The sequence below is a fragment of the Podarcis muralis genome, chromosome 2, assembly GCF_964188315.1.
Source record: "Podarcis muralis chromosome 2, rPodMur119.hap1.1, whole genome shotgun sequence".
NCBI lineage: Eukaryota > Metazoa > Chordata > Lepidosauria > Squamata > Lacertidae > Podarcis > Podarcis muralis.
Window position 1 is genome coordinate 18,207,201 of NC_135656.1, and position 144,179 is coordinate 18,351,379.

Here is a 144,179-nt window from a genome sequence, read left to right on the forward strand (position 1 = left end):
TGCAAGTAGATAAATAGGTACCGCTGCAGCGGTAAGGTAAACAGCGTTTCCATGCACTCTGCTTTCCATCACAGTGTTCTGTTGCACCAGAAGAGGTTTAGTCATGCTGGCCACATAACCCAGAAAGCTGTCTGTGGACAAACACTGCCTTCCTCAGCCTGAAAGTGAGATGTGTGCTGCAACCTCATAGTTGCCTTTGACTGGACTTAACCGTCCAGGGGTCCTTTACCTTTTTTTTTTTTTAACCTTCTTTTGAGGTTGTGTTCAGCAGATTCCCTTCCTGCATACTTTCAATGCAATTTTATTTACCGATACTTTTACAGTGGTTTATGAACAGCCCTGTTAACAAACTATTCAGTTTACGGACTCCACAAAACCAGAAGTAGGTGCACTGGCATCAAGAGGCCTCATTAGGGAAAGCGCGTCTCAGTTTAAGAATGGTTTTGGTTTAAGAACGGACTTTCAGAATGGATTAAGTTCATAAACCAAGGTACCATTGTATTCCTATCTATATATAACAAAAATAAATAAGTCTTTTTGTTTCTATCCAGGGCATTTTGCTGAACTGACTTGTCCTTTATCCCACACCAATGGTATAATCCTGGAATGGGGAACCAATAGCCCTCAATATGTTGCTGGACTACAACTCCCAACTTCCTGGGCCATTGGCCATGCTGGTGGAGGTTGTTGAGAGTTGGTGTTCAATAATACCTGGAGGGTCACAAGCACCCCTTCCCTGGTATAAACTGTAACTCTAACAAAGCACCGTATTTTTCGCTCTATAAGACGCACCAGACCATAAGACGCACCTAGTTTTTGGAGGAGAAAAACAAGGAAAAAAATATTCTGAATCTCAGAAGCCAGAACAGCAAGAGGGATCGCTGCGCAGCAAAAGCAGCAATCCCTCTTGCTGTTCTGGCTTCTGGGATAGCTGCGCAGTCTGGATTTGCTCCACACACATTTCCCCTTACTTTTTAGGAGGGAAAAAGTGAGTCTTATAGAGCAAAAAATACGGTAAATACAATATGTGGAAGAACCCTGCAACTATTTCTCTCAACCAAGCTGAGCACCAATACAGCTTAAGCTATGAGTAGATGTGGCTTCAGAAAACATGTGAGCTGAAGAAGCAGGACATCCAATCTTGATGAAGGACTCCTTGGGCCAATCATTCAGATATATATATATATATATATATATATATATATATATATATATATGCAGGTTTTGGTGTCCTCGGGTGTCTTCCCGTGTAAAAGATGGGGTGTCTAGGCGACGTTTCGACGAGGTCTCACTCGTCATCTTCAGGCTGGTGCTTTCGGCTTCTTGTTACTGGAACAGAGCTCTGTTCCAGTAACAAGAAGCCGAAAGCACCAGCCTGAAGATGACGAGTGAGACCTCGTCGAAACGTCGCCTAGACACCCCATCTTTTACACGGGAAGACACCCGAGGACACCAAAACCTGCATTCCTGTACCCGTGAAAATCTACGAAAGCAAATATATATATATATATATATATATATATATATATATATATATATCCTGCCAATGTCTTTATCTGTTTACAATTTGTTTGTAGATATAATAAACCATTTCCATTATTTTATAAAAAAAGCTTGTTATCTTGATTTCTTATTCTTCTGGTAAGTTTCGCCATTTCTGTATAATCCAGTTTTTGTAGCCATTCATCTCTCGTCAGGACTCCTTCTTCTTTCCATTTTTAGACAAGTAACATTCTTGCAGCTGTAGTTGCAATACATAAATAAATTTCTATACTGTTTGGGTAGTTCTACACCTATAATTTCCAAGAGAAGGTCAATTCAAAGATTGCAATTCCGCTTTGACTTACTACTGACGTTTTTCCAGTGCTTTCCCTATATTCCGGTCTTCATTTCTAATGCATGATGAAACAGACATTTCTGCTGCCATATGCTTTCTGCTTGAATAGTATAAGAAAATATAATGTGCAAAGGTTCTAACCCCCACCCCACTTATTGTTTCTTGTTACATCACCCAAATCCTGGAGCCCAATGTCCTTCGACTTTCCACCTCCACCCCAATCATAGACTTTTCATAGAATACAAATCAGAGGCTACTCAACTGGGACAACTTATTATTTGTATATTCTGAGTGCAAAAATATGTTTATATTCCAGTGGAGCTAGTCTGGATGTTGCTTTTCATTTAACTTTATTTGGAACCCTTCCCGTTCTCTGATTTAATGACTCAACAAACTCACCCAGATTTCATGGATCATGAAGGCCTATCTAGGTTCTGTCTGACTTTTTATAGGGTCACCAATCACCATTTTATATGAGAGCCTTGGGTTCCCTTTTTATATTACCCAATGGGAGGACAAAGTTTAGTGCGAGCTGTTTTTCTTCTTCCCTGCACTCTTTGCTTGCTGCATGGAGGGTCAGTTTGCCACTAATCTGTTAAACTGGAGATGTTCCTACCTAGAGTTGTACCATAACACTGGCTTACTATGAATGGTAAAAGGGGGGAAATGACTTTGAATTCCATTATTCAGTTCCAGTGTATGATGAATGAAGGAGAAGCATCCCTTAGAACATCTAAAACAGAGTTAGGCCAGCAGCAACTCTGGAGCTTTTCACTAGGAGTTCCATATTTAGAAGTACAAAACCTACATTCACACTGCAGCACCCACAGTATAAACAGAGTGCACAGGTATTTATCATATTCCACTTCTGAAGGATTTTATAAAAACGACCTGGCTGCTGCAAATGTCAAATGACATGGAAGATGTTAACACATTTACAAACACAATCCTGGTATGAAAATGGAAGGCATGAGCCTCCTCCATGTCTAGAGAAGATCCCCATAAAATCTAAAATTTTACTTCGCATGATTGGCTACAGGACTTGCATAAAATATTGGGAGGAGGGGCAGGTAAGCCCCACCCTGCATAACTGAACACTAGATGCAGCACACACACACACCATTTAAATAACAGTTCCCATCAACTTGGGGGGGGGGGAGCATCAAATATTTTATTTGGGGGGTGCGAAGGGACCTTGGCCCCTAAGAGTCGGGTCCTATGGTGACAACCACACAGATAAGAGGTAGAGATCATTCGCTTTGCATGCTCTTCTATTGCATGCTTTGGGAGGATAGTCAAATTGTACTATTTCCCTCAATATTAAGCTTATTTACTGTATTCTTGTATCACAAAACAAGCCATAGGCAAGCCACCATTAAATCTAGAGAACGAGCGAACTTCATCCTAAAGTGGGAAGTTGTTCTGCTTATTTCCAAGCGAAAGCCCCCAATCCCTTCCTTCTCACCCCCCCAACCCTTTTCCATTAAACCTCACCAGCTCAGCCAGCTGTAGCAGCATTGACTCTCTAACCTGGAAGAGGGGAGAAGGGAAGACTCAGTAGCTTTTCAGAATTGAGGTCCCAAGGCTATGGGCATTAGTAAATAATGCTGACATTGTAGTACTCCATGGGATGACTACACAATACACTTAGACGGGTTTGTGGAGGATAAGGCTAGCAATTGCTTCAGGCATCCATTCTGTAACAGCCAAGAGGAAGGCCTTGTTTGTGGTGGCACCCATACTCTGGAATGCACCCATAGATCCATAGGTAAAGGTAAAGGACCCCTGGACAGTTATGTCCAGTGAAAGGCGACTATAGAGATGTGGCACTTATCTCGCTTTTCAGGCTGAGGGAGCCAGTGTTTGGCCACAGACAGCTTTCCGGGTCATGTGGCCAGCATCACTACACTGCTTCTGGCTCAATGGAACACCATGATGGAAACCAGAGTGCACAAAAATGCCAATTGATTTCCCGCTGCAGTGGTACCTATTTATCTACTTGCAGTGGTGTGCTTTTGGACTGCTAGGTTGGCAGGAGCTGGGACAGAGGAACGGGAGCTCACCCCATTGCATGGATTCGAACTGCCGACCTTCTGATTGGCAAGCCCAATAGGCTCAGTAGTTTAGACATCCATAGACATATATCTGAAAAGAGGGAAAGAGGGAAGTGGAGTTTGTGAACTCCATGAAAAGCCGCTCCAAGGTGGGGCAGTTGAGACAAACCTTACCAGGGTTTTCTCTCTCTCCTACCTGTCAATTTCCTCCCCCTGAAAAATTATAAAAGAGCATTTTCAAAAGGAAGCGTCTCAAAAATGATGACAGCAAGCTTTCCTTCCTCAAAATATTTCTATTCATTTACTTGTCATTTCATCTTAGCCTCACTCAGGACAGGGCGTGGGGGAATTCAAATTTTTCCTCTGATGGAAAATCCATTTCCTGGTCAGTCCTCTTTCAAACATTGTTAAATGCCACACATTATCTGGTAGTTAATCAACGTGCTTTTAATTTGGAAAAGAAAAAAAGCCCCACTTAATTTGGACAACTTCCAAGGTACTAATTTAATCCTAATACCACTTAATTGCAATGAATGCCGCTTAATAGGTGTAGTAATTCTACAAGCTATCTCTCTCTCTCTCTCTCTCTCTCTCTCTCTCTGTGTGTGTGTGTGTGTGTGTGTTGCTGTGGGGTGTGTGTGTCTCAGACTAGTTTGCAAGAAATTGTATGACTGATCCACCCTTTTCCCAGCAGAACCACCTCACTTATTCATTAGTCCCAGCAAAACAGAAGATGTAAAGCTTATTCTGAGTGCTGTTGAAACCAGTGGGAGATGATACAGGTGTAAATAATCTCTAGAGCTTTCAGAGTGCTGTACAAGGAGCAGCTAGTCATTGGGGCTTGCAAGTTGCTGTGCCTTTGTCTGCATGGTTAAATATCAATACCATGTGGGCAAAAATGGCTCACCTGATGGGCGAAAGTGATGTCAGGTGATTGACTGGTGAGCAGCCCACCCACTGTCAAACTCAACCCATGGGGTGTAGGGGAGATAAGGACCAGGCCCAATAGCCAGATCCATATCACCACTCCTGCTCTACAGAGAAATTAAATGAGATTTTAGATCCAGAAAACAAATTCAACCCTTATTTACTATTTGCAAAAGCGTGTTCTCCAATAAATGAGAGCACGTGTTGCGGTGTGGGCCACCGGGCCAGGCCTCTTGTTGCCAGGCAGGTTAATAGTTGTTGCCTGGCATTGTGATTGGATAACCGGGTTGCTGGGGCAAATTGTATGTTGCAAATTGGGTGGGTGGGACCATAGTCTTTAAATATTGGTGCACTCTGGTTTCTCTTTCTCTTTGCAGAGTGCATCGGATCATCCGCCCGCCCGCCCTCTTTTCCGGTTGACCTTGCTTTGCCTGTCATGGGGTCGTCTGCCTTGGCGCAGGGGCCTAGTAGGAATTTTGCCATTTGGTGATTGGCTGTGCCGTTTGGTTTTTGCCTACTACTCAGCAATTCATCACAACTTGTAAGGTTGCGGTTAGGCATTGGTTATAATATGCTGGTGGTGGAGGGGTCAGGATAGGCTGTGCCTGCCCCTCCCATTGCGTTGAAGGGAATTCTATTAAAGGAATCCTGGGGCTTGCCATGATTTCGTCCAATCCCTGTCATGGGACCAGGGTCGCCCAATCCCTGTCATGGGAATCCTTGTCATAGGATCTGGGCCGGCAAGCTTTCGGGGAGCTGCTGGGGTGAGCGGCGTGGGTCCGACGCTTAGCTCAAATGACCCCCAAGTTTGACTTTCCCTTCTACTGGCTACTGATCGGACCTTGGGATGTCAGTTCTGTCCCAGGCGGGGGGACAGATAGTCATAACCAATGTCTAAACAACCACTCACTGATTTTGTATTTTAATAAAGTTGTGGCCAAAATAGTGCCCAAAAACCAAAACTAAAATTATGTGTTATGTGTGAAGTTATTTGAGGGGTGGCCTGGGGACCTACACACGCAACTACTTGATATATAGAACAATTTCAAAACAGTGAACAGTGTTATATATATATATATAAGCCGAATGAAACAACAAAAACTGTGATGTCGCAGAACTGCCTTTGACCAGTAAATTAAGGCTTGACATTACTATTCTGAGATGCCTGGCATAAACCAAAATTGGCATATGCCAGTGTTAAATGAAAACTCTTGGGCTCACTTGGATTACCAAACAAAGATACCAGCCAGGAATATAGGAGCGAAACAGCAGCCTCTAGGCCTGAGCTTTATTCAAAGAGCCTTGCAACAGGACTTCCACCCACCTCATGGAAGAAGCAGGAAGAAGCCCCGAATAAAAGGGTGCTCCTTCTTTTATACGTTTTCCCTTTTTCTTATAAACACCTTTAGTGAAGCCTTGTGCACACATCATAGATACATCATACATATGTCACAAACAGGGAGGGGTTTCTGGCAGAAACTGGGTCATCAGGTTTTGCCCCCAACCCTGCTTTGCCCTCCACCTTACACCCATCAAGTGATACAAAGGAAATATTCACAAGTTCCTGGTTTTCCAGTCAGGTAATCACACCTCTTTGTCCTGACAGAAAGCACAATCCATTTTTGGATGGTTTGCTATTGTCTGTGTGATGTCTACCTGTCTGGTGCCCATTTGCCAGAATGCCAGTGATTATCTCTTGTGCAAGAGGCTGTTGTGTACATGTTTCAGGGATTATGGCTCTCTTTACCAGTTTTTCTAGCTCTCCCCTTCCACAGTCCTTTGTTCCCTGAGTAAAACGAAGTTGGAATGGTGTCAATCCGACATAGGGCTGATTTTATATGAATATTTGAAGGTTTTGCTGCACAAGGGAAGGTGAATACTATGCAACCTTGTACAAGATTCAATGCAGCAAAACTTGGGTGGGTTTTTATGGGGATATTTACAAAATTGCATGGTGTCGTTTTGGGGGATGGTCTGGGGGTGCAGTGTCCCATTTAACTGGAAACACCCCCACCCCAAACCTTTATAAAAAATACGGTAACACCAGAAACAAGAATTTGTCAAGCACACCAAAATCCACCTCAATTCAGATTTACCAGAACTCAAACTGGGATGTCTGAATTCTTGTAAAACTCCCTGTCAGAAGTGGGCCAGGAAAAAAAAAAGATTGCACGATTAGGGCATCAGTGGTTGAGCTTTGCAGGAAACAGTTCAATCCCTGGTATCTCCAGGTAAGGCTGGAAATAGCCCTGTCTGAAACACCGGGGAGCCCTGCCAATTCGTGTGGACTCCACTGAGACAGATGCACCAATGGTCTGACTGAGTAAAAAGGTAAAAAGGTAAAGGACCCCGGACAGTTAAGTCCAGTCAAAGGCGATGACATCCGTTCAGAGTTTGAATGCATTTCATTTTTTAAAAAATGGTATAATGCTACATAGGGACATACATAGGGATTCTGGTTCGACTGCACTAGCTACCAATGAGTTTCCGGGCCCAATTAAAAGTGCTGGTTTTGACCTAGAAAGCCTCAAATGGCTTAGGACCACAGTACCTCAAGAACCGCCTCTTTCTATGTGAACCTACCCGGACCCTGAGATCATCTTCTGAGGCCCTCCTTTATGTGCCTCCTCCTTGAGAGGTCCAGAGGGTGGCAACACGAGAACGGGGCCTTCTCTGCAGTGGCTCCCTATCTGTGGATTGCTCTCCCCAGGGAAATTTGCCTGGCGCCTTCATTAGGCACCTTTAGGCACCAGGCCTTTGGCTGATTTGATTGACATCCTCTGACCTTTAAAAATGTGTTAGTGGGGTATTGGGTTGTTGTTGTTTTTATTTTGATAATGTATTTTGTGGTTTTATATTCTGATTTTATTCTGTGAACTGCCCTGAGACCAGTGGGTATAGGACGGTATACAAATTCAATCAATCAATCAATCAATCAATCAATCAGATAAATAAATAAATAAATAAATAAGCAAGCAAGCAAAGAAGCAAAGAAGCAAAGAAGCAAGCAAGCAAGCAAGCAAACAAACAAACAAACAAACAAACAAACAAACAAACAAACAAACAGTGTTTTACCAATACAGCAAACTGACTTTCTTTTTCCATCATATAATTGCATCGATTTTTCAGATTACATGACTGACTGTTAATGGAAATTCTATGATGTCATAGCAGTTTAGCCAATAGCCGAAACAGGATACTATTGCTAAGGACAGGTGGTGGCAATCTGTTGTTATCCTACCCCCTTCCAACCCCCCAACCCTCCATCTTTCCCCCTCATTCTAGAAACTAAGCAAATAAGGATGCAAACTTTTATGGTAACTTTAAAGAACCCCCTGATTAAACCAACATCTTTTTTTTTATTGGGCATATCATTTAAATAACAAATTCTTCTTTCTGGTGATTCAAGGAAAGCTCAAGCATGGTTTAGACTGTGTATCTTTAAATGCCAGACGTAAACCCCCATAGGTATTGCAGTTATTTAAATTCAACGCTTCTCTGAACTTCAGAGTCATGCGAGGTTAGGAGATATGGTACCTTCTGCTGGCACAGACTGTAAACTATCTGCAATTAGCAAACGGGTCTCCTTGATTTATACGTACGGTGCTATTCATTTGCGGACAAACCTTGTTAGTAAAAGTATTGTTCTACCCAAGCGACATATTTTAACATCAAGAGGCGGGCATCGTGGCAATAGTTCGCACCGCGATCTGCAAATTAATTCTAGCCCCGGCACTGAGGCTTGAATTCTCATTTTTCACTGTCATATGTGTGGCTTTAGTGTCAAAAGTGATGCATCTAAACCCCCTTGCTTTCCATTTGAATAGCAGGCTATCACACTGTGACATAATCAACAACCTTGAAAAATATTGAGGCATGGATTTGAATATGAGTGCATTTATGAAGCTGCTCTACCTGCTGATTAAATTTCAAGCTCGGAATCAAGCCCCATGGTGATATGGTCCCGAGCAGATACAGCTTGAAGGGAATTGAATTTTAAAATAAAGTTGGTTTTGCAGGATACACTTAAAAGAAAAAAAAGGGAAAAAAGAGGCTTATACTTCTCGAACGGTCATGAAGGGGGCTATTAACAAGTACAGCCCTCTTGCAGCTTCCCCACCACTTCTGATTCTTATCTTGAAATTTTCTGCTGCGAAGGTCTTCATTAGACAAGGCTGTGTTCAGTTCTGTCCTTCTGGGTTAGTTCCATACCTTCCAATATTTCTCCGGTGAAATTGGGACATCCTATTCAATGATGAAGGGACACGGGTGGCACTGTGGGTTAAACCACAGAGCCTAGGACTTGCTGATCAGAAGGTTGGCGGTTCAAATCCCTGCGATGGGGTGAGCTCCCGTTGCTCAGTCCCTGCTCCTGCCAACCTAGCAGTTTGAAAGCACGTCAAAGTGCAAGTAGATAAATAGGTACTGCTCCGGCGGGAAGGTAAACGGCACTTCCGTGCGCTGCTCTGGCTCACCAGAAGTGGCTTAGTCATGTTGGCCACATGGCCCGGAAGCTGTATGCTGGCTCCCTCGGCTAAAGCGAGATGAGCGCCACAACCCCAGAGTTGGCCACGACTGGACCTAATGGTCAGGGGACCCTTTACCTTTACCTATTCAATGATGATGATGATGACGTCGATTATTTTATTATTTATACCCCAGTCACTCTGGGTGGCTTTCAACATGAAGAAAACCATTAAAAAGCTTCCCTATACAGGTGTCTTCTAAAGGTTGTATAGTTACTGTTCACCTTGGCTTGGGGGTTGCCTAACTCCATATCTTCCAACATGTCTCCAGTGGAAATAGGGACATCCTAGCCCACTCTCCAACATTTCCCCAATGAAAATAGGGATGTCCTAAGGAAAAGCGAGACATTCCGAGATCAAATCAGAAACCAGGCTGGCTTCTGTAACTCCAGGACTGTCCCTGGAAAATAGGAACACTTGGAGGATCTGTTGTTTTCTAGGGTTAACTTTGGCAGGTTTGGGTCTGCAAGCCTTTAGCATGAGAGGAACAAAGCTTCTCGACTACTTCTGCTAAGATTCGCATAGGAACATAGGAAGATGCCTTTATACTGAGTCAGGACGCCAGAGTCAGGAGCAGAGCAACCAGCAACGAGGAGCAAGTAAAGAAGCAGCATTTGGGGTTTAAAAAGCCAAGGTTAAAAAACATTTTAATGGACAAGTATGCCCTGTGACGTTTTAGAATGACGTATCTAATATCATTCCAAAAGAGGGAAATAACGTCAAACAGGTCAGTGTAGATGCAGCCTGCCTGGGGGGATAGAGAGGGGTTTGTACCAAGGTAAAATTTACCCTTTTTTGCCTCAGGTCCTCTCCCTCTCCTCTCCCCCATGCTCCACAAATCTGTTCTTCCAATGCTTGGAGCAGATTTCATAGGTAGGTGACATGGGGGAAAGGCAGAAGGTGCTCCAGTCTTTGAAGCGACTGGATTACTTACAATCCTCTGTTTCAGGGTCCAGCTATACAGGTTCACAATTAGTCTGCTCACCCCTGATCTGCAAACAAACAATATAGCGTTTGAGGGCACTCAGTCAGCAAGCTCATAATGCTTTGTGTGTCGAGGTCCCCCAAGCCACCCCTAAATAATTCACAATCCACACATAATTTTTGTTTAAGGTTTTTGGCATAATTTTGGCCACAACTTTATTCAAATGCATAAATGTGGGTGGTTGCTTAGGCATTGGTTATGACTATCTGTTCCCACGCCCAGGGACAGAATTGACTTCCGGATTCCAGTGAAAGCCAGTAAGGGAAAACAATATTGGGGAGAGCATGGAGCCGGGCACCAGACCCTCATCCCCCCCCCCCGCATGCTCCCGGGGGCTTGCGCGGCCCTAAGCCCCATTCAGGGGTACGGACGAAAGAATGGCAAGTCCCTGGATTCCTTTAACAGAATTCCCTTGCAGCGGCAGCATTGGAGGGGCAGGCACTTACCCCTCCACCAACCAATTTTTTAACCAATGCCTAACCACCAATCGCTCCTGCCAACCTAGCAGTTTGAAAGCACGTCAAAGTGCAAGTAGATAAATACGTACCGCCCTGGTGGGAAGGTAAACGGCGTTTCTGTGCACTGCTCTGGTTCACCAGAAGCAGCTTAGTTATGCTGGCCACATGACCCGGAAGCTGTATTCCGGGTTCCTCGGCCAATAAAGCGAGATGAGCGCTGCAACCCTAGAGTCGGCCACGACTGGACCTAATGGTCAGGGGTCCCTTAACCTTTACCTTTAACCACCAATCAAGGGACGTGGGTGGAGCTGTGGGTTAAACCCCAGAGCCTAGGACTTGCCAATCAGAAGGTTGGCGGGTCAAATCCCCGCGAAGGGGTGAGCTCCTGTTGCTTGGTCCCAGCTCCTGCCAACCTAGAAGTTCGAAAGCACATCAAAGTGCAAGTAGATAAATAGGTACCGCTCCAGCGGGAAGGTAAATGGTGTTTCCGTGCGCTGCTCTGGTTCGCCAGAAGCGGCTTAGTCATGCTGGCCACATGACCTGGAAGCTGTACACCGGCTCCTCGGCCAATAAAGCGAGATGAGCACCGCAACCCCAGAGTCGGACACGACTGGACCTTATGGTCAGGGGTCCTTTTACCTTTAACCGCCAATCAAGCCCTCACACTCACCGCCAAACCACTCAAACGGCACCCAATTCCTCAACCCCAACAATACGGCAGTAAACCAGATGTCATAACCAGCTGGAGAGAGGTGCACTCCATCATCCCTGTAAAAAGAAAAGGCTTGGATGGTAATGTCAGGGTGCAAAATTAAGCGCACCCCTCCAAGACTAAACCCTCTTAGCCACAGCACTATTAGTGCACTTCCTGGCCTGCATGGCGGACAACCGCACCTCCCAAGGCAAGGACCTTCATGGCCACTGCACTATCCATGCGCTTTCTGGCCTAATCGGTGGCAGCTGGGCAGTGGCTACCGCGCCACGCACGTCGCTGAAGAAATTGTGACCAAAATATTTTGAGTCCAGGGAGAGCTGCCATCAACTCATCCAAGTCCTCATGCATGTGGGACGCAAACCTAAATGCCGGGGGAAGATGGCAAATCATTTTCGCTACTTTGCGGGGCGGGGCGCTGGGACCACCAGCAGCAGCACCACAAAGCTACCGCTTCATCCACTCATTCCTCTCTTTCTCGCTCACCTACCACTTTATAGATTTCTGTCAATCAACGCCGAAGCGGACAAAAGCGGGGAGTAATTTGGAATAATTACACCCCTCGCTTATGCACGAGTTGAAGAGGATAAATATTTACAAACCGGGAGCCACTGGAGACAATGACATCTCCATTTGGCGCTCAAGAGGGGGACTTCACTTAATTTTCACTTTGCATTCCAACAAGGGCATTTTTTTTAGGGAAGAAAATGAAAGGCCTGTGTGCGCCTATTCTGCTGCACAAATGGCAGGGGAGGAGGGGGGGGGGCGGGAAATATATGGTTGATTATGAACGCTCCGAGTGTATTGAAATCCATTCATAAGGTTGCAGAGATGCTATCTGAAATGCTGTTCAAGAGAGCGAATGTCTTGTTTCCTTTTGGCAGCAGACGGAGGAGGCAGTTTGCATGCATAATCAGCGGGTGGCTGGTGAATGCCAGCGTTGGGACGATGCCACCTTCTCCCTCAGACATGCACAATCTCTCTCACTCTCTCAGGCTCACTCTCCCCGCTCCTCCAACCCGCCCTCCCCCAGGCAATAATGGACACTTTAAAAATTACTTTCAAATAAAGGGGAAGAAACGGAAACCGCCTGCTATCGCTTGCGTTTCCAGAAATGGAAGCCAGTTGCCGAGTCAACAACGATGCCAAGTTTTGGAATGGCGGGAGAAGCTTTCCCAAATTAAGCAGTTCCCCCAGATCTAAGATAATGATCAAGTCAAAGACAGCTTTATAAATTAGGCAAGTCTATTGGAGAGGTATTGATATGCAGTTGAAAATAGAATCAAAAGGACCCATGGAAGGGATGTGGGAAAGTCAGATTCAGAGCAATCTCGATATCTGGATTTCGTACTGCTTTTTGATGTATGTTTATTTTCTTTCTCTCCTTTTGAAAATGAAATGAAAAGATTACATACAAAAAATATAAACTAGGCAAGTCTCAGAAACAAGCACCAGCCATTCCAAATTATTGTCTTTGTTGCTGTTGTTAAAACCCTAATCCTAATAACAACAATAATGTATATAGTTCTTAATGCCAATACTCACACACATACACACTGCTTAATGCTGAAATAGGCTTCAAAGAGGTTTGCAAAGCATAAAACCAGTTACACAAACAATAGCCATTAAAGCCCATGTTCCCATCTTTCATACCCGCAACATTTCTCTGATGAAATTAGGAATGTCCCATTCCATAATGATAATTTTATTATTTATGCCCCACACATCATTCTGGGTTGCCCCAGGCACTATGGGCAGTTTCCAACATAATAAAACATAAAACATTTTTAAAAAAACAACCTTCTGTATACAGGATTGCCTTCAGACTGCTCAGGGGTCGGATAATTTCATACCCTCCAACATTTCTCCAATGCCAATAGGGACGTCCCACCATATTCTCCAACGGTTCTCTGATGAAAATGGGGACGTCCTAAGGAATACGGGATCAAATCAGAATCCAGGACAGGTTCTCTAAATTAGGGACATCCCTGTAAAACAGGGAAACTTAGAGGGTCTGATCTCCTTGCCTTTCCCTAAAGATACTTCCCAGTAGAAGTAACATGGGGGAGGCCAAAAGGTGAAGACAGCTCCTTGCAACTTCTGCTGCTGAAGGATGTAATAAATTTAATAAGTAAAAGCACACTTTCCCAAGGCAATGTTCCCTGGTTAATGTAGTTTTCAAGGGCTTCTCAGTCCTTAGTAAGGATATAAAATCTCTGGCATGCAATATACAATGCCCACAGATCTTTGCATTTGGAATTTCCTGTTCGAACGAGCATTCAGGCCTATTGAAAGCTCCAGATGTAAGCTAGAGTCTTGAGGTTTCTTTCTCTGGTCTGCATAGCCTTTGACCATGCTGAGAGCTACATCATATATGAGGATTTTACTGCAAACTAGCTCCTCTCTCATCACACCATGGTAATGAGAGTGGTAATGAAAGTATAACCCTGGGAGGTGCTGGCAATTAACAGCTCAGTGAGAAGAAGGCATCAGCAATGGACTGTTAAGAAACCAGGTCTGCTTCTGAAAGAGAAGCAAAATAGCAAGTCTGGATAGCAGAACAGCTTCACACAAGACAGACTATGTTTGAATGTAGGGCTTATCATTGTCAACTTCACTAATACACCTATTTGAACTACTTATATTAATCTGCATGTTTAATCAGGGGAATGTTCTTATTGTTGATGTCAGCTGGCGACATATTTTTGTAATTGTTTTAGTATTAAGTATGAGTTTTATTAAGGGTCTTCTGTCGTCCCCTTCTCCTTGTGCCCTCCATCTTTCCCAACATCAGGGTCTTTTCCAGGGAGTCTTCTCTTCTCATGAGGTGGCCAAAGTATTGGAGCCTCAGCTTCAGTCCAGTCAAAGGTGACTATGGGGTTGTGGCCCTCATCTCACTTTCAAGCTGAGGGAGCCAGTGTTTGTCCACAGACAGCTTTCCAGGTCATGTGGCCAGCATGACTAAACCACTTTTGGTGCAACAGAACACCTGATGGAAACCTGAGCGCACGGAAACACCGTTTACCTTTCCTCCGCAGCAGTACCTATTTATCTACTTGCGCTGGTGTGCTTTCGAACTGTTAGGTTGGCAGGAAGTGGGACAGAGCAACGGGAGCACACCCATCACATGGATTTGAACCGCCAACCTTTAGATCAGCAAGCCCAAGAGGCTCAGTGGTTTAGACCACAGCACCATGCACTGAAGCTGAAGAATGGGAAGATGCCTGTGAACTTCTCTTAAGAAATAGGGAATCTAAAGAATGTGGAGTCAGTGAGATAGCATGCCATGGGGAGTAAGTATCTTCAATCAGTCACAAGTCTTTTGTTGCAGGTCTCTCATATTGTAAATGATATTTGAACTTCTGACTATAGTAGATCAACATGACAGAGTGCCTTCAGTGCTGACTCAATTGGATAGTACTTAGTGCTGAGGTCTGGTTAATAACCCATATATATTTACCACTTTGAGAGAGGGGGAATTTGGAACGTTAAAGAAGAATTGCTGACCAACTTTGGTAAGAACATGCTTTGCTGGAATATAAACCAGTGCCCCTTCAGTCTTCAGCTGAAATCTTAAAAGCTCCACACCAAGGATTTGCTATAGGCTTCCTATCACTACATTGTCCAGAAATAGCCACTTTGTTGAATGCAGACATACTTGTAATAGAAATAAGATCAAGACCAGGCATAGGCAAACTCGGCCCTCCAGATGTTTTGAGACTACAATTCCCATCATCCCTGACCACTGGTCCTGTTAGCTAGGGATCATGAGAGTTGTAGTCCCAAAACATCTGGAGGGCCGAGTTTGACCATGCCTGATCAAGACTAAAACATCATCATGCACCTTTAGCGTGTCTTAATAGGCTGCCTTTTGTGGAGACATGGAAAGGAATGAGAGGATGCAGTTGAAAGCATTCATATTCCTTCACTCATACTTAAAAACTTTAAAAGGTATTTGGAATACCCTCCCTGTGGAAATTCATAGGTATTTCCCCATGGAAATTCATAGGATTCCCTAAGCATCATTTTCTGGCTTGCAGGATTCTAAAGAGCCTAGACTAGCATACAATCCACCCAGGAATGCTGACAATATCAGATAACAGCACAACTGCAGCATATCCTCCAACGTTTCTCCAATGAAAATTGGGACATCCCATTCCATAATGATAATTTTACTATTTATACCCCGCCCATCTTACTGGGTTGGCCCAGCCACTCTGGGCAGCTTCCAACATATATAAAAACATAATAAAACAATAAACATTTAAACAAACGAACCACTTCCCTATACTGGATTGCCTTCAGACGGCTCAGGGGCTGGTTAACTCCATAGCCTCCAACATTTCTCCAGTGAAAACAAGGACATCCTAAGGAAAACCAAGCCAGATAGATGGGTTGTTATTATTAGTATTATTAGTATTATTATTAATTTATCAAAAAAGGAAAAAAATACATAAGAAAACACATACACATATCAAAATACATACACATATCAAAAACAAAACCTAAAAAACCAAAAAGCAAAGACATTCCCTAAACTTCAACTAAAATTTCACCCATGTGACTTCCCTCCACCCCAACTCAACATCCTTAAACCTTAAAAGTCCTGCAATCATTGTATCTTTTATGTATTATTATTGTTGTTATTGTTGTTGTTGTTGTTGTTGTTGTTGTTGTTGTTGTTGTTGTTGTTATTATTATTATTATTATTATTATTATTATTATTATTATTATTATTGGATCATATCAGAAACCAGGACGTCTTCTCTAAATCAGGGACATCTCTGGAAAATAGGGACACTTGGAGGGTCTACTGCAGAGGCTGTAATTTGGCCAAAGACTTAATCTCTTGCACAGTTAACATAATGGTGAATCCAGTTTGGGGCCAAAAGAAATATAGAGAGGAAAGGGCCCATTGAGTCCAAATCTCAAACTAATGGCTCAGAAAGGTAACGTAATGTCATTTATATGGACCTTTTTTTATCATGTGTTATCCATGCCATACTTAATGCTGCATGACTGTTTAAGTAATTAAGGGCCTGGTGGGGACATTAACAATGTAAGCCTTTATTTGCATTTACACTAATGACTTTATAATGGAGGTTTTATTATATTAATGAACACTATTGGCAGGAAAGGTGGAGAGAAGCAAGCTGAAAAGTGAGCAGCGCAGTTTGTTAATATAGTCGCTGCGGCTGACACTGTTGACATAGGTGTTAATTTGCATGAAGGAAAACATGAGTGCTTGCAATGATCTATCATCGTACGCTCAATGTACTCTGGCGTAATTGCTAAAATATAAATTTAGCCATTGTATCGGGTTTGAGATGGAAAGCCATTTGTTTTTGAAATTGCACTGTGTACAGGAGTGTTAAATAATTGCCACCAGTCTAGAGGCCTAGTGTGGGGTTCAAGCAGAAAATGGTTTCCACTGTAGGGTGGTGCTTAGATTCCATGCCGCACGGAAGACTTATAGGTCAATTGGAAGGCATATCTGTCTAAATAACTGAGCTTCTTGGGCTTGCTGATCAGAAGGTTGGCGGTTCAAATCCCCACTACAGGGTGAGCTCCCATCGCTGTCCCAGCTCCTGCCAACCTAGCAGTTCAAAAGCACACAAGTGCAAGTAGATAAATAGGCACCGCTGTGGCAGGAAGGTAAACAGTGTTTCTGTGCACTCTGGTTTCCATTGCTCCAGAAGCGGTTTAGTCATGCTGGCCACATGACCCAGAAAGCTGTCTGTACACAAACGTCGGCTCCCTTAGCCTGAACGAAATGAGTGCCATAACACCATAGTTGCCTTTGTGAAATATACTCAGAGTCGAGAGTGGATTTCATGCTCTTTATTCAGCTCATAGTGGTGAGGAGGAATGGAAGTTCCCCCAGAATGTCTGCTTTATATACATTATTTACACAATGGGCCCCACGTGATTGGCTAATTCCGGGATTCTCCTGTAGGCCAATCAGGTTGCGGATTCACTTCCAACTGGAGCTGGATTAGGTGGCTTCTGTGGACCAATCAGACTGCTGCATTCTGGGTCCTATTGTTCAAGGCCATTCAGACTGCTGCATTCTGGGTCTTATTGTTCTAGGACCAATCAGACTGCTGCATTCTGAATCCTATTGTTATAGGACCAATCCGACTGCTGCATTTTGGATCCTATTCAACTCAGTACGTAACACTTTGACTGGACTTAACCATCCAGTGGTCCTTTAACTTTTTAAATCTTTCAAACAGGGCTGAGTAAGAGTCCTCTTCAAACCCCAGAGAGTTGTCGCTGGTCAGTCTAAACCGGGGTGGGAAAACTATTCTAGCCTGATTTTGAACTAGCCCACCCTTCTGGGGGCTGAATTCCAATGGTGGGTGGAGCAAAGGTCGGCACCTTTATTCCCACCCCCAATTGTCACAAACACATGTGCACCACACGCACGACACATATCCTCTTTAACACACATACAGTGCGTAGCTGCTGTCACACAAACACAAACCCTCCAAGTGCCCTTATTTTCCAGGTACAGTCCTGGATTTACAGAAGCTGTCCCAGTTTCTGATTTGATCCAGGAATGTCCGGCTTTTCCTTACGACGTCTCTATTTTCATCAGATCAGAGAAATGTCGGAGGGTATGGAGTAATGTGACTCCCCCAGCCAAGCCAAGGAGATAAGTATTTTTTGCTCCATAAGACACACTTTTTTCTTCCTAAAAAGTAAGGGGAAATGTCTGTGCATCTTATGGAGCGAATGTGTGGTCCCCGGAGCCGAATTGCCCAGGGGCAAAAAGCAGATAATGTTGTTGGGGGGTTTTGTGAAAGAGGGAAGTTTGTGTTGAAACAAAGCCGCTGATCGCAAGCGATTGGAAGTGAGATAAGGGACGCTAGCAATAAAGGAGGCTGCCTGGGAGGGGGGAGGTAAAGACAGCAAACTTGCAAGGAGAGGAGACAGGAAGGCTAAATCAATGAGGAGAGAATTTAGAAGAAAAGAAGCAGCAAAAAACTGTTCCAGCTAAGGAAAAGACACTAAGGCAAACATGAGGGAAGGGAGTGATGAAAGGAAGCAGCTGACTGGTGGGATCGGGAGAGAGATAAGGGACTCTAGCGATAAAGGAGGCTGCCTGGGAGGGGGGAGGTAAAAGCCCATGGATCCTCAGGATTTTTACATTGGGTCACCCCAAATTCACCATCAGATCACATAGCATGTCCATGGCTACAGCCTGTACCCAAAAAATCATGCACCCACTGTTGTGTGGGGCCGCAGTGGCGCAAAAACGTGGTTACAAAGCATGGATCCACATGGATTCTCGGGATTTTGGCATTGGGCTACCCCAAACTCATGGTCAAATCAAATGTCTGTGGCCACAGCATGAACCATAAAAATCATACCATACCATCCTCCTTAGTTCCAGATATTTCTGCGGATGTGACTCAAAATGTCTAATTCCTAGAATCTCATCTCCTTCCCAAAACAACTGAAGCTAAAATAGTACTGCCTGGAAGGAAGGCTTCTTGGGTGCCTACGCTAGATTTACGAGTATAGCTGAACACGAGCAAGTTTGCTGCGCGAGACTTTGCTGCTTTACCTTTTGGCATCTTTATGCGAGTCAACTGGCTCTCCTGTCGAAATTTATATCCTTCCATGCACACTCTGAACCTCAATCATAGGGGCAATCAATCTGAAGGCTGTGCAGTACAATATGGTTCTTCTTTGGTTTGTGGGACGCAGGACGCCCTGTGCTGTTGCAATCCCACAGTGGCCTTCTGTCTAACGGCACTTTGTTGCGAAGTTTGGTAGGGCTGTAGCTGGTCAAAAACATAAGCAGTGGGTCCAAATCCAGAAGTGAAAAGTCAGCGAAAAGAAAGATTGCAAGTAGAGCATCTGCTTTGCATGCAGATGGTCCTGGGTTTAATGTCTAGTATCTCCCAGTAGGGTTGCGAAAGACTACTGTCTGAAACTTTGGAGAGAGGCTGCTAGTAACTGTTAACAATATTGTGCTGGACAGACAAATGGTCAATATAAGGCAGTTTCCTATAGTCGTTCATTTTACACCAGAATTATTATTATAATTATTATTTATTTATATATACCCCAGCCACTCTGAGTGGCTCCCAACAGAATTTTCCAATATCTTTCTTAAAATGGTGCTCAGAACTGGACACAGTATTTCAAGTGGGATCTGACCAAGGCAGAATAGAGTGGTACTGGTCCGTAATAGTTAAAACTATGGTTTTCCCATTAGTGATGTATGGAAGTGAGAGCGGGACCATAAAGAAGGCTGATCACTGAAGAATTGATGCTTTTGAATTATGGTGCTGGAGGAGACTCTTTAGAGTCCCATGGACTGCAAGAAGATCAAACCTATCCATTCTTAAGGAAATCAGCCCTGAGTGCTCACTGGAAGGACAGATCGTGAAGCTGAGGCTTCAATACTTTGGCCACCTCACGAGAAGAGAAGACTCCCTGGAAAAGACCCTGATGTTGGGAAAGATGGAGGGCACAAGGAGAAGGGGACGACAGAGGACAAGATGGTTGGATAGTGTTCTCGAAGCTACCAGCATGAGTTTGATCAAACTGCGGGAGGCACTGGAGGACAGAAGTGCCTGGCGTGCTCTGGTCCATGGGGTCATGAAGAGTCGGACACGACTAAATGACTAAACAACAACAACAACAACATTGCTTCCTTTGACATGGACACTATGCTTCCATTTCTTCTTCTTTATTCTTCTCCTTTGGCGATCACTCGTAGCCAAGTAACACTGTCTTCCCTGAACACGGTCTTAACAGTGAGTCCGTAAATGAATGTGGAGGCTAATTCTGGATCCACACGTCCTTCCACAGTGGGGACATAGGTTTCTGGGTGGGAGTTGATCATGGTGAGGGTTTGCCAAGTTTGCCTTCCTCTTAGCATGCTCCCTTTTGCCCTAAGTTCTTCCATGTATGCAGATGTGCTCTGACACTGAACTATATCCCTAACCTTATTTGGGCCTTACTCCCAAAGAATTGTGTGCAGGATTGCAGCTACAACGCATCCAGATGGCTCAAGCACACGAAACACACACACACACACACACACACACACACACACACACACACTAGAATCTGTGCAGAGGTATAAAATTGAGCTAGCAGTGCATGCCAGTGTTCAGCGGACTTCAACTTTTCAAGGTTATTTAAAGCAAATTAACGATGACAGTAATGTAATTTCTCTGGCACTATCTCTAGCCTCCCACCCACCCAGCCATTCCTTCACAGACACATCTCACAAGAATCTTTAGAGGAGTTTAAACTGATTGCCAGGGCCTCTTTTGAAATGAAGGCATTTCCCCCCATTATATATTCCCCAGCTTTCCACAGAGGTGCAGAAGAAAGAGCATTTATGTTTCCATTTAAATGTGTGGCTTATGCAGAACTATGGATGGAAAGTGACAGCATATATTTCTCAAGCCTACAAATATTTACCTTTTCCGAAACACAAAGCTCAAATTTACAACAGCGACCTGCTTCAGATAATCCTTTGAGAAAGGGAAGGGGGGGGGAGAGCTCCCTTTCCTGATTTCTTAACAAGATAAGGAGCTGGTAAAAGTGTGGGGGCGCTGCCATGCTAATTAAGGAAGTGACTAGAGCTATGAATTATAATGTTGGCTCTGAGAGGGCCAAGCAGATCCTGACGCCTAGTGACTTATTTGTGGCTCTTAAGAAAAGACTGCATCCATGAACTGGAGACACAGCCCGCCATTCTAAAAAGGAAGCGAGCGCATTGTCTTCCCTTTGAAAAGTGTAGTAAACCACGCCAGTCAAGGGCCCCAGAAGTATTCACGTGATGACGTTCGTACACTTAGGATTTAATTAGGCTAGGTAGAAACTAAATCGGTGATGGATCAAGAATTAGAATGCATTGTGTGGGGAAGAAAGAAGGACAGTGAAGGTTATGAAACACTCACTGTCTTGATCGCATTCAGTGGTGAAGGAAACCGCTCGGGCGCCTGGGGCAGCACACCCAGGGGTGGGGTGATCTGCCCATAGGGGCGGGGCAAGGGCGGGGTGATCCACCCTGGGGGGCCTCTGGAATCTGACTGCCTCCTCCCACTCAGTTGCCCAGCTTGGGGGGGGGGGGAGGCAGCAGGCAGACAGATTGGGCAGTGCGGAGCTTGCGCGTGCTCAAGTCATCACGTCTCTCCCAGGAGAGACGTGTGGCTCGGGCGCACTGCAAGCCCCTTGGTGAGTGTCACCCGGCATTTTGTCACCCCTCATAAGTGGTGACACCCGGGGCACCCCGGCTCTACCGCACCCCCCTTCCTCTGCCCCTGACCGCATTGGCTATTAGGATAGTTAACGCCAGGGAGTTGTCAGAGAGAAAGGACATAGAAGAAGAAGAAGAAGAAGAAGAAGAAGAAGAAGAAGAAGAAGAAGAAGAAGAAGAAGAAGAAGAGGAGGAGGAGGAGGAGGAGGAGTTTGGACTTGATATCCCGCTTTATCACTACCCGAAGGAGTCTCAAAGTGGCTAACATTCTCCTTTCCCTTCCTCCCCCATAACAAACACTCTGTGAGGTGAGTGGGCCTGAGAGACTTCAGAGAAGTGTGACTAGCCTAAGGTCACCCAGCAGCTGCATGTGGAGGAGCGGGGACGCAAACCCGGTTCACCAGATGACAAGTCTACCGCTCTTAACCACTACACCACACTGGTGTAGCCTTGCACTGAGTCAGACTATTGGTGAAGAAGAAGAAGAAGAGTTTGGACTTGATATCCCGCCTTTCACTTCCCTTAAGGAGTCTCAAAGCGGCTAACATTTATATACTGCCCATCATAAGATCTCAGGGCAGTTCACAGAATAAAATACAGGATAAAGACAAGTAAATAATGAAAAGCAAACAGCAAAAACAATAACCCCCTTTTCCCCTGTGGAAGCGGAACATTTTCACCCGGCTCCTAAAATTTGTACAATGAAGGCACGAGGCGAACTTCCCAGGGAAATTGTTGCACAGACAGAGAAGGCACACAAAAAAGGGCCTCGGATGATGGACGCAGAGTCTGGGATGGTTTATATGGGGAAAGGTGGTCCTTCAGGTATTGCAGTCCTGAGCTGTTGATTATGTAGCTTAAGGTAAAGGTAAAGGTACCCCTGCCCGTATGGGCCAGTCTTGACAGACTCTGGGGTTGTGCGCCCATCTCACTCAAGAGGCCGGGGGCCAGCGCTGTCCGCAGACACTTCCGGGTCACGTGGCCAGCGTGACATTGCTGCTCTGGCGAACCGGAGCCACACACAGAAACGCTGTTTACCTTCCCGCTAGAAAGCGGTACCTATTTATCTACTTGCACTTAGGGGTGCTTTCGAACTGCTAGGTTGGCAGGTGCTGGGACCGAACAACGGGAGCGCACCCCACCGCGGGGATTCGAACCACTGACCTTTCGATCGGCAAGCCCTAGGCGCTGAGGCTTTTACCCACAGCGAGACCCGCGTCCCTGCTATTATGTAGCTTAGGCTCAGTGGTAATGAGTATTCCGATGTCACCTGGTGAGTTTTGTGGCTGAGTCTCAAACATGGTTCTCTCTGCTCCACGTCCTTGATAAAAACAAACAAACCTTGCACTGCACTAGCAGTAACCTTCGAAACAGCAGCAAAGTCACTGACGAGGAAATATGCAACACAATGTCCAGGCATTTATCAGAGGAGAGGCACTGCGGTGTTTGGAAAGGAACTAGATAACAAAATTTTAGCATACATTTAAACATTCGAGTTTTGCACCCCATAAATACCATCGCAGTTTGTCTAAATATATCTAATACATTCTCCCACGTTTGAAAACACTGGGCGTTCCCCTACTTTTAAAATTGCAGCTAGGTGTCAAAACGCATTTTAAAACTATTTCTTCCATAGGTAAGTTGTAAAATCAGTTGCAGGTATAAATATTCATGCGTACAACATTTCACAGATAAAAAAAAAAAACCAAACATGTTGGATCGTCCTTGGTTTACATCTGCACAAACAGTGTGCTAAGCAACCGCAGAAAGGTAGGGATGCAAATGAGCCCATCACTTCTGATTAAAGCTACATTTGCCTTTATGTTGAAAGCGAGATCTTGCGAGGAGGAAAGCTGTACCCAATTTGTTAAAAAAAGTGCAGCATGGGAGCTTGAAGAGGAGCAAAGTACTTCTCTGTGTTACTAAACCCATGATATCTGCTGGAGAGTTTTAAGTTTTTCATAAACGCAACTGACAGCATTGCCTGAGGTTATTGCTGTTGGTGGCCATCTTGATGAAATAAAACTGCTGCCTTCAGTGGCCCAGACAGTATATCTTCTACTTTGCTTTGGCTGCATGGCTGCCCTGGTAATAACCTTGGAAACAAATATAATTGTTAAAAAACACCACCAGCCAACCAGAGGGCTTAGTTATGACCATCATAGCTCAGCCAGGATAGAAAAACAGGACTGTACAACATGTTTTACACACATACACAGACCGTAAACAAAGGCATGAATTTATCCCAGGGCTAGAAACATTTGCCGCTGTATACAAGTTTTTTTCGCATATGATGATATCCACAAAGATCTCAGTTTGGCATTCCATTCCTGCTGCTCTGTGATAAGTACGCAGGCTTGGATAAGATAACAGAACAGACTTGGTTGCAAATATGGAATGCACTACGTAATTAAGCAGAACTCCCAACAAGCAAAGGCAAGAGAACAGCCGATTACATACCCTCCAACATTTATCCGATGACAATAGGGACATCCTATTCCATGCCCCCCCATCATTTCTCCGATGAAAATAGGGACGTCCAAAGGAAAAGCGGGACATTCCTGGATCAAATCAGAAACCAGTATGGTTTCTGTAAAAACTTGGGGCTGTCCCTGGAAAATAGGGAAACTTGGAGGGTCTGCAATTGTGCAACCCAAGCTTTATAGTAACCTGGCCTGGGTAATGCCGGCAGAGAGGCACACCTAGAACTAGCAAGGGATTAGAACAGGGGTCAGCAAACCTTTTCAGCAGGGGGCTGGTTCACTGTCCCTCAGACCTTGTGGGGGGCCGAACTATATTTTTTTTGGGGGGTGTGTGGATGAATTCCTATGCCCCACAAATAACCCAGAGATGCATTTTAAATAAAAGGGCACATTCTACTCATGTAAAAACACGCTGATTCCCAGACCATCCGCGGGCCGGATTTAGAAGGCAATTGGGCCAGATCCAGCCCCTGGGCCTTTGTTTGCCTACCCATGGATTGGAAGGTTTACAGAACACAGGTCATGTGCTATGTTTAAAACCTCTGCTCAAAATGCAGAAAGACTAAACTTTATTGCTCCGTATGAAGATCGTAATTAGAGTTGCCCCCACAGATACCAACCCATGAGGAACTAAAAGTGGATTTGTGGGTTCTCCTTCAAGACTAACCATCTGAGAAATTACCAAAACTTTCTGACAGTAAGAGCTGTTGACAGTGGAACAGTATCCCTTGGAAGTTATGGACTCTCCTTCCTTGGAGGTTCTTAAGCAGAGGTTAGATGGCTATTTGTCATGGATGCTTTAGCTGAAATTCCTGCATTTCAGGGGATTTGACTAGATGACCCTTGGGTACCTTCCATTCTACGATTCTTTGATGCCCTTCAGATGATGTTGGATTTCAGCTTCCACCAGCTCCAACCAGCAATGTTCAGGAATGGTGGGAGTTCTCCAGTTTTATCTGGAGAACAACAGGTTGGGGAAAGCTGGTCATCACTGACTGACAGCAACTCTTTGTGTATCCCAGGGATAAAACTTGGGACCTTCTGCTTGTGCTTTATGACTCAGCTGTGTCCCTATCTAAGCTTTGGGGGAGAACACATACTCCCTCCAACCCTTGTCGCTGGATTTAAGCTAATGCACCATTCAAAGTGAATTGGAAATTGCTGTCCCATTTAAAAGAAGCCTGATTTATAGCAAGTAACAGTTACAGCAAAAGAGAACTAGAAACGCAACTAGCTGATCAATCACAATTAAGAAGAACATTCCTTGCTAAAGTAAATCCGAAATAAAGAGAGCGTGCAAGGGGGGAAAGACAGGGAGCAGTGGGGTCACTCATTAGACATTGGAGGATAGAAAGAAGTATTCAAGATAGAAAGGGAAACTGTATGCTTCATGGAAGATGTCGGATAGTTAACTTCAGAGCTTTTCCTGTTGGGGCTAAATCTGACTCCAATAGATGAGACTCTGCAGCATGGATTGGGAACCAATGCCCTCCAGCTGATGTTGGACTCCTCCAACTCCCATTAGCCCTAGTTTGCATAGCCACGGGGAGCGGGTGGCGCTGTGGTCTAAACCACTGAGCCTCTTCGGCTTGCTGATCAGAAGGTTGACGGTTCAAATCTGCACGACAGAGTGAGCTCCCGTTGCTCTGTCCCAGCTCCTGCCAACCTAGCAGTTCGAAAGCACACCAGTGCAAGTAGATAAATAGGTACCGCTCTGGTGGGAAGGTAAATGGCATTTCCGTGTGCTCTGGCTTCCGTCACAGTGTTCTGTTGTGCCAGAAGCAGTTTAGTCCTGCTGGGCACATGACCCGGAAAGCTGTCTGTGGACAAACGCTGGCTCTCTTGGCCTAAAAGTGAGATGAGCACCGCAACCCCATAGTCGCCTTTGACTGCACTTCACTGTCCAGGGGTCCTTTACCTTTTTACCTTTACTTGCATGGCCATGGTCATGATTCCAACAACAATGAGGGTGGGACCCTTCAGCTATTGCTAGATTATCACTCCCACCATCTCCAAGACTTCTGGAGGGCCACAGGTTTCCCATCCTTGCCATAGATCATTTGGACCACTTGGAGCTCAGGGTGGCACTGTGGGTTAAACCACAGAGCCTAGGACTTGCCGATCAGAAGGTCAGCGGTTTGAACCCCCGCGACGGGGTGAGCTCCCGTTGCTCTGTTCCTGCTCCTGCCAACCTAGCAGTTCGAAAGCATGTCAAAGTGCAAGTAGATAAATAGGTACCGCTCCAGCGGGAAGGTATATGCCGTTTCCGTGCACTGCTCTGGTTCACCAGAAGCGAGATGAGCGCCACAACCTCAGAGTCGGCCATGATTGGACCTAATGGTCAAGGGTCCTTTAAAATGGGATTGGAAACATTCATGGAGGAGAGATCCAGCAATGGCTAGTAGGTGTGCTGGTCCCAGGGGGAGGTTACCGTGGGGCGAGGTCCAGGACCTGAGTCGAGGGTCGGCAGACAGTCCTCCATGGGTCAAGTGGGGCCCAAAGTGAGGAGCCGGGCAAGGACAGGAACTCTGGAGGAACAAGACTGGGTGCTGGCCGAAACAGCTCTTCAACGACGTTGCTCCCGCAACCTGGGACCGTGCTGACTTTATCTTCTCTGAGGCCAGGGGTGGTCCCGGCCCCCAGGAGACCCGCCTCTCCTGGCCTTAAGGCGAGCACTCCTCCTGGGAGAAACCAGTTCCCTCCGCCTCTCTGCCCTGAGCCTCTGCAGCTCAGGAGAGGCTGGAGGGTTACTGGACCCAGGGGGAGACTCACCTTCCCCTGACAGGGCTGGGAGAGGCACACCTGCAGGCACTGTGTCCTCAACCACCTCTGGAGCCAGAGTGGATTCACCTGGTGCCTGCTCCTAAGGATCCGGCACAGGTGCAGGCGCTTCAGAAACAAGGCCCTGCCCCAGTTCAGCCAGCCCTGGAGGCGGGGACTCCTGTGCAGGCTGGGATTCCTCCGGTTCAGCCTCTGAATCGGAGTCCCAGGCCATCACAGTAGGCATGATGGCTCAGGGGTGGTGCAACCCGTTTCACTGCCTGAGGCAAAACAAAAAGCTCCTCTTCACCACCAAAGCCTCCCTTAGCTGGGTCACATAGCAGCGCCCGCAACACAGAAAAGGCAGGTTCCAGCAAAATCTCATGAAATCTCATGGAACTTTTGCAAGATCTCATGGTGGTCTTGAAGGATCTTGCAGGACGCACAATATCTTGTGACATTTTGGTGAGATCATGATGGAAGCCACTGCTGCCACTTCTCCACCTTATGGGAGGGTGGGCCCTGATGTTTAAATGGAGCATCCATGTTCAGAAGCAAAATACTATCAGTTTTAATCCCTAGAACCAGACGATACTCTCCATCCCTTAAATAAATGATAAGTAGTAGCTAAAAGTCTGTAAGCCTATAAGACAGGTTATTCGTAATAAGCACTGTACATTAATTATACGTTTTACCACTCGGTTTTGATTGTTTATTCTTATTATTTTCTCATGGTGCATTTGCTTGTATGTTAAAAGCATTAATTAATGTGACACAAGAGATGCATTAGGTCAAAAATGCCACTCAGTGATATGATAGCAACATCATTTTTGTATCCAATTCATCCTAGGCGATTTTTCCTTTTTCTTTGGCAAAACTGGGACACATTTTTCTTATCACAAACATACACTTATACCAAAATTTCAAGCCCTTTCTCTTTCAGAGATCAACCACTAGTATTTATATTCCAGTTTTTTAAAACATTATCTCTTTCTAGTAGTTTGCTTCTATTCTAATCAGTCAAAAGTGCAACAAATGGTGCCCCCCCTTTCATTGAAGAAACATAAGCCACATTATTGGCAATTAAGATAAAAAGCAGTATATAAAGCTTAAACTGACTGAACAAATCCAGAAGGCTCTGCAGATCCTCTATGCCTCTGAAAGCTAATTTAGATAAGCAGGATAACCTTTGCTAGAAGTCAGCTGCAAGTCCAAAGAGTATTTGAAATTTCAACATAAATAGAGCAGAACCACACAAAAAAAGCCTTGAATGTACTAGTCATGCTTAAAATGTGGTCGTTTGAAGGCTCACAATGATATTGCTTTGAGCATGTTGGGTTGTGACTCAGCTACTGCATCCAATCAGTGCAAGGATTTCCACTTTTAAAGTGGGATTTTCCCAGTTCTTTTCTCCACATATGCTGCAACTCCAGATCTGCTCTTGAGGTTTTGGGAACCCCTAGAACACATTAAAAGACACCTGCTTCTTGGGAGAAGGGCAATGACAGGCCTAGACATCATCTTGAGAAGTAGAGACGTCACCTTGCCAACAAAGGTCCGTATAGTTAAAGCCATGGTTTTCCCAGTAGTGATGTATGGAAGTGAGAGCTGGACCATAAAGAAGGCTGATCGCCGAAGAATTGATGCTTTTGAATTATGGTGCTGGAGAAGACTCTTGAGAGTCCCATGGACTGCAAGAAGATCAAACGCATCCATTCTTAAGGAAATCAGCCCTGAGTGCTCACTGGAAGGATAGATCGTGAAGCTGAGGCTCCAGTACTTTGGCCACCTCATGAGAAGAGAAGACTCCCTGGAGAAGACACTGATGCTGGGAAAGATAGAGGGCACAAGGAGAAGGGGGCGACAGAGGATGAGATGGTTGGATAGTGTTTTTGAGGTTACCAGCATGAGTTTGGCCAAACTGCGGGAAGTAGTGGAGGACAGAGGTGCCTGGCGTGCTCTGGTCCATGGGGTCACGAAGAGTCGGACATGACTAAACGACTAAACAACAACAAGAAGAAGAACACATTGGATGGGAGTATGGTGGGAAGAGCAGGAGAGAGGGATAATATTCTGCTGTGGAAGGAGAAACCGTTGTGCTGATGGAAAGTTCATATGTGGAATACAACCCTCTGTTATGAAGATGATCTGAGAGCCAGTGAGGTGTAGTGGTTAGAGCAGTGGTTCTCAACCTGTGGGTCCCCAGATGTTGTTGGACTACAACTCCCATAGCTAGGGATGATGGGAGTTGTAGTCCAACAACATCTGGGGACCCACAGGTTGAGAACCACTGGGTTAGAGTGTTGGACTAGGACCTTGGGAGACTGGAGTTCAAATCCCCTCACAGCTATGCAGCTCCCTGGGTGACCTTGGGCCAGTCATTGCCTCTCAGTCTAGCCTACCTCGCAGGGTCGTTGTGTGGATTAAACAAGGAGGGGGGAAACCACATATACCACCTTGTGCTCCTCGGAGAAAAAGGTGGGGTATGAATGAAATAAAACTTGATAAAAATCAAATACATAGAAAGACTCATTTACTATGAGTCTACCGTGGTACCTTGGTTTACGAACTTAATCTGTTCCGGAAGTCCGTTCTTAAAACAAGGCATGCTTTCCCATAGCGGGGGGGGGGGGGGGACGACGACGACGGGGGGGACTCAATTTACAAATGGAACACACTCAACAGGAAGCAAAACATGTTCTGCTTCCAAGGCAAAGTTCCCAAACCAAAACACCTACTTCCAGGTTTACAGCATAAACATGTTCATAAACTAAGGTAAAGGTAAAGGACCCCTGACAGTTAAGTCCAGTCGCGAATGACTCTAGGGTTGCGGCACTTATCTCGCTTTACTGGCCGAGGAAGCCGACGTTTGTCCGCAGACAGTTTTTCCGGGTCACGTGGCCAGCATGACTAAGCCACTTCTGGCGAAACCAGAGCAGCACACGGAAATGCTGTTTGCCTTCCCACCGGAGCGGTACCTATTTATCTATTTGCACTTTGACGTGCTTTCAAACAGCTAGGTTGGCAGGAGCAGAGATCAAGGAACGGGAGCTCACCCCATCACAGGGATTCGAACTGCCGACCTTCCGATCTGCAAGCCCTAGGCTCAGTGGTTTAGACCACAGCGCCACTCATAAACTAAGCTGTTCTTAAACCAAGGTACCACAGTATGTGTAAAATCTACAGAAGCTAACGGCAGAACACATATTTAGCAAGCAGAAGGCCCCAGGTTTAATTTTGGCCATTGCCAAGTAGTCATGCACAGGTTCCCTGTCTGAAAACCTGGACAGCTCCAGCCAGTCAGAAGAGACAATACTGGTCTATGTGAATCAATGGTCTGATTCAGTGTAAGGCAGTCTCATATGCCCCTAAACTATTGGATAACTAAAGCAGGCTATCCTGTAGCAAACACATTCTTGGTGGATGCTTCTTTGACCTGTGGATCAAGAGTAAAACACAACACTGCTTGGGGAATGAAAGCTTTATATTTGGAGGAGTGGTCATTGTTGAAGAAAGAATAGGAAAATCGCAGCTAAGACTGACTGACACCCTTCTTTGGAAATTAAACCAATGTCCAGACTTCAACATTCAAAAACTTAACTTGCAGAAACCTATAGATGAATTAAAACATATTATTTACAGCTACAGGCTCATCCAAGCATGGGCTTATAGTCTCTTCTTCTAACTTCCAAACAACAGTATTTTCCTCTCTTTCCAGAGCTCAGTATTCAGCCTTCTGTATCTCAATGAAGCCATGCTTTGCAGCTCCTATGAGAGATTTCCACTTCTACCTTCTCCTGCAGCTTCACTCTCTTCCTTTCAAGCAGAGATGAATCACTCCAACACTCGTGCTGGGACAGAGCAATGGGAGTTCACCCCATTGTGTGGATTCGAATTGCCGAGCTTCTGATCAGCAAGCCCAAGAGGCTCAGTGGTTTAGCCCACAGCACCACACACTCCCACTATTATGAAGAGGGGAAGGTGGGAGGTTGTGGGAAAGTCAGTACAGGGCAGCCCCAATGGCAGAGCCAATTGGATGCTCCCGCCACTGTGTCCACACCAACTTCTGATCAGCAGGCCCAAGAGGCTCAGTGGTTTAGACCACAGCACCAGCCATGTCCTGCATATACCCCTCATCTCCCCTTAGCTATGAGCTGCCTGTGGAATGGGAAGCTAGCAGAAGCAGTCCATGTAGTTTTCTTTTGTTTGCTTGGATCATTACTGTACCACCCACCCACCCACCCCCTCCTTCTGCTGCACCACTGATGTGCAAGGAAACATCTCCTTGCCGGCATTTCATTAAAAGTTGTTCTGTGATCAACAACACTGACTCCATCTCATTATCTTATGAAATATTAGGACGTGTGACTGGATGCAGCTGAAAGCCATTTCCCCTTCCGAATATGGCTCCAAGTGGCAATGAGGCAAATCCCATCTTGATGATCTTTGTCGGAACAATGTTCTCTGGCGAGGTAATGTCAGAAGCAGTATGTTGCCTGCTAGATCTACTCCATGAATCACCAAAATAGGTACGGCGTAGCATATGGATATATCATTTCCCGGAGGAATGTACCTGATAGCGCTGAATGCAAATTAAATTCTGCCTTGCTGCTTCAGGTACACAGCCAGCATAGGGACTGTGCTAGACCACAGGTTTTGCAAGGAGGAGATCCCAGTTCAGTCACAGGGAATCTCCAGTGAAAAGGCACTCAGGAAGCAAAGCTGGTGAACACCTCTGCCTAAGACCTTATACTGATTCAGACAATTGGTCTATTTAGTCCAGGATTGTCTAGTGAAGGAATAAGGAACCTTAGACCCAGGGGCAAATGTGGTCCTCCAATTCTCAAGACTCTCCCCAGACCACACTCCTAGCCAGGCTAAGCAGAAAACTGGTCAATGGCAGGTATTTACAACACCACTGAGTAGCCACAGGGAAAGTGCTTGAACCTAATAAAATAATAATAATAATAATAATAATAATAATAATAATAATAATAATAATAAAATAATAATAATAATAATAATAATAATAATAATAATAATAATAATAATAATAATAATAATAATAATTTATTATTTGTACCCTGCTCATCTGGCTGGATTTCCCCAGCCACTCAGGGTGGCTTCCAACAAAGATTAAAAATACATTAAAATGTCACACATGAGGTCGCCCAGTCTGTTATGACCTTTCCCCTTCCCATCAGTCAAGTAGGATCTCTGTGTCTTGAGCACCTACATGAGAGTCAACATTTCACAGGAGGGAGAGAAAAGCCTTACCTTGAAGTTAATGCTCTGACCATGATGTAGAACATGCAGAGTAATGGCAGCTTTCTGCTGAAACTGGGGGACTGGAGGGCAAGCAAGATTCTTTACAAAGTGGGAGAGGTGGTCTACACATCTCATCTGGTCCTTGAAGTCTACATGATAAGAGGACCTCCTCAGCCTTCTCTGGTCTCCTGCATACCGTAATTGAGACAATAATGTAACCAAAAGAAGGTTCACATAGGTGCATCACTGCTTTCAGTGTGGTGAGAGCTTGAGAGAAAAGAAAATATCCCAAGCTTTTTCTATGGTTACTTCCAGAACTTTTCAGTCATGCACTACGCTACTGAACCAGAACATGGGCAGCTGTTAAGCAGATGTGCTCTAAGAAGATTCATATCTTTGGGAGGGAGCATCAGGGAAGGAGCACAGTGGAAGTGTCACAATCACCTTGATCGGGGGATAATTACCCTCAAACAAAGATGTTGATGTCAGGGAGAGGTGCATGAACATTTGTAGGATCACTGTGGTATTGTAAAGCATTTAAGCAACAGGAGGTGACAGGTGCTAACATTTCTGGATGATTATAACATGCCTCAGGTAGTAGTGTAAAGTATCTTGACAAGAGATTCAGTTTGAGATTTTCCGAACCCTGTTATGTCTGTCAGCCTCTAGTGATTTTAATCAGCAGAGAATGGACTGCTTGGTGTGGTTTACAAAAGACCTTGCTTCTTGCGAGCAGAGAGATGGAACAGCTGTCAATCAGAACTCCTAGGTCTTCTGTGAAGTATCAATCAATAGTGCAGTTTGGGCTTCATTTTGTTCTGCCCAGTAGGAATGAAAGTTGCAACTTACAAAGCCTCCTGGTACCCTGCTGGGCCATCCTTATTGTTACTCCAGACCAACACAAATGAATCTTTGCTCATTATTCCCATAAGCATCCAAACACAGATTGCAAAGGTTCTGAGATGCAGGGAACCACTTCTTGGGTTTTTCCACACTACAGGTAAAGTTGTTTACAGGCATTCCCTCAAGCAATGGAAACCTGGGAATTGTAGTTGCAAGAGGGGGTTGGTAGGATTTTGTAATAGTCCCGGCACATCATCAAAATACAGTTCCCAGGATTCTTTGAGAACATAAGAAGAGTCTACTGGATCAGGCCAGTGGCTTATCTAGTCTGTCATCCTGTTCTCACAGTGGCCAACCAGATGCCTGAGTCCTCCAGCAGGACCCAAGCGCAAGAGCTGTGGGTCTCATCCTGTGGCATTACTGCTTCTGACCACCATGAAAGTTAAAGTACAGTCATGCCTCATGTTGTGAACGCTGCAGCTTACGTCTTTTCAGGTCGCGTCCCGCGGCGACGCGGAAGTACCGGAAAGGGTTACTTCCGGGTTTCGCCGCTCGCGCATGCGCAGACATGCGAAATGATGTCACACGCATGTGCGGAAGTGGCAAATTGTGACCCGCGCATGCTCAGACACACAGATGCAGGTTGCGTTCTGTTCAGGTTGCGAACAGGGCTCCGGAACGGATCCCATTCGCAACCAGAGTTACCACTGTATACAAAACAGGTTTACGTTTATAGTATACAATAGATACATTTGCAGGATCTTGTTTCCGGGGGGGGGGGGGAATTCAGCAGTGTGTGCCCGAAACATAGACCTTTTCAGGGTGCAAAAGGAGAATTAGAGGAAAGGCAAAATGTATAAAACCAGGTCAAATACATGTTGGAAATGCAGAGAAAAAGAAGGGACTTTTTATCATATGTGGTGGGAATGTAGAGACGTTTTAAAAAATTGGGAAATGATTTATAATGAACTGAAAAAAATATTTAAAATGGCATTTGTAAAAAAATAAACCAGAAGCATTTTTGTTAGGGATTGTAGGACAAGACCTGCCAAGGAAAACAAAGAATTTATTTACGTATGCTACAACAGCAGCAAGAGTCTTGATAGCACAAGGATGGAAGAATGAGGAAATCGCAATGAAAGAACAGTGGCAAGAAAAATTGATGAGCTATGCAGAGTTGGCTAAATTGACATACAAATTGCAGGACAAGGGACAACTGTGACTTTAAGGAAGAATGGGAGCTTTTTACAAATTAGCTAAAGAGACAAAGCATGTTCTCCCTAAATGAGAGCATGTGTTGCGGTTGGGGGATACAAGCCTCCCTGCTGTTGCTGGGCAGATTTGGTAAGCTCAAGCATTAAGTAGTTAATTTTGGTTACTGGGGAGTTTTGAATGTTGCCAATTGGGAGGTGGAGTCGCAGGCTATATATACTGTTGGTCGTCCTCTTGGCCTTTTCGCACCGGATCACCCGCCCACCCTCCCTTTAATGGGGGGGGGGAGTTTTTTGGTTGGATCATTTGACCTTGCTATGCCTGTCAAGGGGTCGTTCGCCTTGGAGCGGGGGCCTGGTAGGAATTTTGCCACTTGGCTGATTGGCTGGTGCCATTTGGTTTTCGCCTACTGCGTAGCAAATCGTCACAACTTGTAAGGTTGGCAGTTAGGCATTGGTTAAATTGGTTGGCGGAGGGGTAAGTGCCTACCCCTCCAATGGTGGTGCGGAAAAGGGAATTCCGTTAAAGGAATCCAGGGGCTTGCCATTCTTTTCGTCCTTGTCCCTGGAATCGGACTTGGGCCGTGCAAGCCCCAACGGAACATGAGGGTGAGAAGTGAGGGACTGTGACCCAGCTTCATTTTTTCTCACCCAATACTTGTTTCCCACGCTGGCTTCCGCTGGAATCTGGAAGTCAGCTCTGTCCCTGGGCATGGACAGATAGTCATAACCAATGCCTAAGCAACCACTCACATTTTTGTATTTGAATAAAGTTGTGGCCAAAAAGTATGCCAAAAACCTTAAACAAAAAATCATGTGTGATGTGTGAATTTTTGGTGGAGGGTGGCCTTGTGGGACTCAACACGCAACAAAATGAACTGGACTCCTTGGCAGGTTTTGAATAAACATACACAAATATATTGGTTGATAACATGTTAGATAGATAATGTAAGGATAAAGGTAAAGGTACTCCTGCCCGTATGGGCCAGTCTTGACAGACTCTAGGGTTGTGCGCTCATCTCACTCTAGAGGCCGGGAGCCGGCGCCATCCGCAGACACTTCCGGGTCATGTGGCCAGTGTGACGAAGCTGATCTGGCGAGCCAGCACCAGCGCAGCACACGGAACGCCGTTTACCTTCCCACTATAAAGCGGTACCTATTTATCTACTTGCACTTTAAGGGTGCTTTCGAACTGCTAGGTGGGCAGGAGCTGGGACCGAACGATGGGAGCTCACCCCGCCGCGGGGATTCGAACCGCCGACCATACGATCGGCAAGTCCTAGGCACTGTGGTTTTACCCACAGCGCCACCCGCGTCCCATAATGTAAGGATATGTACAATTTTATGACATGCAGAGAATAATATGTCCTGAGAAATCAGAGAGAGGAACTGAGGGAAGTCTCTGGTGGGGAGGGAGGGAAGGATGGAAGCGAGGGGGGAGGGGGAAAAATAATGTATGCGATTATATGGTTTGATAATTTGTTATGTTGAAATTGCTAATAAAAATATTTTTAAAAAAGAAGAAGAAAGGCTGTTGGCTCTGTAGGGCCACCCACCAACTCTTGAGTTAACCAAATGAGCCCCCTTGCACCCAGTGGTGTAATGTAATAGTAGCAAGGAGGTGCACAACTCCAGAACATTTTTCACACAGGATTGATGATGCCATATCCATGGAAATGTAAAGAGAAAGAAGGTTCTTTTTATCATATGTGGGGGTCTTGTAGTAAGGTTAAAGCTTACAGTGAAATGAAAGACAGTGGTACCTCTGGTTACATATGCTTCAGGTTACATATGCTTCAGGTAACCCAGAAATAGTACCTCGGTTAAGAACTTTGCTTCAGGATGAGAACAGACATCGCAGCAGCAGTGGGAGGGCCCATTAGCTAAAGTGGTGCTTCAGGTTAAGAACAGTTTCAGGTTAAGAACGGACGTCCAGAACGAATTAAGTACGTAACCAGAGGTACTACTGTATAATGAAAAGCAAAGGATGTTTAAAATGACATTTGTAAAAAAAAAATCCCCAGAAGCCTTTCTTCTGGGAATTACAGGGATAGAACTATCAAAATTGTATAGAAATTTATTCATGTACATGACTACAGCGGCAAGATTGTTACTTTCCCAAAAATAGAAAGAAGAAAAAGTCCCAGCAAAGGAAGAATGGATACAAAAACTTACGGAATATGCAGAAATGGCAAATTTACCAAAAGAATAAGAAATCAAGATAACAAACTTTTTCTAAAAGGATGGAAATAGTTTGGGGAATATATTTGAAGCAACACAGCTGGCATTTCTATATGGTAGGGGCTCCTAACATGATGCTCTCCAGATGTTGTTAGACTACAACTCCCATCATTTCTTGCCAGTAGCCATGCTGGCTGGGGCTGATGGGAGTTGGAATCAAACAACACCTTGAGGACACCACTCTGGCTAGTCCTGTTATAGGAACTGTCATTGTGAGCTCTTGCAATTCGAAATGAGCCACTACAGCACAGCTTGTACCCACTATAGGATCTACTATTTTATATAATGTATTTTTTAAAAATGTATTTTTTCCATGTGACAAATGTATCACCAAAAAATGGGGTTGACGAGGGGCAAATTTTAACGCGGCGAAAGTCATCAAAGTGCATTGCCAAGTTGTTTAAACACCCCATTATTGGGCTTGTGCTAATTTAATTGCAAAATGGAGAAAACAAACAACCGATGAAAAAAGCATTAGCAAATTGCCTTTGACCGTGTGCGCAGATGCTCAGGCATTCAGATTAAATGAGAATTGCAATTAACAAGAGTGGATTTGATAACTGACGGCTCAATTTGAAGTGCCTCTCAAAATCCTTTTGTACACACAAACACACACACACACACATCTTCATGCCTTTCAGTCCTGCTAGGTTTTTGATGGAATATATGCATTGCCCTTTCTCACTTGCATCAAGAAGTCTCAACCCTTGAGAAAGCCTTTATATACAAAGCACAGGAGAATCTGCAGAAGACTCAGTCCCCAGCATCTCCATGTAGGGCTAAGAAGGTCTTTTGAATCCTAGACAGCTTCTGCCAGCCAATGAAGGCAAAACCGAGCCAGATGGACAAATGTTCTTCCTATGTGTTGCATAACTGTCCAGGGGGTAAGAGCCGCAACAAAGGGCCGGTTCTACCATTAGGCAGACCGAAGTGTCTGTCTCAGGCAGCTGGATTTGGGTGCCATGAATGGGCAGCAAATTATTGGTTTTATAGATTACTATTGTTGAATTTTTCCTGCCAGGAAGAGGCACTTAGGGTAGGAATTTCTGCTCCAGATGCCAAAATAACTTGGTTAGCCTCGAGTCTCATGCACCCAGGGCTGGTCCAAGACATTTTGCTAAATGAGACCAAGAAGCAGATGGGGCCTACTTTCAAATCCTAGCACCTCACCTTTAAGACTTAGGCCAGCTCTGCAAAACATGTAAACCACCAAGCCAAATGCATCCTATCAGCTGTGTATGACGGCCTGCTCAGCGTCTCAGTAAACTTCCTGGTTTTGCTTAGGATTGCAATAAATTGAGGGAGGGAGAGGGGAGCTGTCAAGTACAGAAGAGGACATACTATATGGCTGGTAACATTCAGTAAATTGGATTGCAGTTGGATTGGCCTAGGTCCGTCAGTGAAGGTTTCTACACCATAAACATTGGCCATAAACATTGGCACGAGCCACTGCAGGAATGGTTGGGTATGGGAGAAAATTGCCCCTGCCCTGGAATTTCTGCAAACCCCCCTCCCATTGGCTCCATCACTGCACTATATCTAGTTATAATGTTATATCTAGCTGTATAATAATGTGTGGAAGTGTTGTTGTTGTTTAGTCGTTTAGTCGTGTCCGACTCTTTGTGACCCCATGGACCAGAGCACACCAGGCACTCCTGTCTTCCACTGCCTCCCGCAGTTTGGTCAGACTCATGTTTGTAGCTTCGAGAACACTGTCTAACCATCTCATCCTCTGCCATCCCCTTCTTCTTGTACCCTCAATCTTTCCCAACATCAGGGTCTTTTCCAGGGAGTCTTCTCTTCTCATGAGGTGGCCAAAGTATTGGAGCCTCAGCTTCACGATCTGTCCTTCCAGTGAGCACTCAGGGCTAATTTCCTTAAGAATGGATGCATTTGATCTTCTTGCAGTCCATGGGACTCTCAAGAGTCTCCTCCAGCACCATAATTCAAAAGCATCAATTCTTCGGCGATCAGCCTTCTTTATGGTCCAGTGTGGAAGTGTAACTACTTATAATTAGTGTACTATATTATATCTTTATTTTTTACTTTTTTATTTGCTCTCTCTCTTTTCTCTCTTTATTTCCTATAATTGAAATCCTCTTAATATAATATTAATAAATAAATAAAAATCAGATATGGGGCCATGGTTCTAAACTAGTGTCCCATCTGCACTATATTCCAAAAGCAGTATCATAACATTTTAAACAGTCCTGGGAGCTGTAGTCTGTTAAGGGTGCTGAGAATTGCTAGGAGAACCCCTATTCCTCCCACAGAGCTACGGTTCCTAGAGTTCACTGGGAAGAGGGATTGACAATTCAAACAATCTGGGAATTGAAGTTCTGTTAAGGCCTTAGGGTTCACTGAACAACTCTCAGCACACTTAACAAACTGCAGTTCCCAGGATTGGGGAAGGCATGAGTGTTTAAAGTGGTACAGATGGGGCCAAGGAACCTGAAGCCACCATATGCAGCTTTCAAAGGAGGTACAGGTGCTGGGATGCAGGTGGTGCTGTGGGTTAAACTACAGAGTCTAGGACTTGTCGATCAGAAGGTCGGTGGTTCGAATCCCCGCAACAGGGTGAGCTCCCGTTGCTCGGTCCCTGCTCCTGCCAACCTAGCAGTTTGAAAGCACGTCAAAGTGCAAGTACCGCTCCGGCGGGAAGGTAAACAGCGTTTCTGTGCACTGCTCTGGTTCGCCAGAAGTGGCTTAGTCATGCTGTACGCCGGCTCCCTCAGCCAATAAAGCTAGATGAGCGCCGCAACCCCAGAGTCGGCCACGACTGGACCTAATGGTCAGGGGTCCCTTTACCTTTACCTTTTACAGGTGCTTAAATAAAGAATTGAAGCCCTCCTGTTCTAACCTATGAATCAATGAAGAAAAGATTTGAGGGAACCTTTCCGAAACAGCAGCTAAAGGCATTTGTGCAGGCTGTGCGCCTATCTATTACTGTATCATGTTGATTGATAACACAAACAGAACAATTTCAGTTTTTCATGCTTTCTTCAGATATTTTCCTTCTTGCACAAAGCATGAATCCACAAAGCTAAAGTGTGTCTGGTTGGTTTTAGGGGTGTGTGTGTGTGTGTGTGTAAGTGTTTGTGTTTATAGTATGAGAGTGCAACAACCCCGAGATTTGCCTTGGACCCTGACTGAATATTTCAGAAAACAGCCTGTCTCAGTCTGACGTGTTTCATTGGCTGTCCAGTTTGGCTCATGGTTCATTCAAATCTATGTCATTCCCTTCTCCCTTCTGAACTACTGGGAAATTAAAAAATATATATAGCTATAACCTCTCCCCTCATTTTGATAGAAAGCCCCTCCAAAGCTGATACAAGCAGATACAAGTTGGAGGTCTAAAGGCTTTCCCACTAGGCACTTTTAAATTTTATTGTCTATAACTTCCTCTTTTTTCTATTTTGGGGTAGAAGCGGATAAAAATTTCAGGCAAGGTTGCCCCTTCTGGGGACATGAATTGTACCAAAATTCAGGACAGCTGGAGTGTTATATTCCCCCCCCCCAAAAAAAAGGCAACTATTTCAGTTTTAGTGTGGGTTTTTGTTTTTAAAAAGGATGACTTAATCTACCCTAGTATTTTGTGGACAAATTGGTCTGAAAATTGCAGACATGAGAGAGCTGCCCATAGGTAAGAAACCTGGCAGATTTCAGGCAAATGCACCCAAGGCTTTTGTTCTAGACACCTTTAAGGCTGTTTTGGAGGAGTAAGGAGAACTAACGTGGATTTACTTCCCAAATAAAATTGCTACCTCTGAATACAAGTGGTGCGTGAAATGTCTAGACCAGCACTTATTGCCAAGTCAATGTGCTAAGGACAAAGAGTAATTCATGCCTGCAGAGGTTCAAGGGGCATGAATTATTATTAATTAACTAAAGGGTGATTGCCAAAGGAGCACTGCTTGGCTGTGAGAACACCTTTCAGAGGGAGCACCTAAATATCCTAGGTTTGCCATATTTTCAAAAAATCGTTGAGCTTTTTTTGGCTAAATCTAAAAAAAGAGGGCGGAAAGAAGTTTTGAGGTATTTATAAGGAAACAGCTCATGTGCTGTTTACAAGGGGCCAAATCCCGGCTATGGCTGGTACATGCTGGACATATGGCAGCCCTAAGATATCCCAAGAACAATGATTCTTGGGCCAACCTTTGCCCAATGTAACCTTTGGATGCCATCAACTTTGCAGATCATTTCCAGTCCCGCGTTTCTATTCTTACGCATGCAAAAAGAAACACATTACAAGATGCTCACTCTAATGTGTTCTGTTGTATTTCTCTGCTGCCTGTAAAAAAAACCAACCACACATATTTTAGAAGCACTCAGAAAAGCAAAATACACAAGGGGGAAATTGCTGGAGAAGATTTCACTCTATTACTTTGGCTTCATCACAACATGACACACCTTTGATAACGGACAAATTGGTAAGAGAATTGAATAGAGAAATATCCCCCCTGTGGCTTGGGGAAGGCTTGCTGTTTTTAAAAAACAAAACTGCTCAATAAAAACAGCAGCACCATCACCAATGGGATTCATTACCATAGTTGTCAGCCCCTCTTGGCCAAAGTGGCCCAGACAGCTACATCCCTTAGTTATTAGGGGTTAAGGCTTTCTCCTTTTTGCATTTGTGTCTCTGACCTAGAGCTCAACTTACTTTGACAAGTACATGCATACAGTACCAACGTAATGCAAAATCGTATGTAGACTGTCACTTTCATGCTTGCATCGCTTTACGATGGGTAATAAGCAGGGATATGCTAGTAAAAAAAGATACAGATTGCTAAAGAAATACAGAGCTCTTGCCCTGGCAAGCAGAGTTAAAACATAATTTTGCCCAAATGGGAAATATTGTGGGGTCCTGCTTGCTGAAACATCCGTGGGATGTAAAGGGAAGTAAAAGTACTTAAAATGAAAAAATTTTAAACCCCTGCCTTCAATCCCAGCTACATCCAGCCCAACACAAAGAGGTTTGGATGGCACCTTCAGCCTCAGAACTTATTTCTAAAGTCTTAGAGCATGGACAAAGTGTGCCTTTGTATATCCCGTTTGTTCCCTGCTGGATAATCATGATCATCTTGTTTTTTGTTTTGAAATCATTTTTGTTTGGTTTTACAAATACAAAATAATAGGTAAAAGTAAAGGGACCGCTGACCATTAAGTCCAGTCATTGATGACTCTGGGGTTGTGGCGCACATCTCACTTTACTGGCTGAGGGAGCCGGTGTACAGCTTCCAGGTCATGTGGCCAGCATGACTAAGTGGCTTCTGGCAAACCAGAGCAGCACACGGAAAGGCCGTTTACCTTCCCGCTGGAGCGGTACCTATTTATCTACTTGTACTTTGATGTGCTTTCAAACTGCTAGGGCTTGCCAATCAGAAGGTCGGCTGTTCAAATCCCCATGACAGGGTGAGCTCCCATTGCTCTGTCCCAGCTTCTGCCAACCTAGCAATTCGAAAGCACACCAGTGCAAGTAGATAAACAAGTACCAATGCAGCAGGAAGGTAAATGGCATTTCTGCACACTCTGGTTTCCATCATGGTGTTCCGTTGCACCAGAAGCGGTTTAGTCATGCTGGCCACATGACCCAGAAAGCTGTCTGTGAACAAACACCGTCTCCCTCAGCCTAAAAGCGAGATGAGCACTGCAACCCCATAGTCGCCTTTGTCTGGACTTGACTGTCCAGGGGTCTTTTTCCTTTACCTTTTCTACCATCCCTGATTTAAATGACCCAATCCCATGAGCACTGACTGATCACATTGATCTTTCCAGACTTTTTCCATCACGTGAGCGTCTGCAGTTTACCTTGACAATTTTTAAATAACATTCAAAAGCATCATTCAAAAATATTTTTGGCCAGGAGAGATGTCCTCATGCTGTTTTAAGACTGGCATTTCCAATCAGACTTCCTCTTTTATTCCAAATTAGTGCTTTCATATTCTGGGAAGGAAATAAAAGAACAACAAGCTGGAATTAAATACTTCGGCATTTTAGTAAGCCAAAGTATCTGTTTCTTCCATTACGGACCTACATTGAGTTATCCTAAATTAAATTTCCAAAGGGATATGTTTTCAGATATTACATACCTCATGGTTGACAGGGACACTATGTAATTAGCTATTTATATGCAAGGAATACAAGAGATAATTAGAAACATGGATTATGGGAAAAGGCAGTCACGCTGACAGAGGGCAACAGAAGCCAACATATTAACTCAAATTTGTATATACGCTCATATGGTTTATCATGTGTCATTTGCCTTGTATTACATTAATACTTCATTTAATATGGTGCTAAAGCATCAGATTGTAATCTGCTAATTTATAAATTAAGCATGTATCCTTCTAAATACAGCAGCTATTGGCCTGGCAAATCAGTTAAGCCTCCTGGAAAATGTTAAATTAAGTTACATATGCTCTCAGGCTCTGGGGAGATGGTCTATGCATTTGTAATTACAACCACTGGTTCCATTCAAGTAGCCTATGTTTCTTTTTCTTCTTTAACTTTTTATAGTTTGACCTGATTGCTTGGAAAGCACAGAACATTTGGTTGAGCAGGCAAAGGCTAAGCAAGGCTTGTCAGGGTCACTTTGATGAAATTCCTTACAATGTCTCAATCGGGAAGAAACATTTCAACTGATAGCCATTGATCAATCCTATTCTATAAAGGTGGGGAGGCCCTCCTGATGTTGCTGAACACCCATCACCCCAGACCTTTCTGAGTGAGCTTGACAGGAGTTGCAGTTCAACAACATCCGGAGGGCCACAGGTTCACCATCCTTGTATTAGAGCTGTTGCCTCAACCAAAGAACTATCTGTGAGTCCAGGAACTGATATGCCGGGATTGGCCTTTGGCATCAGCTGACTTGGGCTGGATCTGCACTGACCTGTTTAATGTTATTCTCCCTATTAGAACGATATTAGATATACAGTGGTACCTCGGGTTAAGTACTTAATTTGTTCTGGAGGTCCATACTTAACCTGAAACTGTTCTTAACCTGAAGCACCACTTTAGCTAATGGGGCCTCCTGCTGCCGCCGCGCCGCCGGAGCACAATTTCTGTTCTCAACCTGAAGCAAAGTTCTTAACCTGAAGCACTATTTCTGGGTTTGCAGAGTCTGTAACCTGAAGCGTATGTAACCTGAAGTGTATGTAACCCGAGGTACCACTGTATTGTTCTAAAACATCACAAGTCATACTTGTTATTAAAATGTTTTTTTTTTACCTTGGTCTTTTTTCGTCAAATCTAAGTAATACTCCGTCATACCTTTTTCCAAAATGCTGTTTCTTTCCTGCTGTTAGTCGCTGGTTGCTCTGCCCTCTGGTGTGACATTTTAAATCTCCCTCCTTCTGTGTCCTTTGTTATCTGCCCTCCTCCAGTACCACTGGAGTGGTGTGTGTGTCGGAGTTTGAATTCAATAAAAAAAGGGAAAACACTATCTAGGGAGATATGAGCAGAGTTTCACTGATATAGCAACATAAAACGATAAAAAAGTGAAAAAAAGATAACGTGATAAGATAACACATTATGAACGTAAAAAGTAGAGCGTCATGTGTCCATCTACCTTATCAAAAGCTTTCCTAAACCCTTTCTTAACATTAAAAACCATGCCCTTGTTTCTTAGGCAGACTGGTGCACCCATCTTGATGGGACCCTTGTAGACCAGAGTTCAGTCTACCAAACTTTCATTAGGATCAGGAGGGTGATGGTACAGGAGGTAAGGTTCCAGATGCCAAATGTTAGGGTTCCTCATTTTGAGACGTTCCCTCCCACATATGCCTTTTTAAAAAATTATTATTATTATTATTATTATTATTATTATTATTATTATTATTATTATTATTATTATTATTATTAGACAGTTTCAACAAAACAAATTATCAATCCAAATAATCCATTACATTATTTCCCCCCCTTTTGTTCCTCCCCCCCCCCCACAAAGACTTCCCTCAGCTCCCTTCTCTGGTTTGTTTACACATTCCTCTTCTCTGCATGTTAAAAATTGCACATAGCATTACCTTGTCTATCATATATTCTATTCTACTAATACATTTGTGGGTGTTTATTCAAAACCTGCTAAGGAGTCCAAATCATTTTGTTTTATTTTTTTAAGTAGTTTGTAAAAAGTTCGCAATCTTCCTTGAAGTCACGATTGTCCTTCTCACGTAGTTTATATGTCAACTTTGCCAACTCTGCACAGCTCATCAGTTTTTCTTGCCATTGTCCTTTCTTTCCCTCTCCCATATGCCTCTTAACACAACTGTGCAAAACAGGAAGCTGCTACTGGCATTGACCTTTACTTTATAGTTCCACATGCAACTTACTTGGTGGTTGCACGTCTCCTGAGGCTCAGGGGTGGCTCATAGTTCAATGATGGAGGTTTCCCCCTCCCCATTCGAAGCTACCTGGTTCAATCCTTGGCATCTCTAGGTATGACTGGGAATGTCCCCTCCCTGAAATGCTTGAAAGCCACAGGAAGTGCAGACAGCAGTGAGCTAGCTGTAAGGCAGGCATAGGCGAATTCGGCCCTCCAGATGTTTTTGGGACTACAACTCCCATGATCCCTCGCTAACAGGGCCAGTGGTCAGGGATGATGGGAATTGTAGTTCCAAAACTTCTGGAGGGCCGAGTTTGCCTATGCCTGGTGTAAGGTAACTTCCTATTTTCCCAAGTTCTCCTGGCCACAAGGCTAGTATTGCCCAGAAATATGAAGTTGGGAGTAATTCAAAATCAAGACAGAGCTGGCACTGAATTATTATTTTTTTTTTTAAAAAAAGGGCTATGTGAGGAAAGCAGCCCAAGTTGTCTTGTCTGAGTTTGTCCACCTCTGACTTTAACGGCTTTGCAAAACTTGATGTATTTCCAAACAATGCAGGCATCAGCCACACACCTTTCATTACATCTCATGGTTCAGTTCCCTTTTGAGGTGCTGGAGAATCATCATTTCTTTCTTTCAATCCCAGAGCCGGAATGGTTGTTTTCAGCTGCTCTGCTTCAAAGAGGTGTTTCTGTCTCTCGGGGGCCGCAGTCCATCCTATGCCCATATGCATGGGAGGAAGTCCCATCAAACTTGATAGGTTTTACTTCTAAGTAGACAGACATGCACAGGATTGCAGTGAAGAGCAAGTCATCTGAGCCCACAATAAGCCTGTTGTGTTTACAGAGGATAAATTTATAAGCAAGGAGACAATGTTCAATGACTTAATTTATAGGTAATTCATCTTCTTGCCTTTCTTCAGGGAGTACCAAAGTAAACCTTGGCACAAGGTTTAGCTGACAGATATTTTATGAGATGGTCATATTGGCATTAAGCAGATCACCTGATAACGCTGAATGTTGCAGAATGTCGGCATTCCTTTGGGGGTTCTGTGTTGTATTCAACAAGGTTGTCCCATTCACTCAATGATTTCCACTTGTACAATGGAACATCCTCTCCCTCTCCTCCTCTTCATACGCATTTCAAATTGCTTGAGGGGTTTCCTTTACCTCCCTGGAGCAGATTTTGGGATGCTTCCTCTTCCCCTTCCAAGAGGATCCTTTCTTACAATCTTGGAAGGAGCTGTCATAGTGTCGCCTTGAGCCATGTGCAACTGAGTCAAGCATAGGAGCTGTTAAGCATAGGAGAGCCAGTGTGGTGTAGTGGTTAAGAGCAGTAGTCTCATAATCTGGGGAACCAGGTTTGCGTCTCCGCTCCTCCACATGCAGCTGCTGGGTGACCTTGGGCCAGTCACACTTCTTTGAAGTCTCTCAGCCCCACTCACCTCACAGAGTGTTTGTTGTGGGGGAGGAAGGGAAAGGAGAATGTTAGACGCTTTGAGACACCTTTGGGTAGTGATAAAGCGGGATATCAAATCCAAACTCTTCTCTTCTTCTTCTTAATCACATTTGCAACCCTTCCTTCTTTCCAGGAACTAAGGGTGGGTCATGTGTAAGGATGAATGGACCTATTAATGTCCAAACCATCCCATTTCTCAGACAAGAGCACCAAATTTGTTCCATTTATATAAAATTCTTGCAAAGTGGTCCAGGAGTTGTATACTGCCTCCACACACAAACATTTCCTTTAAATCTTCTATAATGACGCATCCAGCAACCTACAGTTTGACCAGCTAGTACACAGAGCTCTTTGTCACTGTGGGCTTTCAATGCATGTCCATCTGGGGACATCATCAAGTCTTGTACCCCCTGCAGGCATGTCCAAAGTCCATTTCAGGGGCCTAATCTGGCCCACCAGTTGGTTTATTCCAGCCCCTAAAAAACCCTCAACGACTTCAATCCTCAAAAAAGGTCAACAACTTTGGTCGACCCTTTGGTCGGCCCTCATGGCCCTCCGCTTCATCATATCTGGCCCTCTCTGAAAAAAGTTTGGACACCACTGGAGGGAGACTTGTTTTGTGCCTTTGCTCTGTGCTAGCTGCTCAGGCTGTGGGAAGCTGGGTACCCCTGTTTTATTAGAATGGAATCAAGAATGGCATGGAGGCAGTACAAAATCCTTGGACTGCTTTGTAATGACACCTGCCAGACTGCAGATTCTGAAGTGCATCATCGATTTGCTCTAGTTCATGATCTGCTCAGATTAGATCAGGTAAATCTGATTCAGAAACCATGTGAGGTGAGTTCCTCCTCCATTGCTGGTCATGCGCAGGCTATCCTATTTCTTTCTCTCGAGGACTCTTTGAGAAAAGCTTTCTCTTAAGCTTGACCCCAGCCACTTGTCATCTTTCATGTTTGGATGGGCCATTTGAGAGCAGAATTTCTCGATCCACTTCCTGCAATGGGCAGAAATGTGTGGCCCTCCAGCTGTTCTGGGACTCCAACTCCCTTCAGCCCCAGCCAGCATGGCCAATGGGCAGGTATGGTGGCAGCTATAGTTCAGCAACCTCTGAAAGACCACGGGTTCTCTACCTCTATTGTTGATAAAGAACAATGACCCACTGCAATCAAAGGTGAACTCTTCACCACCACGCCTCGATTCGAGTTGAGTAAATGCTTAATTCTCACATAGGAACAATTGGGAAGACTTTTAAAAATTGATTAATTTACCCAAACAGAGCTTGACATCCTAAGCATCCTCACTCAGAAATAGGTCCTTCTGAGTTCAATAGGGCTTACTCTTTGCTCAGGGCTGCAGTTTAGCTCTGGAGCATGTCTATTAAACTTACAGCTTTGGAAACACAACTTCCATTCTCCTAGAAATCTTGTGTGTGATGGTATTATAGAACTATTCATTACTTTATATAACAGGGAAAATGTATTGTTCTAAAGTGCATTTCTAGATTATAATCAGTGGACCATTAATCTTAATTTCAGTAAATCACAGTCATGCTTGTACAATTTACTCCCAATGAAGTAGTGCCCTATGATTTATTCAACCATTATTTCTTAGTTTCTCCATAATAGTTGGAGCTATCCAATACTTGTTTTCATGGCCTGGACTAATTATCCTTAAACATCCATTTCAGGAGTTTGCACTTTTTTCAGAATCAGATCTGTTTTAAGCTTGGGGTAGAAAAATATCTTGCCATTTCCATTTTGAGACAGGATTTCCAGATGGGACCTTATGGCTATACACCTTTAAGGGCAGAAGCAAAAATGGAGAGAGAAAAAGTTTGAGTGCTATCATTAATTTATTGCAACTGTTTTCAAACTGAGTTCGGGGAGCTTCTTCATAGCCTATTAAAGATTCCTTGCTAAGTATGACTGAAAGAGGCTGGCAAACTACAGTCATCGAGAGGAATTTACTACTGTGCCATTGTTGTTGTTTAGTCGTTTAGTCATGTCTGACTCTTCGTGACCCCATGGACCAGAGCATGCCAGGCACTCCTGTCTTCCACTGCCTCCCGGAAAGTATTTGTCGGAGAAGCCAGATTCCCAGATAAATAAACCAAGCAGGCTAACCAATGACATGCTGATTAACTATGCAGCTAAACTATATGGTAAATCACTGAAATTATAACACAGATGGGGAAGGAGGAATCATTAAATTGTTTAATAACATGCAAAAAAAATAAAGGGAAAGGGGGAGAAATGCTCATCAAAGAGGGGAATATTTTACCACTTTAAAAAGTCTTCTGTTCCTCTAACACTTCTCACAGTTATGGGAAATAAAAATCATCCCATCTGTTGGGCCAAATTCCCAGCCATCTTTTTCCAAAAAGGAAAGAATATTTCAAACAGGAGCTGTTTATGCATTGAAATGGAACTTGAAAAGGTGTATAGAGCCATAGGGACATCTTACATGTATCACACACTATCTTGAAAATGAACTGTTGTGGAATTAGCACCTATATAAAATGGTGGATATTCAAGTGGCTTGTGCACAACTTTGCAATGCTCATTCCTGTTAAATTTACATTGCTGTCAGGTGTGTGCCAGCATTTCCTGCCCTCGGCAACCAAAGGTACCCTACCACATTAGCATTTTCAAAAGTGATTGATGCAGGTGTCTGAAGGCATATAATGCAGAAACCGTTGCTGTAGGGTCTGGTTAGTGTCTGGATGCCTGACCTCCTGTAAACTCTCATAGTCTCCAATTGCCACGGAAATGCTGGACCTTCGCAAAACCCTTCAGCCATCACAGCTTCTCACTTAGTCATGCAGAGTCCCCAATTCTCAATTGCCTCTTCCGGCCTCAATAAAAGCCTCAAATCTCTCTCCACCTTTTCATTGGCCCCTAGGAGTTGGGTCCTCTGAAAGGGTCCTAGGTCTTACAGTTACACAACAGGGAGGTTATCTTACAACAGGGGTGATTTTAAAGAAAAAAGAAAAAAAATCAAAGGTAAATGTTGGTATTTTAATTCAAAACTTTGAAGTGTTGATGAAAATAAATCTGAGAGATTGTAAAGTTGAAGTTCAGCAAGCAAAACTAAACTTAGGGGAAGGGGGCTCGAAAATATTTTCCCTAAATTCAATTCAGTTTTGCCTTAGAGTTCCTTCAGATAACCTGTTTACTGAGCATTCATCCTGATCTGCTTGCACAGAGTTCGCAAAGAGATTGTACAATGTCCCCTCTTTTAGTGAGCATCTGTTCCAATTTGCTTCAGCTGAGGTTATCAGATTTCTCCTCAATAAATCTTTATCCTACACTTTTTAGGGCATTTCCCTGCCCCTTTCCTTACTGCAAATGCCTGTTTTAAAAAGTAGATTTGTTGGACAAGAGCACTTTAGCTGTGGAAATCTAAATTTCTGGTAAACAATTGAAGCCCTCTTGCAGATCAGTAACAGTCTGGAGCTAACCTAATAAAGCCATTTTTGAGGGGTGGGCAATACCAGAGCAATGCAATCTTTTATATCTAACAAAGCAGTTTACTTCTCCCTTCCCCCACAATTAATGCTGTCATCTAAATTTGGACTTGCTTTCCCACAAAATCCATCATTAATTCATTTGCCTCTGAGTCACGCAGTTTGTACAATCATCTTCTCTTGAAGGCTAATTAATTTCTATACTCACAATAAGAACAGAAGCGTTTCCTCCATCACAGAAGATCTTAGTGGGATGCTTTGCTCTAACCAAATTATTCTACCTACTGCAGGTGTAAAGAGTGACATTTGTCCAGTGCCTATTAATTTGGGGAGAGATCTTTTCCGCTATTATTAGCAGATTAATGATGGGGCTTCAAAAGTAAAAGGTCTATTATGTATATTAAGTCCCTTTGTCTCCTCAAGCCCGAAGCAGAACTCTACATGCTGGATGCATGTAACTGTCGACCAACATTGTTTAAAATGAAAAAGTAGTCAGGAGTGGATGTGAATTCAGTTGGAGAAGCAGCAGATGGAGTGCTTAACTCTTTCTGTACAGACGAATTTTTTTTGTAAGAACAAGGTTGCTATCTCCAGGCTGTTTATCCATCCAGGAAAATGGGACGAAGAGACAGACAGACTGAGACAGAAACACACACACACACACACACACAGAGAGAGAGAGAGAGAGAGAGAGAGAGAGAGAGAGAGAGAGAGAGAGATGGGCAAATCAATCTATTCCTGGTCCATGCAACTTTTTACGTATGTTTACTCTCAAGTCCGGGACGCGGGTGGCGCTGTGGGTTAAACCACAGAGCCTAGGACTTGCTGATCAGAAGGTCGGCGGTTCGATTCCCCGCGACAGTGAGCTCCTGTTGCTCAGTCCCAGCTCTTGCCAACCTAGCAGCTCGAAAGCACCTCAAAGTGCAGGTAGATAAATAGGTACCGCTCTGGTGGGAAGGTAAACAGTGTTTCTGTGCACTGCTCTGGTTCGCCAGAAGCGGCTTAGTCATGCTGGCCACATGATCCAGAAGCTGTATGCCGGCTTCCTCGGCCAGTAAAGCGAGATGAGCGCCGCAACCCCAGAGTCGGTCACGACTGGACCTAATGGTCAGGGATCCCTTTACCTTTACCTTTTACTCTCAAGTCTATTCCATCTTGCTTCTGCATTAACCTGCAATTCTGCCTCCCTCCAAAGCTCTCTTTTTAAAGTACTTTTGGCCAGTTGTTGCCTCTCATCCTAACCTACCTCACAGGGCTGTTGTGAAGATCAGATGGGGAGGGGGAGAACTTGAATTCCTTAAAGAAAAGGGCAGGTTATGAATGCAACAAATAAATAAATACAATTCAAATGCATATTTTAAAATGATTATTTCTCAAAATATGCATTTCTAAACACATTTTCCCCTCAAAATATGCAATACTAAAATGTATTCTTTATGCATTTTTAAAACCAGGAACTATGACACAGCAATAGAAAAAGGTGAGTGCTGGGGTATAACCAAGTCCTGACCTGCACATCAGTCCAGAAGTTTTGCATCCAGTCACTTCATAAAGATGGGGCTTCTCAAGCATCCCTAACAAGAGATGCAGATAATCCTGGGGACATTGTTGCATGTATCTGCCATACAACATCAGCTTGGCTCAGCTTTATTGATTAATGGGGTTTCCCCTGCTGAACCTCGATCCCTTTCAAATTTGCCATGCCAAAATTTTATTATTTGGACATGATTAATCTGAAAGTCATCTGTTCCATCACCCTGTATTCTGAGAGAAGATTCTGTACCTGAAACACATGTTATTGCCTAGGGCTGTGCCCACCTGATCTGAGACTTTGGATCAACTCCCCCCCAGGCTGATCTGGGGCTGGCGCAATTCAGTTTGCAAATTTGGTGCACATCCCAAGTAAACAGCCATGAGAAAATGGATCAACCCACATGCCATGATCGCAAATCTGGGTCCTCCTCCAGTTTTTACTTTTAAAAGAAAACAAGCCAGGAATTGATGCTCCTTCGGGGTTTAGTGATGGCACCTGACCTGTGGCCTTTTCTCCTATACAGCATACGGCCATGGGAAGTCAGACTGTTAGTCCATATGAACCCAGTGGCATAGCATGGGTTGCCAGCACCCAGGGCCACATAGAGGGGTGAAATGGACAGAGTATGCATGCACATTCAACTGCCTAATGGTGTCTGTGTCTCCCGGGAGATCACAGCCACAGAGATAAGAAAAGTAGAGTTGTTCTGTTGTCTGGAGAAGTCACTTCCTGGTTTAAATGGAGAAGCCCTTTCAACGGAGCTCAGCGATGGAAGCATGCAGCTATATTGAGGCAGAACTGGGTGTTGAAATTTTGCATCCCCTAACAATTTTGCACCTGGGGCAACTGCCCCGGTGCCCACCCCCCATGCTACGCCACTGCATGAAGCTTGCTAACATTAAGAATACAGAAAATCTTATTTGAAAAGGAATTGAAATGCAAGTTCTAGGATTTCTGTTTTAGCATTAGACATGGCACCTTGTTGTTTTCACTATCATGCTTCAGAAGCAGTGTGATGGCAAGTGCTAGGGTTAGAGGTGAGGGACTGCCTCTTAAAACCCATTGGCATCCACAGCATTCCTTTCCTTTGAATGTTCAAGTCTCTTTTGCCAAGCCGCTTGCTTATTAAACAGTATTGCAGAGAGCAGAACTCTGGGGCACACCGCCGCATCCTCTCTTGCAAATGGAGCTCTCTGCTGTTTTACCACCCCTGTGGTTAGCGTCTTTCCCCCCTCCCTCTATTATGCTCCTCTGGATATTGAATTAAATGTCAGATATAATTTGGCGTAAAAACATGAAGGCTGCAGCTGCCCTCGGAGCAAAGCTGACAGATGCTTGATACATCATCTCAATAGGGAGCTATAGACAGACAAATTGCTGTTCAATATATCACCACAAATGGTTCCACGCATAACTTTTTTTTTTTTTTAATGGAAGGCTTTGGAATTTTAATATGCTATCATGTAAGCAAAATGGACCCTTTTGCGCAATTAGTTAAAAACAAGCTCTGGAACTTTCCCAATCGCATTTCATTGGTTCCATTATAAAAGAGAGAGAGAGAGAAGAAAGGGAAGATTCTAAACCCACATCTGGTTCAGGCAATAAATGTGAAGTCTGTGAATTGGCATTGCTAAGGATGAGCTTATACCCCAATGAAATCAACTGGGCCACATCAGTGTGCATTTGAAGGCATGAGACTCAGATACTCCAAGTGCCCCTATTTTCCAGGGACAGTCCTGGATTTACAGAAACCGTCCAGGTTTCTGATTTGATCCCAGAATGTCCCACTATAGGACACCCCTATTTTCGCTTTATATCTGTACTAAGAAAAGCCATGCCTTTCAAATTGTTTCCATTTGTGCCATAGTTAAAAGCAGTAGAACTGTGCTGGCAAAATAAAGGAATACTGTTGGCAACCTTAGTTTCTGTGAACGTGTTTAGAAATGCAGTAATATATATATATATATATATATATATATATATATATATATTGTAAATCTCTCCAAATGAAGGGGCATCAGAAAGCTAAGCAGGGAGGCAAGCATTGTCTGTTGACTCTGAGTGCGCAACCTTATTGATGGAAACATTGAGCTGGAAATAGTCATACAAGGGGAAAGTGGGAACATCTCAATCTCCCCAAATTTCTAGTAAAGTCAATAACTGAGATTGAGCTGGTTCAGGGGAATGCGACTATGTGCAAGTAATAAATTTACACAGTGGCTAGTTCTGGACTTGGAATAAGGAGACATAGGTTCAGAGGTGGAGCTAGGTGCTCCAACACCCAGAGCAGTGCGCCCCCACCCGCAACTTTCCCCCGTCTCCTGAGCTGTCAATACAAAGGGGGAAGGCCTCCGAGCCATTGGGGGAAGAGGAGAGCTGTACTGCTTTGCCGGAGGCCTTCCCCCTTCGTTTTGACAGCTCAGGAGTCAGGGGAGGCTTGGGAGTCACAAGCGGGCAGGCAGGCTGCGCACAGAATGTCACCACCCCCCCTCAGGATGACACCCGGGGAGGACCACCCCCACCGCACTCCCCTTTCGCTGTTAATGCATAGGTTCAAATCCCTCCTCAACTATAAAGTTTACTAGTTGATTGGCTCGGAAAAATCTACTTCTCAATGGCTCGGTGAGGTTACAATGTTGTAAACTCATCCATGCGCATTTTCCTGAGCTTCATGGAAGGCAAGTGGAGTATGAATGTTAGGACTAAGCAGGGAATATGACTCAGTCTCTGCTGGTGAACTTAACCATATCTCATTCACAATAGCTTCCTGTGCAATAAGATGAATGTTGCATGATAATGAGATAACTTGATGGTGTCCAAACTGCATCTTGGCAAAATTTAGAATATGTAGTTTATTGCATCATTATCTATTTACTGTTCTTTTCTTTGGATCTCTGTGTGTGTATTTCAAATGATGACTTCTTGTCGCTTTTGCAATTTGAAAACAAAACAAAAATAAAACAGAACCAGCAGAAAGTGCTTTCTTTTTCTCATCCTGCAAATGATTATACCTAAGACTTGTGAAAATGGTGTGTCTTTCAGTGAGGTACTAATCATGGCATTTTGAAAACAACTATAAGGTAGTCTGCTGTCTGTTTATTATTTTTCAGCCGCCTACATGTCCTCTGCAAATTACAATAGTCAGTACCTTTCCCCACTCGAAACAGATTGTTGGAAAGTTGCTGCAAAATTCATGGCGATTGTAGCAAGCGGCAATTGCCTCCTCCAGTGTCCCTTCTGCCATTCATTTGCAGAAGCACTAGGTGAGACTGGTGCTGAGAATCAATTAAGCACAACTCTTCCTAACAGCCTATCTGGATAATCAAATAATAATAATAATAATAATAATAATAATAATAATAATAATGCAAGAGAAATTACTCCTGATTCCACATTAAGCCATGCAATCAATTGTGCAGGGCACATAACGCAGTTCTGTTCCATTACTAGGCTATGTTCTCTTTTAGATAGAGAACTTTAGGCTAGGAGATTCATGAACTTGCCACTCCTAGTGAAGCAGCACAAAAGTGTTCATGGCTGGTGCCTGGGATCAGCATTATTGAGTACCTGCTCAGCCCCATGGCCCAAAAAGAGGGTTACTGACAAAACCTGGAGCCCCTTGGCCATTTCTGCCCATCATCCTCATTGCTTCCACCTGTCCACCTGTCTTCTCCAAGTGAACAAGCATTGAAAGAAGAGCCCTCCTTGCTGTCTCACTTCTGAAAGGTGGTGTGGATCGGGTCCATTGGGGGAGGCAAGTGAATGGGAAGCAGAGACACTGCTGGGGAGGAGGTGCTCAGTAAATTGAGAGCATCTTGCCTAAAGGCCGTCTACAACCTGCAGCTGGGACAAAGGGTGCCCCGTAGTGCTCCTATGGTATCACAAAAATCACTTATGGGTGTCCTTTCAATATTAAAAAGCTATGATGCCTTGACTCTAGAGATGGTTTTGTCTCTAAAAGTGGCTCTGCTGGAGGAAAGGGAAAATGCAGCCTGCATCTCCAGGGATTCTAGGGCAGTTATGTAGAAGGGAAAGTTCCCAACCGCTGTGTTTCTCCTTTGTGAAATTTTCCATTTCTTAAAATTCATTCTTTTGTAAAATTAGCAACTTTTGTTTTGTTTTGTTCAGGTGAGTATCCTTAGGAAGCATATCCATTTCAACATATCCAAATATCTCTCTACACAGGCACAGATTTGCACAAGACTAGTATTTACAATCGTGTGTGTAGTGCAATGAGTGTGGTAAACTAAAACGAGCCTGAACTGTTTCTCTGTCCTCCTGCACATGTCCTTCATTCTCCAATCTGGCAGCCCCTGAATCTTGTCTCCTGGCTGTTGCAGGCTCCCCAAAATCATCAATCCCTTCATCTAAGTCAGTCCTAATAACAATAACAATAACAATAACAATAATTTATTCATCCCCCGCCCATCTGGCTGGGTTTCCCCAGCCACTCTGGGCAGCTCCCAACAGAATATTAAAAACACGATAAAACATCAAACATTAAAAACTTCCCTAAACAGGGCTGCCTTCAGATGTCTTCTAAAAGTCAGATACAGTGGTACCTGGGTTGTCGAACATAATCTGTTCCAGAAGACTGCTCAACTTCTGAAACATTCGACAACTGAGGTGCAATGGGCGGTTGGCAAATTCCACTGAGAAAATGGGGAAACATGCCTTGGAAGCCGTTTGACTTCTGAGGCGCGTTTGAAAACAGAAACATTCCCTTCCAGGTTATCGGAACCGTTTGACTTCCAAGAGGTTCCACTGTAGTTGTTTGTTTCTTTGACATCTGATGGAAGGGCATTCCACAGGGTGGGTGCCACTACCGAGAAGGCACTCTGCCTGGTTCCCTGTAATCTCACTTCTCGCAGTGAGGGAATAGCCAGAAGGCCCTCAGAGCTGGACCTCAGTGTTCGGGCTGAACGATGGGGGTGGAAACGCTCCTTCAGGTATATTGGGCTGAGGCTGTTTAGGGCTTTAAAGGTCAGTACCAACACCTTGAATTGTGCTCAGAAATGTACTGGGAGCCAATGTAGGTCTTTCAGGACTGGTGTTGGTGACCATTCCCAGTCACCAGTCTGGCTGCCGCATTCTGGGTTAGTTGTAGTTTCCAGGCCACCTTTGAAGGTAGCCCCACATAGAGCGCATTGCAGTAGTCCAAGTGGGAGGTAACCAGAGCATGCACCACTCTGGCAAGACAGTCCACGGGCAGGTAGGGTCTCAGCCTGCGTACCAGATGGAGCTGGTAGACAACTGCCCTGGACACAGAATTGACCTGTGACTCCACGAACAGCTGTGAGTTCAAAATGACGATCCCTACTTCTCCCTGTGCCCACTCAACAGAATCTCGCTACCCCTCCTCAGTGTCCAGCCAATCCTGCTCTCTCTATCTCCCTCACACACACATTCACACACACATAACCTGATTACAGGCACGCACATTTCCTTCCTTCCAATTATTGCTGACAAACCACTCTGAAGAAGCTAGTGCTGAAGTAGAACCCCCTTTCTTTTGCTGTCAAAGCAAAAGAGTTATATTGTGCATATCTGAAGGACTAGGTAAGAAAACAAGACTGCTCTTTCCATGCCAAAGCACTGAAGAACAAGCCTTTCCAGGGCAAGGATGGCTTCTGCTTCTCTTAGGATTTCAGAGGAATGCTGACTCAAGGCAAGCCTAGCTTTGCATCCTCCTGTGAATCCAAGTATAATTTTCAGAACTGAAACTTTGCATAATGTCTCAGCAGGAGATCTGCCCCGTGGTTACCAAGACAAGTGTCATGTCTAACAGTGTGGTAAATTGAATAAGAATAAATTGCTTTATATTTTTAGATTTCTTCCTTCCCCCTTCCCCCGCCCCACATAAACTCAGGGAAGTTGCTTAACTTCCCTGCTTTCTATCCTAAAATGGGATAATGATTAAATATAGCTCAACCTCAATAAATTGTATGTGGAAAACTGTGGTAATAAATGGAACTTGATTGGTAGAGATATCTGTAGATGGAAGGAGGTGAATCCATCAAAAATGGACAGATTAGTTTAGGTTTAGTCTGTGCTTTGCCGCAGCTCCTATATTGATTCTGAACCTTTCCAGTAATGCAGTTAAATAACTGGCAAAAACAGGCAAATTAGTGTATATTTGGTTCTAAGTGTCTGAGGTTAAGAAAGGATTTATAAATAAGTGCAAGCTGGCTTTTACTTTTATATTATGAGGTCTGTCACTTAGAGCATGCTACTGCTTTTATAAATGAAGGCTCAAGTAGACACTGGGTGCGATTAGAAAAAAAATGTATGATAGATACAGTTCCACCGACAGTTTGCCTGTTCCTACAATACAAATTCTGATCCTTGTTCTGGATCACAAGCTCCTTTACTCTGCCCCTTTTAAAAATCTGGGTTAAAGGGACTATGACACTCTCTCTGGGTTTATTTAGAACATCTCTGGATCATTTAATATAGCTGGGTAGAAGGAGAACTATCTGTATCGACTAAAAAAAACTTTTATCATGAAGAAACTCTGTCTTCTGTTGAAGAAATTGAGACAGCTGGACAATCCTGATATGCCTTGGCTCTTGGGACATCACCTTAATTCTTTTCTTTCTCAGGCAAGTATCAAGGAACAGGTGACTAGAAGTTTGTCTAAGCTTCAGCAGCTATTTATGGATGGTAGAGGGAATCATGTCCATAATTTGTAAGCTCTTAGAAGTGAATAATGCTAAGAATGCTAGGTTGATAAACTGGTAGGAACAAAATTTGCAAACACAAGTAGATGAGCAGGAGGAGGTGCCACTATGGGACAAAGCTCCCTGTAGGTCTGTCTCAGAATGGGAATATTAATCTCAGGGTCGGGGGTTTGAGCCCCGTGCTGGGTGAAAGATTCCTGCATTTCAGGGGGTTGGACTAGATGATCTATGTGATCCCTTCCAACTCTACAATTCTATGTTCTGTGAAGAACTTTGGAGACCCGGGTGGCGTTGTGATCTAAACCACTAAGCCTCTTGGGCTTGCTGATCAGAAGGTTGGCGGTTCAAATCCCTGCAACAGGGTGAGCTCCCATTGCTCTGTCCCAGCTCCTTCCAACCTAGCAGTTGGAAAGCATGGCAATGCAAGTAGATAACTAGGTACTGCTGCGGTGGGAAGGTAAACAGTGTTTCCATGCGCTCTGGCACTCGTCACGGTCCTCCGTGTGCCAATAGTGGTTTGGTCATGCTGGCCACATGATCTGGAAAACTGTCTATGGACAAACACCAGCTCCCTTGGCCTCAAAGCGAGATGAGCACCGCAACCCCATAGTCGCCTTTGACTGGACTTAACCATCCAGGGGCACAAAGTGAGATTCCTCAGCCATAGTGACTGACAGCATAAGGTAAAGGTAAAGGTACCCCTGCCTGTACGGGCCAGTCGTGTCCGACTCTGGGGTTGCGCGCCCATCTCGCTTAAGAGGCCGGGGGCCAGTGCTGTCCGAGGACACTTCCAGGTCACGTGGGCAGCATGACGAAGCTACTCTGGTGAGCCTGCACCAGCGCAGCACACGGAAACGCCGTTTACCTTCCCGCTATAAAGCGGTCCCTATTTATCTACTTGCACTTTGACGTGCTTTTGAACTGCTAGGTGGGCAGGAGCTGGGACCGAACGACGGGAGCTCACCCCGCCGCGGGGATTCGAACCGCCGACCATGCGATGAGCAAGTCCTAGGCACTGAGGTTTTACCCACAGCGCCACCCGCGTCCCCTTTTACCTCTACCACACCATAGAGTTGTCTTTGAAATTCTTGCAAGGGTGGTATATGGCACCTCAGCAGTTGTCCTTTATGAGCCCAGTGTACTGGTGAGGAGGTCAAGTTACTGGCACCTACCAGCATATGTGGTGGGGTTGCTCTTAAGTCCAGAAGATTTTCCTGGAAATTTCTGATGTAGTGAAGCATTACCCCCATCTAGGATTTTTAAATTTATTTGGGGGACAAACCAAGGATTTGAGTGATTCTTTCTGTTTGTGGCCCCAAGTGACAATAGTGAAGTTTTGGAAGGACTTCATGTTTATAGACTTGGAACACTGGTACCACAAAGATGGGGAAATAGTCCTCATAAATAACAACAACAACAACAACAACAACAACAACAATATGGGAGGCATTCAAAGTAGTGCTATGGCAATTGTTCTTTCAGTTTCAGAAGGAATGGTCCCCCCTTTCCTCTTAGGTGTGTTGTTCTGGGATTTGTCCTGACATACACAGACCCTGTGCCAATTTGGGGAGGCACACAGGGGAGCAGAGAGGGAAGGCCCTTTGCCCTAGTTGAAGTTCTTATGCAGGCAATCCGGCCCTATATATTTTGCAAAGTTGTTTCTTTGCTATGCACTTGGACAACTTCTTAAAATATTATAACCACATTTTGCATGTCAGTTCCTGAGATCAAGAAGCAGTCTTTTCCCTGTGTTTGGATGCAACCGGACACCATTTTCAGTTAAGATGGTGGACTAAACCTTTCAAAACTGCAATGATTTTTTTTTTTTGGGGGGGGGGGGGGTTCTTCAAATTCCCAAGCAATGCCTTTTAAAGGCAGACACTTGTCACCAGAGATCAAATGGAGAATCTCATTGATGATGACCCATTAATTTGCTTGGGTAAATGACCTTATTACTTCTCTCTATAACTATATGGGCCTTAACTAAGGATGCAATAGGACCTAAAGATGCACTTAGAAAGTCTTTTTAATGACATTTTTGTCCAAGGTAAGTCCCATTGACTCAGCGACTCAGGATACTACAGTTACTTACCTGGGGGTAAGCCTAACTGAACTCAGTGGGACTTACCCATGACTAGTAATGTATAGGATCACACTCTTAGTCTGGAGCTTAAAGATCCTATACATCACAAGTTTTAACTGAGTTGCACTCAAAATGTGAAGTCCTATGAAAAGGGATTATTGAAATTCTAAATTTAGCTGGGCACTGTGGCTCCCTTCACTTCCAAAGGATTCTTTCCTGCTCTTTCCCATCCTTTCAAAGGTTGCCACTTAAACTACATTTGCAATTGGAAAGCAATTCAATTTATTTCTCTTTTCTCTCCCCCCCCCCATACTCTCTGAAGAAACTGCTCTTCCTGGACTTCACATTTTTCTTTGCAAAATATTGCCTTAATAATCTAGCAACTATGGCTGCCACAGCTCATCCCCTCCTCTCATCTCCATTTTCAACAGTCACACCAAGGCTATTTACGTTTCTTACCATGGAACTGCCTGAGTGAAAGTTCCCTCCTGCCCTTTGGTTTATTCTTTCTTTGCCAATAAGAAAAAGAAAGAAACAGTTGTTTGAGCCATACTGACGAGACTTTAATGTCGAATGGTGCTGCATAATATACAGACACAGCCCTTACATAGAGCCAATATATTTTTCCCCTCCTGAACAAAAAACAAACACATAAAAGGAATGGGAATCTGCTGCTGGGCTCCTGTCACTCAAAGAATTTTTATGTGGAAAGATACTTGACAGAACCGAGGAGAGAGGAACTTTTTATGCCTAAATTTTTGAGCCAATCTATCTAGCTTTTAAAAGACTAAAATCTGAAAGTTGAGGACACTATAGGGCTTAACTGAAACCAAGGTATATAAGACACCCCATCATCAGGAATGGGTGGATCTTTCTCTTTTGTTTTCTCTGAGTTTCTCATGTTTGCCATCTTCAGTTTAGTTCTCCAGATTTCTGCACCAATTTGATATCTGTCTGTCTATCTATCATCTATCTATCATCTATCTATCTATCTATCATCTATCTATCTATCTATCATCTATCATCTATCTATCTATCTATCTATCTATCATCTATCTATCATCTATCTATCATCTATCTATCTATCTATCTATCTATCTATCATCTATCTATCTATCATCTATCATCTATCGATCTATCTATCGATATCTATCTATCAATATCTATGTATCATCTATCATCTATCTTCTATCTATCTATCTATTGATATCTATCATCTATCTATCATCTATCTTCTATCTATCTATCTGTCTATCATCTATCGATATCTATCATCTATCTATCATCTATCATCTATCATCTATCATCATCTATCATCTATCATCTATCATCTATCATCTATCATCTATCATCTATCTATATCTATCTATCTATCTATCTATACACTCACACACTCATTCCATTTTCATTTTGCTTTCACTAATATGTTCATTTTGGGGCATACTTTGCCCTATTTTCGCACACTTTTTTGTTGGTGAACTGCATCACAAAATGTGGAGAAATGCAGATTTCAAAGGATAGCTGTGTTTTAGTTCTTTGGGGACTTTAGAGTGCACAGGAAACAGCAGAACCAGAAACAATAGGAGTTTGCTGATGTGTAACACACACACACACACACACACACACACACAGGGGAAAACTAACTCTGTTGTCTTTGCAGAACTAACTTGTTTGAACTATCTGCATGAGGCTCACCTAAAGCTATCCTTTCATCATTATTTCTAGGGAGGAATGCATTGTGCTCCCCCCCCTTCTCTCTTTAACATGCAAAAGAGACAGGTCCTTGTCCCAAGGGTGTTGGCAGTCTAAAACCAGAAGCCTGCAGCCTGTAGCTGGCTGGTTCAAATAAAAATGTGAAATTTAGCCCCCACTTATGAACTGGATTTTTCTGCATTGTTGCCATTCTGCACACAGGTTTTTGCTACTGGATTCCTTATGTCCTGGAATAATTTTCTTGTTCTCTGTCTGCCCCACTATGCCATTTTTGTCCCTCTAGATATTATGATAGCTCTGGGTGATGTTTTGCTCCTTTAAGGAACTGTAGGTTGCATGCAATATAGGGCCTAGGTGAACATTCTGTTAATACAAGGATTTCTCCTTGCACAATGGAATGTTGTCCCACTTGCCTCCCCCTATGTGTCCCCTAAATCTGTTCTGGTTCCCCCCCCCCCCTCTAAAACCTCTGGAGCAGATCTGAGGAGGTGGGATGCACATGGGGCAGGGAAGGAAAACGTTCCCATTGCACTAGTATTAATCCTTTAAGTACTACAACATTTCAGTTGCATACCACACAAAGCTTTTGGAAATTCTCTTGTAGAAGCTGGAGGAGACTGTTGGGGATCTGAGGTGAGACGCCCACACAGTGGAAGTTGCTCCCAATACCAGTCACCACATGGAAGCAGAGAAAGTTCAGAAAGTTTACTGTTGCAGAAGATAAGGCTCAGTAAAACAGTTCTGGACATAGATATATACAGCTTGTAGACTTTTGCAGATACAGTTATATGCAGACAAGTAGCACCGACTAACCAGCTAACCAACTAACAGACAGATGAACAGACCAACAAACTATTGAGCTGACATGAATTAATCACAGATATAGACAGGGCACTGGGCTGTTACCATAGCAATTGGCTTGGCCAGCCTTGTACCATGAGGCGATTTAGACTCATCAAGGAAATTAACTCCTTCTCATGTCTCATGTAAACATCCCAAAAGCTCTGTTCTTTGGCAACTGGAATGTTCCTGAGCACACCAACTTCTTCACCAAGTGGTTGGCAGAACATGGGGACAACTCACAGAGGGAGGGGACAAAATAGCACTTGCATATACTTAATACAGCTGGGATTATTAAAGAGTTAACCCAAAGACTTATCAGAAAATGTGAGTGTCGTAGGAACCTGGTGTCCACAAGAACCTTCACAACTCTGCCTTCTCCAAGAGTATGGAAGATTCTACCTCAAGACTGAACTTTTTGACCTTCAGTTCTCTTTCAGACCTACATTTCTGGCAGTCTATATCACGAGAATCCTTTAAACTTATGTATTTGGGGAAGAAACCTACCATCAAGATTCAAAAGGGTTTGACTCTTTCGTCTTAAAGGAGTATCCACTATTACTGTTACAGCTTGAAAACAGCACAGATAATCCTTCTCTCCTCTTCTGCTTTTCATTAACAAATCAACACAATAAAATGGGTTCATATCTTGGAGCACATGACTGGAAGCTGACAAGAAAATTATTTTCTCATTTACTTGTTTCAGAGAAATCCATGCACCCCATTTGACTTAGACAGAACTGAAGCAATTCACTGAAAAGAGAAGAAGAAGAAGAAGAAGAAGAAGAAGAAGAAGAAGAAGAAGAAGAAGAAGAAGAAGAAGAAGAAGAAGAAGTAGTTGTGCTTTTAGGCTCAAAACATGGTACTTTTTCATATCTCTCTCTCTCTCTCTCTCTCTCTCTCTCACACACACACACACACACACACACACACACACACACACACAGTAGCCCATGTTATTCCCCAGTATCATAATCCACATAATCACAAGCCATCTCCTGTCACGAATGAGCCAGCTACCAGGGAAGGTTTGCAGCCAGCTCCCAGGGAAAGGTTGCTGCCAACTGAAGAAAGCAGCCAGGAACAGAGAGGGTTAACTGCCATGCAGGTTGAGCATCGACTAGTGCCAACTCCCCCACTCCTGGGAATGCCGGCTGATAAGGGAATGGTGGAGAGCAAGCTAGAATGTAGTCAAAGCTTGCGGGAAGCACAAACAGGTGGGAAAGAGTTAAGAGACAGCCTTTCAGAGAATGGGGAAGAGGAGGGAGGTGATCCACTCAGTCAGAGGTCTCGATGAATGGGAGGGCTGCGAGATAGGAAGCAAAACAAAAGACATATGAAGTGAAAGTTCAGTTGCTTCTGGTCATGCTGGAAGCAGTTTTCAGAAGGGTCATCTTGATTGATTATGGTGGAGGCTGTGTTAAAGTTGTCCGGAGCAATCTGTTTATTTTGACAATAAATCATCCTTTTTAACTAACTACACTCAATGTGTTATCAAGCCGGGGACTGGACTCCTGACCTCTCCTTTCCTCAATTAACATATATTTAGGTGGTTTCCTTACAACCACTGTGATGTGTTGTACAGCCATCAGACTCCACTTGCATAATATGGGCTCTGCATTGTGCATTGGTGCCACTTTGAGCCACCAGCCTCAGGTGTGCTTGTGTGTATGCAGAGCTTTGATCCCCTGCTACTGGGAGCTTGCCAGGTTATTTGGAACCTCCTTTTTCTATGCTTTTCAATCAATCAGACAAGCAAGCGAGCTTCACCAGGAAAGTTCTCCACAAATGCTACAGAAAGACTTTGTTTGCAAAGCATGCTGCGATACAAAAGAATGATGTTGCCACTGTAACCTAATGCATATTTCAAACATGGAGAAAGTTTGTTTCTATAACCTGTATTGTGACAGCGACACTCAAAGAACCTACGTCATCTATGCAAAAGTCCACCATAAAAAGCAATGAACCATTGGCTTAGCCAGCCATAAAAACACTATTTCCTTCAAATTCCTTTGTTTATCAGCTTTTTCTCCCCCTTTTTTATTTTATCCATTACTCTGCTCTAGGGAAAAGACAGATTAATAATATTACACCATGCAGGGTAAGGCATGCATATTCATGGATGCTCATGAATTATTTGCAAAATTCAATCGAGACAACATTCATCTCAGAGGGAAGCAATTAAAGTACTTTGCTTGCTCGGTGATAAATCACAAGTGAAATTTTCGTTCTTGATCACACGCAATTTGAAACATGGTTTGTTGAAAAGCAACATATTACAGCATATTCAATATCCCTAAAGGGGGTGAGAGCGGGGTGGGGAGGGGAACCATTCAGTCATTTAAATATTAAAAGTTTAGTCTGGATCATAAAACATCCTTGTTTATAAAAGCAGAAACTACAAAAGGATTTTTTTTAAAAAAAAAGCAGCCATTTGATTTAATTTGAATCCAGAAATCCAAAAGAGTTTAAAGTACAGTGGTTTCTATGTAAATAAATAAATAATGTATAATGCCTGTGAACTAGTTTATGAAATCTCTTGATGTAGTTAGGAGAATTAATCAAAGGGCAAATGACAATGTTTGTTTCTTGCTGATATAGATGGGGAGCAGCAGCAGGAGGAAAAGCTTGGATTACATCATGACTCTCACCTCCATAGGATTCTGGCACTTTTCAGGTAAGGGCTCCCTTATGAGCAATTTGTTTCACTTAGGACACACTTGTCCTAAGCATCTATACCTGCTTTAGCCTCACCAACTTAGGCCTGCAAAAGACTGAGATGATACCATTGAATGGATGTTGTGAGAACAGGGTTCCATTAGGGCAAGGGTATTTGAGCAATTTGAGGGGAGAACTGTGGATAAGACAATAACTAGATGGGAAAGCTGTTGTCCTGCAAATATTGTTGGACTACAACTCCAATCATCCTAGAGAATTGGCCATGCTGACTGGGACTGAAAGGAGTTGGAGTTCCACCACATCTGGAGGACACCAGTTTCCCCACTCCTGGAGAATAGGAGGGCAGGTAGGCGGGTAGGTTAACATCAGACCTGAATTTGGAAGAACCACCCATTATATCATTCTATAATACCAACATCTGGAGTCCAACAACATCTGGGGGGCCACAACCACAGGTTCCCTGCTCTGCCCTTCTTTAATAATAATGATAATAACAATGATAATAATAATAATAATAATAACAACAACAACAACAACAACAACAACAACAACAACTATTATTATTATTTATACCCCGCCCTCCCCAGCCAAGGCCGGGCTCAGGGCTGCTAACAAGCAATAATAAAAACAAGTTGAATGAATACAACTTAAAAACAAGATTAAAATACTACAATTAAAATATTGAAACATTAAAATATTAAAATGCAGCCTCATCACAGGAGGAGAAAGGAAAAAGAAAAAAGAAAGAGGGGGAGGGAATCAAATTGGCTCCAAGCCAAAGGCCAGGTGGAACAACTCTGTCTTACAGGCCCTGCAGAGAGAAATCAGATCCTGCAGGGCCCTGGTCTCATGAGACAGAGCGTTCCACCAGGCCAGAGCCAGTGTTGAAAAGGCTCTGGCTCTGGTTGAGGCCAATCTAACTTCCTTAGGGCCTGGGACCACTAGGGTGTTGCTATTTATGGACCTTGAGGCTCTCCGTGGGGCATACCGGGAGAGGCGGTCCTGTAGGTACGAGGGTTCTAGGCCATGATGGATTTGCTCCTCCTGCTGCTGCTCCTCTCACCCTTTCCCATCTCTCTATACTGAGTCAAGGGCCTGCATGGAGCTGATAAGAGAACATGCACAATAAGTACCAAGTTCAGTCTCCATCACTTACATACAAGACCTCTGTCCAAGACATCACAGATCTGCAGCATATAATACTGGACCAAATGAACCAATGGTCTGACTAATACAGGGCTTTTCTGTATGTTCATATGTCCAACTGCCTTGATCAAGCTTGATATCCATTTAGAACCATGTGTGAGAAGGTTCTTCAATGTCTAGGCATTGTCCACCTGCCATGTGCACCCAGATGGGGTAAGATCAGGAAAAGGATAGAGCTCAATGAAGAGGGAGGAGAGTATAAATTTAAATAATTTAAGGAATTATCAGGAAACTTAACAACATGGATACAATATCATCATTTGAAAGAAGTATTTAAGAAAGATGGGATATGAGGGTTTGGGGAACAAATATCACAACTGGAGAGAGACCTGTTGGAATGTAATGTAAAAGAGTTGTCTATAAGAAGGTTCTTTTTCTCATATGTGGTGTTATTGTAGCAAGGTTAAGGCCTACTGGGAAATGATATAGAATGAAATGAAAATGATGTTTAAAATAACCTTTGTAAAAAAAAAAAAAAAAAAAAAAATCCAGAAGCTTTTCTTCTGGGAATTATAGGGACAGAACTACCTAAACTGTATAGAAACATATTCATGTACAGCAGCAAGAATGTTACTTGCCTCAAAATGGAAAGAAGCAGAAGTCCCAGCAAAGGAAGAATGGGTACAAAAACTTATGGAATATGCAGAAATGGCAAACGTTACCGGAAGGAGAAGAAATCAAGATAACTAACATTTTATAAAAGAATGGAAATGGTTTAAAGTAGATGAATAAATGAGCAAATTAGGTTAATTTGGATATGCAGAAGATATTAAAGATAATTCTAAGGAACCACAGAAAGAGTTTTGAAATGTTAAAATGGTAGTAAAATCAGTGAAATGTATAAATCTGAAAAGTATAAACAATTTTTTAAAAAGGATAATGCTCAATGATTGTCAGGAATGAGGCAGCTACCAGTGAAGGATTGCAGACAACTGCAGAAAGCTGCCAGGAAAAGCGAGACTTTGATGTTAGTCAGACAGGGGAGAGCTGACAGCTGCAGACTTTGGCTCTGTGTGACCTTGACGAGCTGGCTGAGGAGGCAGTGGCTGCGAGCCCAATCAGTCCAAGGAGCTGGCGAATGGGAGGGCTTCTAGACAGGAAGCAAAGCAAAAGACGTAAGGTGTGAAAGTTCAATATATTCTGTGGACACAGGAAGCAGTCTTCAGAAGGGTCATCTTGAGTAATGGTGCCGGAGGCTTCATAGAGCAGTCCAGAGTTATCTGGGAGAGAACTCTGTCCGCAATCCTGGAGAGCCACAGCCAATCAGTGTAAACATCACTAAGCTAGATGGACGAATAGTCTGGCTCAGTTCAAGGCAGCCTCCTACAGTATGTTCCTGTGTTCTTCCTGTGATGAGATGGTAGCAGCCTCATGCATGTCCCAAGTTTTGAATAACAACCACTACACTGAAGCAAATTCCATATGAAAACTTTACTTTTAATTGCAATGTTTTGTTGTATAGGCTGCTGCGGGTGTTTATTATTGGTATTTCTTAAATTTGATTGCATAGGATATATTTAAATTGGCTATTTTATTATGATTGGAATTGTTGAGTTTTAATGTTTGCTTTAAATGAAATCGAATATTTGTTATTAGTGGAAGGCTAGAGTATTCACAGGTGGCTTAAGGGGAGGTGGAAATTAAATGTAAAAATAATGAGATAGAGGTGAAAATATAATTGTTAAAATATGAGACTTCCCCTCCCTCTAATAAACATTTTTCTCCTTCCTATTCCAGTGTTCTAAATAACCAAGCACAATGCACTATGGATATATATGTATATATAATCTGTATTTTGAGAAATGTCATTAAATTACAATAAGTCCAGACCATTTTCATATTAAGCTGATTCATATAAACCATTTTCAGCTTTGCAGCATTTAGTTTAAAACCACATGCACATGAAAGACCCAAAACATTATCTAGGAAGAGACACTGAAAACTAATTTGAAATGCCCTTTATAAATGGGAAGTCTCGCAGAGTATGAAAAAAAGGAGAAGAGTATTTCTGAAGTTTCATTACTGACAAAAATGATTAGGGGGATTACCAGTCAGTGGAAATAGTTGTGTCTTTAAAAAGGACAATTTGACTCATAGACCAACTCCTGTGAAAAAGAAGGTTAATGTACCTGAGATAGATTAGTGCAATTTTTCAGCTTCCCACAGTTGAGACTCAGAGCCAGTTTGGAGAATAAATTATAAATGAATTCCTTTTAAGAAAAAAAAACACCCCTGCAGAATGAAATTGAGAAGACTGTTATATTAAGGTTTGTCTCCACTAGAGTTGTAAGAAAGATACATTGGCACAATTCAGTCTCCATTGAGCACAGTGTATTATTATTATTATTATTATTATTATTATTATTATTATTATTATTATTATTATCATCATCATCATCATCATCATCATCATCATCATCATCATTTCCACCCATGCAGCTCCACCCTTTCACATGTATATAAGCTACTCACAGCTGCCACAGTTCACTGTGTGTCTGCTCAGAAGCAAATCCTGTTGAGTTGTTCCCAGATTGCAGCTCAAACATGTTTTTATTATGTTTTTAGATATGCCGTAAGCCACTCAGAGTGGTTCGGGAAACCCAGTCAGATTGGGGGCAGAAATAATAATAATAATAATAATAATAATAATAATAATAATAATAATAATAATAATATTCCGAGCACAATTCAAAGTGTTGGTGCTGACCTTTAAAGCCCTAAACCAGGGGTCTGCAACCTTTAAGACAAAAAGAGCCACTTGGACCCGTTTCCAAAGGGGAAAAAAACCTGAGAGCTACAAAACTCGTCATTATAAAAATAACTTTGTCACTTTTTTATTATTTCTTTGTTTGACCCCTCAGAATTACTCCTCCTCATAGAAATAAACGTTAAATTAACAAGTTACCTTTTTGTGTGTGTGTTCTTCACTCCTCTTCAAAACAGTGACCAGCGTACATGCCCCCTTACAATGTAGCGGGCAGGCGGGAAGGTGACGTCGGGACGGTGCGTGACTAACGCACGCACTGCCCCCATGCAACGTCACAGCCAGTACAGCGCCCACCACAGTGGGGAGTGTCGGGGCGCAAAATGCGCCTCCTCCCCTTGCTAGTATCTGTCCCGGAGCCGCGGCAAAGGTGTAAAAGAGCCACATGCGGCTCCAGAGCCGCGGGTTGCAGACCCCTGCCCTAAACGGCCTCGGCCCAGTATACCTGAAGGAGCGTCTCCACCCCCATCGTTCAGCCTGGACACTGAGGTCCAGCTCTGAGGGCCTTCTTGCAGTTTGGCAGTTCCCTCACTGCGAGAAGGGAGGTTATAGGGAACCAGGCAGAGGGCCTTCTCAGTAGTGGCACCCGCCCTGTGGAACACCCTCCCATCAGATGTCAAGGAAATAAACAACTATCTGACTTTTAGAAGACATCTGAAGGCAGCCCTGTTTAGGGAACTTTTTAAAGTTTGAAGGTTTATTGTGCTTTTAATTCTGTTAGGAGCCATCCAGAGTGGTTGGGGAAACCCAGCCAGATGGGCGGGGCAGTAGTAGCAGTAGTAACAACAACAACAACAACAACAACAATTTATTATGCACCAAGCGGAAAGAAGTGAAAAGTTTGTGGTGTCTGTCTCTGGACGACATAAATTTCTCTCATCCCACTTCTGCATTAAAGGGAGAAATATTTATTTATTTCACCCCCACAAAATCTATATTTTAATCCACATTTCTTAATGTATCTCCCGCCCTGCCCCGCCCCCAAAATATGCATTTTCAATTGGATCTTTTTTTATATACTTTTGAAGCTGAGAATTGGGTCAGAACAGGTCAGGAAGTGCCAAAATCTGGCGGGATAACTAAGTTCTGAGCCACAGAGTATGAGAGGTGCAGATCATCAGGTCAGTTTGTCGCAGAATTTGCCAAGACGGAATTCCCTTGGTGTGAATGTGGGCTTTTCGTAATGAACGCAGTACAGTAGCCTGCAAATGGAAGAGAATGGGAACAATTCACATAAAGTAGAGCCAACTACCAAGAATTAGCATAGATTTCAATTGAGCCGAATCTTCCTTTGCCACTTTTATCAGCCCACCCGGCCAAGGAAACAGGGGCTTCCATTATTGTGAAAAGATATGCGCCGCTATTTTCACGTTAATGTCAATGTGATATTGAACAGATAATTTTAATTATGTAGTTTGCTTGTCGGTTAGGCATTTTGAGGATATACTTTGAATAATTGCACTGGTTTTTCTGCTTCAGTTTCTCTTAAATGCAAAGAGAGAGAGCTGAAGAATCGTATACAGGTGTGCGGTACTGATAACTATGCTTCGATGTTTTCTTCACCCCTTTTCTGCATAAAAAAAACCCCCAAACATTTTCTAATGGCAGGTGTTGTACTTAAGAGAGAACACAAGTAAAGCTTTTATGAAATGGCATGCCAATCAAGTGTAATAAGTCTGATTTATTATCAGGGTCTTGAAGTAGGTATTAATTATATAAGCTGTACCTAGAAGCCGTACATAAAATCCTATTCTATAGGAATTGCAATAATTCGCCATTTATAGAATAACATATGATGCAAGTGAGGCTGGCATACCATTCCACTGCAATTTTGCTGGATTTTTGCAATATTTGAATCTTAATATGAAAATCAGGTATTATTATTATTATTATTATTATTATTATTATTATTATTATATACCGCCCTATACTCGGAGGTCTCAGGGCGGTTCACAGAAAAGATCAACGTTAAAAATTAACAACAACAACAACAACAATGGGGTCCATGTTTCTTCCAGCCAGACCTCCATACTTGAAAGTGGAGCCCGAATCTTGTTTCTCACTCCTTTCAAGTCCAAATGTCCCCAAAGCTCCAACTTCCACCTTAATCAAATTTGTATTCCTTGGGTCTTCAGATCTCCACATAAGGAGATCTCTCCATTCTTCAATCTCCAATTCAAACCAGATTTTCATCATCAAGTTCTTATTTTCCTTTGTAGCCATCATGTCAGGCCTCTGGCCCTCCTTTGTCATTTGCAACAATACAGCTCCTCTTTCCTTTTCCTCAGGAACAACATATATCTCTTTCTCCACACTCTCAAAGTCAGCCAGTTACAAATCCACTGAGTGGTAGCATAGTCAAGTAGCATAATCCATCAACTTCATCTGCCATTCTTCTCTGGTAGGGACTTTATCTTCTTTCCATCTCTGGGCCAATAACATCTGAGCAGCCATGGTCGCATACATAAATAGTCTTTTCTATTCAATTGGGATTTTGGCACCTAAAATTCCTAAAAGAAAGGCTTCAGGTTTTTTAGAAAAGGTTATTTTAAACATTTTTTCCAATTCATTATATATCATTTCCCAAAATTCTTTTACTACCTTACATGTCCACCACATATGATAGAAGGTGCCTTCTTTTTCCTTACATTTCCAGCATATATCTTATACATTTTTGCTAATTTACCGGGAGTTAAGTACCAACGGTACATCATTTTCATATAGTTTTCTTTCAACGTACAACGTGCTGTAAATTTTAGATCCCAATTCCAGAGCTTCTCCCATGCTGTAAGTTGTATATTATACCTGAAATCTCTCGCCCAGTGTATCGTTACTGATTTAACCTGTTCAACCCCAAAGATACTTGGGAAATTATCAGGAAGAATTTTACAGGAAAAAAGTGTTCTCTCCTCGCTTGAGGTTGCAAAGCTCAGCACTTGCTCCCCTCTCTATTTAAATCTCCCTTTGTGTAGAGATTTTCAAAAGGGACACATGACAAATCATGAATCATGAATTTTGCAGGCTGTTTATGTTAGCCAGATGTAATATGTTTCCCTCGATGATAGTAAGAAGATATTTAACTCCCCCAGAATCAGAGCGTCTCTGCAAATGTAGTAAACAGGAACCTGATACTTTGGAGGATATTTTCTTTTCTTGTGATTTTGGCATTTATGCCAGAAGACAATTATTAGAGGCCTTACAACTCAATAGGCTCAATTCTGTGCTACCAACGGTTTAGGACCTGCTCTCGGACAGGAATGATCAAATTACTTTTATAGTGGCTGAATTCTTGAGTGCTGTCCATGTGTAGAAAGACTGGGCCATTATAAAGAGATTTAGTAGTTCTTAACTGATTTGTGATGTGGTAGTGTTATATTGTATTATTTATGCAAATTGATTTTCTCTGGAGTTAAAGATCTGACTGGGACAAACCTTGTTATGCTGGGCTCGCATTTTGCACAATTTGTACAGGGGTACCTCGGGTTACATATGCTTCAGGTTATATACGCTTCAGGTTACAGACTCCGCTAACCCATAAATAGTGCTTCAGGTTAAGAACTTTGCTTCAGGGTGAGAACAGAAATCATGCTCCGGCGGTGCGGCGGCAGCAGGAGTCCCCATTAGCTAAAGTGGTGCTTCAGGTTAAGAACAGTTTCAGGTTAAGAACGGACCTCCGGAACGAATTAAGTACTTAACCCGAGGTACCACTGTATACGGTGTCTGTTTGATAATGTGTGGTTTGCTATGCCTAATAAAGGATATTCGAATTCAACCTGTTCAACTTTTGTATACTAAACTCAACATTTTCACCAACCTCTGTTTCTAAGGATCACTGATGCCTGACACCCACTATTGTTTTTCAACAGAACTCCCCTCGGGATGATGGTACCCATAAAACATGGCAGGGGAATGCATGTTGCTGATTATGTCTTTTCCATAAGCATATGTAATGCATGTACATTACTGTTGTATTCTTCTCTGTGACCCCATGTTAATTACCCTTGTTTAGTTCCAGACTGTGGGTTGTAGCTAAGTAAGTCCTACTCAGAGTAGATCCATTAAAAGCAATGGGCCTAAGTTAGCCCTGCCCATTCATTGTAATGGGTCTACTCAGAGGCGTACAGCTAACATTGGATACAGCCCAGAGTCTCTCGCTCAAAAGAAAAAGGCTTAGCTGGTCTGCCCTGTATACGAATGATTTACTGTTTCTTTTCAAGTTCAAACAATCATTCATTGCATCACCCAAAGGGAAGGAACAAACTTATTCCACCTTCCTGATCATAATGTGTTTCCAGTGACATTGTAGTCCCCAAATTTATTAGTGCATAAAACAGGGACTCTCTTTTTTTCTCTCTCTCACCAGGTTGCCACTGGATTAAACACATTCAGCTCCATAAAAAGGTAACACCTGTACAATCCATTTTGGTTCTAAAAACCTCAGCAACAAAAAGAGATGTGTTGGCACGACTTCAGAAGTCTCTTTCTTTTTTCTTTACTCCAAGTTCATTTTAGAGGATTTCCATAGGGATAGGGGCTGTATATTTCAAAGCTGCTTAATGTTTCCCTGTCCTTTAAAAACAACGGAAAAAAATACACTGAATTGCCCGCTGACACAATTTTATTTTGTGTCTCACGCATTAGGCAGCCCTGGGAGTCCTCTAAGCCTCAATCAGTATCTGGCCCATTTTGTTGTTGTTTAGTCGTTAAGTCGTGTCCGACTCTTCGTGACCCCATGGACCAGAGCACGCCAGGCACTCCTGTCTTTCACTGCCTCCCGCAGTTTGCTCAAACTCATGCTGGTAGCTTTGAGAAGACTGTCCAACCATCTGGTCCTCTGTCGTTCCCTTCTCCTTGTGCCCTCCAACTTTCCCAACATCAGGGTCTTTTCCAGGGAGTCTTCTCTTCTCATGAAGTGGCCAAAGTATTGGAGTCTCAGCTTCAGGATCTGTCCTTCCAATGAGCTCTCAGGGCTGATTTCCTTCAGAATGGATAGGTTTGATCTTCTTGCAGTCCATGGGGCTCTCAAGAGTCTCCTCCAGCACCATAATTCAAAAGCACCAATTCTTCGGCGATCAGCCTTCTTTATGGTCCAGCTCTCACTTCCATACATCACTACTGGGAAAACCATGGCTTTAACTATATGGACCTTTGTTGGCAAGGTGATGTCTCTGCTTTTTAAGACACCCATTAGTTTGCAATAAAAATTCCCAGAGATAGGCAAGTGCCTGGTAGCCATATTACCAAAGATTTGTTTCCCTTGAATTAAACACACTTACATGGACCCTGACTGCACTGTGGCCTTATTTTCCCCCAATAACATTCTAGGTTGCTTTATCAAAGCAAGCAACTGGGATCTTATCAGCAGTGGCCAGCAGGGTGGCATGGAGAGAATGGCATTACACAGCTTGCTTCCAAATTCTGCATGTCGCTGCCAGTTACTTAGAGCGCAAGGCAGACATGGTGGTGGGGACATTGATGGAAGCATCAGAATGGCTCCGCTGTTTCACCAGGACCTGGCTGAGCTTCCCCCTGATTCTCCCTGTCTCCCTCTTGGTAACTGGCAGCAATATATAGCACTGGGAACCAGCTGAGCAACACAGCTCATACAGCTCAGTTGGTAGAGCATGAGACTCTTAATCTCAGGGTTGTGGGTTCGAGTCCCACATTGAGGAAAAGGATTCCTCAGCCCAGTATACCTGAAGGAATGGCTCCATCCCCATCATTCAGCCCAAACACTGAGGTCCAGCTCCAAGAGCCTTCTGGCAGTTTCCTCCCTGCGAGAAGCGAGGTTACAGAGAACCAGGCAGAGGGCCTTCTCGGTGGTGGCACCCGCGCTGTGGAACGCCCTCCCATCAGATGTTAAGGAAACAACTATCTGACTTTTAGAAGACATTTGAAAGCAACCGTGTATTGGGAAATTTTTTATGTTGGTGATTTATCGTGTTTTTAATATTCTGTTGGGAGTCACCCAGAATGGCTGGGGAAACCCAGCCAGATGGGCGGGGTATAAATATATTATTATTATTATTATTATTATTATTATTATTATTATTATTATTATTATTATTATTATTATTCCTGCATTGCAGAGGGTTGGAATAGATGTGCCTTGTGGTCCCTTCCAACTCTAAGAATACTCTGTGGCGACTTGATCTTGGGCAGCAAAGTTGCATCATACCTGCATTAGCACGGGCATCTAAGGTGGAGAAGCCATCTCTGTAAACATCCATGTGCATAGCTTTCCCCTTGAAACCGTGCATGAGCAAGATTTCAGTATCCAAGTAACTTCACATACAAACAGCCCTGTGTCCATAGGCTTCTATGCCTCCGATGTCCATCAGAAATATTGCACCATCTTACAAAAGGAATTATGCACATCTCCAGGCTTCGGGTAAGATTTGGAAGTTGGGAGGAAGTCAGAATCTTCAAACGCTTCCGCACTGTTCCAAATCACTCTGCGCTAAACAGCCACTCTGCTAATACAATCACTTCAATTCCCGTGGCCACAATGGCCTGTAAAAGTTCAGCCACAATCCTAGGAATCACCCTGAGCTGTGTCTGTTTATAGACCAATTCACGCTACTGTTTGTTTGCACAGCTGAGGGTGAGTGGCCACTTGTGTATTTGAGAAACTGCATATGTGATCCAGCCTTATTTGCTTAATGCATCAGGAGAGTGTTACGCATGTCTTTTAAAGAGATCTTCTATCTGCAGAGATTGCTGGGGATATCCTTGTAAAACATTTATGAGCGGGGAGGCTTGTGGCTAAATTAATAAAGCACTCTATGCACATGCTAGAAAACTGAAATGTTTGATGCTAAACTGATTAAAAGAGGGAAAATCCACTTAAAGCTGGCATGTTAATTAATTGTGACACAGTGGGAAATGGGGGATACTGAGACTACAGTTCAATCCAAATATGTAAAAGATTCATGAGAAGATTTCCCGGTCAACTTGTGCTCAGTGCCCTTTTGGGACTCGAAAAGAGAGTACAGGCAGGGCTCCAAACCTACCATATCCAGCATGTGAGATAAATCAGTAATCTGCTGCAACCAGTTGGGTTTTAGTGCATGTTCTCAGTTATGGTGTGCCATGGTAAATACTAGGCTCTTGTGATAAGGAAATCTATCATTATACTGTGGATGATGATGATGATGATTACCCCACCCATCTGGCTGGGTTCTCCCTCCCACCCAACAGAATATTAAAAACATGATAAAAAATCAAACATTAAAAAATTCCCTAAACAGTGTTGCCTTTAGATCAGCGGTTCTCAACCTGTGGGTCCCCAGATGTTGTTGGACTACAACTCCCATCATCCCTAAGCTCTGGCCTTGCTAGCTAGGGGTGATGGGAGTTGTAGTTCAACAATATCTGGGGACCCACAGGTTGAGAAAGGCTGCTTTAGATGAAGGTTGGTGGTTTGAATCCCTGCAACGGGGTGAGCTCCTGTTGTTCGGTCCCAGCTCCTGCCCACCTAGCAGTTCGAAAGCACGTCAAGTGCAAGTAGATAAATAGGTACCGCTCCGGCGGGAAGGTAAACAGAATTTCCATGTGCTGCTTTGGTTTTGCCAGAAGCGGCTTAGTCATGCTGTCCACATGACCCGGAAAGCTGTATGTGGACAAACGCCGGCTCCTCGGCTGGTAGAGTGAGATGAGCGCCGCAACCCCAGAGCTGTCTGCGACTGGACCTAATGGTCAGGGGTACCTTTACTTTTACCAAAAAATCAGATAGTTGTTTATTTCCTTTACATCTGGTGGAAGGGTGTTCCACAGGGTGGGGGCCACTACCGAGAAGGCCCTCTGCCTGGTTTCCTGTAACCTCACTTCTCACACAGAGGGAACTGCCAGAAGGCCCTTGGAGGTGGACCTCAGTGTCCAGGCAGAACGATGGGGGGTGGAGATGCTCCTTCAGGTATACTGGGCCAAGGCCATTCAGGGCTTTAAAGGTCATCACCAACACTTTGAACTGTGCTTAGAAACGTACTGGGAGCCAATGTAGGTCTTTCAGGACTGGTGTTATATGGTCTTGGTGGCCACTCCCAGTCACCAGTCTAGCTGCCACATTCTGGATCAGTTGTAGTTTCCATGTCACCTTCAAAGGTAGCCCCACATAGAGCGCATTGCAGTAGTCCATGCAGGAGATAACTAGAGCATGGACCACTCTAGTAAGAGAGTCCATGGGCAGGTAGGGTCTCAGCCTTCATTCCACCATCTCCCCAAAACTTGACTCAGATTTCTTGCAAGTCAGTCTACATAATCCACAAAATCATCTTTTGAAAATATTTAACTAATGGTCACTATTTATTTGTGGGTTCCCACAAGGAAATGACAAATGCAGGTAACCTCTTCTGATTATTAGAAGAAAGCAGAATAGTTACGGTAGGCTAATTCCACTGTTTCACCTCTACTGCATCAGAGGAGACACCCCATAACCCACTATTTAACTCATCCTGCCAGCTACTGATGTAAGCAATGAATAGACATGGGACAGCACACAGTACGGCTCATATGCTTCATGAAGCAATATAGGACCAAGACAATGTGGGGCATCTTTGCTGGTCTCAGACACTCCATTCTTTCCATCTGAATTTTGACCTGAAATAAAAATAATAATAAATAATGATATTTTTTGTTTTGTACTCCGCCCTCCCTGACCGGAGCCAGACACAGAGTGGCTAACGTCGTAAAACTAACACAGTATGCAAAGAACATAGGAACATAAAAACAGGCAATCAATTACATCTTAAAATTAGTTCAGAGCAAATTAAAATCTAGACAGATGGCAGTCCACGGGTAAAATTGAGAGTGGTTAATATTCTCTAGGGCCAACTGTTACCGCTGGTCTTATGAAGGACCTGTGAGTAGGCTAGGAGGCCTCTTTAATGCTTGCTCTTATACAGAAAGACCAAGTCAAAGTGTGGGTGTGTACAGGGCAAGCTGTAAGCAAGCGATATTTGTGACATTGCACAACATCATTCGTGATCATGGGGAATGTCTGCTAAGCTCTTAGCTTTCAATTTCTCAGCATGAGATACTCTGGTCTTAAAGCATCAAGTGTTTTTTTTAAAAAAATATAATCATCAAATAATTATTATAATGCAGGTTGATTTTCTTTTCCTTAATGGATTTTGCCATAATGAATGACAAGTATTTCATCAGGTTTCAAAGCATTCCTCACAGTCTTTGAATAAACATCTACCATCCCCATTCAGTCAGAAAATTGGCAAGAAATGAGAAACATGAAGAAAAAAATATGGGATGCATCGTATTTTTAAAAATATGGGAGAGGAATTGGATTCATCATATGGGATGCAACTCATATGGGGCGACTGCATATATCAGCTGATCAAACCAGACCACTGAGAGAAGATTAGACGGATTATTTATTTTATTCCCACTTCATCTTTCCACCACGGAGTTCAGAACACCATAGACGGCAGCTCGTTGAGATGTTTGACAGATTTGGTCTTTGTGAAATGACCTGACTTGGGCTAATGCGCAAACTGGAAATTCATGATCCACTGGATTTTCACACTTCTCAAAATGTTGCAACATAGTGGTTTTGGAAAGCAAATGCACATGTAAGTAGTGTCTTGAGAGAAAATGAACTTCTAAACCAATTTTAAGATACCCAATGAAATACATTTTGAGAGGGTTTCCCCCCCCCCCCACAGAGTTGGGAGCTGCCCAGAGCGGATGGGGAAACCCAGCCATATGGGCAGGGTATAAATAAAAATAATATTATTATTATTAATAATTATTATTATTAATCCTTGTCCACCTTGTGATGCTTAGCCAAGGCACATTAACTATGCTAGCTGGCATCCAGAAATATTATTTTTATTTAAACAAATAGCTGCAGAGCAGTCCTAAGCATGCTTCCTCAAAAGTCAGTCTCGCTGACTTCAGCAGGACTTTTAAAAAGGTAAAGGTAAAGGACCCCTGAGAGTTAAGTCCAGTCACAAACGACTCTGGGGTTGTGGCGCTCATCTCGCTTTACTGGCTGAGGGAGCCGACGTTTGTCCACAGTTTTTCCAGGTCATGAGGCCAGCATGATTAAGCCGCTTCTGGTGAACCAGAGCAGCGCACGGAAACGCCGTTTACCTTCCCGCCAGAGCGGTACCTATTTATCTACTTGCACTTTGACGTGCTTTTGAACTGCTAGGTTGGCAGGAGCTGGGACCGAGCAATAGGAGTTCACCTCGTGGCGGGGATTCGAACCACCGACCTTTCGATCGGCAAGCCCTAGGATCAGTGGTTTAGACCACAGTGCCACCCGTGCATCCCCTGATCAGCAGGACTTACTCCCAAATAATTGTGGATAGTTTGGCAGCCTCAGACTAAAAGAGAAGCCCTTCCCCCTCTCCTGCAGTTTGCCTAGCTGTTCCAAGAAAGGTACTCCATCACTGAATATATTTTGCATGAGCCTACAAGGCTACCAGATTAGTCTGAACACGGCCTGAATAGGTGCAGAATCTCATTTGGTATTTTGAGCCAGGGAAATGACACTTCTCAGGGAAATAACATGATTCATTATATAGTTGAGCGTTCCAAGCTGGACACCTCTGCCATTTTTTATTACTAATTTCAGCTACTTGTTGATACATCTACTTGTAACCAGTTACCCACAACTGGAGCTGGATTGGAACAGTGCAGGGGCTCAAAAAAATGGGCTTGCTTATCCATGTCTTTGTCCCATATGAAAATAATATAGCCATTCAGGCCACTGGCTGGGGCATTTCCATGCAAGAAATCAATCGTAAATTTATTTTAGCATGTTTTCTGGTTATTGTGAAATAACAGCTATTGCCATATGATTAAAACGGAGGTGGGTGAACTGGCTTTTTGGGTGGGGAGTTGACACTAAACTGATTTTCCTTTAAGCTGCCTTGAATGTAGGCCAGGGGTGGGGAAACTCAGGTCTGGAGACAAGTGCAGTCATCCACTCTATCCAGCCCCTCAGAACTCTCCCTCATTGGCCCTTGACAGAAGTTCCCATGGCAAGTTTCAGCAATATAAAATGAAGCGTTCTATACAGTTTGAAACATACCCTCTCTGTAGGCCACAACTCTAACTGAACCTGCTCCATTTTGTGTGGGTGGAATGGGTTCCTGCACTGGATCAGGGCCGTCTTACCCATAGGCGCTAGGGGTGCGGGGCACCCGGGCACCAGGCTCTCAGGGGCGCTAGGCCGAGAGTCCAGGACCCGAGAGTTGAGTCTGGTGGGAAGAACCCGCCCATTGATTGGAGTGCCACAGCAGGCTCTTCTGCTGTAGGTGGCCCTCCACCCCAACCCTCCGCCCTCCTACCCAGCATCTGACGGCAGAGTCATCGTCAAAGTCTTAAGGTGCTGTGGTGCTGCAGTACCAAAGCAACCAGGCACTCTGGGTCGCCTGATGAGCTTTCGCTAGCTGCCCACAGAGGCTTGCCACTTGGGTGCCTGGCAGCTGCCAGCCTTTACTTTCATCCTTCCCTTTCTCTGTCTCCCAAATTTTAGGCGCCTTGCTGGAGACGGAGGGCAACATGAGAGCAGGGAGGGCAACACAGGCGACAAAGAAATCAGCTTGGCGGAGTCCCTGGTCATTTTATTTTATTTGTAACCCCCTCCCTGTTGCCAACACCCTGCATCCAACTAAGCTCTGGCTGCAGCAACTCCATCCAGAAGGCAATACCTGGGGGGTGGGGGGTGAATTTTCTGTTTTGCAATTTAAAATACTCATTTTACATCCTTAAGATATCAGTGACTTCCACTCTTCTCTTTCCATGGTTCATGGTTCATTTTTCATATCATAAATCCCTGCACATTTTACAAAAACTATACAGTGGCACCTCGCAAGACGAATGCCTCGCAAGACAAAAAACTCGCTAGACGAAAGGGTTTATTGAGCTGCTTCGCAAGACGATTTTCCCTATGGGCTTGCTTCGCAAGACGGAAACGTCTTGCAAGATTGTTTCCTTTTTCTTAACACCGTTAATACAGTTGCGACTTGACTTCGAGGAGCAACTCATAGAACGCGGTGTGGTAGCCTTTTTTGAGGTTTTTAAAGACTTTGGTGATTTTTGAAGCTTTTCCAAAACTTTCCCGACACCGTGCTTCGCAAGACGAAAAAAATCGCAAGACAACAAAACTCACGGAACGAATTAATTTCGTCTTGCGAGGCACCACTGTACCATTCAATGTTCCATTATTGCATCCATCAAAACTTATTTACACTGTTGAATTTAACTTAATGCTGCCAGCGTTTTCTGTACACAATTATTTCCCAAATATTCAATAAACCTTATCCAATCTTCTTTAAACGTATGTTCTTCTTGTTCTCTTATACTATATGTTAAGTCTGCAAGTTGTGCATATTCTGTCAACTTCAGTTGCCATTCTTCTTTGGTTGGGACATCGCTCGTTTTCCATTTTGGGGCTAACAAAACATGGGCCACAGAAGTAGCATATATAAATAACCTTTTTCGACACCTGGGGATTTCAGTCTGAATTACCCCCAACAGAAAGGACTCGGGGTTTTTTGGGAAAGTACTTTTTTTACAATTAATTATGGATCATTTCCCAATACTCTTTTACCCTTTTAACAAATCCCGGCGAATCATGGTTTTCAATGCTGCGATATATCACTAACTACACATCACGATATAGCAATAAATCACAATGTGTGAAATAAGGATGGTGTTAGGTAGAGTCATTGGCTGGCTTCACGATTTCCCCCACATTGTGATTTTTGCATAGCACACAAGCACACAAACACACATGCTTTTGTGATATATTGCCAGGTCCAAAATATGAAACTGGCCACTCCTGCTTTTGCACAGGTCCTACCAAGTACTGGCAATCGCAGTCCTGGGAAGGTTGACCTCAGAAGGATGGCAAAGAGGGAATGAAACCCTTAGGATGGCAGAGATTCCCCCTGACGTAGGCTCTGTTCAGAAATAAGATGTCCATGTTGAGATCTGGAGCAGGGCCAACAGAAAAATCACAGTACGAACGCCCAGCATTCATTCCGCCTTCATTGTTGTCTGCACAAGGCTTCTGAGAGGCGGCGTTTTGCAACCTATCATTAGAAGTACAAGAACAGACAGCACGATGACAATTGCAAGCATTTGAAATGTTTCAACGGCAATTTCTTACATACGTTCCCCCCGCCATGCTGCTTTCCAGCGCTGGATGTAATTATAATCTCTTTCGAATGACAACAACTTTGAAATTAGATACACCGGGTTTTGTCTATTAACATAAGCATACCGAGTGGGAATACCCAGGGGAGGAATCAATCCTGTAAAAGATGGTATTTGACTGATTATTTATCCTGCAGCAGTAAAACACAGACTGTTTCCCCTGCCATTCAGCCATGGAGAGACGAAGGGCTGCTAAAAATGAATGAACACAACTCGAATAAGTGGGATTTGTGTTCTGCAGCACTGTGGCATTCTTTCTGGAAACGGGTTGGTTTATTCCTCGAACTCCAGCTGGGGTTCGTGAGCACTGTGTTCTCTTATGCTGATTGATTAATAATTGAGAAGTCATTGAATAATAGCTGAGAAATCATTGTTGAGGCTATGGTGAAGCATGAATGTTGTGTCAAAAAGGCTGCTTTTCTGAGCGGCACAGTATCCCTGCGTGGAAGGCACTTGCAATGGAGCATCTGGCAGGACTGAATTACCAACAGGTGAGTGGAGGGTCCAATCCTGCAGGGGTGCTGCTTGCAGGGAACGTGCTTCCAAAGCAAAGCAAAGCCTGGCAGCTTCTCCTCTTCTTCCTTCCTTCCTCCCTGGCCTTCCTTCCACCCAATACTCCACCCTAGTAGCCATGGATCATTCAAGGCAGCCTGATCTGACCCAGAGCATGTCAAGACTGAACTTGGTCGAAGCCTGAGACCCCATGAATTGGCCCAGTTTGATTTGGGATTTAGGCTACGGCTGAATGCAATGCAAAGCCCAGCCAGATGGGCGGGGTATAAATAATAAATTAATAATAATAATAATAATAATAACAACAACCCTGTCATGATGCTAGAGATGCATCCCAACAGTTAAGATTTTTCTGATCTGAGGTCTAAGACTGAGTGAAAATGTCCCCTATTTGCTGTCCCATTCTCAAACTGAAATTGGAGGGGGGCATTTTATATAGATTATATAGGTATAAGTATATAGATATAAGGGATGCGGGTGGCGCTGTGGGTTAAACCACAGAGCCTAGGACTTGCCGATCAGAAGATTGGCAGTTCAAATCCCCGTGACGGGGTGAGCTCCCGTTGCTTGGTCCCTGCTCCTGCCAACCTAGCAGTTCGAAAGCACCTCAAAGTGCAAGTAGATAAATAGGTACCTCTGCGGCGGGAAGGTAAATGGCATTTCCGTTTGCTGCTCTGGTTCGCCAGAAGTGGCTTAGTCATGCTGGCCACATGACCCGGAAGCTGTACGCCGGCTCCCTCGGCCAATAAAGCAATGAGCGCCGCAACCCCAGAGTCGGCCACGACTGGACCTAATGGTCAGGGGTCCCTTTACCTTTACCTTTATATAGATATAGACAGTGCTTTTCTTCTAGGAAGAAAAACACAGTGCTGGTACCCTCCATGAAGTTGTTACAGGAAGTGCCACACTTTCAACCAGTGCTTTTCATATAAACTGCCGAGCCTCTTGCCGATTGTAAGGTAGGCGGTTCAAATCCCCGCAACGGGCTGAGCTCCCGTTGCTCTGTCTCAGCTTCTGCCAACTTAGCAGTTCAAACGCATACCAGCGCGAGTAGATAAATAGGTACCACTGTGGCGGGAAGGTAAGCAGCATTTCTGTGTGCTCTGGCTTCCGTCATGGTGTCCCGAGGCTTAGTCATGCTGGCCACATGACCCGAAAAGCTGTCTGTGGACAAATGCCAGCTCCCTCGGCCTGAAAGTGGAGATGAATGTCACATCCTATAGTCGAATTCAACAGGACTTAATCATCTTGGGGTCCTTTAACTTTACCTTACCTTACCTTACCTTTCTTTTAGAAAAAAAGGTGCCAGTACCACGTACCTTTGTGCCAGGATGCTGTCAGTGACTCCCGGCTAGTTAACCCAGGAAAGTATAAAGACAAGGAAAAGCTTCTTACCATCCTTTTTATTTCAATCTTTGCAGAGAGAGGCTATAGAACCCAGCCTCTCAGATAAAGGCGGTGTCATGAGCGAATCTCCACCCCCTGTCTCTCCCACTTCCTCATTCCTCATTCTCATCGTCTCCTCTATGGGTGCCGCTATGTGCCCTCTGTCTTTGAGCTCTTTACTCTCCTACTTTTAAGGCTCGCCGGGTTCTGGGAGATGAAGGGTCTGGAATGGTTTCTAATGATGTGTCAGTCGGGTGTTGTTCTGGCTCTCCCATGAGTTCCCAACTTGTCCCCTCATCTGCCTCTGAGCTGCAACCTCCTTCAAATCCCTGATGTAAATCTGCACTGTCTTCCTCTTCCTCCTCCCTGGAAGAGTCAGGATGGGGAGGCGGTCTCCACCATTCCTCCTCTGCCTAGTCCCTGATACTTTGTGCACCCCCAGAAAAAAAGCACTGGATATAAATATACTTTGCAGAGGGTCTATACAGGTAGGGCAAAAGTCTGAATAATACAAGTGACCTGTTACCAAGGGATACTTTAGTTTACCATGACATTCTTTGCATGTAACGAGTTGGCAAATACTTCATTTTTTCTCTCTGGACTATGCAGGTATGAAATGGCACATTGCTGGCTAGGTTGGCCAGCGCTTCATAAGCAAAGATTCCCGTTTCCAGTCATAACTTGAGGGCACAATTGGGGCCAAGGCTTTCTGTGCCAAGCATAGTTTTTCTTTTCCAGAATTCACATAACGCAGTGTGCTTTATGAGAACGAGCTGTATCTCAGGCATCTTCAGCTACCGTGAGAATATGATGGTTGTTATGGCAACCCCTTTTCACCGTATGACAAAGTATTAAACACACATAACAAATTGGATAGATATGCTGGAGCATTCCCCTTCAAATCCACCCAATATATTTTTCTTTCTTTCTGTTGCTTTCACTCTCTTTCTTATTTTATTTTGTAAGGCTACCAAACAGCACATATCTTCATCCGCTTCTTGCTCTCCTATTTACCAGTACTGGCATAAGAGAAAAGGTATTCCATAATTACATATTTACATTCCTCTACTAGCATGCCCCTTCTTTTTAAATTAAGGGGTGTAGGAACCCTGGGTCTGAAAATTCCCGTAAAGGAATTATTCTTCATCACAAAGGAAGCTGTTGGCTTTACAATCTATGTTCACCTAGGCTTGCCATATTTTGAAGAGCAAAAAAAGAAGGCACATTTGCCAACTTTTACTTTTAACTATGGATCACTATGACAACTCTCATTTTACATACCTATGAAAAAGAGGATGTGTCCTGGGGAAAAAAAGAATGTATGGCAACCCTAGTTCACTGCCAGTGCTAGCTGCTGCAACCTCTATTAGCAGTGTCGCTACTGCTGGTACAAACAGGAGAAGTACCGGTAATGTAGGAAGCCATTCATTTATTGATTACTCATGCTGCCCATTCAAATATGTTCTCTAGGGCAGTTCACTGCATTCGGGAACAAAGGTTTGACTGTATTTATCTGTTTTTTTCCCATGGAACAGAAGCAACTAGAGCATGGGTAGGCAAACTAAGGCCTGGGGGCTGGATCCGGCCCAATTGCCTTCTAAATCCGGCCCGTGGATGGTCCAGGAATCAGCATGTTTTTACATGAGTAGAATGTGTGCTTTTATTTAAAATGCATCTCTGGGTTATTTGTGGGGCCTGCCTGGTGTTTTTACATGAGTAGAATGTGTCCTTTTATTTAAAATGCATCTCTGGGTTATTTGTAGGGCACAGGAATTTGTTCATTTCCCCCCCCCTTCAAAATATATTCCGGCCCCCCACAAGATCTGAGGGACAGTGGACCGGCCCCCTGCTGAAAAACTTTGTTGACCTCTGAACTAGAGGGTACTGCCATCTCAAGTGAAGAAACAGAGAAGGAGAAGGAGATGAGCTGCTTAACTCTCCCTTCTGGTCATTTCTCCCCTCAAAACTGCCTTATCTTAAGCTACAAGTGGGCAGCGGAGAGATCCAGAAGTGCCTGGAAAGCAAGCCAGGAGGGGGAAAGTTCATTTCAGTCCCATATCCTTTCCTCCTCTCCAGATTGCACCATGGTGCTTGCAACTGCTTTTCATGGGTATTTTTTTTTCTCTTTGTCTGAAGTTGGTTGCTACATTTCTGCAATGTCGGCCCCTCAGAGTTTTGCCTATATACCAAAAAGCGAAGGCCCAGACATGGTGATTTAAGCACACGGAGAAAAAGAAATCCAGTTTCTTGCCCGGGAAGTGCACTAAAAACAAAACAGTATAGAAGTGACACACCGGCAGCCAGTTGTATATAACCCTAGACGCCGCAGTACCCTGGAAAACAACACACACAACATCTCTCTTATATCGTACTCATTAACTTTTAAAAGCCTCCACTGCCTGTGCAGGATCATTGCAGCAAACTCTAAATGATGTATGAAATGAGAAAAGGAAGCAAGCCTGGCTTTCTTGTCACCAAGGTGGCCTGTAATGCTCAGACTCATAAAGGGTTAGGAGAAGAAAACCTAAGCAGGAGAGAAGTTATGGGAGTGCCAGGAAAAACAAGATGCAGCCACCACCGTCTCTGTTCCCCTCTTCACCACCACTTCCAAAAAAATAAAATCAGCAAGAAAACCCTGGATTGACATATGAGCTGTCAACTTCAGGACCTTCCAGTTTATTAGGATGCCATCCATGGATAGGCTTTAATAAAAGCCTGAAGGATGATTCTAATGAAACCTAGCCTTCTCTTAATAGTAATGGAGATGCAGCTCTCAAGATGCTGGGTCCATTTTCACAAAGATGCCCTTCATAATTTTAGATAAACCATTTTTTTTTGTCTTTCCTTGGTCTCATAGAGGGCTTAGAGGCAGTCACAATCCATCAGCATTTTGATAAAGTGGAGACTGGGATCATCCATGGTGTCCTCCGATGCCAGAATCTTATTCTCCTCCTCTGGTATTGTGTTTCTCTTGTCTTTGCTCTGGCAGAAGAGCACAGCATTCTACCATTTCTTCACCTCTTCTGGGGTGTATCTCTGTGTCGTTGAAGACCTTGATAACTCCATCAGAGATGGTTGCTCCTAATGCCATGGTGCGGTAGGCATAGTGGGAGGAGAGAGTGGAGAAGAATAAATAATCAGTACTCAGGGCTTCTCTGTGGTGGTGGTTTCAATTTCTGTTTCAAGCAAGGTGCAAACAGAACTGGGTAAAATCCATCTACCTTGGTATCTAGGTCTTGAGGTCTCATGTGTGCAAGGCTCTGCCATCTCTGATGAAGCAACCTCCTCCAAGTGGGACCATAGAAGTCAAGAACTGGCACATGGATGGCGCAGCGAATCCTTTTGAAGTGTTGGCCCTACCTGAGACTTCCGGGTTAGTGCCATCGGCAATGGCGGAGTTCCTCTGACCGGGAGGAACCCGCTCCACAAAAATCGGGTCTTGCCACCGCGGCGAAGGCGGAGACCCCTCAAAAATCCCAGGTGGGTGAAGCCTGGGAACGTGGGATTCGGCTGACACCAGAAGCGCTTCCCCTACTCACAGGGAACCCCTTTTTCGGGGCTCTGAAATGACGTGGGGTGAGCAGCACGGTGTTTTGAATCGACTGCTACTTTTGTGGAGTGAAGCCGCATAGCCATTGCCGGAGAGCGCTAACTATTTCCTGTGGACAATTGGACTCTAAAACAAGTACCCGTGAGTAGAAACGGAAAAATTGGATTAAGAAACATGTTAATTTGGCACCGAAGCGGGAAGGTTCAAAACAGGAAGTCCGCCTTCCGCTTTTTGTAAATAGACTGAAGCAAAAACCTTGTAAGCTAATAGCCTGGAAAGTCGCTTACAAAGGTCGAAATTTCCTTCATTTTACAATCGCTAAAACCCCCTTGGAAGCAGGAGAAAAGGGGGGGGGGGAATTTTGACTGTTCAAGCCTGCAGGAGGGAGTAAAGAAAGATAAGTTTCCACCGTCTCAAACCTGGGAACGGGGTGTCAGAGACAGAAATTGTCGGAGACGTTCATTGACTGTGAATTGAGCATTTTGACAGATAGCTTAAAAAAAGAGAGAGAGAGAGAGAGAAACAATCTGATTCCAATGTTGCCTTTTGCATTTTAAAGATACAAAGTATTTGAAAAATGTTAGTAATCTTTTTTTTTTTTTTTGTTGGACTCGCTTTAAAAAGATGGATACAAATAAAAATTGTCTCCTCTAGAGGGAGCTTGTTAAATTGTTGCTGCAGTTTGCCTGGAGACTCTACAGCTGCAAGATTAAGATCGTGGGATCAGTCTTTTGACCTTGAATAATAATGTGTCGGGAGGAAGCTTTGGTGCTTGCTCTCTGTAAGACAAATGCTCTGTTGGAGCAGTTGCATGAGAAGGTGGATTTGATGAACAAAAAACTGGATTTGATGACGGCTGTAGGGCAAGTACTAACTCAGGAACCTGTTTTAACTGGGCAAGTACAAGTGCAGAAGACAATGGACGAGGTTGTGGTTGCACCTCAAGCAATACAAATGGAGAGATCTGAGGCCCTGCAGGAGCATAAGCCGTTGTTTTTGAAGATTGAATTTGGAATGGGCCAGGAGAAGTTTGGAGAGGAGGAGACTTAATTTCGGAGGGACTTTGAAACATGTTGTTAAATATTTTCTGGATTATTCTGACGACTGCGGGGAGTGGGACTCTGGGGAATGGGCTGGTCAGATGAAGGGAAATAACTTTGGTTTGGAATCCCCCAGAGACCTACTCTCCAATGAGAAAGGAAAGAAATCAGGAAAGAGACCAACAAAAGACAAGGAAAAGTGCAAATATAAACAAGATGAAGAAGATCTGCAGAAGGGGCATGGAAGAGACTTAAGAGCCTCGGACATAAGATTACCAGGTTGATGAACTAGATGGAATGGACAGTAAGGTCTGACATAACCCGAGACCAGGAAGAAGGGACGTTGGATGGAGATTGGAAAAAAGTTTATAAAGAAAATTTGTTATATTGGGAATTAGAGTAAATTAATGAATATTGGGGAAAATGTTGGAATGAAACTATCTGGCTTTAGTAGAAATTATATAAGGAGTTATGTATAAATAAGTTTTAAGTTTTAAGCTTTAAGGTATTTTTCGGTAAGATAAGGTTAAATAAATTGAGGCAAATTGAATAACAGAATTTGGTGAAAGATGGAAAGGATCTGCTGAGTTAAGTAATAGGTTAGACGGTTAAGATAAATTGTTTAAGAAAAAGTTAGAAAGATGGAAAGAATTTGCTGAAACAACTAATTAAGCTAGAATACAAAAAGGGAGGTGTGAGGAGGTCAATGAAACAAGCAAATGAAAGGTAAAGATAGGCAAAAAGGGATTGGTATCTTTTTTTTGTGATGATGTATTGGTTTTTTATGTATTTTTTTCTTTTCCCCCCCTTTTTATGTATTGTGGTGTTGTTTTTTCGTGCTTTTTCTCTTTTCTCTTTTTCTTTTCTTTTTGTAATCTTGAAAACATTAATAAATATTATTTAAAAAAAAAAAAAGAAGAAGTGTTGGCCCTAACTGAGGAAGGCGTGGATTTGGATTTAGCTTCAGATGGCAAAATACATTGGTCCTCCACTGCATGTTTGTGCGTGAGCCTTTCATTCCATTCCAGTGAAAAAATATTTTCAGATATTAATCTATGGCAAGGATTTTGAATCCATGCTCTACTAGGGTTTCACAAGCTCCTTCCACACGTCCCACAGAAAGGTTTTAGAACGGTCATGAATATCTGTCCTTGATTTGCTTGGATTCCTCCCCCCACAACAGAGAGGCTGTTTTGACCTGGACCACATTATCAAATAGGTTAACAAAGCCCTGGCCTAGGGCCCATGATTTTATTCAACACCCGCCCGCCCCCCCAAAAACCCTACAAGTTAAAGGGGACCTTCCCAAGAGCCTAGCCTAGGACCTATGATTTATATAATAGGATTTTCATTTTTCCCCTTACTGAAAACACAGGTGTTGAATGGAAGAAAAGTTACAGGTGAGATCAAACTGTGGGTGTTCCATTTGCAAATTGGACTTTTACTTGCACAAATGAGATTTCCTTTTCCTCCCATCCCCCAGCATCTGGTCTGGAAGGTTGGATGGTGCGTGAATAAAGCTGCTAGGAAGGAGGGAGGGAATCCAACTGCAACCTCTGGTGCAGCATTCAACCTCACCCTCTTTTCTTTATAACATCAATAATTCCAGGCTACATTGACCATGTAAGCCTGACTTCCTACACTTTTAAATCACCTTGCAGTCTTTCAGTCAATAAAGGAAGCTTTCCTTGCCCACTGTTTTGCTTCTTGGTCTGTGATGGAGCATAGAGCTTCCCTATATGCAAAGAGCAGGATGCTGTCAGGGACTCCCAGCTGGCTGCCCAGGAAAGTAAAAAGAAGTTTCTTACAGTCCTTTTCTATTTCAAACGTTACAGAGAGGCTATAGAACCCAACCTCTTGGATAATGGTATTGTCCCGAGTGAATCTCCACCCCGTCTCTCCCATTTCCTTCTCGTCATTCTCATCGCCTCCTTTACAGGTGCTAAGTGCCCTCTGTCTTTGAGCTCTTTGCTTTCCTACTTTTAAGGCTTGCCAGGTTCTGGGAGATGGGCTGGAATGCTTTCTAACAACGTGTCAGCCAGCTGCTACTCCTTCTCTCCCATTATTTCCCAACTTTGCCCCTCATCTGCCTCTGAGCTGTTGTTGTTGTTTAGTCATTTAGTTGTGTCCGACTTTTCGTGACCCCCTGGACCAGAGCACGTCAGGCACTCCTGTCTTCCACTGCCTCCCACAGATTGGTCAAACTCATGCTGGTAGCTTCGAGAACACTGTCCAACCATCTTGTCCTCTGCCGTCTCCTTCTCCTTGTGCCCTCCATCTTTCCCAACATCAGGGTCTTTTCCAGGGAGTCTTCTCTTCTCATGAGGTGGCCAAAGTATTGGAGCCTCAACTTCATGATCTGTCCTTCCAGTGAGTACTCAGGGCTGATTTCCTCTGAGCTGTGACCTCCCACAAACCATTGTTGTAAATCTATACTGTCTTTCTCTTCCTCCTCCCTGGAAGGATCATAATGGGGAGGCAGTCTCCATCATTCCTCCTCTGCCCAGTCCCTGACAAGGGCCATACCCAAATACAGGAAGAGGAAGAGGAAGAGGAGAGAAATGTGATACAAATTTGCTAGTCCCAGCTCTTTTGCTCAATAGTTTTCCTTCCGTTTTTGTCTGAAGATAGATCCAGTCATTTGGTGTTCGTGTTCATTTGAACAAGTTAACGCTTGAAATTTCTGTAGAGCCACAGCTAAGTTGCAGACAACAGCTTGAAAAGAAGAGGAATGATTGCTACCTGGTCTTTTTTCATTAGCTATCAGCAGGTTGTTACAGATAGATTAGAGAAGGATGGAGACCTCATTCCCCATTCCAAGCAGTGTTGTATTATCTACATAGCACATATTTGGTGCTTACTAACGCTTTCAAAGAAGGCTAAACTGATAATGTGGATAGAGTTGAGGCACATGTCTGCAACATCATCTTACGGAGCATTTGGAAAAGCAGAGCATGAGATATGGGGCCTGTACAAGACAACTTTATAGAGATATGAGTGAGCCTTCTGGCATATAGGCACACATGCTGTGGGGTGGAAATCCCAAGTATTAGCCCATTAACTGCCTAGGTTTATGAAATATCATGTTTAATGGGACCAAAGGGAAATGATCCTATTGGAGGTCACCCACAGAGAAGAGTAACAGTCTATGCATTGCCAAGTCTGGCTCTTGTGGAGTCAGCAAGCATGGTGTGGAAAGGCAAGCCAAGTTGAGACCATGGGCAAGCATAGGGAAAGTGAGTTGGTGGCAAGAAGGGCAGGAAAGCCTAATGGATCAGTTACTCATGCTCAAACCAAAAAGTGGTCCTCCTGACTAGAAGCTCTCATAAGGGACAGAAGGACACATGGCCTGTTCTGGCCTATCAGTATACATGAGGCTGTTGCAAGTCTGGATGGTCTCCTTGCAGTCCTGCCCAGAAAACAATAGTGGCACATGGAGTGTTGTCAGATAAGGTTTCAAGCTGTGGGTCACAAGTTGAGCATCAGATATCATCCTTTGTGCCTTCAGAACTGCTTCCACCATTGAAATAATTGGGCAAGCACACACACACACACACACACACACACACACACACAGTTACAAACACTTTGAGTTACAAACACTTTGAGTTACAGACTCCGCTAACCTGGAAGTAGTACCTCGGGTTAAGAACTTTACCTCAGGATGAGAACAGAAATCGCGCGGTGGCAGCGCGGCGGCAGCGGGAGGCCCCATTAGCTAAAGGGGTACCTCAGGTTAAGAATGGTTTCAGGTTAAGTACGGACCTCTGGAACGAATTAAGTTTGTAACCAGAGGTACCACTGTACTCCCACTTAAATATTATGTATTTCTTTTTTTATTTCCTGTGCTACTACAACTTCTTTCCTTAGCAAAGGTACAAAGTTCCCAATCCACATCATACATGGTTTATATCTATTATCATTTTTTTTAAAAAAAAATAAAAAATACATTTTTTTTGTTTAAAAAGGCATTAATTCTTGGTATTAACGCCTTTTTCAAAGCAAGCTGCACCTGCAGGAAATTTAAAATGGCCACAAACTGTCAGACTTGCATTCTTGTTTATTGTTACTGGTGACATGGTAGCTGTATATGAATGTGAGCCGGGTTAGGTTCTTAAGCTTGTTTCCAAGGGAAATAAAAAGATCTGGCACCTTTTCCATAAGTTTGTTAGTTAAAGGAAAGCAAGCAGCTTGGCAAACATTTGAAATATAGCAACAGCAAGAGAGGCATCTTTTCAAAATCACAAGGCTACAGGGAGAGCAGGTATTCCATCACTGGGACGCTGCTGGCTTCTTTTTTTATTTTTAATCAAAGCTTCAACAATTAAGGAATGATATTTATTATGGAGGAGAGCTACAAGGCAATAAACAGCTTCTGTGGGCAATTAGGCACCAAAGTGGAGCTGGGACGCCAGATAACTGCAGAAGCTATTTATTGCAAGTCCATCAGTTTTACTCAAGGCAAAAACAGTTCCATCAAGCCGCTGCACAGAAATAGTTATTACAACATATTCTGCTCCGTGGGGTGACTTATTTCTCATCAGTCTTCTAGAACTTTCTACATGGATTTATTTGAGGAACTTCAGGGCCCAACACAGAGAGTCCTGGGAAGTAAGCCCCATTCAAATGTTGAAAGTGGATACCCAGTTTCCAAAATTAGAGCTGTCCAGATGTGTTCATGCATGGGCACTGCATGGGGCGACACACAGTAGCTAAAGTTATTTACTGTTGTCTCTAAATCATAGGATGTCAGGAATAAGCCAGCTCCAAGTGAAGGTTTGCAGCCAACTGCAGAAAGCAGCCAGGAACAGGGAGACTTGGATGTTAGGCAGACAGGGAAGAGCCGACAGCTGCAGATTCTGGCTCTTCCTGACCTTGACGGGTGAGCTGATAAGGTAGTGGCTGAAAGCAGGCTGGAACACAGCCAAAGCTCGCCGGAAGCACAAAATGCCGCGAACAGTCTCAGAGGCAGCCTCTCAGTCCAGCAAGAGGGTGGAGCTGATCCACTAAGTCCAAAGAGTCAGTGAATGGGAGGGCTGTTAGACAGGAAGCAAAACAAGAGACGTAAGAGTCGTAAGTTCAATATCTTCTGTAGATCCCGGAAGAAGTCTTCAGAAGGGTCATCTTGAGTAATGATGCCAGAGGCTTTGTTAGCGCCGTCTGGAGTTATCTGTTTGTTTTTTGCAATAAACCCTCCTGTTTAATTACCTATGTTTACTGTGTTATCTAGCTGGGAACCTGGACTCCTGACATAGGATCACAGAATTGCAGAGTTGGGTGGGACCCAAAGGGTCATCTTGTCCCATAGGGCCATCTAGCAGGAATCATCGACAGACAGCCACTCAACCTCTGTTTAAAACCTCCAGTGCAGGAGCATCTACCATTTTCTGAAGCAGTCCATTCTACTGTCAAAGAGCTCTTACTGTCAGAAAGCTCTTCCTAATGTTTAGTTAGAATCTCCTTTCTTGTAATTTGAATCTGGTAAATATGATGTGGTTTATTTTGCAAGGCTGAGCCAATTCTCACTACGATCTGTAGCTTGGACAGGCAAAGACAGATGGAATATTAGTGTGGGATGGCAACAGCTCAAATGCAAATGGGATGCAAAACCCGCAGATATTGGCTATGGGGCTGTGTCCTTCCAAACAGTGGGCTTGTTCACATAGTCACACACTTGATTTCTTTAACACCTGATGACTTCCCACCAAAGGAGTCTCCATAGAAAAGCACAGAGACCATGAGAAGTAATCTGCAAGTTCTGTTGTCCATGGCGTGTGACCTCCGATTATCCATTCATTTGTGAAAGTCAACACTTTATGATGCAGTCATCAAGTAACCAACATGCATGTGTGAAGCAAACACTAACTGGGGTGGGGACTAGTCCTGAGGCATACATTATGGTTTGATGAAACAAACAGGTATCAAACTCTGTGCTTGCAATCCTGGCTTATTAGCAACAGTCATGGCAACCAACCATGGCAAAGTGGTTCATTTAAAACAGGAAATGGAAGCTCCACCACCACCATGCCAAAGGAGGAGGGATGAGCATGTGATCCTAAAAGTCACTACTTCTTCACATAATACTAAGCATAATGCCCAAAATGGGTCACTGTTGCCTTGATCCAGTGATTATTTGCAGGCGTGGGAGGCCTATGTGGCGTTTGCCCTCCTAGGTGTGTGACATCATACTGGGTTCATAAGGAAAGGGTTAACTAATTGTAAAATGACTAACCAATGGGAATCCAAGGGGATGAGAAGAGAGTTAGAGTTAGAGTTGTTGAGAAGACAGTCTGGAGTTAGAAGAGACAGAGAGGATAAGTCTGTGGGTTGGGCTAGTCTGATGTGAGAGAGTGAGAATTTGTTAAGAGGAGTCAGTCAAACAGTTGAGATAATCAGTCAGAAGGTATTAGGAAGGTATAGGCTGGTAAAGAAACTAAAGTTAAAATACTGACAGGAATATTATCTGAGAAACCATAAACTTGTTAATGTTTGTAAATGTTTGGTTCACTTTTAACAACTGTCTGGACTCAGTGTTTTACCCGCGAGTAACAGGTTGGTGGCAGTGGGGAAGCGAGCATAGTGGTGGCACAGGAATCAATAGACCGTTAAACTTCCGGGGACCCTGTGTGATCGCCACAGCCTAACACACTCCTTTTGCTTTGAGAGCTTTCTCAGTGACAAAGGGTGCCTGCATGCTTGCATGGGAAGTACAGAGCTGTCCCTCCTCTTGTGTTGCATTGGGGAAAGGTGTTTCTCCATTAGTTCCACCATTTTTGTACCATTGTATGTATAGGGCTCTTGACTGCGGACCACAACTGTGAAGTGTGAATGCGTGGGGCTCTTGACTTTGGGCTGAAAGAGGGAAACATGAATGTGCTCAAATATTTATCTGCTCACAAAGCAAAATGTTACATCAACAAGGAAATAAATGACAAATACTCGAACCATTTTTCATACCTCACTACTTCTCATACGCTTAGGTAAAAATGGTCAATACTGAAAACCTTCACAAGTATGCTTAAAAGTGTGTAAAACTGAGACTCCGAAGGCTTTCTTTAGAGAAGGTTGTGCCCTCTGTGAAAAGCCACAAAAGCTGTTCAAAATGGAATAAAAAGAAGATATAGAGTTACTCTCCTGCCTTAATTTAAAATATCAGATTTTTCTTTCCACCGCAGAATAGCTTGGGCTAAAGCGTGAAGCATCAGTTGAAAATCTTAGCCTTTGCTTTGAGTTTCCAGACAAGAGTCTCAGCCCTTTAATGTATTTTTCATTGTTGGGTGATATTTAATGTTTCATTGCTGCCTAAATTAAATGGGCATGGCATGCCTTGATGGCTCAGTGATGTTATCTGATTTGAGGAATCGTGTCTGAGTGTATGAAGGAATGTCATAATGCCCTAAGCTTTAGCCTATGTGCCGGTACTTTTAGCCTTAATATGCAATCCGCATTCATCTTTTCTTTCTGCCCTCTGCAAAACATTAATATTTTACCGAGGCAGGCAACACACACTGTCAATGCCAAAAGTTTCATATTATGCACAGGATGAATGTAATAACTCAACACTTAGAGAGCTCCTTTTATCTTCAAAGCGCATTAGCCCAATAAATGAATCTGACTTTGTGAGCATTTTTCAGGTAAGACCTTTTAAAGACTGAAATCTTGTTAGCTTTCTGAAAGCATTAATGTTCTCAGATGCCATATGTAGGGATGAGGAGCATAGAGAGGAGTGCCACATACGTCATGGGTATGAAAGTGGCCACTGCAGCTTGATAATTCTCCTACCAGCTTCCAAGAGCATTTGAAGACACTTGCTCCATTTCCAATCTGAAGTTCCAAACTGACCAGTTGAGTACGTTTTTCTCTGACAGCACACTCATTTGATGAGCCTTCTGTTGTCTGGGGATTTTGCACCTCTGTGGCCCATCTATAAAGTATTGTGCTTGAAGCTATACAGTCACTGACACTGAGCATTTGAGCTGATGAGGTGGTTTGGAATGTTCAACTGTGCGGCGAACGAAGCAGTTTGCAGTTCACGTTCTGTGAGAGAAGGGGAAGTTGTTATTTTGGCTGGAATTAAAGCTGCGTCGGGGGATGGAAAGAAGCCCTGGGAGGCAGAGGAAATAATGAGAGAAAAGAGAGAAGTTTTAGAGAAGCTGATCAAGAAGAGAGTAGCTAAGAGCAGAGATGGCAGTGGCTTGATAAAACAGGGATCTGGATAATAGACAATGAAGAGATTAACTTCAAGAAAGGAGTGGTCAAGGATAGGGCATAACTGGGGGGGGGGGAGGGCAGAGCCAGGGCTGTATAAGCCAGGGCTAAAGCCAAGAGGCATTGGGTTGTTAAACCCACAATTATCAGAATTCTGCCAGTTGTGACATCTACTGTTACTGCATCACATTGAACTGGCAACTCTAAGAAGACAAAGGCTGAAAAGGGATGTGTGGTAGGGGGGAAGCTGAAATTTCACAGGTTGATTTGAACCAGAACTAGAACTAACCCAGGGGTTGTCAACCTGGTCTCTACTGCCCACTAGTGGGTGTTTCAGGATTCTAGGTGGGCGGTAGGGGGGGGTTCTACGGCACAAGCTGAATCCTCCTTCCATCAAGCACTGGTGGGCGGTAAGGAATTTTTTCCACCAAGAAAGATGCATTAGTAGGCGGTAGGTATAAAAAGGTTGACCACCCCTGAACTAACCAGACAACTATTTGACTGCATGCATCTAGAAAGTGTAAGCTTATCTGGTATATATTACAGAGCAACAGATGGGCGAAGGATGAGAAGTGCCTCCTATCATTTCTGATAGTTTGTGCAGTTTGAAACAGAACTTTGGAAAAGTTCAGAATCTAGTACATATTCAAAACTTGAGAAGCAAGGTACGCACAAATCATTAGGCTAGACTGATAATAGAACTTGCATGCCAGATGTGAGAAAATGTTAGCCTGCTTCCAAGGTGGTCATGAGGTGTTTTTTGTGGTGCCCTGTCTTTCTATAAATCATCTTTCAAATGGCCTGCACTCTGCAATCTTCCTGGGTGTCTGCACTTCCTATAAAACCTGTCACATCCTCAGTCCAGCTAAACTCGAAACGCACATGGTAGGATGTGTGTGTGTGTGTGTGTGTGTGTGTGTACCATGTGCCTGACTGCTGTTCATGGTCATTTTGCTTTTCGTTTTCACTTTTTACATCTCACTTGTAAAACAAATTAGAAATACTTTTGTATAGGATAAAAAAAAGGTAAAGGTAAAGGACCCCCCTGGATGGTTAAGTCCAGCCAAAGGCTACTATGGGGTGCAGCGCTCATCTCTGAGAGTGATATGAATAAGGGTAGGGTCATGTTCTCCACCTTGAGCTCCTTCGAGGAAAATTGGGATATAAATGCAATAGTAAATACATTAAATAAATACAACTTGCTAAATGAGGAAGGATATCATGATTAACCAGTTGGCTTAGATTTCCCTGATGAAAGGCCTTGCAAGCTTGAAACAAGAGATAGGTAAATATATATATATATTTGGGGGGGGGGTGTTGTTTCTCTTAGTCTCTCCTTCTTCCAATCCTAAATTCAGTTCTCCAGATTGCCACACCAATGAGCAATTTGTCCTCATGAAAATTCACCAGGGTTTTAGAGCAAAATTCTCCTAATATACACCATCTTATATGTAATTTTGTCTTAGACTTGGGAGGTAAAGGTAAAGGACCTCTGGATAGTTAAGTCCTGTCAAAGGCAACAATGGGGTGCATCTCACCTTTCAGGCTGAGGAAGCCAGCGTTTGTCCGCAGACAGCTTTCCAAGTCATGTGGCCAGCAGGACTAAACCACTTCTGGCACAACAGAAAACCGTGATGGAAGCCAGAGCACACGGAAACACTGTTTACCTTCCTGCCACAGTGGTACCTAGTTATCTATGTGCACTGGTGTGCTTTCAAACTGATAGGTTGGCAGGAGCTGGGGCAGAGCAACGGGAGCTCACCCTGTACTGTGGTTTCAAACCACCGACCTTCTGATCAGCAAGCCCAAGAAGCTCAGCCATAGCTGTCAACTTTTCCCTTTTCTTGTGAGGAATCCTATTCGGAATAAGGGAATTTCCCTTAAAAAAATGGGGAAAGTTGACAGCTATGCCATAGCACCACCGGCTCCCTACTATTGTATAGAACAAAGGCTGCATTCATATGGCAGTTTTTCCTGTTTACATGATGTTTACCTCAGGGTTTACTTCCACATTATGTTTGAGCTTTCACATGACATAAAAGCAACTTCCAGAAATATAGTACAATATAGCACTCATTTCTGTGTTACTTGCTTCCAGGAAGGGAGAAAAGAACATTTGTAAGTAGCATAGAAATGAACTGGGGGGGGGTGTTTAAGATCAGGAAGCACAGGCATCTGGGGAGGCTGGCAATTGCTGGATAAATATTTACTGGGAAGAATATATATATATATGTAAACATGTGCACCACCTCCAGGAGCTTTGCCATGATAAATTAAGATCAATCCCATGCCCACCCAAACTAAAGAAAATCCTAAAATGCCCTGGGATAGAAGCAGAAAAATGAAAGCGTCTTTCACAGCTGAAGAAAGATTGTGAGAAACTGGAGAACAGGTTTCAGCTGGTATAAAATATAATTTAGCAGAGAGCTCCCCAATTCATTCGCTGTGCGGGTTAAAGAGGAAAACTGGATTTCTGAACAGACCCCTGGTCCATGAGAAATTATGGAAGGGGAATGATGTTATACTCTGAATTTCCACTCCCACCTTGGCAACTAAAGTTAGAGCCTTGCCTTTTTAGTCTGGGTGCTCCCAGTTTCCCCCCAGTCTGTCTGTCCATTCCTATAGAACAAGGGTGGCTAATCTATGGTTGCCCATCTTGTTTGCTGGACTCCCATGAGCCCCAGTCAGCTTGGCCAAGAGTCGGGAGGTGATGGGAGCTGTATTTCAGCAACATTAGCCACCCCTGCTGTAGACAGACCCTCCAAGTGTCCCTATTTTTGAGGGACTGTCCCAGATATACAGAAGCTGTCCTGGTTTCTGATTTGATCCCAGAATGTCTCGCTTTCCCTTAGGACGTCCCTATTTTCATCCAAGAAACGTTGGAGGGTAGGTGACCCCTGATCCTAGAAGATAAGTAACTATACAACCTTTAGATGATCTAAAGGCAGCCTTGTACAGAGCAGTTTTCTTTAAAAAATGTTTAATGTTTTATTATGGGTTTATATATGTTGAAAGCTGCCCAGAGTGGCTGGGGAAACCCAGTCAAATGGTCAGGGTATAAATGAAATGATGATGATGATGATGATGATGATGATGAAGAAGAGGAAGAAGAGGAAGAAGAGGAAGAAGAAGAAGAAGAAGAAGAAGAAGAAGAAGAAGAAGAAGAAGAAGAAATAGGACATCCCTATTTTCATCAGTGGTTGGATAGTGTTCTCGAAGCTACCAGCATGAGTTTGACCAAACTGTGGGAGGCAGTGGAAGACAGGAGTGCCTGGCGTGCTCTGGTCCATGGGGTCACGAAGAGTCGGATGTGACTAAACGACTAAACAACAACAACAAATTTTCATCAGAAAAATGTTGGAGTGTATGTGTAGAAGGAAAGACCCCTAGCAAGAAATCACTGCTCTTCCTTTCTGCTTTAAGCCAAGCCAGCATTCTCTCAGTAAGCCACATCTGTATGGTTTTGCATGCTGTTAGAACAGAAGTTCCTCCCAAGCAATACTGGGAAGCAGTTTCTAGGCCTCTGCTGTGAAGTGTGTGTGCATTGTGATGGATTGTGTTCATTAGGAAGCTTGACTGTTTCATCATCAATGGATCTGTTAGCCAACAAGATAACCGAGAGCCAGCCAATGTGTTCTAGTAATTACTGAAAGTTCAGATAAAGCATTTTGCAAAGGAGCCTCACCTTAATGAATCCTCGCTGATGTAAAGCAGGCAAATCATTATCCATTAGAAACATTTTCCACAGGTAGCATGGGAAGCATCCCAACAAAAACGGTGAGTTGATTCCTGGCTTTTGAGATACCAGCAGATGTGTCCCAAATGTGTTCTAGGTTTCATGGCTGTGGAGGGGAAAGCCTGAAAGCTTTGTTGTTGTTGTTAGAATTTATATACCACCCTATACCCGGAGGTCTCAGAATGGTTTACAGAACAAAATCATAATATAAAACCACAAAATATATAATCAAAATAAAAACAACAAGCCAATCACACACACACACACACACACACACACACACACACACCCAAAAACCCCACATTTTAAAAGGACACAGGATGAATCCCAGTTGCTGGAAGCCACAGGAGGAGAGAAAGTGCCCTTGTGCTCTTAGGGCCGCCAACGGGGACATCTGGCCAGACACTGGGAGATCAGAGGAGGCTGGGCGAGGTAGGTCACTGGCCCGGCCCTGCAGGAGGCTCTTCTTATGTATCAGAATGCCTCAGAGCACGCACAGAGTGAGATTCCTCAGCCATAGTGACTGACAGCATAAGGTAAAGTAAAGGTACCCCTGCCCGTATGGGCCAGTCTTGACAGACTCTAGGGTTGTGCGCTCATCTCACTCTAGAGGCTGGGAGCCAGCGCTGTCCACAGACACTTCCGGGTCACGTGGCCAGCGTGACGAAGCTGCTCTGGCGAACCGGCACCAGAGCAGCACACAGAAACACCGTTTACCTTCCCGCTATTAAGCGGTCCCTATTTATCTACTTGCACCCGGGGGTGCTTTCGAACTGCTAGGTTGGCAGGCGCTGGGACCGAGCGACGGGAGCGCACCCCGCCGCGGGGATTCGAACCACCGACCTTTCGATTGGCAAGTCCTAGGCGCTGAGGCTTTTACCCACAGCGCCACCCACATCCCTTTTATCTAACTTGGTATGTCCACACTGATTGATAGCCACTCCCTAGGTGGACATTCTCAGCCATATCTGAGGATGCCCAGAATTGAATCTGGGACTTTCTGCATGCAAAGCAGATTTGCTGTCAACTGAGCCATGGCCCTTCCCAATCACCAGAACCTGGTCCCAGATGCAGGTTATAAACAGAAGAAAACCACAATAAAATCACAAACAAAATAACCAGAAAGTCAATTAAAATCCAATTCACTTGTCCACAAAGCAGCAAATTAGCCAGGCTAATTGAAACCCCTATAAAAGTCTTAGAGGTATATCTCAAGGTACCCTGCTGAAAGCTCAGCAGTGGTCCAGTTTGGGCTGCAATCCTGAGGAAGTGATTCTCTCATGGGAGCTGTTCTGGTCCCTGTAGTTTCATGAGCAGCATTACAGTGGTACCTCTGGTTACGTACTTAATTCATTCCGGAGGTCCGTTCTTAACCTGAATTTTTTCTTAACCTGAAGCACCACTTTAGCTAATGGGGCCTCCCGCTGCTGCCATGCCGCCGGAGCACGATTTCTGTTCTCATCCTGAAGCAAAGTTCTTAACCCGAGGTACTATTTCTGGGTTAGCAGAGTCTGTAACCTGAAGCGTATGTAACCTGAGGTACCACTGTACATATGATCTGGGTAGGTGGTCTCACCTCTGTCTGGGAAGGCTCTGTTCCCTCCAGTACGGACTTTGCATGTTAAGTCTTGTGACCTCATGGCTCACATCTATTTGTCATAAGAATGCAAACACCAGAATGGCTCCACTTAGTCCAAATACCCCCTGATATGTTTAGAAGGCACATTAAGTCATCACCTTGCAGAAGATAGACAGGGTGGGGGGTCCAGGGTGACCACCAGAGAACTAAAGGAGGAATTCAACCTCACGATAAATCAATTGTTCCTTGAGGGCAAGCATTTCAGCTTGCCAAGTGGAAATAGTCCCCCTCTCTCTGCACTGTTCTGGGGGTACTCTCAAACGTCCCCTTGAGCCAATTTTGGAGGTTTGGGGTGTGCAGGGGGAAGTGGGGGAAGAAAGCCCCATTGCATAAGTGGGAGTCCTTGTGCAAGGCTTCTTAGTTGAATCCCACCCAAGATGTATGTTCCACGATGAAATAATGGCAGAGTATAAATACAAGCGGGACGCAGGTGGCACTGTGGGTAAAAGCCTCAGCGCCTAGGGCTTGCTGATCGAAAGGTCGGCGGTTCGAATCCCCGCGGCGGGGTGCGCTCCCGTTGCTCGGTCCCAGCGCCTGCCAACCTAGCAGTTCGAAAGCACCCCCGGGTGCAAGTAGATAAATAGGGACCGCTTACTGGCGGGAAGATAAATGGCATTTCCGTGTGCTGCGCTGGCTCGCCAGATGCAGCTTTGTCACGCTGGCCACGTGACCCGGAAGTGTCTCCGGACAGCGCTGGCCCCCGGCCTCTTGAGTGAGATGGGCGCACAACCCTAGAGTCTGTCAAGACTGGCCTGTACGGGCAGGGGTACCTTTACCTTTACTATAAATACAAGCAAGCAAACAATCGAACATGGTCCAGTATATTGTTTGGCCCAGTCATGCATCATTACAACTGAATAATTGACTTTTGCAAAAAGATTGGAACTATTTCTTTTTTCTGAATTATTATTTTCCCTTCTGTTTGCGTGATCGAGTTCACAATTGTTAATAATCTACAGTCACAACAAGAAGAGGGGGGGGGGGAGAGATTTATTTATTTATTTATTTGATTAAATTTATATGCCGCCCTTTATCAAAAGATCTCAGAACAGGATACAAGACAAAACACAATAAATAAACCAAAACAAAACAATACCTTCCCACAGATGCATTTAAAATGCTGTAGAATATCGATCAGCCAAAAGCCAGGTTGAAGCGGAATGTTTTCGCCTGGATTATAACTTGAAAATCTGCTGTGAGTGTTTCTCGTGGCTAATTCCTTGGCTACTTTGGTAAGAAGCAGTGAATGTTTGGAAAGGTATGTTATGGCATAAAAATATATCGTGCTGCAAACCACATGGGTAATTAATTTGTTTGCTTAATTTTGACTCCAAGGTGTAAAAATCATTCAGAAAACCATTCATATAAGTTTAGGAGCATTACCTTGCAACAATGCAGAGACATAGGTAAAGGTAAAGAGACCCCTGACCATTAGGTCCAGTCGTGGCTGACTCTGGGGTTGCGGCACTCATCTCGCTTTATTGGCCAAGGGAGCCGGCGTACTGCTTCCAGGTCATGTGGCCAGCATGACTAAGCCACTTCTGGTGAACCAGAGTAGCTCACGGAAACACCGTTTACCTTCCCGCCGGAGCGGTACCTATTTATCTACTTGCACGTTGACGTGCATTCGAACTGCTAGGTTGGCAGGAGCAGGGACCAAGCAACGGGAGCTCACCCCGACGCGGGGATTCAAACCGCCAACCTTCTGATCGGCAAGTCCTAGGCTCTGTGGTTTAACCCACAGCGCCACCCACGTCCCCTATGCAGAGACATAGATGACTGTATAAGGAGCCAGTGCTATTTTTCTAGAAAAAGAGGTGCCGGAGGTCACCATGAGCTTCTCCCTTGTCTTCTTAGAATGGCAATGGTGGCAAATGATATGGTCCAACCACATCTGGAGCTCCTCATCTATGCTTTCAGATGAAATTTGCACCTACATCTCCCAAAGTCAAGACGCCATTCCTTGGCTCCCATGGTATTTGCAGTTTTTGTACCAAATTTACCATCCAGGTCTGATCCGAACACACCTCCAATGGGATGGTTTTATCTCGACAAACCAAGTACAAACTAAGAGGAGGCACTTTTAAAACTTTGTGGTAGAAGATGTCTTTTCAGTCCATTTATGTTGATTATCCCCCTATCATATCCCAGGCATTGATCCTAGCAGCCAGGCACTGAGAATAGACAAACAATATGAATCTTCATTAGCTTAACAGAGGTGGTGAAAGGGCTTCTGAACGGGACATGACAGAAGATGGATTATACAGAGTGTTAAATGGACAGTACAACAACAAGGCAATGCTTAAAGTAGAATAATGGAGATTCCTTTAACACAGTCTAGTTTGAGTAAGTATAAGCTTATACTTATCTTTATGCCTATATACAACTCTAAAGCAATATATGTCTAAGTAGAGTCATCTTCCTAATTATTAAATGCCACAAGCCATAACCATGAGGATGTCTACCATATTTTACCATCTGTCATTTGCTAACATATTGTTTCATTTCATTTCTATCCCTTCTTTTTTCCATGATGACCCTCTAGGTGGTATATATGGGGTTACCAAACAAGCTCCCATTCACCATCTGACCCAGACCTGCTGATCTCCAGCAATACTGCTGCATCAGAAGTCTTCAAACGAGACATCCTGGGATCTGGTTTTGTATCTTTATCTCTCTGCTCAGCTATGCTTGCTGGTAAAAGGAGTGGATGGCGGAAGCCTGTTGAAAGTGTGAAAATGGATAAATATGGTCTAGTTAAGGATGAGCTGTCAATTTTGATTTCTCTCAGTTTATCATTTTTGTCCTAAGATCAGTTCTCCACATTTCCATGTCAGTCTGAGATCTTTTCCTTTTTAAAAAGATCCTCATGAAAATTCACCAGTGTGAATTTCTCTTATTATACACATTTCTGATGCAATTTTGCCTAATATACACATTTTTTTGCAAAACAATTTCCCCTAATATAATGCATTTTTGTGTTTTATTTTACTAAGATAGACTTTTGTGCACACTTTACCTCAGTATACTTATTTTTGTATGAATTCTTTGTCTGGGGAGCTGCCCTGTGAAATTCAGAGATGTGTGAATTTCAAAGGATAGCAGCATTTTTTGTTAACATATTGTTTAGGGAAACGCAGATTCGGCAGGTTAACCTTTAGAGGCACACTGAACTGAATTTCTTCCCCATCCCCAACCCCAATTATGATGTTTTTGAACACACCATAATCCCTATGTTCTCAAGTGTTGAATGCTACCAGATTGCGGTCTTTGAAGAAAAGGAAAGGATCCCCCTTCCCAGAATCCAATCTCTCCCAGTACTATGCATCTTCATAGTTTAGAGGTCCCGGGCCCTAAGGAAGTCAGATTATCCTCCACCAGGGCCAGGGCCTTCTCAGTAATGGCTCTAACCTGGTGGAATGCTCTGTCCCATAAGACCAGGGCCCTGCAGGATTTAACTTACTTCTGCAGGGCCTGTAAGACAGAGCTATTCTGCCGGCTTTCAATTTGAACTTAGCCTGATCTTTTATTTCCCTTCCCTCCCCCTCCCCTTTTTATGAAGATTACCCACTCTGGGATCCCACAGCTAATTCTCCCCTGCTTCTCCTCACTGGCCCAAATAGGGCTAACTTAGCCAGCTAGCCCTGGTGATCATCTAATGTTTATTGGATGGATTTTCCTCCTAAATTGATTTTTGAATTCTAAATTTATTGTTATTCACGTTTTATACTGTAAATTATGCTGTTTTTTGTTGCATCAATTAAGTGTTTTAAATTTGTTGTTAGCCACCCTGAGCCCAGTTTTCTGAACTGTGAAGGGCGGGATATAAATAAAAAAATATTATTATTATTATTATTATTATTATTATCATCATCATCATCATCATCTTATGGAAGAGGTACAAGCTAGTAACCCTGGCAAAGATTGCCATCTCCAAGTCCCTTCCATGGTGTGAACGGAACAGGGCTGTTTTATGCATTACCACAAACCTACTGATACAAAACTGATACAACATTCAGATTTTAAAAAATAAGGCGAAATGGACAGGCTTCAGGGGGATGTTTGTGCTCTGGGTTTTGGATTTTTTGTCAGAACGTTCTCAGAGGGTTAGAGTAGGGTCACATATGTCCACAGCCCTTAGCCTTAACACCGGCTCACCACAGGGTTGTGTGTTGAGTCCCCTGCTCTATGCTCTCTATACGTATGACTGTACAGCCATCTATTCCAGCAACAAAATCATCAAGTTTGCTGATGACACTACGGTGGTAGGGCTCATTTCAGGAGGGGATGAGTCCGCCTATCGGGACGAGGTGGAGCGGCTCTGTGTTTGGTGTGGAGAGAACAATCTGGCTCTTAATACGGCTAAGACCAAGGAATTGGTGGTGGATTACAGGAAAAAAAAGGCGGACATTCAGCCCTTGTATATCAACGGGGAACGGGTGGAGAGGGTGGCGGAATTCAGGTTTTTGGGAGTAACTATCGATCAGGGCATGACTTGGAGCACAAATACCACTGCTCTGGTGAAGAAGGCCCAGCAGAGAATTTATTTCCTCAGACTTTTGAAGAAGAACAATCTGAGTGAGAGACTGCTGGTGTCCTTCTACCGAGGCTCCATAGAGAGCATTCTGACATACTGTATTTGTGCTTGGTTCTCCAGTTGTACAGCTAGGGAGAGGAAGGTGCTCCAGAAGGTCATAACCACAGCCCAAAGGATTATTGGTCATCCTCTCCCATCTTTGGAAGAACTGTACGGTTCCCGTTGTCTTAGGAAAGCAAACAACATCCTGCAGGATTCATCTCACCCGGGACACAGTCTGTTTGCACTACTGCCTTCTGGCAGGAGATATAGAAACATCAAGTCAAGGACAAATAGACTGAAAAACAGTTTCTATCCAAGAGCTGTGGCCTTTTTGAATGCTGTAACTCGATAGTGTGACCTGGGAGTTTGATGGGTGTTGGTGTGGGTGTGGCTGGAATGTGGTTTGTTTGGTTGTTGTTGTTGTTTTGCTTTTGTTGTTTTTAAGGGATGGCATCCAATTTCGTTGCACTTGTGCAATGTTGCACTTGTGTAATGACAATAAAGAATCTATTCTATTCTATTCTATTCTATTCTATTCTTTGGAATGAAGAACATGCCATTCAGTTTAACCAGTTTTGGATAGCAAAATTCAGTTAAACCAGTTTTGGATAACACAATAATTAACAAGCTGGATGCTTTTAAAAGAGGATTAGACTAACTCCTCATGAAAATGTTCTGCCTTCACAATGCTTCTGGATACCAGTTGCTGGAAAACACAGGAGGGATGAGGGCTCTTTTTTTTTAAAAAAAAATACTTTTATTTTGCTTTACACAAATACAGATAAATATAAACAACCAAAATTCCAAAAGAAAAATCCTTAATAATAGTAATAATGAAAAAAGCTAAAAAAACTACAAACGAGTTTGGATTTGATATCCCACCTTTAACTCCCTTTAAGGAGTCTTAAAGCAGCTAACGTTCTCCTTTCCTTTCCTCCACCACAACAAACACTCTGTGAGGTGAGTGGGGCTGAGAGACTTCAGAGAAGTGTGACTAGCCCAAGGTCACCCAGCAGCTGCATGTGGAGGAGCGGAGACGCGAACCCGGTTCCCCAGATTACGAGACGACCGCTCTTAACCACTGCACCACACTGGCTCCTAATATTTATCAAAGTAATATTTATCAAAGTAAATATCAAAGTACATGGCATAGAACATAAGCCATTATGGGAAAGAAAAAAGAAAAAGGAAAGAAGGAGGAGGGGAAGAAAAAGAAAAAGGAAAAAAGGGGGGAGGGAAGAAGAAGAAGAAGAAGAAGAAGAAGAAGAAGAAGAAGAAGAAGAAGAAGAAGAGCCAAAACACAAGGAGGCTCATCTATTGTATGCTTCCGTCGAGGTCACAACAGATCATTGTTCTTATCAATTCTCTCTCTCTGCATTCCATAGAATCCCTCATCTTGGTATCAGCCATTGTGAGAATAGGATGCTAGACTAGATGGTCCAGCTCTCACTTCCATTTTGGAATTCAAGGCAGCAAATATAGGCAATCTTCTATGCAGTTACTAACCGCCCCCAGAGCCTGCAAGGTTGCTGCATCACGCTCCTTCAGACTGTGCAATGGGACGTTGGGCTTTCTATCACGTTGGAACTAAGGATGGTGCTGATGATATGAAGATTAGGATGCTTCCCCAAAGGTGTTGCGAGTTGTACTGAGTTCTGAACTCTTAATATGAAAGAGGGGCAGCTTGTGAGGTCCACCTCTCCCTTTGTTCAAGGAGTTCTAAGCAAGATGAAACATTGACTGCAAATGTAAAAAGACAATCCCAGCACTTTCCACAAGATGAATGACTGTTTTAGGAAGGTACATTGCCCAGAAAAGCAATTACACAGCAAATCACCCATCTACATAGGTTTGGAATAAGAACAGCACAGGTCTTATATTTATATCCATTTGCCACTTAATGCGGGTTGCAGCAAATCATCTCAAAAATTAATTGCTGCAGCTGCCTGCTGTTATTGGGTTAGCCCTCAGGTGTCTCTCTTGGGGGCAGCATGAAGTTATTCTACAGCAGACACCTTTCCTCTGTGTGTGTGTGTAATCCAACCAGGATATTATTCACTGTTACATTGACGTCTGCTCTGTATCTGTATGACTGAAAGAGGAAGAGGCGACCAGTGTTCAAGGATGCATTACAGTTATTCAAAAGACATTGGGGGAGAGGTTCAAAGCAGGGCCAATGCGCAGTGTGGCCTGGAGAGTTCTGAGCATCAGGAGAGAGGCCTGGTGGACCACATTTGGCCTCCAGACCTGAGGTTCCCCTCTTCCAGGGTAGGATGACAAGAGTGTGGTTGAGGATTCTGTTATCTGACCAGCCAGCCTCCAAAAGGAAAAGCAAAAAACCCCTCCTAAAAAGATATATATATAATTGAACTTTCTGTTTTATAATTTAAAGAACTCATTTTACATCCTTAAGATAGCAACGACTTCCCTTCTTTTCTTTCCTTGGTTCATTTTACATATCATAAATCCCTGCATATTTTACAAAAACTATACCACTCGTGGGTGGCGCTGTGTGTTAAACCACAGAGCTTAGGACTTGCTGATCAGAAGGTCGGCGGTTCGAATCCCCGTGACGGGGTGAGCTCCCATTGCTAGGTCCCTGCTCCTGCCCACCTAGCAGTTTGAAAGCATGTCACAGTGCAAGTAGATAAATAGGTACCGCTCTGGTGGAAAGGTAAACGGCGTTTCCGTGCACTGCTCTGGTTTGCCAGAAGCAGCTTAGTCATGCTGGCCACATGACCCGGAAGCTGTACGCTGGCTCCCTCGGCCAATAAAGCGAGAAGAGCGCTGCAACCCCAGAGTCAGTCACGACTGGACCTAATGGTCAGGGGTCCCTTTACCTTTTATACCACTCATCAGTGCTTTTTTTCTGGGGGTACGCAGGGGTATGCATACCCTTGAACATTTTGTGAATCCAAGTTTGACTTCATTGAGGGGCAGTATTTCAATATGAGTAGGAAAATGAGAGTACCCCTAAACATTTTTTTTAGAAAAAAGCACTGCCATTCAGTATTCCTTTATTGCATCCATAAAAACTTGTTTACACTGTTGAATTTATCTTAATGCTGCCAGCATTTTCAGCTGTACACAGTTATTTCCCATATATTCAATAAATGCTTTCCAATCTTCTTTAAACATATGTTCTTCTTGTTCTCTTATTCTATATGTTAAATCCGCGAGTTGTGCATATTCTGTCAACTTAAGTTGCCATTCTTCTTTAGTTGGGACCTCGCTTGTTTTCCATTTGGGGGCTGAAAAAACACGGGCTTCAATTGTAGCATACATAAATAACCTTCCCCACCCCCTAAAATCTTTCCCCAAGGTGATGACAATTACATAGCTGTCTCTCTGATATTTTTGTGTGCAGGCCAGTGCAAAACCAAGGCACCACAAACAGATGTTGGGGCTGGTTATGGATATATCAACTGTTCTCCTATGACCTTGCTTCAGTAAGAAAACGTATCACAGAGTAAATTGGAGAAGGAAAACAGTGGTGCCAAGACTTATCAACTCATTATACTTGAAAGGTTTCTGGAACAACAAAATACCATGAACCTATCTTGGCAGGCAGCGAGCTGGTAAGCAGCTGTTCCCTACACATTCCTGATTCATTTGCTACCAGCATATTTAATACTTCTGCCAAAATAACTGGATGTGAACTGGATGCTGGTTAACTCAGGTAAAGCACAGGATGCTTGGTGCTGATGCAGCTGACATTGGCCCTGCTGGAAGCGCTATGCTTAATAGCCGTTGAGATCTGGACTCGATAAAAGCATCCTGCATTGGAAAATATTGTGGCGAGAATGATGGATCACGATCTGGAATGTAAGGCTTTCTGAATTTATTTCCTGGGTTAGCCATTAGCATGGTAGCTTTCATCTTATGAGAGCTTTGTGGTTCGTTTTCCCACCACTCCCATGGTCTTTGGTTGAGTCTAGATCCATTCTCCATCCCTGTTCTTGATGAAGGTTGCCTCTTGACATCCCAAGACAGCCTTTACAACTTAAGCAAGAGGTAGTTACTACATCTTGGCTTCTAGAAGCAGAGCTGTTGGTGCTGGGGGCCTGTTCCAGAATCATTTCTAAATAGATCCAGACTCCTACCACTCTCGTCTGCTCTGAAAAGAATCTGCATGGGGCAGATTTTCCCAGTCTGACAAAAATCTGGGGTTTTCCAGGGTTCTCCAGCTTCTTCACATGACAGATCCTGCCGCAACAATACGTATCAGTTTGTCTTTTCATGTGTCAACCACAGCTTTCTTTGTCTTTTCTGTGTCCTCTTACAGCTCACTGCCGTCTTCATTACCAGCTGCTATTGCGTTGCTTTGAGGATCATCATTTGTCTCATTGACTCTTTTCTGTGTTTCAATTAGGCCTTCAATAAAGCGTGGGTGGCTGGAAGAAACTTCCTGGACCAGGGATGTAACAAAAGGGAGGGAGGATAGATGAAGATGCCTTCCCAAAACCAGAATGGAGATTACCAACCCTTCTGTCCTGGTGTGTCTAGATGCAGCCCTGCTGACATCTAAAAGCTCAGGACCACAATACCTCAAGGAACACCTTTCCTCATATGAACTGTCCCAGGCCCTGTGATCATCATCTGAGGCCTTACTTTGTGTGCCTCCTCCACAAGAGGTCCAGAGGTTGGCAAGAAGAGAGCAGGCCTTTTATGCAGTGGCTCCCCATTTGCGGAATGCTCTCCCCAAGGAGGCTGGCCTGGTGCCATCAATACATATGCTTAGGCAACAGATGGGAATATTTCTCTTTAAACGGGCCTTTGACTGATTAACATTCTATGCCCTTTTAAAAGTGTATGTAGGAAGGGGGTTACTGGTTTGTTCTTGTTCTTGTTCTTCTTATGTGATTTGTGTTCTCATTTTGTAGTTTTGTTTTTTATATATAATAATAATAATAATATTAAGTTTTCCAATTTAACAATCCAATAAAAACCACATTAAAACATTCCTTCACAGTGGTACCTCGGGTTACATACGCTTCAGGTTGCATACGCTTCAGGTTACAGACTCCGCTAACCCAGAAATCGTACAGTGGTACCTCAGGTTAAGTATTTAATTCGTTCTGGAGGTCCGTACTTAACCTGAAACAGTTCTTAACCTGAAGCACCACTTAAGCTAATGGGGCCTCCTGCTGCTGCCGCTGCACCTCCGGAGCATGATTTCTGTTCTCATCCTGAAGCAAAGTTCTTAACCTGAAGCACTATTTCTGGGTTAGTGGAGTCTGTAACCTGAAGGGTATGTAACCTGAAGTGTATGTAACCTGAGGTACCACTGTACCTCAGGTTAAGAACTTTGCTTCAGGATGAGAACAGAAATTGCGCGGTGGTGGCGTGGCTGCAGTGGGAGGCCCCACTAACTAAAGTGGTGCTTCAGGTTAAGAACAGTTTCAGGTTAAGAATGGACCTCCAGAACAAATTAAGTACGTAACCAGAGGTACCACTGTACTATGTAATGCATTTCCTTTTGGCAACATTCTCAAGCTGCTGGCTCTGATTCTGCCTTAGTGTTTATCCATGGCACTAGCCATAAACTTTCCCAAATGCTAGCAAAGGAGTCCAGAAAAGAATGCTTGAATGTCGCCTCACATCAAATTCTCTCTCGACATAAAAAAGCTACCATACCAAGGATGACCCTAGCCTCCTGCATGCTGTGTTACTTTTCTCCATGTAGAGAGGCTGGGTGGGGGTTGCTTCTTTTAAGTGCTATACTGAAACCTGCCCCCCAATTTCTTGAAAAAAATCTCCCCTTGCTAAAGGAGTTCCCATTTTTCAACCACTTAGGGCAGGGGCAGAGGAAGAGGGGTGCGGTGGGGGCGGACCGCCCCAGGTGTCTTTGCTGAGGGGGGTGACATTTGGTACGCCACCCACCTGCAACTCCCAAGCCTACCCCGAGCCATCGGGGGTTTGGGGATACTGCCAGGGAGACAAAAGCCATCAGCCATCGGGCAGGCCTCCACGTCATCTTCGGACAATTTCCAGTTGGAATGACATCAGTCAATTAGTGACACGAGCCTCAGACACATTCCAAGACTCGTGCATGCCCTTTCTGCAGAGTTTCCACAACAGAAGATGCACCCAGAAGAGCATATTTACAGCTTTATTCAACGTTGGTCAGAACAAAGGAAAAACATGACTGCTTGCTTCCATGTCGAGGAAACAGCAAGAAACAAAAGGTATATACAAAACGGAAACTCCCTGTGAGCAGGAAGTGCGCAAGCTTGTGACACACAACAGCCTGTTCCCTTTTAAAGGAGGAACGGCAATATCCTAACAGGGGGAAGTGGGGAGCTGCGCCGCTTTGCATCCCCCCCTTCCCCCTTTGTTTTGACAGCTCGGGGGAGGCTTGGGAGTCGCAGGTGGGAGGGCGGCACACCCAAATGTCCGCCATCGGCAGCTCACTCCGCCCCCATGGGTGCCCCGCTCCACCCCCAGCTGCAGGGCACGTATGCCACTCCGTGCACCCAAGCGGCTATCTCACGCCTGGGAGGGCACCTTCTGCGCCCCACTCCCCTCGGAAGCACACCCGCCCTGGGCAGCATGGGCATATGCTCTGCCGCCGTCTCAGGGCACTTTGAAATGTCTTCATAATTTCACTGGGTGTGGGGTTGCGCTTCCTCAGTTGTTGTGCTGTGGCATGTGCGTTTTTCCTTTCAGTAAGTATTTCTCCAGCTCTCGATGTCACTGTCTTCAGCTGCTTGATCATCCTGAACTTAAACGACTGCATGGGATAAGTCAGATCATGACACCTTCCCCTGAGCTTTAATTGAAGTGCAAGAAGCCAAGCAGGCTGGCTACCAACTCCCTCGATGGTGCTGTAAATAGAACAGTGTTTATGACCTGCAAATTCACACTAGTTGGGCTGCACTTTTGACGAAAGCCTGTCACTTGCTACCTAACAGTTTTCCAGGTTCTAGTGAAAAGGGACCCACAGCTGAAAGTGCTCTGTAACTGACAAGTCCTAGGCCTGAAGAAGGAGCGAGGCTGTGTATTTGCGTTTCCCATTCAGCTGGCAGCCATAATTTCGTATTTAAAGGTTTGAAAGATAGCAGCAGGCAGCCTACTTGAAATTCTGGTCAGGTGACATCTTCAACCTTTCCTCCTTCCTCTGTTCTGCATTTTGCATAAATAGGGAAGAGGAGCTGACGTGAGTTAGTAATGTTCACCTGCTGCTTTGTGCTGGAATCTTTTTGAAACATGTGCTCATGGGTTCAGTGCCAAGAGACTGTTCTCAGAAGAAAAGGGATGATACTTCAGAACTTGCTCATCCCCATCCCTCAGCCAAGATTGCTCAAATGTGTCTCTTTCCAAGACATTCTGTTGAGGGATTTGTTGATTTCCCACTGGATTTCTATTCCAAGTCCTCAAAATCCACTTTTCCCCACTTCCTGATTTACCTACCCGTTGAGCTTATGGAGGCTTCAGAAAATTGCCATTGAGACTGGTACTATGGATGACCTGTGATTCCATAATGGATACTAGCTTCATGTATCTCTGGGCCCTTCCTGGTTGACCCATAGACTAGGAGAGTTTTGAACAGGAAAGTTCCTGATATGTCATTCTTTGCTTCTAAATTTAGTCAGGTTTTCCCTGTGGGAGAATTAAAAAGCCAAAAGTGTGCAGTTCCTGGGTTAAGGAATTACGTTATTATGCTGCTGTGTGGTGGGTTTATCTGGTGGATTTAGACCAGGGATGGGGGACCCCAGGTCCTTCAAGTGTCTTTCTAACTGGTTCTTGGCCACACACCCTCCTGAGCCACACCCCTCCCCCAAACCCTGCTTCACATAATAATAATAATAATAATAATAATAATAATAATAAAATATTATTATACCCTGCCCATCTGGCCAGGTCTCCCCAGCCACTCTGGGTGGCTCCCAACAGAATATTAAAAACACGATAAAACAGCAAACATTAAAAACTTCCCTAAACAGGGCTGCCTTCTGATTTCTTCTAAAAGTCATATAGTTGTTTATTTCCTTGACATCTGGTGGGAGGGCGTTCCACAGGGCGGGCGCCACTACTGAGAAGGCCCTCTGCCTGGTTCCCTGTAGCCTCACTTCTCACAGTGAGGGACCCGCCAGAAGGCCCTCAGAGCTGAACCTCAGTGTCTGGGCTGAACAATGGGGGTGGAGACACTCCTTCAGGTATACTGGGCAGAGACCATTTAGGACTTTAAAGTTCAGCACCAACACTTTGAGTTGTGCTCAGAAATGTACTGGGAGCCAATGTAGGTTTTTCAGGACTGGTGTTGTATGGTCTTGGCGGCCACTCCCAGTCACCGGTCTAGCTGCCGCATTATGGATTAGTTTATACCTGCTTAGATTATATCCTTGAACTCTGATAGTGCTTCTTGCTTGCCTGGGTGGAGGAATAGGTGGAAATGTGTGATTTTGAGAATACTAGCCTACTGTGAAAAGGTAAAATTCACATTTATTGCCCTGTCCATTTTTACCTCATGCCCTTTCCAGTACTGGCATGTGGTTGCCAAATGGTTGCCCAGGGGTCAATGTGGTCCTCAGACTGAAAATCATTGAGTTATACCCATGCGTGAGGGATGTAGAATTTGGCTTGGAGTTTAGCTGGTGGAGAGTTTGGAGCCCCATCCCTCAAATTTAGATAATTACCTACATTGTTTGGTCCTGGTTCATTATGACTTCTAAGTAAGACACACAGAAGTCCCACCTCCCCCAGGAAGGCTACAATTGCTCTGTGCTGAGCAGAAGGGATTTTGTATATGTTCAGAAATACTTCCTTTTATTACATGATAGTACTGGAAACCAAGGCTGATAAGGAACGGTTGAAGGAGCTGGGTATGTTTAGCCTGGAAAAGGGAAGACTGAGAAGAGATGTGATAGCCATTTTCAAATATCCATGTGCCATAGAAGATGGCACAAGCATGTATTCTGCTCCAGAGGGTAGCACTCAAACCAATGTCTTCCAGTTACAAGAAAGGAGATTTCCACTAAACATCAGGAAGAACTTTCTGACAGCAAAAGCTGTTTGACAGTGGAATGGTCCCCCTCGGGAGGTGGTGGACTCTCCTTCCTTGGAGGTTTTTAAGCAGAGAGTGGATGGCCATCTGTCATGGATGCTTTAGCTGAGATTTCTGCATTGCACTGGGTTGGACTAGATAACCCTCAAGGTCTTTTCCAACTCTACAATTCTATGATTCTATGAAATCTGTACTTTAAAGGGCCTTTGGTTCATTATGTTGGTGTTACTCATTTTGCTATCTCTAAGGAGGAAACGTATTTTTTTTTATTAAAGATTTTCTTGATTTACAAAAGTGTCTCTCTCTCGTATTTTTTCCATGTAACATTTTTACAAATCAGTTTCATTTGTTGAGACATTAGGAAGAAAAGGGGGAAAGAGGTGGAGGGGAGGAAGATGGGTGGGGTCGGGTGGCGATGTTTCTATTTTACTTACTATATGTAGGGTTTGGTGTCAGCATTGCTTGTGCAGGTTCTCTGCTGTTCACTTGTGTTCCTTTGGTGGTGAGAGAGGTTGGGGTCGGCCTAGGGTGTGGTTATTCATTTGGGGTTGGCTGTGGTGGTCTTTGTTTTCATGTGTGAGTGGGGTGGGTGGGTGTTTTGGATCAGGTTAGCCATATTGATCTGTATGCTGTTGGTGGATTTTTGTCGTTGTCTTGTTGGGCTGTGTATTTGATAAAGGGGAACCATGTCAGGGTGAAGGTATCTTCTTCTATTTGTCCCCATGTCAGTTTTAGTTTATTGGTTATTTTTTTTAGTAGGGCTGTTTCCCATACTATTTGGTACCATTGGTCCCTGCTTACTCCTGACAGGTCTCTCCAGTGATGCTTCTGGCTGCTGAAAGTAGGTAGCTTATGAGTTCCTTGTCATGTAAGTGGGCATTATTATCTTGGAAGATGTTTAATAAGGCCAATTCTGGGATGATTTCTAATGCTTGCTTGGTTATTTTACTTATTTCTCATATGGTTGTTGAGGAAATGTATTATTAAAACTCAATGAAAAATCATAATGGGGCATGGCCACAGACTGATGCTAAATGGGTGTGGTTAAAGAAAGGGTGCTCACATGACTTACAGCACCCAGAAGAGATTCTCTGCCCCCTCCCAACTTATACCACTTAACTACTCCCATAAGCAAAATTATTCTAAAGCATAAGCGCTGCTCAGAGGTGCTGCCATTATATACAATTCATTAAGGATGCAGAGCCAGGAACTACTCCTAACCCTTCAACACAGCTCTTTCAAAGTGGTTTTTAAGAAAACATATCAAGCTGCAATGCAGCTTTGCTTTCCAAATATATTCTCTTCTTGAGATAGGTTGTAATAGGAAGCAGGAAAAGAGGCGGGGTGGGGGGGGGAGAGAGAGATCTTCTTCCCATCAACCTGACACCAGAAAGAGCCAGTTATCTTTTGACATTTTGCAGATAAACAAAAAGTCTTTTTATTTAGTTAAGCTTTAGCTCAGGCGCCGTACAACCTTGGCAATGGTGAGAGCTGAGGATGGAATAACAATGGATTGTCTCCTTTGATTTGAAGCAGCATCTAGTTTAAGAAATTTGCTCCAACTTCCTGAAAATTGTAAGCTATAAATATTACCTGCAATGAAAAGTTTCCTCCCGTTTCTTGTTTATTTATTCATGTACCTTTGTTTAGTTACTGCTTTGTGCATACCAGAAGATTCAGTGGGATTTTTAATTTCCTAGGAGCTTCACCGATGAGAAAAGTCACAAACGTACCCTGGGTTGGAGATATAAGGTGGGCTATTGCCAGTACTCCCATGAAGAAGACCAGAGACACAGGTATCGTGAAATCATCTGCAAAAGCAACTTACCAAATTATAAAAGTATGAGCTTGTGGGTTTGGATAAATATATGTAAGCGAATCATCCCTCCAATCCCCCGTGTGTGTTAACAGTGGCATTCTGGGGGCCGAAAGTCAAGGACAGGGGAAAATTTATCCTTCTTTGTTTCCTGAGCATTGGTTTATGGGAACCCAACATACAAAGGGGGAAATGTGCCATTTGAAACAGAGGTGTCCCCCCACCCCTGCAGAAACTTCAAATGGGATTCTCACCAATCATCTTCAAAGGAGTTTTCTGTAACCAGAGGCGGATTTAGGGGAGCACAGCTGGTTCACCTGCAGAGCACACTGAGCCAAGAGGGCGCCACAAGGGGAACTGCAACAACGACAAACAACGAAAGGTGAGCAGCAAGGGGCACAGAATTTGGGCATCGCACAGAGTGCCGCTGGAATTTTAAAGCCCAAAGTCCGCCACTGCTGTAACAGCCAATCAGCTATCGGCAGTTACAGGTAACTCCCTTTTTTTATATATGGAGCAAAAAATATGGTAATCTTACCTGGTTGAGAGCTTCCTCTTTCCTCTTTCCCCTTTGGCTTCATTTCAGCAATGTTGAACATATGCCATGTCTGAGTAACAGCTCAGACTTCCTCTTAAGCCAGACTTTGTAACTGGATGAGCATTTTAAGCCTGCCTGAACAGAGCTGCTGTATCTGTTACTCTTCAACAAGTATTCTGACTAAGTGTTATTTTTACCTTTAACAAGAGTATTTGTGTGATTATTGTTTTAAGGTGGAAATACCAGGAGAATCCAGTCTGCCCTAAAGCATCCTGGATTACTTAAACTAAAAGGCTAAAAATGGCCTATCTAAGCTTCCTTTTCAGCTGCAAAGGGATGCACTCTGCAGAACTCATGTGAGGAAGGAAGGATAATATCTAATAAATATATTCTGTCCTAGCATCTATACACATCCCTACATCCTCCCCCTTCTGCTATTGTCTGCCCCAGAGTCTTGCTCTGACAAAAGGTAAAAAGGTAAAGGACCCCTGGACGGTTAAGTCCAGTCAAAGGCGACTCTGGGGTTGCGGCGCTCATCTCGCTTTTCAGGCTGAGGGAGCCGGCGTTTGTCCACAGACAGCTTTCTGGGTCATCTGGCCAGCATGACTAAACCGCTTCTGGTGCAATGGGACACCGCGACGGAAGCCAGAGTGCACGGAAATGGCGTTTATGTTCCTGCTGCAGCAGTACCTATTTATCAGCTTGCACTGGCGTGCTTTCAAACTGCTAGGTTCACAGGAGCTGGGACAGAGCAAAGGGAGCTCACCTCGTCGTGGGGATTCGAACCACCGACCTTCTGATCGGCAAGCCCAAGAGGCTCAGTGGTTTAGACCACAGCGCCACCCACGTCCCTTTTGCCCAGACAGCACCCCTGATGGCAGGTGGTGTGAAGTCTCTCTGGTTGAGTTTTAAATATAAGAAACCTGGCTTTGTACTGTACCCTGCTCAGGCTCCAGCAACTGACCTGAGGGATGGAGAAGACATATTGCAGGTTTGGATGCAACTGCTTTGCTTTGTCTTGCCTTCAAAGGTCAGCTAGTTTTAGCCCCTCCTTTTCTTCTTCTTCTTCTTCTTCTTCTTCTTCTTCTTCTTCTTCTTCTTCTTCTTCTTCATAGGAGTTACTATGCAAAAGTAAGTATGGGGACGCGGGTGGCGCTGTGGGTAAGACCTCAGTGCCTAGGACTTGCCGATCGCATGGTCGGCGGTTCGAATCCCCGCGGCGGGGTGAGCTCCCATCTTTCAGTCCCAGCTCCTGCCCACCTAGCAGTTCGAAAGCACGCCTAAGTGCAAGTAGATAAATAGGTACCGCTTTATAGCGGGAAGGTAAATGGCGTTTCCGTGTGCTGCGCTGGTCTGGCTCGCCAGAGCAGCTTTGTCACGTGACCCGGAAGTGTCTCTGGACAGCGCTGGCCCCTGGCCTCTTAAGTGAGATGGGCGCACAACCCTAGAGTCGGACATGACTGGCCCGTACGGGCAGGGGTACCTTTACCTTTACCTACTCCTTAGCAACTCATTTTCTCATTTATTCCTGCATTGCATGACCCTTGTGGTTCCTTCCAACTCCACAATTCTATGACTCTGAGCAGAGACCTACATGAAACACGTCCCTGACATGTGTATACAATATTCGTTATGGAGATGTTAAACAAGAGACATAAGAGCATTCCCTTCTCATTCCTCCTCTTTATTCAGTGTATAAACAGGGGACTGGGAGAAGGCCTTACACTGTTTGTGGGGGGAGGGGGTCCTCACAGATATATTATGCTATAAAATGGTTTGTTACCCACCTTTTGTTTCCAGTTGTCATTTATTTGGAAACTGTCTCTAGTACCTCTAGAAATAAAGGGGATGATTACATTTTATAGGCAGGGAGGGATTCGTGAGACCCATAATGCTCACAAAGAGGCAGATGTTTCTTGCATCCACAAAGCCTCTGTGCCCTCGTCTAATGTAAGCAAGTCATGTGGGAAATGCTGTAATTTTAGGTTTACTTTTAAGATTCGATGGGAAAATGCTGGTTATTATTTGCAAACGATTGTTCTCTCTAATTGTACTTCAAATAGGTGGGAGGTGGGGCTTTGCTATTAAAATAATAGGCACTTGGGACAACTGTGGGGAAGAGTTTCAACGGGAATGATTTGTAAACCAGAGACAGCCGATGATATTGTTAATTGGTGTACAAAAAAGGGGGGGGGGGTTAATGCCATTATTGGCAGCAAACACACCATTCCCGTTTAGCAAAGCAAGTGGGATGGACCTCAATCTTTCTGAAGAAGTGAAAACAGAGATACTGCCCTAGATTCAACATTCTCTGATCACCACTGTTTCACCAGTGTAAGAGTGAGAATAATGGTTGTGTGATATGAAAAACAGCGCAGCAGCTCTGTTCTCGCACTAGCGGAAGCTTGTTGCACAACTGGGTGTACAATAGGAACTATCTTTTTTCCCCCAATTTTTTTTTATTAGTTTTCCAGATTTATAACAAACACAAAAGAAAAACATTACAATATTAAATAGACAAACAAACATATATCCTAACTGTTAGAATCCCAGTTTAAATATCATTGTTAAATGACTTCCTCAAATCCCCTCCCCAGCTGTGTTTCCGTAAAACTCATTTTAGCAGTTTTCCAATGTCCACTTTCAAATAACATTAACTTACCCCATTAACATCTTTCTTTCTTTTCATAATGTTCTCAATCCAGAATGTTATGCAATTCAACCTATTTTACTCCTAGGCCAATTTGGTACTTAAAAGTAGTTCTAATTATGTTATGTTAGAATATCTAGCCAAATAGTCCTTGAATTTCTTCCATTCTTCTTGATGCTTCTCCTCTTTCTGTTCGCAAGTCGGCCAGCTCCAAAAAGTCCATCATCTTACAATAGGAACTATCAGGGCTACAGCAATCTGTTGCACAACCAGCCACAAGAACCATGTTGGCTTCTTGTGCCTTTTCTTGTGCTTGCCATTCAATAATAATAATAATAATATATTTATACCCCACTCATCTGGCTCTGGGCAGCTCCCAACAGAATATTAAAAACATGATAAAACATCAAACATTAAAAACTTCCCTGAACAGGGTTGCCTTTAGAAGAACCATGCCATCTAAAAGTCAGATAGTGGTTTATTTCCTTGACATCTGATGGGAGGGCGTTCTACAGGGCGGGTGCCACTACCAAGAAGGCCCTCTGCCTAGTTCCCTGTAACTTGGCTTCTTGCAGAGAAGGCCCTCGGAGCTGGACCTCAGTGGCTGAAAAATGGGGATGGAGATGCTCCTTCACCTAGCATAACAACTAGTACTTAATGCTACCTTGAATTCCACCCATTATTCATAAGATTATGTTCAGAAAGATTCATCCTTTTGCCTAGGAATACTTCTGATATGTTTCTCATCTGCATTTCTTCCCAAATTCTGTTGATAAATCTTATATTCCTTTTTTTCCCAATTTTACATAAAATAAAAACAAAAAACAAGACACATATCCCCTTTATCGCCCCTCTACCCATTTTGTAGATCCTCATGTTAAGATTCCCAACCCCCACCTCACATCTACTTTATAACTCCAATTTTCAATTAAAAACTTAAATATTCCTTAATTCAATTTTTTTAAACTACAAGTTTAATGTCAATCCTACTAATGATTTTAATTGTTTACAATAATTTTTCAAATACAATGCATACTTCCCCTATTCTTTATTAAAATTTTATTCTTCCTGGTTTCTAATTCTTCTAGTAAGATTTGCCATGTCAGCATAGTCTATTAATTTTATCTGCCATTCTTCCTTGGTCAAGACCATATCTTCCCTCCATCACTGGGCTAATTTCTTCCCAAATTCTGAACTTTCCAGTTTACTTAGGCCTGTTTCCAAAGTGGAACTGATGCATTAGGAATGCTGTTTTGTTCCATTCTTTATTTCCAAATGCTGTGTGGAGCACAGTGCATGTGTAGTTTTTTTGCAACGTTCTGTTCCTTCTGTTCATTCGAACCCCCTTCCCTGCTAGGTGCTGTTGTGCTTTGATAAAAAGCAACATAAACAAAGCAAAATGGATGTGTCTGCTCATATGGTTGTAGCAAGCTTATGGGTTTCCTTTATTTATATATATTGTTAATGCACATGAGTACCTGTGTGTGTCAATAACTGAGCAGAAAGCACCATAACACAGTCACACAGTGTCAGGAATGAGCCAGCTCCCAGTGAAGGTTTGCAGCCAATGGAAGAAAGCAGCCAGGAACAGAAAGAGTTAACTTTCATGCAGAATGAACAGCAGCTAGTGCCAAATCCCCTACCCCGTGGAATGCCGGGGGATAAAGGAACAGGTGAGAGTGGGCTGGAACCCAGCCAAAGCTCTCAGAAAGCTCTCAGGAGCGAAAAGAGATGGAAGTAGTTTGTCAGAAAGGAAGGAGGGAGGAGCTGATCCAATCTCTCCTCAGAGTTGGCTAAAGGGAGGCTGTTAGACTAGAAACAAAGCAAGAGACGTAAGATGCGAAAGTTCTCTATCTTCTGTAGAAACCGGAAGTAGTCTTCAGAAGGGTCATCTTGACTGATGATGTTGGAGGCTGTGTTAGAGCCGTCCAGAGCTATCTCTTTGTTTTGACAATAAATTGTCCTTTTTAATTAACTACGCTTACTGTGTTATCAAGCTGGGAACCTGGACTCCTGACACACAGGAACAATCGCATCAATATATGCAATGCTCAGAAAAAACCAATTTAAAAGCCAGGGAGAATATGCAGATACATTTATGTTCCTACAAAACAGTTATTTTGAGTATGCCAAAGTATTGTGTAGTGTCAGACTCTAATTGGGTGACTTGCGAGGCCATCACAGTCTCTCAGTTTTTGCAAAATATAAAATGGAGGGGGGGGGATCATGAACACTGCCTTCAGTTCCTTTGGATGAAAAGTGGGATAGAACTAAATAAATCAATAAGTTTTAAAACCATTTTAGATTCTGTTAAAGAAGGCTTTAATAAGCGGCTAAAAATAGTGTCAAGATGGTCCTAGTAGTGTTTAAGATTAATACATTATGAGCTAGATTCCTATTGCTTTTCCAAAAAAAAAGCAATGATTCCAATATCTACGAGGCTCGTGAAGAAATGGCATAATCTACTGATTTTCTTTTTATGGAACAATAAGAAAGCTTCGGGCATTGTTAACATCCTTACATAAACCACATAGCAAAGGGGGGATGAGTTGTCCAAATTTCACACTTTATTATTCAGCAACACGGCTAAAGGTATTAGTGCAGATTTCTTTCTCTCTTCTTTGGTAATAAGAGTAGTGTTTCATATTTGTGCCTATGCATAACATCAACGATGCAGAGCAGAGAAAGATGCAAATGAACTCCAGCAAGATGTGCATGCTGCAGATGCAGAATTAATTGGAGATATCCTCCTAATTGAACAGAATTCAAGGGGAGTGGAGCAAAAAGCTGAGAAAATGTGTGATGGGCAGGCCAGGTGAAGTCCATTCCATCCCGTTTCTGCATGTGCTCCAAACCAGATTTCTTTAAGGGGAAAGAATTTTACAAAACCTGAACAGATTTAGTCATAAAAAAGCATTTCCATGTACTTGGAATGTTCCCCAAGAGTTGACTCTCTGTACCCTCTGATGAAGGGACGCCGGTGGTGCTGTGGGTTAAACCACAGAGCCTAGGACTTGATGATCAGAAGGTCAGCGGTTCGAATCCCCGTGATGGGGTGAGCTCTCGTTGCTCTGTCCCAGCTCCTGCCAACCTAGCAGTTTGAAAGCACGTCAAAGTGCAAGTAGATAAATAGGTACCGCTCCAGGGGGAAGGTAAATGGTGTTTCCGTGCACTGCTCTGGTGCACCAGAAGCGGCTTAGTCATGCTGGCCACATGACCTGGAAGCTGTATGCCGGCTCCCTCGGCCAATAAAGTGAGATGAGCGCCACAACCCCAGAGTCGGCCACAACTGGACCTAATGGTCAGGGGTCCCTTTACCTTTACCCTCTGATGAAACAGAGATGTCCTATTCCATACCCTCCAACATTTCCCCCATGAAATTAGGGACATCCTAAGGAAAAGCAGGAGGGGACACGGGTGGCGCTGTGGTCTAAACCACTGAGCCTCTTGGGCTTGCTGATCAAAAGGTTGGTGGTTCGAATCTCCACAACGGGGTGAGCTCCCATTGCTCGGTCCCTGCTCCTGCCAACCCAGCAGTTCAAAAGCACGTCAAAGTGCAAGTAGGTACCGCTCTGGCGGGAAGGTAAACGGTGCTTCTGGTTTTGCCAGAAGCGGCTTAGTCATGCTGGCCACATGACTGAGAAAAACTGTCTGCAGACAAACGCTGGCTCCCTCGGCCTGAAAGTGAGATGAGCGCCCAACTCCAGAGTCGTCTGCGACTGGACTTAACTGTCAGGGGTCCTTTACCTTTTTAAGGAAAGGTGGAACATTCCAGGATCAAATCAGAAACTGAGACAGCTTCTGTAAATCTGGGACTGTCCCTGGAAAATAGGGACACTTGGAGGGTCTGCAGTTCTTGAGCCTGTGCTGACAACAGGCTGCATCCAGAGGCAGCCATGATTTCCCCCATATAATCTCCAAGTGTGATGCATCATCATCAAGTCCCATTGCTTCCAAGAGGGAATTGCAGCCTATTTTTGACATGTGTGGCAAGAGCTGATTGTATTCTCTCCTGGACTTGTTTGAGGGAAGGTAGGCTATCATACAATTTATCTGTTGCCACAGACTGCTTTGTTTCCATTTCCCTGTGCATAATCTGCCTCAGTGCCAGCCAGTCTGCACTAAAGGTTTGAAAGCCACACAAGAAAATGATGTGCTTTCTCTTGCCAGGACTGCATATATATAAAGGAAAGGTGCATAATGACCTTATTTTGCACTATATTGTTTGTGTCTGTGATTTCCAAATTGTATTCTTGGGAACCCTATTTTAAAATCCTCCAGGACAGAGGAAAATGCAAAGATATGTTCAAAATGAAGTATAATCTGAAGGTTCAAGGCAAATTTATTGGAATGACTAATATAAACAAGCATTTTAGAGCAGTGGTCTTCAATTTTGGGGGTTGAGAAACTGCTGTAACATCCCACAATAAACTGTGGAACCCCAATTGCTCCTCCCTGTCTCCCACGAAGTTTTTTAACTGGCACTAAGTAATTTGTTTAGTAGTTGTTATAGTTGAACACAGTGTGATTTTTCTAGAAAAAGAGGTGCTGGAACTCACCACGAACACCTCCCTTGTTTTCTTAGAATGGCAATGATGCCCAACTGAGAACTGCTGGAACTGAGTTCAGGTGAGTTCCAGCTGAAAAACAGTCCTGGTTGAAGACAAAGCTTCATAACTTTGGAAGCATAACAGTGAGCTGCTGGTTTGTTTGAAAAACACTGATTTAGAGGGAGGCCAAACTGAATCTTTCATTGCTCTCTAAGCAAGTCACTGTATTCTGAATGCCGCTGTATTCTGCTCTGGTCAGACCTCACCTGGAGTACTGTGTCCAGTTCTGGGCACCACAGTTCAAGAAGGACACTGACAAACTGGAACGTGTCCAGAGGAGGCAACCAAAATGGTCAAAGGCCTGGAAACGATGCCTTATGAGGAACGGCTAAGGGAGCTGGGCATGTTTAGCCTGGAGAAGAGGAGGTTAAGGGGTGATGTGATAGCCATGTTCAAATATATAAAAGGATGTCACATAGAGGAGGGAGAAAAGTTGTTTTCTGCTGCTCCAGAGAAGCGGACACGGAGCAATTGATCCAAACTACAAGAAAGAAGATTCCACCTAAACATTAGGAAGAACTTCCTGACAGTAAGAGCTGTTCGACAGTGGAATTTGCTGCCAAGGAGTGTGGTGGAGTCTCCGTCTTTGGAGGTCTTTAAGCAGAGGCTTGACAACCATATGTCAGGAGTGCTCTGATGGTGTTTCCTGCTTGGCAGGGGGTTGGACTCGATGGCCCTTGTGGTCTCTTCCAACTCTATGATTCTATGATTCTATGATTCTAAGTCTAGCTTGCAGAATGAGGAGAGAGAGAGAGAGAATGAACACTGGGTAAAACCTGGCTTGGAATTATTCCAGATCCCAGTGTGGTAGAACTGCTGGGGGGAAAATAGAGCGGACTTTTAAACAAATGCATCATTCCTCACTGATTTATCACCATGACCCCGTGAGTTCCCAGTACAGTAATGGCGTTGATACTTATCTGAAAGGCTGCCTGACTTCCACTTTTGATTTTCCCCTGTCCTGTACAGTGGTACCTTGGGTTACAGACGCTTCAGGTTACAGACTCCACTATCCCAGAAATATGACCTCAGGTTAAGAACTTTGCTTCAGGATGAGAACAGAAATCATGCAGCAGCGGTGCGGCAGCAGCGGGAGGCCCCATTAGCTAAAGTGGTGCATCAGGTTAAGAACAGTTTCAGGTTAAGAACGGAGCTCCATAATGAATTAAGTTCTTAACCTGAGGTACCACAGTATAGACACATGGGCGTACTAGTTGTATTCCAGGACAAACTCTAGAGTGGCCATGTGTCCTGCTTTGTAAAGGACAAAGAAAGAGACCTAGGAAGAGAGAGCAGCCAGGGCCTTGAAGCTGCCGGTCAACAGTTCACACCAGAAGAGTTCACAGCTGAAGAGCAGACTGACTACGGGCTCATCTGCAGTTACCTTTGCTTCACATTTCTAGGCACAGGTCTGGCTTTGTATTTCTATTTAATTTATAGTACTCATATCTAAATGTGAATCTATACATATAAATTAACTAGTGCCAATTTTGGGAAGCGGGTGGCGCTGTGGTCTAAACCACAGAGCCTAGGGCTTGCCAATCAAGAAGGTTGGCGGTTTGAATCCCCACGATGGGGAGAGCTCCCATTGCTCAGTCCCAGCTCCTGCCAACCTAGCAGTTCGAAAGCACACCAGTGCAAGTAGATAGATAGGTACCACTCTGGTGGGAAGGTAAAGCGAGATGAGTGCCACAACCCCAGAGTCATTTGCAACTGGACTTATCTGTCAGGGGTCCTTTACCTTTTCAATTTTGTGCAAATCGGTATTCTCTTTTGTCCAGTTTTTGTGTGTGGCGTGTTTTCCTTCCCTTTTTAGAGATGCATCCTTGCACACACTCTGAATCAATGCTTGATTTATGAGGGGAGGAGAGAGGTCCTGTTCAGCTTTCATTTGTAGTGACCCTCTTAGCTACTGTTTTTAGAAGACTGAATGGGGTGAGTGGCTGTGCATAATCTTGCTATGACTGGGAGGCATTGAGGGAGGAGGTCGTGAATTTCCTCAAGGTCTCCCCCACACCTTTCCCCACATAATCCAAGCACTGCTATCAGTTCATGCAAGGTGATCTTTAGATCAAGCAAGGTTGGCAAGTGCTCTAGAACACTGGTCTTCAACCTTGTGCCCCCTGGTTGTTGACTACAACTCCAATCATCCCTGATCATAGGCTAATCTGTCTGGGAATGATGGGAGTTGTAGTCCAACAACATCTGGGGCCCAAGGTTGAAGACCAGTGCTCTAGAACATGTTCCAGCACCTTCTACAATGCACAGGGTTCCATGGCAAGCAAGTCAATGTAGAAATAATTCACTCCAGCAAGGCAGAAGTTTTGGAAAACACTCCTCCCGGTGGATAATTAAATTTTCTATTCATGGACACACATGAAACCAGCTTGCTTCAACTTGAAGCAATGACTCAAGAAATGAGATTCCGACAAAACATTCGGAAAAACTTTCTGACAGTAAGAGCTGTTTGGCAGTGGAACAGGCTTCCGTGAGAGGTGATGGACTCTCCTTCCTTGGGGGTGATCTGTCAGGAGTGCTTTAGCTGAGATTGCTGCATTACAGCGGGTTGGACTAGAGGACTCCGGGGGGCGTTGCCTTGTCCGAAACCTAGGGAGGTGACACCCGTGGGATCCTAGTTGGCGTACTTCAACAGGACTCCCACGGCTTGTGGATAACCCTTCCTGGTCTCCATGCCGGGTAGTCGATAGGCGCCAATGCCTAAGGCCAATACCTTTCAATTCTGTAATCAATAAAGTTGTGGCCTTTTTATGCCCATTAACCTTAAATAATGTGTCCAGTGTCTTCATTTCACATGGGGGAGGGGACTTGCCACGCAATAGCTTTTAAAAGTATGTACTTCCTCCTTTGGTTTCAAGGTGTTTAGGGCATTGCGACTTTCAGAAAGTGGTGCAGAGACTGCACAGGACTTTCTGCAACAATCACACAGCTATGGAAAAGCTGCTTCAAGAGCCTGGCAAGAGGCCACACTTTCCTGAAAGCCAAAACACAACACAAATATGTGCTGCTTATCAAAGGGGCCTTTTCCTTTTCTGCTGTCTTAAAGAGTGTTGGCAGGTAGATTTGGCTCCGTGTCTCAGCTTGCATTTCACAACCCAAGCATTGCCTGATTCTTTGTTATTCCTTCCTGTCATATCACCTGTCTGCTCTGGATGCTGAAACCCATCCCAGAACATGACATTGCTGTGGAATACAATTTTCTGTGGTTTCCTAGGGAACCGACACCTAGAAACATTCGCGCAGTCTGCTCAGAGAAAAGATGGGACAAAATGGATGCCTGTAAGAACCGGGAAACAAGCAGCTGGGGTTGGGACAGTGGAGAGCAGCATTTCAATGACAGCTAATAACTTCTCCTCACATACGCATTCTCTTTGTATGAAAGGGGGCTAGCCAACTACCCATCATTATGACAAGGTGGGTAATGTGTGGAGGGAGAGCTTATGTTCAAGGAGCTTAGGATAGGAGAGGAATGCTGTCAATAGAGGAGGATCCTTTAGAGCAAATAGGGCACTACCACCCCAACCTCAGTCTGCCCTCAGCTAGTGATGACTTGCCTGCCTTCTAACTTACAATCAATCAATCTAGAGGTTGGGACTTTCTGTTGGCTTGGGGCAAAACTAGAATTAGCTGGCTCTGCATGTCATTGGCTCTATCTCCACCTACCATTGGACTCTGTCAGGCTTCAGGGAATCAGACCCCTCCCACGGTGGCAGCCCAGAATCAGAGAAATGAAAAAAGTTATTACCAAGCAATTTATTCAATAATTCACAGAGAACGATGAAGGAATGCAGCCTTCCCTAATAATGGTATTGCTCCAAGTAAAGTAAATTCCTACCCCAATTCAACCTCACTCCTGCATCAGTTAATTTGTGCTCTCTGTTCTAATACCCTCAATGCCTGCCTGGTCCTGGGAGGGGGGTCAGGAATGTTTCCAAGGACACTGAGTCTATCAGATGTCTCTCCCCTGCTGCTGCTTCTTCCTGCTGTTCCTCTCCCAATATTTCCCAGCTTCTCCCCTCTGCAGCCTCTGAACTATGCCCTTCTGCAAACCTCTGTTCTAAATCTATACTGTCCTCCTGTTCTCAGGAAGGTTCAGTAGAAGGGGGGCGGTATCCACCATTCCTCTCTGTCCAGCCCCTGACAGCCTCACTTCCTTTCATCTTACCAGTCCTAATGGGCATCAGCCATCATGGAGTGCAAAGCATTTTTGTCCATTCTGTGTACAGGGTGGCATAACAGCCTGGGGTGAGCCAGAAGCCAGGACCCAGGAGCTATAAGAGAACTAAGGGGAAAGCCAGGAGGCAGAATCACCCCCTCTCTTGAGGAAACCTTACTTCAGGCATTGGGAACCTTGGAACCTCAATACATTGCTGAACTACAACTCCCATCATCCCTGGACATTGGTCATGTCATGATGGGGCTGATGGGAGTTGCATATCATAAACATCTGGAGGACTAAAGGTTCTCTACACCTGCCTTACATGGACACTGCATCCATGGAAGGGAGGGAGGGGTGTTCATGTCCCCATGCACATCGCCTGAACCCTACTGCATCCCCAACCTTCCCCGTGTTGGCCAGGGAAAATCTGCAACAGGTTTTTACTCACATTTATGTGGATGTAAACAGAACACACAATCAGGAACTCTTCTTTATCAGGGTCCTCAGTTGGGCAGGGGGTTCTACTATCATTCAAGTGAATGTAAGTGGAGGGGAGACCCAAACTTGCAGACCTTTCTGCTCAATACAGGGAAGATTGGGGATACAATGGATGGGGCAACATGCACAGTGGCATTCTGGGTGGGTGTCAGGGACTGGACAGAGGAGGAATGGTGGAGACCACCTCCCCAGCCTGACTCTTCCAGAGAAGAAGAAGACAGTTCAGAATTACAACAGGGGTTTGAGGGAGATCACAGCTCAGAGGCAGAAAGCTGGGAAATAATGGGAGAGGAGGAGGAAGAAGAAGCACCAGAGGGGGGACAGCTGATGGACACAGTGTCTTTAGAAAGCATTACACCCCCCCCAGAACCTGGCGAGCATTGAAAGTAGGAGAGCAGAGAGCTCAGAGGCAGAAGGCACTTCTCAGCACCCATAGTGATGATGCATGAAGGGAGAGAGGGGTGGAGACTCACTCAGGGCAACACCATTATTCCAAGAGGCTGCATTTCCAAACTTCTCTCTGTGAATATTGAATAAAACTCAGTTGGTAAGAACTTTCCCTGTCTTATCTGTTCCTGGCAATCTGCCATGGGGGTTGGTTCCTCTGCCGCCTGACAGAGGGGCCTGAACTCAGGGATTCAGGCAAATACCTAGACATGCCTCTTGTTGCTCAAGGAAGGCTCAGCTGGAACAGGAAGCTCTTTCATATTCCTTCCTGAATAGAAAGATTCAATGGCCTGTCTGGGTGGGTGGAGTCACTATAGGACCTGAAGTAAATTCATTGAGAAGCTGCGACCTGCAAATCTGTGGTTTGCCATATGAGGCAGCTGGGTATGGATCTAGCAGTTCCTGACAAGAGTGAAGGGTAGACTTTTCTCTCACTGCAACAATGGCCTCAAGTGAAGTGCTTTGTGGGTGAAAGTAAAGGGGGAAATTGGGGGCATACAGTGTATTGGGGCTTTAGCTGCTCACTGCCTCCAAAAAAACTTAGATACAAGCCTTCTTTTTTCCATGCAATCCCACCTCATCATTTGCACAGCCCATTCCTGGGTTCTCTTCCTTGGTAAACAGTAAATGCTGTTACTGTGAAATGGAACATTAGGTGTTGACTTTTAACAGATTCCTCAGGCACTAAACTCAATGGTTCTTGAGACATTAGTCTGAGCTGGGCAGAAGGAGATGTTGATACACTGTGTCTCAATTCCAAACATAACAAGATGGATAGACTAGTTTTTCTTTGTCTTTTAATTACTTAATTTAATGAACAAATCAGAAATATTATTAAATGACCTCAACATAAATATGGAATGGATTTATAGATAAGGTAAAGGTAAAGGTACCCCAACTCTAGGGTTGTGCGCTCATCTCACTCAAGAGGCCGGGGGCCAGCGCTGTCCGGAGACACTTCCGGGTCACGTGGCCAGCGTGACATCACTGCTCTGGCGAGTCAGAGCCGCACACGGAAACGCCGTTTACCTTCCCGCTAGTAAGCGGTCCCTATTTATCTACTTGCACCCCGGGGTGCTTTCGAACTGCTAGGTTGGCAGGCGCTGGGACCGAGCAGCAGGAGCGCACCCCGCCGCGGGGATTCGAACCGCGACCTTTCGATCGGCAAGCCCTAGGTGCTGAGGCTTTTACCCACAGCGCCACCCACGTCCCTATTTATAGATACAGTCATATATATTCACAAAATCATATACAAATTTATGAAAACAGCCTAATTCATATGCACTATTGTGACTGTTCTGCTCTCTTGGAGTAGAAAGAGACTGAAGAAAAAAAATATAGAATAACAGAGTTGACTATATTATCCATTTATTATATTATCCTTTTACAGTATGTTTTATAGTAGTTGAATGATCTGAATGTATTAAAGAGTTCAGATTAACTTGTACTTTATTTTCTAATAGAGCAGAAATGAACTGGTTTTTTTTCATTGGACCTTATCTTTCTCTCCATTAACTCTAATCAAGTTAGTTATTTCCAAAATGTTAACCAGGAATCAAGAGATAGTGGCATGGGATCCCCACCCCCACCGGCCTCCCATTTTTGACAGAGCACAATTTGAGCTGCCATTAATAGATGAGCTGTCATTTCCCAATTCTCTTCTGGTATAATGCCTGTAAGATATCCAAATAATTATATTGGGAGATCATGACCCCAAATACTTATTTCTGTCAGCACAGATTCCCCAAAGGCTCCTTATCATTGGGCATAACCATATGATGTAGAATATGTGTGCATTAGGAGTCTCCTATCTCTGGTGTTGGTCACTGGCCGTTGGGTATATTTTATTCAGTCTAGCAAGAATCAGAAACCATGATGTCAAAACCTTATGAAAAATGCATTTAAGGGAAGACAGGGAAGATTCCTGTACAGTGGTACCTTGGGTTACATACGCTTCAGGTTACAGACTCCGCTAACCCAGAAATAGTGCTTCAGGTTAAGAACTTTGCTTCAGGATAAGAACAGAAATTGGGCTACGGCGGCAGCAGCAGGAGGCCCCATTAGCTAAAGTGGTGCTTCAGGTTAAGAACAGTTTCAGGTTAAGAACGGACCTCTGGAACGAATTAAGTACTTAACCCGAGGTACCACTGTACATCCAACATCATTGATCTATTGATATTTTGAGTGGACATATCTGCTTCCCAACTGGCCGAACAGCAATTCCCAGATGCTTCTGGTTTTATTTATGTTTCGTTTATCTGACCTAAAGGAACACATGACTGATTAACTGCTGAGATCAATAGTCTAAAACTCATACAATCTTTAAATAGTTTCATTTTAATTATGGTTCATTTACACCAGGGGTCAGCAAACTTTTTCAGCAGGGGGCCGGTCCACTGTCCCTCAGACCTTGTGGGGGGCCGGACTATTTTTTTTTTGGGGGGGGAATATGAACGAATTCCTATGCCCCACAAATAACCCAGAGATGCATTTTAAATAAAAGGACACGTTCTGCCCATGTAAAAACACGCTGCCTCCCAGACTATCTGCAGGCCAGATTGAGAAGGCAATTGGGCCAGATCCAGCCCCTGGGACTTAGTTTGCCTACCCATGATTTAAACTATGACCTGGAGATATAAGATATTAGATGCCTCAAGTCTGGCAGAAAGAAAACAAGCCTTTAAAATAAAGTTTAAACTTATAACACCCTTTTCACCAGTGTAACATCAGTTGGGTCACTAGGTCACGTGACCAAACCGAACAGAGTTTGGAATAGGCAGAAGTCTACCCTGCCACTTGCCACCTCTTCCACAAATACCACGATTCCCACAGAATTCTCCTTTTTCAGGATTTACCCCAGTGATGACTCAGTCAGATGAGCCTCGGATGAGCCGGGATGGAGGACTTATGCCAAAGTAGCTCTGAGATAAGATGAGATGATGGACGTCAACCAGTGTAGCCCCAGCTGAGCCCAGGCTCAGCCACAGACCCACCAGTTCCAAGCTCCACCGATCCAGGCAGATCTTGAGTTTGCAATGCTCCTCAAGTCTGGACCCAACACATAATATTTGACAATAAAGCATCAATATATGCAAATTGCAAGGCTGGCAAATAATAGTTGGGAAAGAAGAAAACCAATGTTCAAATTTCCCATAAGACGGAAATGTTTTGGCTGGAGAAAGTAAATGAGTTCGGATGGAGATTCTTCCTGAGCAATACTGGTGCTGCGTGCTAGTTTAGTATTCTCAAAAGTGACCTTGGAGAAGTAAATAGCAATGGAAATTCTGCCTCCAGTCGCAACAAAGAATACTAGATTTGATGAACCTTTAGTTTGACTCTGCACAAAGCAGCTCCCGTGTGAGCAGTTCCTGCAATGTAAAAAAAAAAAAAACCCCACCAAAATTGCTAAGACATTTCAATATTTATATTCAACCATCCTTTCAAATGCACAACTGCTTTGAAACCAAATATGAATGTTTGCGTAAAGTACTTGGGTCCACTCGGATTCCTGTGCTGAAGTCTGCAAAGTGAAACTGGCCCAATAATGCTTTTCTCCTGGACCTTCTCTTTTCAGTTTTTGGGTAGAAAATGTGAAAACTGAAAACCCTTTCAACAAGTCTTAGCCTTGCCAATATATAAATACATAAATAAAATAAATAAATTCTGTTCCATCCATCCACCCGACTGAGCTTTGTGGGTCCAGTAATCTTGTTATTTTCCAGAAGAGTGAAGCCTAGAAATCTTATTTAAAGGACAGGATGCATCTCTCATTTCCCCCTTATAGATGACACAGTGCTGTATCATCAAAACTTACACACTGCATTTAAGCACCTAGAAGCTCCATGTAGTTTGCAAACTTAATTTTAACAAATAATATTTATTGGCTGCCCCTATGAGATGAGAATATTAGTTGTAATATTGTGTGTCAGTTATCTTCCTGTCCTACCCATTTCTTTATTCTGTACCTGAGCAGTGTGCTCCAGCTAGTTGACAATGTAATGTAATCCAAGTCACCTCTATCTATGTTGCTATTGGGATCATAACCCAAGTGTCAAAATAGTGCCACTGGGAAATCTCCATAATTATTCCTATTTGTCTCCCCACCCTGAAAAAGCGAGTAAGAGGGTGCGGACCAGATTGGGGCTCTGGTGCAAGGAGAGGTTGGTTAACCTGGCATGGTACATGGAACTTTTGCCCAGTGGGGAAACTAGAAGACAGGGCAATTCGGATTGGGAAAGCAAAACTATGCAGGGGTTGTCGGGATCTCCGCTCAGCCAAGCTGCTTTGGCTAAGAGTTCAAAGTCCAGGCTTAATCCATTAATTAGGGACTGGCAGGCTTCCCGGGGGAATGAGCACATACCTCTCATCAATCTTCTTAGCATGCAGAGAAGATAAGTTGCATTCCGTTCTTCTGCCGTTCTTCTGGGCCCGATAACCAAAAATGTAGGGATCTCCACTCGGCCAAGCTGATAAAGCTCATCTTCCTCCATGTCCTCATCCTCGGGAATCGCCCCCGACGAATAATTAACAACCTGAGCCTTTGATGAGGCTCCAAGGCATGTTCCCCCATTCAGCAGAGTTTCCAAAATAGCATGCGGAAGTGATGAGATTTATGGCTACATTGCTATGCTTTATTTCTTACTACGCAAACAGAAATATACTTCCTCTCTCTATGAAAGGAACAAAGGAACAGGAAACCAGTAATGTTACACCCATCTCCTCTCCGGTGAGACTTCCAACAGTCTGGAAGGTCTCTGGAATGTAAACAGAGTCCTATGACTCTAAGCAGCTGCTCAGTGGCAAACAGAAGCTAACAGGTGTTAAGGGTTACTGCACACATACCAGAGCCATGTTTTCGAACTGATTCTTATCTCATTCCCCACAGATAACTTTTGAAAAGAACAAATGAGAGCTGATCATTTACAGCTTGGCACTAAGCAAGGGCTACAGGTGAGTGAGGGAGCAATGTGGTCAGCACAGTGCAAACACCAGCCATAGAAGTGTCCGGTTAGCTCCAACGGTTGTGTTTGCACTGCACTGACCTCCCTGCTGCCTCGCCCCATCAGGAACGAACGTCAAACTAGCCCCTTGGAAGCTAGTCTAGGGCATAGCTGTCAACTTTTCCCTTTCCTTGCAAGGAATCCTATTCGGAATAAGGGAATTTCCCTTTTAAAAAGGGAAACATTGACAGCTATGGTCTAGGGACTCCACCCCACCCAGGGAGCCTGCTCCGCTTCTTGGCTTAACATTCACCTGTTTACAGCTAACTCTGCCACATCAACATAGCATTACACAAGCCTGATGAATAGGTTAAAGTAAATCCATTCACTAATGTCCTTGTGTTGCAGGATGCTGTGAAGTACGTGAATGGATAAATTACTGAAGAGAGAGACTTTGCCAAAGCACGAAGATCTCACAGCTGAATTTAGCCAGCTATCCCCAGCCAGATGTCTTTTGCTTTATTTGCACGTCACCACTGCCCGGCACTTGACTAATCAAAGTTTGGCAAAAGTGCATACAAAGTTATAAAAGTCTAATACCCTTTCAGAACTCTAATTTTATTCAATGGCCTCCTTGTAGCATGGTGCAACTGAAGATGGGATATTGTATGCCACATATATTTTCCTCTTAGCAGTAGTATTTAATTACAGTGGTACCTCAGGTTAAGTACTTAATTCGTTCCAGAGGTCCGTACTTAACCTGAAACTGTTCTTAACCTGAAGCACCACTTTAGCTAATGGGGCCTCCTGCCGCCACCGCATGATTTCTGTTCTCATCCTGAAGCAAAGTTCTTAACCTGAAGCACTATTTCTGGGTTAGCGGAGTCTGTAACCTGAAGCTTATGTAACCTGAAGATTATGTACCCCAAGGTACCACTGTACTTAAAACCCATTAACTGCTAAGTGTGGTTTATGCCATATCATAAGTGGAAAGAATCAATGCTTCATAAGTGTACCATGGTTCTCCTTATATATTTTACTTGGAGTCCTTTTCTCCCATTGTTACTGCCCTCTCCATGCTTGCTTTCCTCATGCTAATTCTTAATAAGCCATATTCTACCATCAAGGCATGGGAGGGTTCACTGGTTTATTACAATGGTAATAAATAAATGGTAATAGCCTTTTAACAGATCAGGTGTCACTAGCATAGTAAGGTAAATAAGATAAAGGACCCCTGGATGGTTCAGCCCAGTCAAAGGCGACTATGGGGTTGCGGCACTCATCTCTCTTTCAGGCCGAGGGAGCCGGCGTTTGTCTACAGACAGCTTTCCGGGCCACATGGCCAGCATGACTAAACAATTTCTCGTGCAACAGAACACCGTGACGGAAACCAGAGCGCACGGAAATGCCATTTACCTTCCCACCGCAGCAGTATCTATTTATCTACTTGCACTGGTGTGCTTTCAAACTGCTAGGTTGGCAGGAGCTGGGACAGAGCAACTGGAGCTCACCCTGCCATGGGGATTTGAACTGATGACCTTCTGATCAGCAAGCCCGAGAGGCTCAGTGGTTTAGACCACAGCGCCACCCGTGTCCCTACTTGCATGGTACATAACTGTGTAAGTGTACCACTTGATTGTAATAACATGCCTGTACCGCTTGAGTGTAATAAATTCTCATTAATCTCACCAATAAAAAACTGTTAAAAAGCAGGTATTAAAAATATTCACAAAGTAATTAATATTAACAATAGGAGGGGAAGACATGTGTTTTAATCTCAGCTTCCACAAGTCTGGATAGGCAGGTGTGCTTATGTTATAAGCAAGCCCCCCCCCCCAATAGTACAATGGACATACCTGCTTAACAGGGAGGGAGTTCCAAAGTGTTAGGTCATGAGTAGCCGAAGTGGTGCCCTTCTGATGTTGTTGAACTACAATTCTCATCAGCCCAGCCACCATAACCGGTGGTCAAGGGTGATGAGACTTGTAATTTGACATCGTTTGGAAGGCATCAAGCCATAACAAGCCATGGAGGGACCATAGAACATAGGGAAGCCATGCTGTCCTAAGTTATAAGGTGCAAAGCATGGTACAGACTCAGCCAGCAGAGCAGAATCAGACTGCGACTAGATTAAGCAGAGGTGATCAGCACCTTGGACAGCTCACCCGCTGCCTGGAAGCTTTTTCCATTTAGCGAGCGGAGCTTGTATTTCAACAGTGTGCAATGACTGTCTTTGAAAATCAACCAGTCAAGCAGTGCTGATGACTCCACTCTTGATGTGGAAATGTGGAGAGCTGGACATGCTGGGAGGAAAGAGAAATGGAGAAAAACCTAAACTGGACGATTTCCCATTCCCTATTGACAATTCCCTTGTGTCGACATAGTTCACTACTTTCTGAGGGCTACAGGAGTGGCCCAGATCTTTGGCAACTTAAATTGATGGAATATGCGCAGCTTGCGGACCTAACATATAGAATAAGAGAACAAGAAGAAGATACGTTTAAAGAAGATTGGGAAATGTTTATTGAATATATGGAGGAAAATTGTGTTTATTTGAAAACGTGGGCAGCATTAAGATAAATTCAACAGTGTGTAATAATGGAATACTGAATGGTTTAGTTTATATAAAATATGCAGGGATTATTGTTGTGCAAAATGAACCATGGAAAGAGAAGAAGGAATGTCATTGATATTTTAAGGTTGTTTAAGGGAATGTTCTAAAATATAAAACAGAAATTTAACAACAACAACAGGAGTGGCCCCGATCTCTAGAGCCTCTGTTCTATGCCAGAATTGCAGAGTAATAATCAATTAGTGATTACATTTTTCAACATTCAAAGAAAAAGCTGATTTGTGGTGAAGCCCATGGCCACTTCTTGGAATTTAAAAAATATTATTATTTCTTCTGAGGGTTTTTTTTTTAAAGATTCCTTCTTGAAAAGTGTTTTTACCAGCTCACCACTGTGTCAAGTCTTTTATTTCATCTGCCCAGCTGATAGAGCCTATTAGAGAAGTGGACCAGGAGGGGTAGTGATAAGGAACAAATGGAAGGCTGTAGTAGGCATTGATTCATCTTTCCATTTTTTCAGTCAGTGCTGCATCTTTTCTATACTTTGTATTTTTTATTTTATTTTTTTAAAAAATATTTATTTATTTTCAAGAGGTGTGGGGAAAGTTTGGCTCTCAGGGATGTTAAAATAAATGAAGACTTTCTTGAAGATGAAGAAAATAAATTATTAGCCCTCAGGGCCAAAGAAAATAAATAGGATGGCCTTCTCAGGGCTAAAGAAAATAAATTAAACATAAAAGATGCTATTTCAGGGACAAAGATTTATCTCTCTCTTTTTTTCTTTTTTAAGAAAAAGCATCTCTGAGAGGGACATGCTAATACTCCATCGTCCCAAATAGGAGAGCTTGGTTTTTGTTTTTCATTGTTATTTTGTCTCTCCTTTGCAAAATCCATTAAGCTCAGCAATATTGAGCCCCCTTCTGAATTTCAAAGTGCTTGCTGCTTTCGTCACCCACTCTCTCCCTCTCTCTCTCTTCCCCTGGACTAAATAGCTATTCCCCTCCCGCAATGCCGCCACCCCCCATTTGCAGAAAATTATGCTGCTGTGCCATTTCCTTCAGAGGACACTTTGCATATAAGAAGTAAAATTGCGCTATTTCATCTCTCAGACTGTCAGGGTGAGGATATTCCGATTTATCATATGCTCCTTTTCATCAGCTCCCCTCCAAAATTGTTCGGTGCAGTCCCTGAAAGACTGTTGATGGGATGTATGTTTCCATCATATCTCCACCACCACCTCCCAGAAACACAAAGAGTAGGATGCAAAACCAAAATAATATGCATGGCGTTGTATAAATGGCTCCTGGAAAGTGCACAGCAGATTCATGCTGCAGATAGATTGATAGATGATATATAGATGATAGCTAGATAGATGATAGATAGATAAGAAGAAGAAGAAGAAGAAGAAGAAGAAGAGGAGGAAGAAGAAGAGTTTGGATTTGATATCCCGCCTTTCACTCCCTTTAAGGAGTCTCAAAGCAGCTAACATTCTCCTTTCCCTTCCTCCCCCACAACAAACACTCTGTGAGGTGAGTGGGGCTGAGAGACTTCAAAGAAGTGTGACTGGCCCAAGGTCACCCAGCAGCTGCATGTGGAGGAGTGGAGACGCGAACCCGGTTCCCCAGATTATGAGACTACCGCTCTTAACCACTACACCACAGATGATAGATGATGATAGATAGATAGATAGATAGATGATAGATAGATAGATAGATAGATAGATAGATGATAGATGATAGATAGATAGATAGATAGATGATAGATAGATAGATAGATAGATGATGATAGATACATAGATAGATAGATAGATAGATAGATAGATAGATAGATAGATAGATAGATAGATGATAGATAGATAGATAGATGATAGATAGATAGATGATAGATAGATAGGTGATAGATAGATAGATAGATAGATAGATAGATAGATAGATGATAGATAGATAGATGATAGATAGATGATAGATAGATAGATAGATGATAGATAGATAGATGATAGATAGATAGATAGATAGATAGATAGATAGATAGATAGATAGATAGATAGATATAGATAGATGATAGATAGATAGATGATAGATAGATAGATAGATAGATAGATAGATAGATAGATAGATAGATATAGATAGATGATAGATAGATAGTCTGGGATGTGCAAAAGTTTAGAAGACAATATCGTGCCTGGTTTTTGAGGGCTCCAAATTAGGAATAGGGAACAGCTGGTCCCTGGACCAGATACAGTCTGAAGGGCCTCCTGATCTGGACCAGGAGCCTCTCCTCTCAGACTCCGCTCCCTTCCTCAGTCCTGACCCCTCTGCTGGCCCATTTCCTCCACTGTACATTGCTGGCAAAGGCGAGGTCACAGGGGATATTTAAGAAGTGGGGGAAGCAGGTGATGGAGGACCAAGGACTGCCGAAGGTTTATTCTTGCCCAGGAAAAATGTACAGTGGTACCTCAGGTTACAGACGCTTCAGGTTACAGACGCTTCGGGTTACAGACTCCGCTAACCCAGAAATAGTACCTCGGGTCAAGAACTTTGCTTCAGGATGAGAACAGAAATTGTGTGGCGGCGGTGCGGCGGCAGTGGGAGGCCCCATTAGCTAAAGTGGTACCTCCGGTTAAGAACAGTTTCAGGTTAAGAACGGACCTCCAGAACGAATTAAGTTCTTAACCCAAGGTGCCACTGTACAGTATAAAGGAGAGCTAGACCAGCAACTTCTATCTGCTCAATATCTGCTGCTGTTGACTCCTACCTGCCAGTTGCTGGAGTGCTTGGAGCTATGTTTGAACCTGCAACCTGGATCTGGACTTTGCTGTGCAGGCCAGGAAGGTGGCAAGTCTCTACCTAAAGGGGTAGCCCTGCTAGGGCTCTAGCAGGAGATAGGTGTAGCTGTGTTTCCGCAATCCTGTCAGTAAATGAAGCCACTGGCTGAAGTTTGGTGTCTGACTATTTTTCCTTTCCACTGGCACAAAGGGAACCTGCTCAGACCCCTCACATTTGGGAACTGTTTTCTGACCACGCCCAAGTGCTCCAACAGGAGCTTAACCTGAGTGGTAGTGGTGGCCAATGCAGATGGGGTGGAACCACCTTCTGACACTGGTGTCACTGCAGCTTAGCTAATGTGGATGGGCAAGGTGGCCAGGGTGGGTGCAGGGGGGCCAGGGATTTGTGGATGTACTAGTACACTAGTGGCCAAAATTGTGGGGGGGAAACCAAACGACTTGATAGCAATCACATAACACGCTGACAAATGTCCTCCTCTCAGCTCCAGTACATAACATCAATAGCTGACTCCTACTGTGATCTGATTGAATCATTGCCAAATCAAGATGACACCTGATTGGCTCTCTAAACACACTTGCTCATTGGCTACATTCAAATGAAGGAAAGCTACTCCATATCAACCTAAGCAAGTTGTGCTTCCTTTTTCTGGTTATTTGGCTATAACTTTTGATAGAATACAGATAATTTGTTGCATTACATTCTTCGTTAAATTCCCTTCCCATTGATATATAATTTTATGGTATTAATAATAAAAAGGGGGGTGTTGTGAGCCACCCAACTTCGGAAATACACTTTCTCTATAAGGTTTGCACAATTTTGGCCACTAGTGTAGAATCAGCCCAGGGATTTTGCTGCTGTTCCTCCATAGCCTTGACCTTGCTGCCACCCTGTCCCACCCCAGCTCCATCCAAGCAAGTTGGAGTGGTGCCAGTTATTGGATTCTACCATTTGACTGGTGGCCCAGCTGTGCCCCCATCTGGACTGGGACAGATTAACTAATGGAAGGGCAGTTTCATAGCTCTGCTGCCATCACACGAGCTGTTCCTGGTGAGTGGAGTCACCGTTCTACTCATCCTAACTCAAGTAAGGGTGCTCTCATTTGTCGATTCCCCTGTTCCAAATGCTCAGCCCCAGTTTTGTATGTCTTTTGTTGTGCTATTTATAGTCCAAACTGCTTTGCATGCTTTCTCTGTGATTTGTTGCTAGTCCAAAGGCCACTACTTCTTGGCTTTCTTTTTTCTGCGAGAATATTTTTAGCCAAAGGATGCAGAACTCCATTTAGCGGTTTTATTAAAGATGTGTGGAGGTATTCTTAACTCTTCAATTAGAGTCATTTATAAAATAAGGGATAACTTGAGTTTCAGTCTGTTGTTTCTGTAGCATCACTTTCCTTTCCTTTCTGAATTTAATACTTCGCAGCAGATGAACATCATAAAAGCTGCACAAGATCAAATGTCTCTCAGATTTGATTTTATTATATAAAGCCTGCAGCTTTCAGATAAATAATTTGTGTTGTGTTGGAGAGCTGCTATATAATGTATATTTAGAGGCATCAGCAGAAGTCCAAGTGTGACATCTATTGACAGCAGTACATTCTTTGTACCCAGCTGTCAGTTACGAAGGAACAGTGAAGCATACCATACAGCCAGATACTTAAACACTTTAGGCGCCTTTGCAGATTCTCTGTCTATATAATATAATTCCTTCCAGTAGCACCTTAAAGACCAACTAAGTTAGTTCTTGGTATGAGCTTTCGTGTGCATGCACACTTCTTCAGATACGAAGTGTGCATGCACACGAAAGCTCATACCAAGAACTAACTTAGTTGGTCTTTAAGGTGCTACTGGAAGGAATTTTTTTGTTTTGACTATGGCAGACCAACACGGACACCTATCTGTATATAATATAATGTAATACATAATCATTGTTTACTTATTTGTCAGGGCTTGGTGGTGCAAGGTGGGAGGTGATGATAGCAGCAGGACATCCAGGTAGCTTTCCTGAAAGAAACATTTCCATTGTTTATCTTATTCCCTAATGCATGGAAGTCAGGGGTGCCACCCCAGGGGGCTGAGCTCTTTGCCCCTCCCCTGAATAAGCTGGCTAGGGCAGACCCCCCCCCCCAATATTCAGGGGTTGGAGGAGGTCAACTGAAGGACTGCAACTTCCATGGCTAGCTTCTACTGTGATTGCTGGGGAAAGAGGTCCTGGCTCCTCCTGACTTCACACACGTAGATCCCAGGAAAGATTGGAGTGGGGCAAATGCTACCCTCCCAGGAAAGCTCCTGTTACACCAAGAGTTGATGCTGGAGTATGGGCACTTGCCTCGTGGGTTTGGGGGGATACAACCTCTTCACCATGGGAGAGAGAGAGAGAGAGAGAGATCTTTCTGTTGACTTGCATAGGAGAAAGGTAAAGGTACCCCCTGACTGTTAGGTCCAGTCACGGACAACTCTGAGGTCGCATGGCCGAGGGAGCCAGCGTTTGTCTGCAGACAGCTTCTGGGTCATGTGGCCAGTATGACTAAGCCGCTTCTGGCAAACCAGAGCAGCACACAGAAACACCCTTTACCTTCCCACCGGAGAGGTACCTATTTATCTACTTGCACTTTGATGTGCTTTCGAACTGCTAGGTTGGCAGGAGCTGGGACCGAGCAATGGGGGTTCACCTCATTGTGGGGATTCGAACCGCCAACCTTCTGATCAACAAGCTCTAGGCTCTGTGGTTTAGACCACAACACCACCCGCATCCCTTAGGAGAAGGGAACTTGTGGGGAAATCCTCCTGGGGTGGGGAAAATTTCATCCCCCACAGCAGGGCCCCTGTTATCGCAAAGGTCATTACTGAGGGGTGGACTTCTCTTTGTGGGCTACAATAGAGATCTGTCCATTGCATAGGAGAAGGCATAGATCTCACCCCCTAAATTTCAGTAAAGGTTCCCATGGTAGACATTTAGCGGAGTGGGTTCTGAAGCAGTGTTTCATGAAAGTCGAGCATTTGAAAACTACTGAGCTGTTATAATCCATT